Here is a 144,179-nt window from a genome sequence, read left to right on the forward strand (position 1 = left end):
CCCATGACATGAACTGTGCCGCACAAGCGCTAACCACTGTGCCGCCGTGCTGCCCGACAGTGCAAGTTATATGTTTATTTTTCTTCCAAATTATGCATTTTTGGTCGAGTGCAAGTAAAGAGTTTGGTCAAGATGGCAGAAAAAGTTATTTTTATATACGAGAAAAATGGCTTGAATATGTAAAACTACGTCTCTTATAACAAATTGCTATACCATCTGCAAATGGGCAATTTCTAACATATATTAGTAGAAGTGGCGTGCATTCAGGGGAAGCAGTTGAGGTACAGCCTCACCTGTCATCATAAAAATATAGATTTCAAAACATATTACACTGTTATATTACTCCAGGGTTAAAGTTATATCTTATTCAACTTTGACATTTAGTTTTGTTTTTCAAAATTGCAAAATTTGCACATTATATCATGAATTTCATTAACATATATAGTATGTAAAGTATTACTGTGTTGAGCGCATGCAGAGGAACACAATTCTCTTGCCTCATGGCATAGGACGTTCGTGAGACCAAGGATTCCCGGTTGACACACACCTCTGCCCCCCAAAAATATGATTATTAGTGGTATTAGCAAGCTGACAGAAAGTCAAGCTATCCAATATTATTTTCACACGTTTTTTTCATAAAGGAGGATTACCCACCTATAGGTGCTTTTATTTAAAAGAAACAGTGCATAGACTTAATTTATAAGAGAATAAACTATTTTTTCCTATGCGACAATTCATATATTTCTTTATTGTGCTGCCAATCAAATGATGAAATAGATGGAGGTTTGTTTATTTATAAATCTGACTGCCTGACCAGACACGAACCTCACCATTCGTCTCTGCTCAGTAGGTGCTGCTGTTTTGCTTATCGAACTTTATATAAAGCATACTTAGTTTTCAATGTTGTCTGGCAGAGTTAGGGCATCAAATCCATTCTTACATCAATAAGAAAATATTTATGTTTCAAAAAGTGCTAAATTGATTAGAGTACCGTGCAGATGGCAATGGGTAGAGGAAAAAGAGCGCCCATTCCTACTGCTACCCAATTAAATTGCCCCAGGTGCTTTGCTGGAGCTTCTGGGTAAAACGTTTGTTACGGGTTAAAGTTTGTTCTGCACCTGTTCATCATAAAGAGTATCAACAATGAACATAGATTGTGTAGTGAGCTTCCACAGAATACAAGATTATTTAATGATTATTTAATGATTTACTGCCACAACGGGGTCTGTTGGTGTGACACCTTGACTGTGAAATGTAGTTACAATTGTGTCCTATATGTACTGGACTCATTTCTGCGTTGAAATGACACTTAGAATAATTGTATTCAAATTTATCTCTGAGCCATATGTACTCATGAAAAAGCCATGTATGGTTCGTAAACCATAGGTTCTCGACCCCTGATATAGTGAGTATATGTAATAATGGTTCCCATAACTACTATACCCCGGTCTGCTCCATTGTAACGTCCTCTTTTCTGCTTAACCCAGATGGATCAAAGTTCACGTCAGTTGGTGTTTGCTTTTTAAAAACATTTTTTTTCCTTCTTCGTCTTATCAGCTTCTTTCTGGTGGGGTTTCCTGGCCTGTTTCCAGTCTCCATGTGCCAACTGGCAAGCACAGCTTTTTGCCCCAGGCTGTGAGTGGCCTTATTTAAGTTCTATGAATATTCATTTGCTTCCCAGACTTTTGACGGCCGTTTTATTTATTGATATAGGAGTTTGTTTTTTGTTTTTTTACTTTTTATGACCGTTTCTCCCTCATTACAGGGATTACTATAACAAGCATGTCAGCACTCTGCTGCTTGTAAGAATAAAATATGCAATTCTTTTTGTCAGCCTTGCAACCTCTGGATTTGATTAGGAGTGAAAGTATGAGCTTGGAGCTCTCTCAGAGAGAAAAAATGAATGTGTGAAAGGTTTATCAAATGTGGCACAGTTTGTCAATTTTTTGGTTTCGTACAGCAGTGGTTCTCAACTGATCCGTCTTCGGGACCCTCCATTACACCCGAATTACAAGTTGCAACCCAAATCAAGAAAACAATTCATTTTCTTAAATGCATTGAATCATAAGATTGTGCAGTTTAAAGTAAAAATAATAGAAATTATTCACTTATTTAAAAAACAAAAAACATAACTTACCGTATATACTTGCATAGAAGCCTACGTCACATGTAAAATTGCCTTAACATTCGTCATCCACTCCATAATTGTGGTCATTGTTTTCCACTTTTCCTTATCACAACTCTCTTGGGACCCATTATTTTAGTCAGAAATAAAACCGACAAAATCATAAATAAATGAAATATAATCCCTTTTAAACACAATTAATTTAAGCAGAGCAATACCGCCATCTAATATTGCGGAGTGTCTTGGCTCCTCAGTTTCTTGCTTCTTCTTAGCATTATTTTGCCAAGGCAAAGGTCTGTGACCCGCTGAAAACGGGTCCACGACCCTCATTTGGGTCCTGACGCATCAGTTGAGAAACACTGGCCTAAAGTGTATAATGCTTGTTTTGGTTTGGACACACAATGGATGCCGGGACACACGAGAATGAGAAATCTCAGCAGCCAGACAAACAAGTATGTCGGGTGAAATGGGGACAGCTACCAAAACCGCAAAATACAAGCAATATTTTTTTTCCCTTTACAGCAAATGCAAACTTTTTTTTAACTTGAGTCCAAAATGAGACGTAACTTTGGGCTGACCTCGTCCGTTGCGAGACATTTTGACCTCCCTGGATTCCCCCAAGACACAAAGACCACAGCGGTCCAAATATAAATGTCAGCGGACTTATTGCACTTTATTGCACTAAGATGAATCAGCCTATGAGATTCTGCCATTTTTTTCTTTTTTCACAGACGATTTATGGATGTTTATAGCTGCCGGGGCATCGGCGGTGACACTTTTAAGTCAATTTCCTACCTGTAAATTTTTGGTGTAGGTGACATGAATAAAAAGTGACTTATATGTGCGGGTTGCTTTGATATTGACAAATCAGTAGGGCAACAGCCACTTAAGTGGAAAAAAACAGCACTCTTGCCACCAAGCAGCTCACCTTAATTTAGCATTTTTAGCTTTGACATCCAAACTGACTTGTTCCACATTTCAGTTCTGTTCGTTCTTCAACATACATGTTTTTTGTGTTTTGGTCATTTTCTTAGGAAAAATTTTACTTCTCCTAAATATTTTCCCGACACATTTTTTTTGTAATTTCCCAGCACTACGTAATATGTTAACGACCATGAGATTCCCGCAGATGAGCCCCTGTGGTGTGGCCTTTACTCATTCAGTGAGATAACGTATAAATATGTTTTCAGAAGCATTGTCCCTGAGTGCCAAAATGTAAAAATACGTGTTTTTTATTTTTGTTTTTAAAAAATATTATAAAAGGTCTCACGCAGCTATTCAGTTAGTATCAAGCCTGTGGGAATAAATCATTTGACGGCAGGAGTGATGTTGATCAGACCTTCATCAACACATTGCTCCCTGTATCCAGCGATTGACAGCGTGAAGGCGACTCATGAGTAGGCGTAGTTAAGCAGTGTGCTGGGAGTAGCAGAAATTTAAATAAGTACAGTTAACGCTTCAGCAGCTTTTTTCTTTCTAAAGAAGATGAAAAAGTCCCTTCGTCATCGTCGGGGCAGGGAGAGATGAATTATTTTTCACGTCGGCAGGCACGCGGTTGACATGGTGACCAAAAATGTCACAAACGGAACACACAAAGGACCCAAATGTGTAACGTTTCACACAATGCTTTATTGGGGAATCGAGGAAGTCAGGCGAGGGGGGAAAAAACAACAGGTGCTGGCTGGGCAGGAGGAGCAGAAAGCCCTCGCAAACGAAGCCTGGTCAGAGATCCGAAGTGTGTCAGGCAGCCAGGACGGGAAAACCGAGCGTGGATTGGAGATCGGAACAAGTCGGGCAGTCGGGATGGGAGACGGAGCGTGGATCAGAGATCGGAACAAGTCGGGGAGTCGGAATGGGAGACAGAGCATAGATCAGAGATCAGAAAAAGTCAGGTAACTGGAGAGGATCACGAAGCCAGGGACAGGGAATCGATACAGGAAACAGGGGGGGGCGGGATGGAGCAGGATACAGGACAGGTCGGGAACAGAACGGGAGCCAGAGTCCAAAATGCTTGCTTTGCATGTGCGGAGGTTCACTGACGGACTGAACAGGAGTGAAAAAAAATGAGATGTTTAAATAGGAGAAGCAGTAATTGGGGAACGAGTGGCTGTTGGGGCTGAATGAGTGAGTGCAGGTGAGGGCAATTGCCAAATCATGACCAAAAAGGTGTGATCACTGCACCGGAAACATCGGGCGCTGAAGTTTAATGCGTCATCCATGCATAAGTTCAGTGATCTTGCAATTAAATGTTATTTTGCAAGCATTTTGAAGGTATCAAAAATGCAAAAAATAAATAAATCGCCAGGTGAAAGTTCTGCATGAATTACGTCCTTTCACAAAAAGCTGTTTTTCTATGACGCTTTCTTGGAAACGAGTATTTTCAAGGGACTCAGCAATGTTCCTCTGTTTTCTGCTAAAACGATGGAAAGAGAAAGAGAAACATATTTTTTTCTAATGAAAGATGAGGATTAAAGATTTTTTTATATGTCCTATACCTATATAGCCATACAACTACTTTTGGTGCAGGCCTTCAAATGTGAGTCAAAATGGCTAAAATTCCGCTCTCCCATTTGAGAGAACTGTCTGGCATTGAATGAGTTAATGGTTTTTTTTTGTCAATTGTTGTAGAAATAGCACTACTGTGGCCCCTCTATAGCTACTCTAATTACAAGAAATTTGAGATACAAGAGTAAAGATCTTGGCCCGAAATACGAGAAGAAATCCAAAATACGTGAATTTCCAGACGCTACCAATAAAGCGCAGCATTAGCGCATGCATTTTTCACTATTCAGACCTGATCCTACGCTCTTGTGTTTTGTTTGTGTTCTCTTGTACTCCTTCACCTCCTTCATGGTAGGTACTCACAATAAACTCACATTTTGTTTTGGTAATATCATCTTATTTATGGTATTTATCTATAATAATGTTTGTATGTTAGCGCGTGTGCGGCACAGTTCTGAGGTCATGAGATCGAACCTTCCTGTATGGAGTTTGCATGTTTTCCCCGTGCTTGCGTGGCACTCCGGTTTCTCCTACATTCCAAAAACATGCATGTCAGGTTAATTGGCCTGTCCAAATAGTCCCTAGGTATGAATGAGCAAGTGAGTTGTCTGTCCCTGTGTGCCCTGCAACTGGCTGGCAACCAGTTCAGGGTGTCCCCTGACCACTGCCCGAGGATGACTGGGATGGGCTCCAGCCCCCCTGCGACCCTACTGAGGATAAGCGGTGCAGATAATGGATGGATGAGTATTTGTATGTGTATACTATTTGAATGTGTTTTTACTGATTCAGAATTATGTGTTTTATAGCTAAAGAGGGATAACTTGGATAATTTTTGGGAGGCTGAGAACGGTTTAATTGGTTTTCAGTTATTTCTTATGGAGAAAATTTGTCCGAGACACAATACATTCTAGATACGAACGCGATCCAGGAACGAATTACAGTAATCTTGTATGTAGAGGGGGCCACTCTATTTGAATACTTTTGAACTTTTTAATCTCTTTATGCCAGCTGCTTCATTTGTTGGTGTACAGGGGTGCAACAACAAACTGACTTTATAGTCAGCAAATCAGTGGGAGTATCCTACAAATTTTCTGAATTTCTGCTTTTTTACAGTATATATTTCCAGTTTTCAATGATTTTCGATGATAAATAAATAATTATTTTTTCCTAAGTTTACGTAAGTTCTTTTGCTGACAAAAACTCATTGGTTAGAATTCGGTAAATTTAGTTTTCTTCCAAAACATTTCAAATTGGTCAGCTCACATCATTGAGTTGTATTAATTGTATTCACAGTCATTTCTTGATTTGTTTTTATTTTTTTATTTTTCTGAATTATCAAAGGATATAGATGTTTACAGTCTTTATAATTTTCCAACATTTTGTGTTGCCAACTCTTGGTTTATTCAATCAAATAACCAGCGTTCCTTCTTGTATCCTACATTGGGATATTGGTTCTTTTCTCTCCCTCCTACTGCTTAAAAACCTATAAACGTGCTAGGATGTTTAAGGAGTCACATCACCCAAAGTTCTTCCCTAATTCATTCATTGTCTCTACTGGGGAAGTTTCACTCTGGTCACTGGGAGACGAGCGACCCTTTTTTAGTTACTGTGCCACCCCCTTTAAAGTCTCTTCACAGACTTACTGCAAATGACCCGGGATGCTGCAGGGAGTCTGACATTGATGGACAGTGGGAGGCTGATGCGAGAAACAAACAAGCTGTCTCGACCAAGCGCAAAGGTCCGTCAGTAAAAAAGGATGAGAGTGGCGCTTGGCAGTAGCTCTAGGAATGCATCGTCGCTCTGACGGCGATGCCATGGCAACGAGAGCTTTATGGTCTGCCCTCTTAATTCCCCTGCCGGGCGTCCAGACTTTGCTCAAAACCACTAAGGGAGGATGGATTGTTTAAACGGGCACATTTGACGTTTTTACACACTAGTCCCAATTTAGTGCATGCAAGTCCATTATAAATGTTGGTTCAGGGGGCTCAGCTGTGTGTAACCCCCTCCTACCTTGTTCCCACCCATGCCATCTATCATGTTGGGTCCCCAAATGGCCAATCCCTGCTCCTCATCACGTCGTGTGACTGACAGCTCCCCTTGGGAAGGAGTTGTTCTCATGGGACTAAGTTAATGATCCCAGCCAACAAAATAATCGCCCCCAAAAACGAGCCCGGTTGAAGCATTTGGAACGGGCCTGACTTCCTTGAGAGAGGATTAGAGGTAGCGCGAGGAGGCTTTTTGAGGGGAGCTGAGACTGAGGAGGCAGTTTGCACATAGAGAAATCTTCTAAAGACAAGCTGGTGTTTCGTGAGAGAAAGTCACATTATTCGACTCCTCTGTGGCCTTTCCTCCATCCTGCAAAGAGGTAGGGTATCATCAACTTTGTTTTTTGCTTCTCTGTCATGAAAGCGCGTACCTTTTGCACCCTGCTGCCATCATTTTCATAAAACTGACACAATGCCATAACAGTCCTTGTTTTGAGGACGCTTGCATTTGCTTTCATACTTTTGACGCCCCACGGGTACCGCTGGTCGACGTAACAAGGTCATTTGGAGTTGTTTTATCATGACTCTAAAAGTGAAGTGGTGAGAGAAAGTGGGAGTGTCAGAAAGCAGATTGCACTAGGGCTCTGGGCCAGAGTTGCAAACTTCCATAGACAGTATATCCTTGCCAGTCTTGTTTGACTTGGTTGATTTTTCCCAGCGTTGCAGAGACTAGGCTTGCGTTTGCCAACGGCTGGAGACAAATTTCAGACTGCGTGTCTCGGCTGTAATGGATTCTTCCTTGCTCTGATTACAGTGGGGAACATACATGGTTGACGGATAAGTTCTCGCTTTTATTGCTTTGTCACTCCCTAAAAATGCAAGGCCCATGAAGTTGTGGCATAACATTAGATTCCACGTGTACAGACTCTGAGAATGTAACCCAGGGAATGTATTGTTGCCATGCCAACGCATCCAAAGTTTGGCAGTTTTGTGTGACCCACTTGCAGTACCTGATTCAGATTTGACAGCCATGGAATCATTGCCAAGTGAAGTTGGATTTCGAGCAGCAGAAAAGGCAGAAATCAAGCGAAAACTGCTTCTTAAAATCAAAATTCGCTCTACTTTTAGGACTCTTCAAGTACCTTTTAACTTTTTACTGTGGCTGACTTTGTGTCCATGTTACCAAAAAGCATGGTTTCAATTATTTCAGCCCACCCTATTAGTATGAATGAGACCTTAGCATCTTCAATGCACTTGTGACAGTTCGATTCTGAGTAGATGAAGTCTGTTTTTTCGCTGTCATGGTAAATTTAAAAGCAATCAGATTACCCCGCTGCCTTTGCGCAATAGAGTAAATGGGATTTATCACTGCTGCAACCCATCAATAACCAGTGTTGTACGTCTTGACTTCAGGTTGACAGGCCCACAGCCCACTAATGATGCAATCAATCAATTGCATATTTCGCAAGTAATGACGGAATTGTTGACTACCCATTATGGATCAAATGATGCAATCGATTGATGTCAGTGTATGACTGACATAGATTAACCAACAAAAATGGAGCAGATGAACATTCAACTTGAACACTACGTAATAGTTTCTCAACAAAAAGACAAATGATAAATAACTCATTTAGAACAAAATTGAAAATTAATGTTATGTCTTTGTTTTATAGTTTAGTAGACACTCAAATTAGGGAGAGAAATTTTAGGGATTTTGATCATGCAAGGATAACAGGGGGGGAGCTCAAGCCTCAAGTAAGTATTTCCAACCCGTTCTCAAAGCCCTCCCTGAGCCGATTCTTTTCAATGACAAAGCAGATTTGCCCTATTGGGTGCAGGAAATCAAAGAACAAAAACATAATTGGCCGATAGTGACCAAGAGTGACAGTGCATAATAGTCAAAACAATGAATAACAGTGCAATAAAAATGAAGTGTCGATCATGCAATCTCCTTTGCTGGTGTCAAAAATTAAAAACAGAATAAACTCTTCAGTCATGTAAATTTGAAAGGATACGATTGAATTAATTCACTGATTAATTGAACATCTGATTTATAACTAGTTCTGCATGTGTGTGGCTAATCTGTAGAGTGGCCAATTGCAAGTTAAATAAGAAACAGATCAAGCAGGTGCTATTTATGATGAATTTAAACTGAAGAATTTTGACAACATCTGGATTAACTGACCCTGCATACAGATCTAAATAAAACCCCAAGCTAAGAAAATTGCGAGAACCTATGCAAACTGACGTTTCACTGTTTGAAAACCTGTCAATCATCAGCAATGCAATTCCACCCAGATGGCTGATATAATCAGACCACAGCTCAATTTAATTGTTGTATTTATAGTATTACATTTTTATGAGCCTGTCATCACAAAGTGGAATACCACAACAGCATAAAGCACCTCTTTGCATTTGCCACTCATGAATACAGATGGCCCAGCGCAAGGTCATTGAGTGCTTAGGTCACTCGAAAATTGGTGGAGAGGCGTGCCTCACCCGGGGCACCAATCAATCACAGTTGTGATGCGTTCATCAATAATAAGTTAATCAAGAGTGGCTTTTATAGAACATACTGCACTAGAATTCAGATGAGATGCCTATCAGGCCTATCACAATCCTTGTCACCGACACGCTAATGTCTGCGTGTTTGAACTCAATGTTCCTGAACACTCCATGTTCAAGTAATCTTGTTTATCATGTTGATAATCGTGGTGTCTTGAACATAAACCTCTAGTGATTTAATGTAGCTCAACATTAAAACCATTTCATCTGCCCAACACAAAATTAGGAAGAAATGTTCATCATAACTGGAAGTGTCAATAACTCCCAGATAAGGATTAATGGCCAGAATTAACAGGGAGATTTTCAATTTTTTTTTGAACCAGCGATTTTGGGTCAATTCTAAGGTTTGGAGAAGTCACCAACGACCCCTCAATTGCACGCCGCTAGCCAAAACAGATGGATGATGCGAAATTGCCAAGCTTTCTGTGAACAGTATGATGTTGTTGTTTTTTATTTGTCTCAGGGTATGTGCTGAACATGCGAGTGAGGGAATGGTCAGTATCCCCTTGCGACTTATATTTTACTCATGTATTTATTCAGCAATCTCAAAGGCATTTGGAAGAGCAAAACAATTGTACTCAAGTATGAGTAGCATTACTTCAGGATAATATACTCTACTTTTTTCCAACAAGCTCAGTGTATCTGACTGTAGCTTCAGTGCTCTTTGGTTTTTGTGTGCATGTGTATCTGTGCTCTTCAGTATAAATCTTCATAAAACTTTGGCCATTCTCATGCTTTTTTCCTAGTTGACTCAAACAGTCAGGAATCCAGCAGAGGTGAATAGTAGATCTAGAAGTGTGATACCCAGTGTTGGGCACGTTACTCTAAAATTGTATTTATAGTTACTTTATGTAGTTACCTCTTCCAAAAAAGTAACTGAGTTTGTAACTTAATTACTCTAAGGAAAAAGGAACTAGTCACCAGGGAGCGTGCATATTTCCATTAATTTAAAAAGCAGTTGTTGTATGTCTAAGAATTGGAAATTTTCTAAACAGTTTTTGAGTCAGTTAAATAGAGAAGAAAGGACAGGTTGTGTTATAGAACCTTGTAATATTTGATGCACCTTTACTAGCAACAGATTTATCTTATACTTAGGGTGCAACGAGTATAAACAGTAAACGATACAATAAAATAACAATCAGCAGTAAACAATATAAAGTGAGAATAATAAATTAGATGGAAATAATGAAAACAAGAAACAAAAGAAAGAAATCCAATAAAATAAGGGGAAAAAATATAGAAGAAAAACATCTATGTATCTATCTACCTCGGCCATATCCCTCAAGAGGGGTGACCGACAGCAAGACACACACATACAAATACAAAAAGATTAAAGGGAAATAAATAGAAAAATAACACACAAACATTTTTGGACCATGGCCAACACAATTGCCCAAACACCCAAACAAGTTAGGCACCTCGGCACCCAAGTTTGTCATGCTTTTGTCCCTCCAGCTGAAAAGGGACACCAGAAAGTGGCCATGTCACTCGGGTCATGGTGACACAACACACTCTTTTGTTCAACAGCAGGGCCCGACAGCTTTCACTGGTTTACCCCTGCCGCATGATACGGGTGCCCAGCCCATCCTTAAGAACGCGTCCACAATCCCACTATCCTTTCACAACACCTCTCGTCTCCTTTCTATCACCAACAAGAGCTCTAGCTTCCGTTATATTTAGACCTCTTTCCTGCAGTGCACTCATAACACCATCCATCCACGTCAATCGCGGCCTTCCTCTTGGTCTCCTTCCATTGACTTCTGCTCTGTAGATCCTCTTCAACATTCACTCCTCATCCATCCTCTCCATGTTTCCAAACCAACCAAGTACTCTCTTATCAACACGCTTGCTCAATTCCACGAGTACTCCAGTTCTGTCTCTCACAATTTCATTTCTCAGTCTATCCAATCTTGTCACTCCTAACATAGTCCTCAAACACTTCATCTCAAAAACATTCAACTTCCTTCTTAAATCTGCTCCAAGTCTCTGCACCGTACAACACAGTCGGCACAATCACACTCTCATACAGTCCCCTCTTAACATCCATACTCATACGCTTGTTGTTCATCACTCTCCTCAGAGCACCCAAAACCTTGCTTCCTTGATTCACTCTGTGCAATACCTCACACTCCATTCCACCAACTGCAGCCACATCACAACCCAAGTACCTAAAGCTTTCAACTTCTTCCAGCACCTGTCCATGCAACCTGATTTCTAACGTCATGCCCACTCCATCACGTTAACACTTCATCACCTTACTCTTCCCAACATTGACACATAACTTACCGTATTTTCCGCACTATAGGGCGCACCGGGTTATAGGGTGCACCCCCAAAAAATAGTTTTTGGTCCTATATCTTCCATAGATAAGGCGCACCGGATTATAAGGCGCTACAATGGGAATGTCGACAAAACAGTCAGATGATTCAGTCAAACTGATTACCCCCTTAACATTCCCAAAGCTTGCAAAGAAGCAAATACGTGTCTTAGACACGTGCGGATGCGATGTCCGTACAATGTCACTCAAATACATCATTTCAAATATCATTCGGAAGGTTAAAGTCTTGGGATTCAAGAAATACCAAGAATTCCTTATTTTCTATTTTCTTTTTCACTCGCAACTTTACTGTGCATATGACAATAAACACTTGGAATTGAGTTTAATTCACTCAACTCATCACAGCAACATCAAGATCGTTCTAAAACAAGATACCGGGAAAATATAAAGCCGCATAGCTCACCTAAGTTCTCACGTTCAATAATGATACGCAATCATGGTCTTCTTACAACCGTGAGTGTAGTAAATCCAGGAGAGTAAAATGTTTACAAATACAGACTAATGAAACATGTTTCTTTATGGCGTAGTTTAGCAAGCTTGCTATTTAGTCATCTTTTTCGGCCAATTGCAGGGTTTGTTTTGGCCCTCTAGCCTATCCGAGGCTCCGAATAACTTTAGCCAATAGCGATCGATTCAAATGATGATTGACACATTGGTTAGCCAATGAAATGCCGGTATATAAATCCCAGCATACACCGCGGACTACTCCAAGTTCGTGGGAAAATCGAGTCGGCGGCTGTTGCGTAAGTTGCGAGACCTTGCGATTTAATATTGAGCCATATATAAGGCGCACTGTGTTATAAGGCGCATGGTCAGCTTTTGAAAAAAATTAAGACTTTTAGGTGTGCCTTATAGTGCGGAAAATACGGTACACCTATCACATACTCTTCCAAACTCTGTTACCAACCTTCTCAATGTTTCCTTAGAATCAGCCACAAGCGCTGTGTCATCTGCAAACAACAACTGACTTACCTGCCACACTGTTCCACTGTTGTCCATCGGTCTACACCTCTGCCAAATACTCTTGCATTCACCACACCATCCATGTACACATTAAACAGCCATGGTGACATCACACACCCCTGTCTCACACCAGTCAACACAGGGAACCACTCACTTGTCTCACTCCCTACTCTTACAAATGCTCTGCTGTTCATATAAAAACTCTTCAATGCTTCCAACAACTTTCCACCCACTCCATACATCACCATCACTTGCCACAACGCCTCTCTATCAACTCTGTCATATGCCTTTTCCAAGTCCATGAAAGCCAAATAAATATCCTTACCTTTTGCAAAATATTTCTTACACACCTGTCGTACTGCAAACACCTGATCCACACATCCTCTTCCTTTCCTGAAACCACTCTGCTCCTCCATCACCACCTTATTTGTTCTTTCTCTCACTCTCTCACAGACAACAAACTGATACCTCTCGAATTGCTACAATCATACTTATCACCTTTACCCTTATACAATGGCACCACACATGCACTACACCAATCAACAGGAACCACACCACTTAAAAAGCATACATTCAACAAGCGTACTAACCAGTTAATCATAGCTGTGCCACCTTTTTTCAGGCATTCAGCAGTACAACCATCCAACCCAGGTGCCTTCCCCCAATTCATTTCTTTCACTGCCTCTTGCACCTCCCATGTTTCCACAGGTTTCACATTTAAATCACCCAACACGGGCATTCTCTCCATACCATCGATCGCCTCGACTCTCACTTCTCTCCCATCCTCCACATTTAGCAACTCCTCAAAATACTCTGCCCATCTCATCCTGACTGCACTACCGCTAACCAGCAAACAACCATCCTTATCTTTCACTTTCTCTTCCTTTCCCGACTCACTGTTTCTTACTCTTTTCACTTCTTTCCAGAACACTTTTCTCCTTTCCTCAAAGTTCACTCCTATCTTTTGACACCATTCATCATTTGCTTTCCTTTTCGCTGCTTCCACTTCGCTTTTACCAACCTTTTCTTCACTTTATATCTTTCATACGCATCGCTACTCTTATCTTGCAGCCACTCCTCAAAGGCACGTCTCTTTTCTGTCACAGCCTCTGATACCTCATCATTCCACCATTCACTTCCTTTCCTAAATCTTGACCAACTTTTCTCATTCCACACACTTCTTTTGCACTCCTCAACACTGCCTCTTCTAAACCACTTCCATTCAATTTCCACACTCTCCATTTCTCTTCTACTAATCCGTTCATACTCTTCCCTTATCCTCTCTTTAAACTCTCTTTCTCTTTCTGCCTTATTCAACTGTGACATTTTCACCTCTTCCCTCACACTCTTCTTCTAACTAGGCCTCCACGATCCATCTATTCTCAGTTTTCCTTCCACATAAAAATGATCAGACATACCACTCATTTCACCTCTGTAAACATGCACATCCAACAATCTACTTAACATCCCTTTCTTAACCACTACATAATCCATCAGTGCTCTGTCCACCATCTTGCCACTATCCACTCTGACAAAGGTATACTTATTCACGTCCCTCTTTTTAAACAATGTATTTCCGATCATCAACTTATTTTCCACACATAACTCAATCAATTTCTTTCCACTCTCATTTCTTCATGGTACTCCATATCTACCAATCACATTTTCAACCGTTTCATCACCCACTCTAGCATTCAGGTCACCTAGTATTACCACTTTCCACCCTTCTTTCGCACTTGCCACACATTCGGACAAGTCCTTCCAGAACTCCTCTTTCTCTTCAGCGCTTCTTTCTGAACCAGGTCCATATGCACTTATAAACATCCATACTTCTACACCCCACTTCAACCTCACCCACATTAATCTGGAAGATATCTCTTTCCACTCCACCAGTTTTTCCTTTGCTTTTTCACTCACAAGCACAGCCACCCCTTCTCTAGCATGTCCACCCGTAACTCCAGACCCTCTACCATACATACCTCCAAGATGTAATTCACCCTTTCCTTTCATCTTTGTTTCACTCAAGGCTAACACATCAACCTTCCTTTTAGTTATCATCCTTCCGATCACCTCTTTCTTCCACTCAGTCGCTTTACTTCCACATCCTCTCACATTTAATGACCCTATAACTAGGGTTTGCGAGACCTTTCGGTCCCTTGCCCCCCTTTCTTTGCCTTGCTGTCTCTTAGGGAGTACAGATAGAGAGGAGAGGATCCCCAGTCCCCTCGCTCCCTCCACTTTAGTTCCCTCTTACGACACACAGCGGACCATGGCGGGAGAATTCTCTTACCTCTCACAAGGAGAGGGCCCCTCACCACAACGAAAGAAGAAAAACATAAATTTTATATTTATATTTATAAAAACTGAAACACTGAAAAACACATGAAAATTTGAATATTTAAAAAGCTACAAACAAAGATAAAATTCAAAACAATTTTACCTTATCTCATGACCAACAAATTTCAAGTCAACAACACAAAAATGCATATTCACCAATCATGAGAAAAAAAAAGCACCTCGAAAGGAACCACCCATTGATTGGTGGAAAGCCGGCTCCCTTCGTTCAATTCCAAGAGCCTGCTCATTGAGACGTTTCTTTTAGAATCGATACAAGTGAACAATGATTACAGCTAGCACTCTCATATTTATCGCGACTTATTCGCTTTTTCTTCCGGTGCATTTGTTAGTACTTTATTCGTAATTGCTATCTAACTTAGTTGCTATTTTTCAAGATGACAGAAGATGTGAAGACGTGACGTAAACAACTCGGGGAGAGGGTAAAACAACGCCGCTGATGAGTGCATCGGAATTGCAGGGGCATGCTGCCTTTTGCATTGTGCATCTAAAATAACGCACCCTTTTGACCTTCAGTAACGGTACCTGCGTCGTAACGGCGAAAAACTCAATTTGTAAGATTAGCCTGTCACTGAAAAATTAACGCTGTAACGGCAATATTCATAACCACGTCCCAACATGGTAATAACTGACTCCATCTTTATCAATATACCCGGTATAAATAAATACTTAAATACAAATAAAGGTAGGAGTCATAAAATTCACTCTAGCTGAAAATAATACTCAAGTACTAAGTAATTGTTGGACATAAAGTCAGAGTCATTTAAAATAAAAATGTTTCAAATCGGACAAAAACATGAGATTATTAGCAATTAATGTTAGTTTACAAGTGAGTGAATCATCTGAAACAATTGGATTTGCCAACTTAATCCTATTCAACGTTTGTGAGTATTTGTGATGATTAATGTATTGAATCCAAGTTTGCTCTGGAAATATAGTGACCGCTTAAAAAACGTCTCCAGCAGAACAATTAGGAAGTTGTACTTTTTTCGCCTGAAGCTTTTGTTTTTATGTATGCTTTTATTGCTACATCAAAACAAACAGTGACACCTTGTTGTATTACGTAGTTGAAAGTTCTAATTAAATACCACCCGCGGGCCATGGAGGACTTATTAACAAGTCGGTTCCAGTCTAATGGAAGATAAAAGTAACTGCTCAAGTGGAGCCCAATGTGCAAAGTATAAGTAGCATTTCATCTTCTAATATTTATCTAACAAAAAGGAAAAAGAACCGTGAGGTAAAACTATTTTTATTTTTAAATACAGATAATTAAATAAATTTAAACCCTACCGAGGATAAGCGGTGCAGATATCGGATGGATGGACGGATGTTTGTTCATGCAACTTCTATTGGAGCCTGGTCATCCTGGAAGGGGGGTTACCACACGTGCGGTCCCTTCTCAAGGACAATGGATGGATGGAAGTTCAAAAGCAGTTGAGAAAGAGAATGTACTATATTTACTTATGCGTCACATCCTTCCAAAATAATAGGGAACTTCTTAATATAAAAACAAATGTAATATTCATTGAAGTCATAAAAATTACACAGTCGACCGGGATTCTTAGGTCAAAGCACTCTTTCGACCCATTTGTTATTAGACACTCGAACAATTTAAGCTCCAGCGGGCCACACAGAGTGAAGTGGTGGACCACAATTAGCCCCCGGGCTATGAGGTTGACACATATGTTCTAAGGCATTCTAATGTGCTGAGTTGAATCCTCAAGTCGATGTGCTTGTTCTGCAATAAATATCCCAGAATTTGCTATGTCACTTTTGATCTGTAGTTACATTGAGCACAACTTTAAGTGCTGATGGAAATGACAATAAAAAGAGAAATATACTTTTTAAATAATGCAAAATGATTAATGCTACAAAGCAAAAGTGAACATTAAATCAATTTATGTGGTTCTGCTGACTAATTCCATCAAACATGCCAACACATCAAGTTCAATTATTTCCAATGATAAAATATTCCTGCTGATCACGCTCAGTGCACAGGCTCAAGTACCCTATAATTTCCCAGCGTAACGATCAGGGCGATAAATACTTAACAAATCCAAGTCTATCATGAGTGTCACGGTAAGCGTCTAGACAAATATGCCTCCTAAAGCGCTTGTTGCTGATGTCAATTTGCTTTATTTGAATGTGACATAAACACGCTTGTGGGGAGTTATGGCCTCTTTCCATGCTCGGCCCCCCTCCTATCCCTCCATTGGCCTGCGTGTCTCAAAACAGGCTGCCCGGAAACTTCCCATCCAAACTCAGAGAGGAATTTGACTCAGTTGCGCTCTCATCTCTGCTCCGTATGTGTGAGATTCTTTACAGCTCTCTTCCGCATTTATCAATGAATGCAAACATGAGTCGGGTAAGTTGTTTGAGCGAATGCATGTCATGAGAAAAATCTGTGGGTCAGCAGCGTGTTCAAACGGCTCAAAGGAGGGTTGGGTAGTGTTTACAATTTCCTGGATATTTTGTTTTTATCGGTTTGTTATGCATCCCGAAGGAAACATGGGGTAAGTAATTGAGGTGGGTGATACTGAGAAATGTGTTATCGATCCGTTTCAAATAAATACAAGGTAGTATTGATCAGTGTGTATCTGATACCGACATGTTTAGCTTGTAAATCTCATGATCATTGAATAATTGAACCTATTCTCCCTAGAGTAAGTTAATAATGACGATAAACACAACACAAAGATTTTAGGTATTAAATGTTTTATTTTTCTGTTAAAATAATTACAATACAGACTATAAAGGTGGGCAGCACTGCGGCGCAGTGGTTAGCGCATTTGCGGCACAGTTCATGTTTTGGGAACCTCCTGCGTGGGTTCAAATACAGCTCCAGACTTCCTGTGCGGAGTTTGTATGTTCTCCCCGTCCTTGCGTGGGTTTCCTCCGGGCACTCCCGTTTCCTCCCACATTCCAAAAACATGCATTTCAGGTCAATTGGCCGGTCCAAATTATCCCTAGGTGTGAATGAGCGAGTGAGTTGTCTGTTCCCGTGTGCCCTGCGATTGGCTGGCACAGGGTGTCCCCAGCCCACTGCCTGATGATTGCTGGGATGGGCTCCAGCACCCCCGCGACCCTAATGAGGATAAGCGGTATGGCTATTGAGATGAGATGAGATGAGATGAGACTATAAAGGTGTTGTTATGACTTTGGAAATGTTCTACTCAATGACGCCATCATCTGGCTTAAGTCATCATTGCAGCCTGTGTCCAGCTGCTTTTGTGGCGCAAGCAAGTATATGTATTTCATAGACAAGCTCAAATAAACCACCAACCCAAACCGGGGGGGGGGTTTGGGTTGGCGTTTGAACTTCATCTGAGACAGGCCTTTTCTTACTGTAGCCATTTTCATGCTAGACTGACAGAAAAAGACAGAGAGACGAACATGAAATCCCTCTCCACTCCCCATTTCGTCAAGTCTCCCTATTGCTGCTTCTGAATGTTTCCTGAAAAGCATTTCTAAAAGTATTATAATAGCATATAGGCGGGGTGGAAAAAAATAATGACGGCTCTCTTAATTGAAAAACATTCTATTTTCAACTTTTTATGGACACCTCTAACAAAGAACCCCACCTTTAACAAATCCAAGCCTATCCTCAGTGTCATGGTCAGTGTCCAGACAAAAGTGCCCCTAAAGTTATTCTATTGCCAGGTGTCTTGGGTCAAATTGACACAGAAACTTTGTCAATTTGCTTATTTAGAATCTAACAAAAAAACACTTGTGGGCTATTATGACCTCTTTCCATGCTCTGCACCCCTCCCGTCCCGCTATTGGCCGGTGCTGCGATTCTCAGGCCTGCGTCCTTTTAGAACAGGCTGGCTGAAAACTCTGAGAAGAGTAGACACGTTTGACTCAGTTGCCTTCTCATCTCTGCTTCGTGCGTGTGAAATTCTTCACAGCTTGCTTCCGCTTTCATTGATGGATACCAACATGAGCTGGGTAAGTCTTTTAAGTGAATGCATAGTGGGAGAAAATGTTATGAGTCAGCATCAGTTTGGTCAAAGGAGGGCTGGATTGTGTTTACGATCCGGTGGTCTTTTTTATCGGATTGCTTCCTATCCCAAAGAGAACAGGGGGTGACTAATCGGCAAAGGCTGACTGGGGGATTTTGAAGTTTCAAAGCGAAATGGAACTTTTTCAAGCAATCAAAGCATCTATTTGTGGAGCTTGCTTGTTAAAAAAGAACACATGCAGTCAAGCGCATGTAAATAGGTCAAGGCTTCAGTTTCTCCAAGTAACACCAAAAAAGGGACTTTTTTGGACTACCATACAGGCTTGAGGAGTCATTACTGTCATGGACTTTGTGGGCAAATTTCATCATATTACCTATTGTTTTCTTTTATTGATGTTCACTATGTTTTGTGTACTGTTACCCAATGCTAAATCTATTGCACCCTGGTCATCCTCGGAGGGGGATTACCACTTGTGAGGGCCCTTCTCAAGTTTTCTTATTCTCCCCGTGCTGAGGCTTTGAGTTTTTGCTTGTGTATGGTGTAATTGTAATCTTGTGCAGTCCTTTAAGTCAAGTCGAGTCATGTTTATTTGATTAGCCCTTAGTCATATAGACCAGAGGTGGCGAACACGTGGATCTTGAGCTGCATGCGGCTCTTGGCCAATAAGAATGCGGCTCTTTGCCTCATCATATTTTCTATATACTGCAGCTCTTTGCCTTGTTTCATGTTTAGTTTTTTTTTGTGTGTATTAACTGGGGACACTTTCTCTGAAATCAACACAAGAACAATACTTGTTGTATTGTAAGGAGAGGAGTGTGTTATGGGAAATTATATGTTTTTAATTGTGTGTGTCTGTCTGTCATGGCAGGTCAGTGCGTGGTGTGGCTCTTTGACTCTTTGACTGTCTTTGACTCGTCTCTTTGTTCGCCACCCCTGATATAGAGTATCAAAGGCTCCGGACCGGAACATAGGGGGAAATTAAATCTGACAGATGTGAGGGAGAAAGTCCTTGCATGATTTTGTATACTACCAGAGTGACTCAGTCAAAAATTTAGGTGTCATATCTTTCCTTTCAAACATACACTAAGATTATTACCAGAACAGCTTTTTTCCATCTTCACAACATTGCTAAAATTCGCCCTATGCTGTCTCAGTCGGATGCGGGGATTGTAATTCATGCGTTTGTTACTTCCCGTCTCGATTACTGTAATGGACTACTCTCCGGTCTCCCTAAGTCCAAAATCAAGAGCCTGCAGCTAGTACAAAATGCTGCTGTGAGGCTTTCAACTAAGACAAGAAAGTTTAATCACATTACGCAGATTTTATCTAACCTGCATTGGCTCACTGTTAGCTTAAGATGTGATTCGAAGGTTCTATTGGTAAACATCTTGTGATTAAGGGCTATACAAAAAATGTGACCTGCCTTGAAAAGTCTTTATATTGTTTTCCTGAACAAGAGTTGCAAAGCAACCTGTCACGCATTACCTGCTGACCCATTAAATGGGCTGACAAGACAAGTTCAACTGATTTCGAAGGAACCTATTCATTATAACATACGTGCATGCTGTTTAAGCTTTATGTGAACAAAAGTAAGCTGGCTCTGGTTGGTACACATGCTTTGTCCTGATAATAAGTTTATTTTTCTCGTTTCTGTAAGAAGGCATATTTGAGATCATGTTGCTGCAGTTGGTGGCCCATGGGACTGACGTTGCAATGGAAATTCACATGGAGCACTGTTATTGCGGGTTAGGTCAGAATATGTGAGGTCTGCAAGGTTGTAGACCACCATTTGGCAAAAAGATAAACATCTTGGTCTACACAACTCTTAGAATAGATTAAAAGTGGCTTTAACTCATAAGTTTAGTTGTTGAACCTACTTTAGATAGATAGATAGATAGATAGATAGATAGATAGATAGATAGATAGATAGATAGATAGATAGATAGATAGATAGATAGATAGATAGATAGATAGATAGATAGATAGATAGATAGATAGATAGATAGATAGATAGATAGATAGATAGATAGATAGATAGATAGATAGATAGATAGATAGATAGATAGATAGATAGATAGATAGATAGATAGATAGATAGATAGATAGATAGATAGATAGATAGTATATTTTTCTCAGATTCCAATTATAAACTTTGAGAAAATTGTGTTTTGACATTGAGGAAACTTTGTTTTTGAATTCAGTGACTTAAAATTGCCTGTGCTTGTGACACCAGAATGCTGCTTGTGATTAGACTGCTGTATTTGTCATCAGGCATGATGAAGCAGCACATGGTTCGATATAAGGCATATTTTTAATCCGGCCTTTTGCCAATTGTATGTTTTTTATCCAGATTTGGCTTTATATGAAGTATGAGTGAAGGCCCACTTTATTACCATCCATATTCTATTATGCGCATGTGCGCTGCAGAATGTCCCCTGTGTAATGCAAGGAATTAATTAAAAGGATGTCTCTTCCTGCATCCAGTGTTTATTACAGTACTTTGCATTTCAACCATATTGCCACATATTTTCTAACAGCGTAAATGTGGCATGTTATTTAAACCACCAACCAAAGAAATGTACGGCTTGTAGACTGCGGTGTGGTTTAATATGTCCCAGTTTATTACAGTAAATGCTGACTTTGAATGGGGGAATACACTGAACACATATTGACAAACACGCATTCTAAGCAGTAGTCACTCATACAGTATGTGCATACTGCAGGTGAAATTCCATCCAGACTTAAACTTGGACAGTGTGCGCTGGACTAGAACAGCAAAAATAAATTTTAAATATGGCCTGACTTGCATAGTTAAATACTTTTGGTGTTGTAGTGAGTTTAGGAACTCTCTTATTGGTCAGTATATATATTTTAAGCTCTTTTTAGTAGATAATTATTTAATTTTGTAAATTTTTGGTGATCTTATTTGTAATTTTAGTAAATGTTTTATGTTAAATTTATATGAAAACAAAGTACTAAGTTTGAAGAAACAAGTTAAATAATATACTAAAATACTAGTAAAATATGTTTATTATTTTTTACTAGTTGAACAAATTGTAAAGTTATCCTTAAAATAAGCGTTTTTTTCTAAAAATGTAAATAGAAAATGAAAAAGAAATAATCCTTAATTTGAATGTATACATTAAAAAATAGCTATTTTAACTGTGTAATAGAAGTGGTTAATGTCACTAGAAATTAAAAAAATACTACAAAAAGATGCCACTGAAATTATGGAGAGGCAAGTGAAAATGAGTATATAAGATACTTAGTTAACTGTCAAAGATCAGGGAATAAGTTAAAAAAAGTGCAACACTGGAAAGGCCATGACTAAAAATTAAGATAAATTACCCTTAAATTCATAGGAAAGAATACATATAATTGGCTTACATATACAGTGTGTAATATATGAACACTAGTTTGGCCTTGCTAGATCCTTAGCTTGGCCTTGTGTACTTTCTATGAAGTTACTATCTTTGATTTTTGCATTTCGGAGATGGAATATGAGTTTGCTCTGTCCACTCCACGCATCGGCCCGGTATAGCAGTACCTCCGGGAACGGTGCATTCGCAATGATCGCAGCAAGGCTTTAGGGCTAGGACCTTAGCTTGGCCTTTTGGCTGAGAGTAAGTGTCCCGGCTCCTAGGCTTTGTAGCGTATTATGAACTGACCGATAACGGATAATGGATAATGAATAACGAAGATAGATCAATAACCCTTAAAAACCCCAAAACCCCAGATGCCACAGGATGGTGTTGTTAACGTGAAAACGAGTGATAGAAGTAAAGTAGAAATATAAACTACAGAAACTTAAAGTGACCAAAACACAACATTTTCCCATTACTATTTTGCCTAGCCTTTCATGAAGAAATACAAAAAGAAGTAAAAGCTTAAAAGAAATAAAGAAGTAAACAGTGGAAGAAAAGAATAAAGAAAAAGAAGGGAAAACAAGAAAGAACACAAATGAAAAAATGAGGGGGAAAAGAGAAAAAAACTGAGACAATGATAAAAAATCGTTAAAAGAATGGAGAAAAGAGAAGAAATAGGTGGAAGAAAGAAAAGAAAGGAAAACAAATCAAAATGAGAAAGAAAAAAAAAGTTAAATCAGCAAAAAAATATCTTACAGTGGGACATGTTTTTATGTTCTAAAAGTTTTCTTTTTTGGGTGAAAAAGGGGAATAAGTACAAGCACGTGCCAAAAAAGAAAGAAAGAAAAAAAAAATAGACTTTTGAAGTTTTGAGGGTAGAATTGCAGAAAGACGGCGGCTCCCTCTAGATGAGGATACTCAAGTTAAATAAATGCTAATTTCTTCACTGTCAAGTATTGTATTTTTGATGTTGTTGTGTTTTTCCACCAGGACGCGCCAAATAACTCACACTGTCCTCTCAATTGCACTTTGTTTACTTGCCACTGGATGCAACCGGTAATGCTATCTATGCAGCAATAGTATTAATGAAACGAGCCACATAGTGGTGCACTTTGACTATTTTTCGGCCTGTCAACTGGGCTGATGTTTGCCTTGTCTAAATGGATGTGTTCTGCTGTTGATACAAAGATTGGAAGTCTCATTGTTCCACTCAATGTTCCTTCTGGTCCGGCACACATGTTTTCCCAACCATACCGGCACGTGGCAGGTCATGCAGAGGAAGTCTATGCAGTTGACCTTAACAACACTCCTGGAATGCACGCTAGCAATTCAAATGTTGTGTTTGGATACCTCATTAGGACAAGTACCTTTTCAGAAAAAGTAAGGTCATTTCCTCCAACAAATTTGCTTTTTTTAAGTTTTTTTTTTAAATGGCAAGAAACAAGGTATTCTTTTTTAAGTCATTGTATTTATTCTAAGTGGAGGCAGTGAGGTTCCTGTCTGGTGAGGCACAGTGTGATTGACAAATAAATGAACCTCCATCGTATTCATCATTTGGTTGCCAGAGCAAGAAAGCAATATTTAAACTCTAGCATAGAAAACAACTTGTAACTTATTCAAGCAAAATGTTGCCATTTTGACTCATTTTTGAAGGATGAGGAAAATGTGTTTTTGCAATTAGATAGGACTAATCAAAAGAACACTTGAACCCTCAACTTTCATTAGAAATGAAGTATGTAGCTTTTATCATTGTTTCGTTAACAATAGTTGAAATTTTCAAAAAAACTCGTTTCCTAGGAAACCTCAGAGAAAAACGGCCTTTTTGTGAAAGGGTGCATTTAATTTTATTTTATTTGCATTTGTGACATCTTCAGTATCTTAACGATGCACTTCATAAACACAAGTGATCTTTGTTTGCAATATGAAATTTGGTTGCAAAAACTGAACTGATAATTGAACGATGCTTGAATTTGTTTCCGTTGACATAATCACATTTTTGGTTATTTGGGGGCAACCCACACTGCTATTGATAACGCTAAAAACCAAGTACCTGACTTTTTGTCTTCTTCTTTCTTTTTTCACTGTTTTTCTTTTTCTCCTTTAATATTTCCTTTTCTTTCTTTTATCTTTTTTTCTCAGTCTCTTTTTCCTTTTTATTTTCCTTTTTTCTTTATTTTTCTCTGTAATAGTAGTCTCTTGTCTGTAATAGTCTGTAGTCTGTACAGCACTTTGAGACTTTTTGTGATTAAGGGCCATACAAATAAACATGACTTGACTTAGTTTCTTTCTTGTTTTCATGATTCTCTCCTCGTTTTTTGTTTTTCCTGCATTTTCCATTCCTGTCTTCTTTCATTTTTCTCATAGTGTCTTTCTTTTCATCCCCCTTTTTTTTATTTTGTATTTCCCCTTTTCTCTGTTTTTTATCTCTCTTCACGCAAAGCTCAGCAAAAAAATGAGAAGAAAATGGGTTGTTTGGTCTCTTCGAGTCTTAGTAGTTTATGATCTCCCTTGTTCTTTTAAATAAATAAATAGTGTTTAAATATTGCACACTGTCTCTTAAAGCAAACTTATCAGTTGTTTTTGTTTCGGACATAACTTTTTTTTTTGTTTTTTGTTTTTTATCTAATTTTAAGACTCGATTGTATATTTTCTCTCTAATGTTCTCATACATTAATCCCCCCTTTGTATTCTGGATTTTCTTTTGGGGCAGGAGGCGTTTGAGTTCTGATTGAAACTCGTAACCATTCAATAGACCTCAATAAATGTTCGCACCACAATTGTATTGTATTATATTGTATTGTGTTTATTTATTCAGCGAGTATAAACCATAAACATGATATATACAAGAAATCATTTGACGCGCAAACTCTCAATTATGATGACATAATAGATGAAAAAGAATAAAAAGAATAGAGTAAAAAATATATTAAAGTGTATTATACAAGTTAATTAAATACAAGACTAGAGTAGATTAGTTCGGAGAAACGTCGTTGGCATAATAATCCGATACATAATAACCTAATAATTTCTCGTTGAACACGCAAATAGCGGAAAGGTATAAACTGTCTTTAAGACGTGTAGTCTGATTTTTAGTGTCCTTTTTCTTGTACGTTTGATGAACCGTAAATTCCGGGCTATAGAGCGCACCTGATTATAAGCCGCACCCACCACTTTTTAGGTGATTTGCCACTTTTGTACTTAAACAAGCCGCACCTAAGCCGCGTGCGCCCGCATTAATATTGTTGGCACAATCACAAGTTTAACCCAGATCAGGCTGAAAGTTCCACGCTTGTAACTAAATAAATGGTAGACAATCTAAGAACCACAAGCGGCATCATAAATAGAGTATGATACCCATAATTAACGTATGATGTAGACTTGTAAAGTCCGGGTCCCGTTGAAAGTAATCCAAGGAAACAAAATGTATATTTCCAAAGTTAAGGGTGGGAAAAATATATATCCACTATTGTCTGCTGCGACAACAGACAGATCTACCGGTAACTCAGCTTTACCCCAATTCCCATCAGCCCGTGTTTGCTCTGCCCCTTATTTTTGATTCATCCCTAGAACACATAACAGAATAAATCTCCTAAATAAATACATTACAAAAATATACAGTTGCAAATACATATCATACATGGTTACACATACTTACGGAGAAAGACGGTGCACCGAGAGAGTTTTCAAAGCTTTAGTAATAATAATATAACTTTCATCCCAAACCGTGCCTTTGAAAGGTACCAACACGCTAGTAGGATCACGCTTGCAATGTATCAAACGTGCCTGTTAAAAAAAGCATCCCGTAATCGTGAAATTCATGGAAGATCACCCTCAACTTCCTCCTCATAACTGTCGCTATCAAGAGCGTCTTCCTCATTATCGGAACGTACCTTAACTTTACAGACAATGTATGCTTAAATTTAGAGGTTGCAGTCTTTCTTGGCGGACATGTTCTACTGGTCTTAATCATACCTTTTAAACTCCAGCGCCGCTGGTGGCCGTTAGAAAAATTCCATAAATTGGCCACTTCACTGAATAAGCCGCAGGGCTGAACATTTGGGAAAAAAGTAGCCGCTTATAGTCCAGAACTTACGGTAGATACTATGCAGGGACGGAAGGCCAGTACCTATTATTTCCTCTGCTGTCCTCACCACTGATTCCATCTTTGAAAATTCTTTCTCATTGACGCGACCAAATCAAACTGATTGACCTATAAAACGGATTCAATGATAGTACGATAAAAATTGACTTGAATGAATTGACGGACTCCAAATGATTTGAGTTGACAAAGGAAGTAGAGCCTTTGTCTGGCTGACTTTAGAATATCGATAGCATTGAAGGTCCATGTGAGGTCAGCTGACAAGTAAGTGGTGGTTTTCCCGCACTATTCCCTCCTGTAAAATTCCATCGTTCCTCTTTGTTTTATCAAATTGTTGGAAACGATTTGGTGGATTCTAGCGTCTCAATGGCGACAACGTTATGGCACGTTGGTCAAGGAGCGTGCGTCTAATGCCAGCCTTGCGTGGTGCTGCGGATCAGGGTACATTTGTCGTTTTAATGAAGTGCTTTGCTGGGCTAAAGCTGTAAATCATATTACAGGCCTGAGCGGGCCGCGGCGGAGCGTGCCAGTTTCATGGCCCACCAGCGCGCCTGCACGGTAGTCACGGCCGTGCTTATTACCCATAATGACGTTAGGTGTCTTCCCCCCCAAAAAGGAAAAAAAAAGCAATAGCAGGGCTCCCTCATGTGACGCTTTGCGGCTGTCATTAAAAGCAGATAAAAGGCCGAGTCCAAGCGGATTAGAAAGTGCTTGAGCGAGAAATTGTCTCCGAATCTTTTGACATTGTCGTCGTTTCATCTCTAAATGAGCCATTACTTGCTAATCAAATCAAGCCGCGAGTGATAAGTTCATTTCTCGACAAAGCCGGCGCGTTTGCAGCAAGATTTGCGTCACCGCACCATGGCAGTCACACTTAATTGCGTGTCAAAACGGGTTAACATTAAAGCCGGATGCTATTCTCTCCTTTAAGCAAGGATAACTTGACCTCAATATAGACGATTCGTGATTATTGAACTTCTGCAATGGGAGCACGGTGAGATTGCTGTAAGCGATTTTGTGTCACAGATAAGAAGTCCTGTGTTTGAATCTGGAGTCAGTTCTTCCAGAATGGTGATTGCGAAATTCACACAAACTGGGGGAGTTTCCACCAATCCTATTACTTCCTTTATCACCTACCCACTCTGTCTTATCTTCCTCCAACACCTGCCACTTATTTGGTAAGAGCAAGTGAACGATTCTTCCAGGAATTAGGAACATACTTCCTGCTTACAACCATCAGTTTGAGCTGCATTTGTTATTAGTTCATTTGCGAAAAATGTCAATTTGTCATGGTTGCCATGGTGCCCAGTTGGTCCCCGCCGTGTGGCGCCAGGTTCTGTCACTGTTGCCATGGCGCCCAATTGGCCCCGCCCACTGACACCAGCTGAAACGCGTTGACAAATTTCTCCCTGGGAGTACTTAAACACTGTCCTTTGAGCTGTTAGTTGTCAGAGCGTCTGCGAAACTCCTGTTAAACTCCGTGTGAAATGCCTAGTTCTGTGAATTTTGCCTGTGTTTGATCCTATTTTATTTTTTGGCCTGATCTGTTTGATTTTGACCACTCTTTTGTTCGGATTTCAATCCATTTCCGCGACCATCGATCCCCGGATCGAGAGTGCGCGCATTCCTCCTCTCCCTAATAAACTGAGTATGTTACGCTATTGGGTTCACATTCTGTTTTCATGCCCTGGATCGTGACACAATTCCCTTTTCCTTTCTCTTGCATTATTTTTTTGCTGTGTCACCAGACATATGCTGTGCTTCAATGTTGTTTATTCTTCCTCGTCTTCTGCAAAATCACATATCCTGCCTCTGTGCCTTTCCTTGTCTCGCACCACCCTCTAGAAGAATTTGCCTTTTATAACACAACTCAGCACAGACGTGTATAATTGGTTCATTCCCTCTCACGAGTGCTTCCAGCTTTCCAATATCATACAAAAAATTGCATGGATGTGTCCCTTCTTATATTTATGAGTTGATTGCGGCCTGTTCCTTTCTTAGAGCTTCCGTTTTGAAAATGCTGGTCTACTAGTGACTCCGAGAGCCAAGAAGAAATCTGCAGTTTGGAGAGCGTTTTGAGAATGATCTGCCCTCCGAGATAAAAACGGCATCCTCAGTGAATGTGTTTAAATATACACTAAAGACACACTTATAGTCTCTAGCTTATTAGTCATGTTAAGCTCATATTTTGTTTGTCTCCTTGAAGGAGAAGGACAACCCTGGATGTTGCAGGGTGCATGCGTTCTAAATCATCTAGAACTTGCTGCATGGGTCGACATTTAGAGACAGAAACCTGTTGTCCTTCGGATTCGATTTATTGGATTTGTTTTAAAGTGGGATGCAAATGGTAAAAAAGTGATTTAAATAGACACTTGTGGATTGAGATGAGACTAGACTTTCAGATTGGTATTAGAAGACACAGAATTTAGAATTTCCGCAGCCCAAGTTTTTGTCATGTGAGACACGTTGCAAAGGTTTCTTAATATTCCCTTATGCTGAAGTTTTTTGAGCTTCTCCTTTCCCTCATATAGGTTTAAGATCAGGGTATATAAAGTCCTTTGAGACTTTGTGATAGGAACAAATAGATATGACCTGACTTTTTTGGGGGGAGGGGGGGTTAGCTAGTGAGAAAGCTAGGGCGCATCCAAACTGACTTTGTGATAAGGGCTCACTCATCCACCTAACACATGCTTTTGAGAAGGTTGGGACTTTCTAATCCTCATCTTTAACACGCTTAGTAGTAAGACGTAAAATTGAGGGGAAGAGGGAGTAATGGAATTAAGCCTTACCTGTCAGAAACCAGAATGGAGACAGGACCCAGTAGCATAATGTTTCACAGAGTTTTATTGGGAAGAAGGGAAAGGAGGTTACACACGATCTGGAGCTCGGTGGTCGCGGGAAGCCGTTCGTTCTGAACGCGGAAGTGGGACTTCCGTAACGAGCGAGGGTGGCATCGGGAACGGAAAAACAAGTCAGTAGCCAAGGTAGGGGAGCAAAGGCGTGGTCGGGAGCCAGAAACGAGTGGAGAAGCCACGAGACGGGAGCAGACGAGGTCATGGGCCGAAGCGAGTCAAAAACCGGGGAAAACAGAGTATACGAGTTGAGGAGCCAAACGGGTCAAAAAGCCTGGAAACAGACGGGAGCAAAAACGGGCGGGAGTCTTCCATGGAAATAATCAGATGCACAATAATTGTGTGTCACAAGTAAGAATGTCTCCAAACGTTTGTGAATATGTGTCCTTCGATTGTACTTCCAGTCCCTGGGAGGTTTTATGCTTATCGAGCAGATGGATGGCGTAAACTACCAGTTGTTCGTTTGTTGCCCATATTTGTCATTGCTTGCGATTTAATAATGCTTGAGGATATACAGCTGGCAGGGGTCTGCAGCTTTCCAATAAAATACGATTTGATTGGTATGCCGATAGATGGGGTGTTACACTGAATAATTTAAGGACTGTTAATTCGAAAATAAAACAATTTGGTTCGGCATTTTGATTCAATATACTACAACTCAGTTTAAGAGGTGCAATTATATTTTTTTGTCTTTGGTTTTGTCTGTTGTATAAAACAACTGGCAAGTATATAAATTTACGATAGGGTGTGCTGATAAAAGCAAATAAAATCAATTTCAATAAGTATCTCATGAAATGATTGGTTTTCATTTGTTGCAGTCTAGCGCTAGACTCTAAATGTCTTTCCTAAAAGCCGCACAGGAGAAACCTCATTCTCCTCCTTACTTGTTGTTTTCATAATGTTATATTCGCTAATAAGTCAAACACAACTTTTTTTTTTTTAATCCTTCTTCGACGGTGGCCATTTTAAGAGTTGATGTCAAAGGAATGATGCCATCAATGCTGTCTACCGGAACAGCTAACAACAATCATGGTTCACCTGCACACTGAAGCTGAGCCGTGATTGGTCATTATCTGAAGCCTGATGGCTTGGATTTGTATTATTCCTCGACATGAATTCGTAAAATGGCCATCGATATTAAAGACTTTTAGTAAAGCCTTAAAGAACATAATATCAGGAAATCTGATGAGTTCATTCTGTCTAAATATTGGACCACTGCAAAGAAGATTTCACAGGATGGCAGTTTAATTTTTGTTTTTTTACTATTATTGCTCACTGGTGTTTTTTGTTTCGACTAATATGTTCTTTTCGCTATCGGCCAATCATGTTGCTGTTCGTTGATTTTTAAAGTAGAATCGTAAGAAATAGTCAAATAAGTCCGACAAATACAATATCAGATATGAAATATTACATAATCGATTGCAAACTAAAATTAATTACACAGGGCCTGTGCTAATCATGTAATCCATCTATCCATCCATCCATCCAAACTTGGTGGTCATTGTCACACAGAACATCTAGACCAGGGGTCACCAACCTTTTTTTAAGCCAGGAACAACTTTTCTGTTACTGATTAACGAGAAGGGCTACCAATTCAATATGTAGTTTGCAAAAAAAAAAAGTTATCATGTTGGTCATATGTTATCATAATGTTATTACTACTTTGTAAGTATTAGAAGTAGGGCTAAGATTCAGTCAACTACATGAACATTATGCTAGCTGGAAATCAAATTTCCCAGAAACTCACAATGACCCATCAAATTAATATATAATATATATAATATATATAATATATATAATATATATAATGTATCATATATCATATATCATATTTAATATATAATATATAATATATAATATATAATATATAATATATAATATATAATATATAATATATAATATATAATATATAATATATAATATATAATATTAAATATTAAATATAGTAAATTTTTCCAGAACTAGTTCATAGACTTCACAAGTATTCTTAGGGGGCACCATGTTGGAGACCCCTGATCTAGACTAGCAACCATATTTTCTGGTTTATGTCACAATGATTGCCCTACCATCGACTTTGTATCAAGGAGATCTAGTCCAAGACCCTCTTGTCATTTGCTAAGAATCTCGGTGACATTTAAGTATTTGGTTTGGATTTAGCACTACTTTCGGTTTCAACTGTGACTGCAAGAGAGTAAGTATGCGTTTAAATGGGTTTGGCACCAGAAAAGAAGTCACTCAGGGGACAAGGGCTGAGTGATGGAGAGGGGCCCGCGGTGCACAAAAGGCTGACAGCACCTCCACTCAAGGGCCGACTGGGATGTGGCAGATGATGTCACGTCATGTCAGTTCGGGCTCGGTGTCTATCACGGGGAAGAGCAGCTGGAGCTTGACGTTCTGAGTCGCTTCCCTTGTGTTTGTCTCGGTTGTTACCGTTGCTCTGGATTGTGTTCCCGATTTGTCGGACATCACGGTCTTCGCCGAGTCGATCCCGAGGGACGTTTTATTCAACTTTGGACGTTACTCAAGTTCTTGTCCATGCCTCCCTGGAGAGCGTTGAGTAAGGTGTGGTGTTTTTCCACACGTAACATCGCAATGGCCTGTCAGTCTCCATTTTGCTGCTGTGTTCCTTTGTTTTAAAAAAATATATGGATTACAACAACAAAATGAAATCTGCATGGGGATTTACAATGCCAAGCAAAAGTATCGCCAATCCCTAGAGCTTTTTTGTCATATAGCCTCATTTTAAGCTTCAAACTTAAAACTAAAAAACTGAAAATGTTATCTAAGAATCAACAACATGTGAAACACAATCGTGAAGAAGAACCAAATACGTTCAACATTTTATATTAAATTTAAAAGGAAAAAAATGAAAAGTAAAGTAAATATTGCCCTTCTGCCCTCCTCTTTCAGCTCTGCCACCTGAATCTAATAGTTCCTTGATGAATTCTTAATGATCCAATGTTACCTTAAATGACTAACAATGACAAACAAAGTGCGCCTGTGTGTCATTAAGTCTCAGTGTCAATGCACCTGCTCTTTGATGGGCTCAAAGGTCTTTAAAATCTGCCACTGTAGAACAGACAGCGTTATGAAGACCAAAGAACGCACCAGGCAGGCCTGGGTTAAAGTTGTGGAAAAGTCCAAAGCAGGAATGGAATACAAGAAGATTTAGCAACATTAACACATCGCCCATGGCACTGTGTGAGCAATGATATCAACATGGAGGGAAAATAAAACCACCCCAAAGCTACCAAGACCTGGTCATCCCTTTAAAGAATGAAGGAAGGAGGAAACTAAATAGAGAAGTAACCAAAAGCCCACGATCATTTGATGACCTGCACGCATACACTGATGAGGTTTGATAATGTGTACATAAGACAACTACAGCAAAATCTGCCCTTTATAAAAGAGTTCTTTCTTTTCTCGATTGTGTCTCACATGTTGTTGATTATTAGAAAATATTTTGAGTTTCTTATTTCTTCGTTTGAAGTCTGAAATATGTCAATATGTTTTGGCGGGGCCAATACTTTTACAAGGCACTGAAAAAGTATGACTCTTTCTTAATTCTAGTGTACATTTTCACAGCTCATAAAATAACACGTTCCGAGACTTTTTATGTTGACCAAGGACCACTCATGGTTCTGGTTCATGAATCAGGTAAACCACGATAGGTAGTTCCCTTAGTGTTTGTGATGTCATCTTCATCTACAGCTGGGGTGTCAAACTCGTTTTAACTCAGGGGCCACACGATAGAACAAACATTCTCTCAGGGGACGTATTAGTAGATTAGAGAGAAAGAAAAAAAGAGAAAGAAATAAGAGAAAAAGAGAGAGACAATAACAAAAATCCAAAGATAAATAAAAATTGATAAAAATGGTGAGAGAGGGGGAAAGAGATAAAAATAGAAATAGTGAGAGAGCGGGAAAGAGAGAAATAAATCCTAAGAGAAAGACATAAAAATAGAAATAATGAGAGAAGGGGAACACAAAAGAGAGAGAGAGAAGGGGAAAGCAATAGAGAGTAAAAAAGTGAAAGGGAGAGAGATAGTGAGAGAAAAGGGGAGGGAGCAAGAGAGAAAGAAATACAAGTACAGCATCTTTGTGAGAGGCACCTGGCTTTGGCAACATCAAGTGGACATATTTTAACCTGCAGCTCGTTTTTCTCTTGCACTTCTCTGAGCGGTGTCTCGCAGGCAGGTTTCAATCCCTTAGCGGGCCTGATCCGGCCCACGGGCCGCCTGTTTGACACCGGTGATCTACAGCATTCTCAAAATGGCTGCCTCCTCCAAAGAAAATCACAGGTGGGCAGATTTAGCTTCTTTGCTCATTCTGATTTGGTGGAGCACACAACATTTTGAGAAAATGTTGAGAAATCATTTGGGTTGACATACTCTTTGAATACACGTGATAATGTTAGTTTATTACTGGCATTTCCTGGACTCTGCTGTAGTTCACAGTGGTGTTGATGTTGTAGCATGTAATCTCTTTTTGAAAAAAATAAATGATCCAAAAAAAAGCAGCATGTTATCAATAGTTCACAGCTATTATAAATTAATATTAGCCAGTGAGTATGGGCAGATTAAAGCAATGGCAGAAACGTAAGGATGATCAAACTGATCATCTGAGATATTAAAATCTTGAGTCATCATTGATAACGACACCACACACAGATACCATTTATAAACAACATTCAATTCCCTTTGCTAGAATGACTTACTTTTCAAGAGATAACTTTTAATGCCAACATGATATTCAGATTCAGATTCAGACATACTTTATTGTCATTCGTGTACACGTGTATACAGAACGAAATGTCGATACATCTGACCCGCACAGTTTCCTTGAGCGTCAGCCGGGATAGATAAGTTTAACCATGTCTTCGTCAGAATTTTAGCGCAGCAGTTCGTCATCTCGCGGTTCGATGTTAGTTCCAGTTGTAAATGGTCCAGTTTATTGTCCAGAGAGCGAATGTTGGAGAGGAAAATGGATGGGAGAGGCGTTTTGAAGGGTTTAGCCTAGCGGTTAGCCCGGCCCGACAACCTCGCTTCCTCCTCCGGTCACACTGCTCTCTTGCCACTCTGCTTCGCTGCTTTGTAGGCCGCTGGGTCTTGTTGACGTAGCAGTCCGTGGCTAAATAAACACTCCCGAGTGGTCGTAGCACCGAGCGCTTGATTTCTGGATGATCGCATATCCAGCAAAAAAACTGCGATCGTATAGTAATCTGCAGTTTTTAGTTGACTTTGTGCGCCGTCAAAACTGAGTCAAAGACTGGGTTTTATGACCGAAGTGTAAAAAACTGTAGCGAGCCGAACAGTGGCACCGCCATCTTGACATATTTGTCCCAATATTGCATTTGATGACTGGAATTTACCTGTTTGTTTGAATTTTAGGTCTCTAATTGTAAATGAGCCAATAGGAGGCAGCCTTGATAATTACTGTGCTAATTGAGAAGATAGTTGTTTTGTCTTTGGTGGAGGTAAATAGTGGTTATTAGAGGAAATGTAATTTACCATTTTGAAAACATAAACAATGTTGGAACTTGTCAAGACTAGAACAGAAGGAGGACCCAGATGCGTAACGTTACTCCCAAGTTTATTGAAATATAGAGGAAAGTCAGCGCCAGCGATACGGTACTCGCTGAACGCGGGAAATAAGCTGCTCACAGGGTCGGAGGGTGCTCTGAATGCAGAAGTGGATCTTCAGGAGCGGGGGATCGTAGCGCAGTTAGATGGAAAAACAGGTCGGTAGCTGGGAAAGGAGATCAGAACGTGGTCGAGGTCAAAAAACGGGTCATTAGCGGGGACGGGAGATCAGAACGTGGTCGGGGTCAAAAAACGGGTCGTTGCAGGAAACAAACGGGAAAATCAGGAACGGATGATTGGAAAATGGGGCAGACGGGAGTCAGAGTCAAAAATGCTTGCCTTGTGAAAACAGAGGTTTGCTGACAGACTGACAACAGGCGAGTGAAAGGACTGAGCTTAAGTAACACGGGGAACCAAACAAGTAACTAGCAGCAGGCACAGGTGAGTATAATGAGTAATGATGACAGGAACTTACTGAAAGACAGTAATTAGTTACAGTGCCTAATTACTTCATTTAAAAAGTAATTTGGATACCCCCAAATTACTGTAACCGAAAAGCAGCGCATTACTCTGAAAGTAACTAATTAGTTCCAGTTTACTGTATTTGATCACATAGAAGCTGACCTTCTAAAACTGCTTTTAAAAGCCACAAAATGAATCAAATAGGAGACAACTTGTACGACAACCTGTGTAGACATTGAACCTTTCATATTTTTTGGCTTGTGCAATTTAGAGAGTTTAAGAAAGAACACTTAGCCGAGACACCCCATATCTATTTTGTCTCTTTTGTCGATTGTTTTGTCTACATGCACATCGGGGAGGATACCTCCATGAGGAGGAATTCAGCATTTTGATACTTTTTGGACTCATGAATTTTGAAAAAACAGCGATGGCAATGGATTTGGGATTCCCAGAATTGAAAAACCTCAGATTTTTTCATTGGTCATTTAAAGAACCTTTTTGTGATTCATTTGAGATGTCATTGACATTTTCGGTGTATTATTGTGGGACTTCAAATTCTGGCACAAAAACAGATATAGGTTGATTGGGTGCTCATAATAACACATGTTGCGACTTAAAGGGTTTATCAACCGAAATTAAAGTGGATGACCAGTCATTAAACTGAAATAGAAATAAAACGGGTTTAGTAAACCAAAATTTTTGTTAACCAAACTTTTCTCAACTAACACCTGATGAGAATGTCCTTTAACTATAATTTGTGTTAAATGTTGTCAATCGTCTTGTTCATTGTTCATTAAATTGCTGTTTTTTTTTTTGTTGGTCTAGTCACTAGACTCTAGTGTTTCCTTCATTAATTTTTACCACTCATCAAACTTAGAACCAGTCCAGTAGCTCTTCTTCCCTTTGCCTGACAGCATAGATGCTACAATTTCTTCAAACTTTGAGGTAGGATTATCTATTTTAACGTATTCACTCTCTGTATGTCAAGCCGTTAAATTTCGGATCTATTTGAACCCTGCCGGCAGTTAAGGTGTTGCTTGTATGGAGCCTAGGGGAAAACGTTTCCCTAGTCTTTGATTTTGTTGTTTTTCACGCAGAGTTGCATTGTTATGCGAGGGTTAAAGAGACATCTACAAATCCACACAAAAGAAAGCACTGATATAACCTAAAAGTACCTGTTTGCTCGTGAATTGGGTCGCTCGCTCCCTTACGCTCTTTCTCACACATGCACACACACACACACAAAAACACACTCTCGCAGCTATTCCAAAGCCGGCCAACCCTCTGGCTGTAGGTGGAGCTGAAGCTTTCCTGGAATTGTCGGGCAACTTTTCCTGTTGTGCTGGCCGCAGTCTCACTCAATCAACTCTGAGCCGGGATTAAGGGGAATGACGGTCTCGGGAATGCCTTGCACGCTTCCCAACCTGCCCACGATGCCTCCTCCGATTTAGTGGATGTGATTATTTTCTCCTTCTCCTGGTTGCGGTCAAAGGTCGTCTTCTTTCTGCAGAAATGAACCGGCGGCGTAAAACGAGGCGGAATCCGTTGGTGGGTTATTGAAAAATGTGACATGGATTTGTGGGGTTTGTTGTAAAACCTGTCGTTGCTCTTAACCTAAAATTGTACCGATAGATTGGATGGGATACCACCTGAGCTTCAGCTTCCACTTACTCATGAAAGTTACATCAGCACCATTACAATCGCATGCTTGTTGGCTAAGGTTTTTCTTGTGTGTGGGTGTGTGCACTAAAACAGTGTCTCTCATCTGGTGGGTCAGGACCCAAAAAAAGAGCTGCGGACCTCGTTTTCTGTGAGTCGCGAAAACAAAATACTGAGGATCATTTAAACTCCTTAAAGGTCATCTTAAATTCTTAAACATGCCAAATGTGAAATAGTACATGGTTTTTGATGAAAATCTCTCAATATATACATTAGGTATGTTTTATCAGTATATTCCAAAGCTTGTCTTGTCTTTGTCATCCTGAGCTGTCTTCGGAGGAACACCAGGACCCTAGCAAACCAGTTGCCTTATTGTTCTTTGTGTTAATTAGTCGAAGGAGTTACGTCTGTTTTAGTATTTTTGTGTGGAGAATGTCTAGGAGTTGTGTCACAGGTGAATGTAATGGTACAAAAAAGGGCGAACAACCAAGAAGGGCTAACTATTAAAAAAAAAATGCGGCTAACCAGGACCAATCAACAAAAGGCCTCTGTTGTTTCGGCGATAAAACGTGGGGCTGGGCGACAACAACACACAGTGAGCAGCGAGGTTTGCTGGGTGCCAACGACAAAAAGGAGCATCAGCTCTGGTGACAAACGCGAAGCCGGACAGTTAAAAATCAATCAAACAAACATGGGTAGCATGCTAGCTGATCAAAAAGTATACCAACAGTAACACCAACGGCAAAAAACAAACGAGAAAGGCACAATCGCCTACCTCCAAGAAGAAAGAACGGTATGTAATGTCTGTTTCGGAGCCTGCCTCACATGTTGTGTTAATGGAATTCACAATTTTGAAATGCTTGTGTTTCTTCAATGATGTCACAGCTCTAGGGGTAACAAGCCAGATGGGTTAACTTGATGATACATTTCTCGAGTCTTCTGGTGCGTGGAATATTTTACAACTCATTTGCATAATGTCATGGAGGAATACTACACATTTTGTGCCTAATTAAAAAAAGAACATTCTTTTTGGGAAAACCTTTAACAGTAAACAGTGATAACTTCCAGCTTATTTGAATTGACAGCCCCCATTTCACACCACAGAAAAAGACGTATTAAGTTTGTTTGCACATGTTGACCATGAGGAAAGTCTGATACAGCAGGGAGTATATGAGATATGGATTTTAGTATGGACATAGCCTCTAAAGTGAAGCATTTTACATTTAAATGGAAATGCAACTAATTGAGCAGTAAAGGGAATGTTATTACTTTATCTCGTTTTGGTTTTGCTGGTAATTTTGTTTTGTTTTGTATGGTGGGCCCTGAAGTCAGACCAGTTGAGAACAACTGCACTCTAAGAACTAACACACTTACTACGTGATTGCTATCTCTTTCCGGGATAACAAGTGCTCACCTACCTAACCCGTAATGAGCAGTTGTGTTAAGGCTTGTAGCTCGTTGAAAAGACGGTATGATTGGTAGAAGGTCATGGGGGGCACTACGTCCACTCACAGCTGGGGTGTCTGACCCGACCTGAGAACAATAGCTTCAGTGTGTATGATAGCGTGGAGTGCATAGAGGCCCGCGCCGCCAGCAAAGCGGGCCAATCAGCTTCTGCTTGACCGAGCTGTCAGTCCTCGCCGCAGCATATGGAGAAGGGTGAGAGGGGTAAAGGTACTTTATCTGGGCCAAATTAAAAAGCAGATGATAGGCCTACAGTATAACGACAGAGGGGAGATGTGTTTGACTGCCGTGTTATGCACTGGCGAACACTCGGAAATATGCATCAAATCCAATTCATCGGTCTTACACAAAATTCTTCAGTGAAAATACTTCTATTATTTCTCAGTTATTGAGTTATATGCAGCACTAAAAATGCTGGGAAACATCTTGCCCACAAAATTAAAAAATATACAAAACAACATTGAGTACATTTACATGTAGGTGCAGCAATAGTCTGGTTAAGATCAGAAATCTGAATAATCTGTTTTGGGTTTACATGAACAAGTAATCACTTTATCAAAGTCAAGTCCAATCATATTTATTTTTACAGCCATAAGTTGCAAAACTTTCCACAGACAATACACAAACATCAGAATGTCCAAATAGTAACTCATGTTGCTACTAACCACTATGTCACTGGACGCGTAACACATTTTTGACAACGGACTTTACCTGTATTTTTCTGGGTTTTCAAAAGAATTACTGTTGGATATAATCTAAATTAGATTGACAATTGCAGAAGTGCGCAGTGTTAAAGCAAAAAAAGATTATGTGGTAAAGTAGCTTAAATGTATTAGTGAAATCATAAGAACGTATTGATTGAGTCAGTTGGACCTTAATATAATGCCACTCTAACATAATGTTTAAGTTACACAAACTTACTAGAAACATATTGGTAAAGGCACTCTATTGGTCCACTCAAAAGAATGTTTGGGCTAGGTTGAATGATTTGAAAAAGGCATAGTAATATATTGATTAAGTCGTACTTCTGTGAAGTCACTTTAACGTATTGGTAAGGCATTTTGACGTGATCCGTGAAACATTGAGTTAAATGCTGAAATGTATGTACCACATTTTTAAGAATGTAGGGCTACTAATAAGGCATAGTTTCATTTATGTGTTTCATTGTTGTATTTAGCAAATGTATAGGGCTTACCTGAGGGTAGAAATAATACAATCAACGCTTAAACTCGTCAATTTTTTTTCCTCATTTGACACTTTTCCTTTAACTCACGGTGCCCTCCACATTATTTCTACAACACACATACAAGACGCACCACATGGTAGGGCACACTACATTTTTTGAAGAAAATCTGATACTTTAATGAGCACCTTAAAGTTGGGAAATACAGTACTTCTTTTTTTCCTTGATCAACACTAAAACTACGCATTTTTAGCAATATAGCAGTATACTTTTATAAAAACAAGCAAAAGAAAGAGCTCTGCAAACTGTACACCCTGCAATGGCAGTTTTCACGATTCCACACCCAATGAAATGTGATGACTCCCTTAAAATAGAGTCCTTCTGTTTCTTTTATGTTTGATTTAATGGAATTCTGCAAACTGCTACCACAATACTACTTCAAGCTGTGCATTGAAAACAATATGTGATATGTACTGTCAGGCTATCGCAGTTTCTGAATGTGTGCGTTGTCTGCTCTTCTTCAGACAGCTGAGAAGCTTCCCTGGATTTCGCTGTCCTCTCCGCTGCGCTTGGCCTAAGGATGGAAACCCTGGAGTCGGAACTGACATGCCCAATTTGTCTGGAGCTCTTTGAGGACCCGCTACTCTTGCCTTGCGCCCACAGCCTTTGTTCTAACTGCGCCCGCCGAATCCTGGTATCACACTGCACACCGAGTGAGCCTATCCAGTCCATTCGTGCTTTCCAGTGCCCCACCTGCCGCTATGTCATCAACCTCAGCCAGCGAGGCCTAGAAGGACTAAAGCGCAACGTCACCCTGCAGAATATCATTGACCGCTACCAGAAGGTGTCCCTCAGCGGACCCAATTCGCCTAGCCAGCCGCGGCGGGAGCCGTCGGCCCCCGAGAGCGGCGGTGGTGCCATGACGCAGCCCGGAGAACGGGTGCAGTGTCAATTCTGCGAACGAGATCCACCTCAGGACGCGGTCAAAACCTGTGTCACCTGTGAGGTGTCCTACTGCGAAGACTGCCTAAAGGCAACCCATCCCAACAAAAAGCCTTTCACGGGGCACCGTCTGGTGGAGCCCCTGCTAGACCAGCACATGCGAGGGGTCATGTGCGGCGAGCACGAGGACGAAAAGGTCAATATGTACTGTATGACGGACGAGCAGTTGATCTGCGCTTTGTGCAAGTTGGTGGGACGGCACCGGGACCACCAGGTTGCTGGTCTGGCAGACCGGTACGACAAACTAAAGGTGGGAATTTTTTTTGTCTAAAACAAATAATGTTAACATTGACCGCTTTTCCCATGGTGCAACCGGCTGTCGGTTTTACAAAATTCATAGCTACATTAAAAACGTTGTCGAATAAAGTCTGACCTTAAAGTTCCTAACTGCATTTTTTTCATGGCAAGGATGTCAAACTTGAATACAAACTTTCTGTTCTCAGGCAGGCCTGATTAACAAGTCAACTTGACATTTTTGTTTCACCGTTTTTCAGTATTATGCTTTATCATGCAGCCTTCTTCAGTAGCCTACCCAACATATTATAGTCATGGATGAAAAGAGATTGTTTCTAAACACATTTATTCACAAAAAATAAATGAAACCTTGCTAATGTCACTTGCAGAGGCAGAAGTACAACGGTGTAATGTTTCACGAAAATGCCTTTTAGTTCATCAGAGTCTATAAGTAACCTATAAGTAGCCTATAACACACAAGCACGCACACTCAAACATTGAAATCCGTATTTATAAAGTAGTTCGGATTTAGATTAATACCTCACTGATAAAGAAAAGTTTCTGAATTGAAAATATCCATCAATGTGAAGCAAAATGCACAACACTGTTACAAAATATTTCACCTGATATTGGTCATGTGTATTTTCTTGGCAAAGTCAACATTTATGAGGTTAGGGAAATATTCATGGTGTGATTTTATTGTTTGGTATTGTAAATTTTATGTCAGTCTTGTATTCCTATTGCAAAATGTGTTTAGATTACAAATCTGTTGCTTTAAATATAGCATTTCCATCATTATACAAGTTCCATTTTGAATAAAAATACTGATTTGTTTCAATTGAAATGTAAATATATTCAGTGTGTTCATTTGGACTATAAAGAGCACCTAAAAACCCCAAATTGGCCAAAATTTGCCTTATTTACCGAAAAATATGGTAGGTAAAATTGGAAATGCATAGCTACAACTAAACTATACGCCATAAAGTAACAAGTCTGCCTTTGAGAAACATACAGATGAAGCAGGGATGTTAAACTCAGTTTGGCACTGGGGCCAGATCCTGACTTTCTGTTTTGAAGCGGGCCAGATCAGTAAAAAAATTTTAACTCCAAAATGTTAGCTTTGTTTTTCAACATTATGGTTTATTACTTAGACTACTTCAGTAACCTACCCTACGTATTATGATCAGGGATGACGAAGGATCTTTTTTTAGCACAACACATTTATTCACAAACAATAGAGAAACATATTTTCATGTTTGGCATTGAAAGTGTTAAGTGGTTTATTTTAACAGTTGAGCGAATGCAGTATTACACTTAGAGCAACTCAACATGCTATACAAACTTAACACTGCACTCTAACGCAGTGAGAATTTGGTTTTATTGATTAAAAAAAGTTTGTTAGAAATGACCTAAACACTCACTTACTTTGTGACATACTTAAAATGTATGGCAGGCTGTATTAAGTCATCTAATGGGCTGGATCCAAGTATGGTTTAAATAATATAGCACTGTGCTCAAAGTTCTAATAATAATAAAAAGTGTCTGCACCTTATAAGATCAACTAAAAAAGTAGATTACAGATATCTGGAACAGATTCAGATTCAGATTCAGATCTACTTTATTGTCATTCTAGTACACGTGTATACAGAACGAAATGTCGATGCATCTGACCCCCACAGTTTCCTTGAATGTACAGATATAAATAATGTTGTATTGTATTTTGGCTACGTATAGTATTTTACCATAGTGCCGATAGTGCAAGAAGAGTAGCTAACCAGATGTGCAAAATGGGCAGTCAGGTTAACAAGTCAGGTACACAGTAACATTAACACTGTAACAATAACGCTGTAATTACAATAGTAATGTGCAAGGAGAGCAATGTGCAAGGAGTGGCAAGCTATAAAAAAAAACTGCCAGTAGTGCAAAAAGTCAGATTAGCAGCCGTTTAGATTTAAGTTAACTATATGTTAGATTGACCATTTAACAGTCAACAACAACAACATTGCATCCTAAATTATTTTATGAACCCCTAATAAGGCTGTCAGGTGAACCTTACATAGTGGCCATCGCAGGTATGCACAGCACCGTGCTCAAATCCAGCATTTACTGGTTAAACATTCCACATGTTGATCCCAGATAAAATTCCAAAGCCAAAGGGCGATACTCCAGGTCACACAGGAAGGAAGGAAGACAGGCCGGCTGCCGTGAAGGCGCGGACCACAAAGCGCCGGTCAGGAACCAAAAAAAGGGAAAGGTTCTTTCCGCCCGTCAGGGATGAAATGATTCGAGGAAAAGAAATGTCAGTGTCTGGCGGCTGTTCAAACGAAATAAAGGAATCCCATTAGTGGGAAAGGACATGGAAATTTTTGCACTTACTCTGTCCGCCATATTTTTTGTATTAGCTGCTCTTCCCTCGGTTTATTCGAATTGAAAGATACTTCCACTTGACTTTTTTTCGCGCCGACGTTCAAACCAATCAGCGTCACTTTGATGGATATTGCTATTTTTGCCATCTTCACCTTTTCCACTTGCATTGCAGCGTTTTAAATGGCTTTTAGCCTCCTACTCCTCATGTGTGTGAATAAATCATATGTATTGAATATAAAGCCTATTTTAGCTCACTCTCACCTGCTCTCGCCGTATGAAGGCATAATGTGCATCTCGAGTATGCTTTTTTTCCCAAGAGTCCCCACTTATTCAGATTCTGATGCATGATTTTAAACAGCATTAGCACATCTGCACTATATAATGGGACTCAACATTGTAAGTCTGGTGCATAAGAGGTTGTAGAGTAGATATAAAATGTGTGTACACCCCTGTTAAAAAGCTAAGTTTTTGAAATGAGATAAAGTTTTAAAATTGTATTACTGAATTGAATTTGGTATTTACAAATTGTTGTTGACACTGACAAAATCATGAGTTTATCTAACATTTCATTCTGTTTTCCGGTGGAAAATTAAAAATGTGCCAACACTAGCAGGGAGACGCAATGAAATGTATTATTATTATTAGTAGTAGTATTATTATAATCATAGCCTTAAATAGCATTAAGAAATATTAAGCTTGATGATTTGACTTACTAAGGAGTAAAAATGTCAAACTTACCCACTGCTGCAATTTAATATTTGATAAAAATATGTGCAAAAGTTTTGGGTATTCATTTGAAATAAACTAAACAGTTCAGGGTTCACAGGTTGCTTCATGTTCCATTTAGCAATTACATTTGGAGCAGTTTTCCTATCTGAAATTCATGTCGTTTTTCTCTTTTTAACATCACCATAGCCACTTGGTTGCAGAATATTAATCCATGACAAATAGAATACTTTATTGATATTTTACACTCCTTTAGGGGAACATGTTAGTGTACGGAGGCCATATCCCCCAATATAGATGTTTAGTGTGTAGCTTGATTTCAAAAACTTACTTAGAATGAAATTATATGTACGAATTAAATCAATTTAACCACTATAAATGTACAAATTCCCCCACAGCCATATCAATATAAACTTAACAGGAGTATAATAATATTATCGTATTGTGATTTTTTTAACACATAATCTTAACTTAATTATTTAAGTTAAGATTATGTGTTAAAAAATGTAATCAATTATGGATCCCAAGTTGTGTTATGCATGTTTTTTTCGGCTATATGAATACGCATTTTAAATATACATACATTTTGGGGGAAAATTCATTTAATATCCGATGTGTCAAATAACATTGGAATTTGTCACTTATGGCAAAATATTTTGATGCCAAATTAGGTCAGGAAAAAGGACCGTGAAAAAAAATTGCTATTGGTCAAGAGTGGTGTCAAAAATAAGGTCAGAGATTAACGACCTTATTGGAAATACTCTTACGAGTCCGTTTGCTTTGAATAGGAAATTATGCAGCCAATCTAATAGATTACAACAAGGATCGTGAAATGAAGCAGGAATGCATATAGGCTAATTTTTTTAATTTATCTGTTTGCATTATCGGGTGTTTTGAAGATAATATTTTATACGGTTGGATTCACTGGACTGTCGTGAATATAACAACACCATGATTGTGAAGAAGCAGGAATGCTTATTTCCAACGTGACAGGCAACTGCGTCCGCCCGTGTGAACCAAACTGAATTTAATTCAACTGTGCCACCTCAAAGCCCAGGTTCAAGTTCAATCTGAAACATAGCAGTGTCAGTAAAACAACAATAAGTAAAAAATAATGGAACTTTTTCTTTTGGTGAAGCCTGCCACCAAACTACCCACAGGCAGGCACCGGTTCTCGGCCCGGTAGTTGCCGACCACTGACGTAAAAGACTTGGGTTGTGAATTTTCCAAATTGTGTGTCTACTAATACAAATCTGAAAGTCCAGTCTCAGCTCAATCCTCAGGTGTCTATTTAAATCTCCTTATTACCATTTGAATTACACTGTACAATAAATCGCTCCATTTAATTTTATGTAATGACACATAATAAATCTTTAATTCAGCGGTGATAATGTTTCATAATGGGTGAGTCATAATAGCAGCCAATTACAGCTAGAGATGAAGTCGGAGACACCAGCCTTTGATCGGAGGGGGTGATTAACAGGGTCGGGGGTTTAGTTAGACAGATGCTCGGCTAAGGCTCAAGGCCTCAGCAGGCGTTGCGAAGGCTCCTCTGGCCAAATGTGGTCATTGCTGTCCTTTCTCTATTGAATCCGCTCTGCAACGCATAGCGTGGTGCCTGCCTGTAATTAAATATTCTTTTTAATGCTTTTGTTACAGTCTCTTTTTATTCTCCCTCACAGCATGCTTTGGACACCAACCTCAGCAATCTCATCAAAAGGACCAGTGAGTTGGAAACTCTGATGGGCAAACTCATCCAGACGTGTCAACACGTGGAGGTGAGGAAATGGTGTCTGAAGGAGGCTTTAAATCATCATCAAACGCTCGTTAGCCTGTAAAAGTATAATTACCTCTGCCAAGGGTTCATTGCTCGAGGTTAGATGTTCATTTTTTAACTGCAATTAGTCTGTCGGTCAGTAAGTGTGTCAATCAACAAGTTTGACAAAAGGTCTGGCTTTACAATCAGTTTATTGGTTAGACAGTCAACAGCTTAGTTTTTTTTTGTTGCTTGTTGGGTTGCTGTAAAGGCATACATTTGGATAGGTGGCATACAGCTAGTTCATTGGTCAGTCAGCCAGCCAATTAGTTTGTCATTTTGTTTGCATGGGCGTCTTTTACACTGTGAGGCAATTCTGTTCAGTTTAGTTTCCATCAATCTCACAATTAGTCTATCAAGCAGTCAGTTAAGCAGTTAAATCAGTCGGTTATTTAGTTGGGTGCTGTTTTTCTTCGGTAATTAATTTGTCAATGGGTCAATAATTCAGTTACTACGTTACTCCGATTGCTATGGTAGCATATAGTCGTGTGATCATTTTCAAGCGTTTTCTTCAAAAAGCATTGGTTGTCCAGCTCAGCAATTTCAGTTGAATATATTCGCCACGCATACCGCTCATGGTTATGTCCAAATTATTTAATTTTTGTTTCATCCGTTCACAGCCCCATACAAAATGTAGCCGGCTTGTGCCTAAGCATACCTCAAGCAGATTAGATTCATGAACCTAAATTTAGTTATCTGGACATAACAAGGAATGGAATAAGAATACATATTCCAAGACAAACACATGCTACCCACAGTAATATTTGGTAGTGTTACATTCTTGCTAGTCTGTGTGGGCAGTACAGATACTGGGAAATGTTGTTAAAGATGAAGTATCAGCAAATACTTACGAACGTTTGATAATAAGTGACAAAGATAAAGTTGTGCAGGGACTTGATATACCAACAAGACAACGACTCAAAAGACTGATAACATTCTACGCAGTCATGGAGAGGGTTGATTAAAATGTTCTGAAATCGCCATCTCAGTCCCGAAATAGAATTTTTATTGAAAACCAATTTAAAACCGGCTGTCCATGCTTAGAAGCCGACAGATCTGACACATCTGTTGATGTTTTGTAAAGAAAAATGTTCAAGAATACCCTAAACAAGAACCCAGACCCTTATTGGAAACTAAAAGAAACAAAAAAGTATCTACTAAATATTAATGTAATTTTTCTGTTGGGGTGCCCAAATTCATGCACCTGCCTACTTTTGTGGAAGTAATTATTACACACGTTGCGTATATATAGTAAACATTATTTCACTGCTGAAAAATCACTGTGGTTGTCTGCTATAGTTGACTGGAATTGCTGATTGGACCTTTTTACACATATCAAATGATGCACCGTGGGCACATCACCAGTGATGTGATGTCAGTGATGTGTCAGTGTTTCGGGTCTTTTAAACATCATACACTCTCACCCAAGCGACCCAGCTCAGGTTGATCAAACGCCAACTTGTGTTCTGGTACTGCTCCCTAAACCGCTCCACCTCTCCGTAGCCATAGCCACCTTGAGGCAACATCTGCTGCATCTGTGACCTCCGTAGTGGCCCTTCACTTGTTGGCCTCTGTGATGGCCAAGACGTTGTAAGCCCTGCAGAGAGACTGGCTAGCCAGCCCTCTGCATCCCACCATGATAGTTTCACATCATGCTTTCCACCAGTTGCTCTGGCACTCCAGCTCAGTATATTTTGTTCTTTTCCCCTCATTGGCTGATTCGAACAACCAATGATTTATAAGAAAAATCTTAAAAATGATCAGGGGTGCCTAAACCTTTTCAAATGACTGAATTTCATCACGAGAAATGCTCCCCAAAAACTATACTAGCATTTCATACATTTGGTACACATAACAACTGGCCATCTCACTCGATGTCCTTGATGCACGGTTTCTATGCTATGGTTCTGCCCAGCAAAATGATGTTGGTCAGCTGTGTGAATGACTGCTACTTAGATTGTCAAAACTTTAATGTTGCGCTTCCCCAGAAAGCAAAACAGATGAAAACGACAGCGCCTCTGCTGCTTGCAAAGTAGTGCACATTTCTCCAGTTGCCTAAAGACAATAATAATCAACAATCAATCCAACACGAGCCACAGAATTTGAAATGCGCCGGCAAGCAATTTTGCTTGCATTAATCTCCCCTGTGTTTACCTAAGCTTTGTTTTGCTTTCCCGGTGAAATCAAAATCCTTATTTGTAGTCTAAGTGAGTCAAACCTCTTGTGTGGGATTTGTATAGGCTTAAACTACACTTTACTTGACGGCACTCTTTATTGACCGGCGATTATCTGGACTTGTCTCCCGTGTCCAGATAAACGCAGCCAGGCAAGAAAACAAGCTACTGGAAGAGTGCGACCTCCTGATCAATATCATACAGCAGAGAAGGCAAATCATCGGCACAAAGATAAAGGAGGGAAAGGTACAGTTTGTCACCTTTTTTATCTCAATAACCCTGCCGCAGAGCGTATGGAACAGTGGGTCTGTTGTTGCTGTTGGAATGTTAATGTCTTCTAGACCAGGGGGTCTTGAAACATTTAGTCTTTACTTACTTTATTGTTTTTGAGCTATCTTTTCTTGTCAGAAAAATGATTAGTGATCTACACATGGCCCCAGTCTTTTTGTTAATTCAACAAACTAACATATTACCTAATGGTTAAAAACATTGGTATCATAGACAACTCAATCGGGGTCATGTGAGGATCGATCTACTGGTTTGATAAATTTGACTGAAATTTTTGGGTTTATTTACAGAAACATCGTCTGCGAGAAACATATCCAAAAATGTTTACCCTACTACAAAATAACCCTCCAGAAAACAGTTTTCAAATTTGATTACAATAAAAATATAGTTCTACTTTAATTGTGGAAACCTCTACACATGATTGTATAGGATGCGAGAGTCATTTGTTATTTTGACTGATCAGTGTTGGTTTTTTTCTTGTTTTGTTTTGTTTTGTTTTGACTATCATGCACTGCTTGCATCATTGTCACTATTGGCCAAACGTGTTGCTGTTTTTTTATTTTTTCATTTCCAAGCTCTTCAGGGCTGATCTCCTCTTTAACGTATGGATTAAAAAGGGCCTCAGGTTGGAACAAGTTGGAAATACAGGGTTTCGCAATTTCAATATTATTGATGACTCAACTATACATTCATCAAGATTATTTTTTGTTCAAGAACCGGAGACAATGGGTAAAAAAATATGTATTTAAAATATGCATCTATGTTTACACTTTGCATTGTGTGTGGCAAAAAAAAAATCAAGATAGTTGCTTGAAATATATCTAAATATTGAATTGGTCTATAGAGCTTGGGAGGAAAACGTTTTTTACATTAACTGCATCCTCCGATAGAAAGTCTAATATCCCATACCTTGTCGTTACATGGGGTATACTGTAGGCATATCCGTTTAGGAATAAGCATACATACAAAATTCTACATGTTATATTCAGTGTTCCCTCTAAGCTGCGCGCATGCGCAATTGACACTGCTCGCACATTCTCAGCGCACAAGAAAATCTAGCCAGCTCACAAAAATAAGGGCTCAAAATTACTAATTAAGAAGCGACTTAAGTCAAAGTTACAGTGCATGAAGGTAAAAATACATGGGTTCCCCTGACGTTGTGTCCTAAATGCGGTATTTTGAAGTCGAGTCCAAGTATAACGAAGTTGAGTAAAGTTGGTAGTTTGTCGAGAACCGGTTTCTTCGGCTCGGCTCACTAAAAGGAACCGGGTCCTAAACGGCTCTTCAGGTTGTTTTTGTTTCTTTAATCCCAACATGAACAAATATTATGTAAAATCATGCACAAAATGACTTGAAGGAATGGGGGAATTGAACAAAAAAGAAAAAAGTACCAAAATGAAAAAGTAGTGAAAAGCTGAGGAAAAAAGATAAAAAGGAGGAAGAGAAAAAAAGAAGGAAAAATTTAGAAAAAAGCCAGAAAAAAATAAAGAAATCTAGGAAAAAAAGGAAATAGAGAACAAAAAGAAAAAAGTAACAGCTCGGAAAAAATAAACACAATGAGATTTTTTTTTAAAAAGTAGAAAAAAACACGGAAAAAAAGAAGAAAAAGTTTGTGTTGCATTCAAATAATTTCCAATTATATCAAGTGAATCTTGTTGCCAACATTGTACTTCCACTAAAAATTGTGATCAAGTACAGTTCTGTATCTTACAACCGACTAAATAAGCCCCCCAAAATGTTAATATTATGCGACAAAATATGTCAGGAAATAAAAAGAAATGGATATCTTGTGAAATAATTGTAAGAACAAACGACGTTTGTAGGCCGTACAACCTTTGCAATATTACATGAGTCAATTCATTCAAAAGAGAAAAATAATTTTGCATTGCCGGAAACATGAAAAATGTAACTTGATGTCAAGTTTTGGACATGTTTGATCATTATCTTGCCACGCTTGGGATTATAGTTGCTCACTGTTGTTTCAAACGTTGCTCACCGACTTTGTGTGAACGCTCAGACCCGTGGAAAATTAGAGGGAACATTGGTTAAATTTCATCGTGTATTTGTTAATGAATAGAGAATTTCATCAACTAGGTTTTGAAACACTCATAATTAAAGCACAGTAATATACAATTTTATCAAACAAAAAAATCTTAATATGCAGGGAAAAATTCAGTATGTAATAGAACTAGTTTAGAAGTGTTTTTTTGAAAATTTGAGAAATCTAGTGCAGAAAGATGTAACCAGCAATTAACATGTTTACCAATATATATATATATATATATATATATATATATATATATATATATATATATATATATATATATATAGCAGCACGGCGGCGCAGTGGTTAGCGCATGTGCGGCACAGCTCATGTCTTGGGAACCTCCTGCGTGGGTTCAAATCCAGCTCCAGACCTCCTGTGCGGAGTTTGTATGTTCTCCCCGTGCTTGCGTGGGTTTCCTCCGGGCACTCCGGTTTCCTCCCACATTCCAAAAACATGCATTTCAGGTGAATTGGCCGGTCCAAATTGTCCCTAGGTGTGAATGAGCGAGTGAGTTGTCTGTCCCTGTGTGCCCTGCGATTGGCTGGCAACCAGTTAAGGGTGTCCCCAGCCCACTGCCCGATGATTGCTGGGATGGGCTCTAGCACCCCCGCGACCCTACTGAGGATAAGCGGTGTAGCTAATGAGATGAGATGAGATGAGATAAGATGAGATAGATAGATAGATAGATAGATAGATAGATAGATAGATAGATAGATAGATAGATAGATAGATAGATAGATAGATAGATAGATAGATAGATAGATAGATAGATAGATAGATAGATAGATAGATAGATAGATAGATAGATAGATAGATAGATAGATAGATAGATAGATAGATAGATAGATAGATATGGTGTGGAATGCAGGCCAGTTTTGGCTCACCCCTGCTCTATAAAATGGGTCTCTAATCGGTGCCCACAGGCACTACGGTGCCTGAGGTGCCCGCGGACCTGTTCTAAAAATAACTCGCTAGGTCATTGTAATTTTCTGGTAAAGTGGCTGATTGAGTCTTTCTAACCCTACTCCCAGTAATTAACCTGACAATAACATAGTAACAACATAGTAATAACATGATAATTTGTAATTTTAATAAAATTACATCAAATTGAGTGCCTTTTGCACTAATTAGTAACAAAAAGTAACAACATCTCTAAGCTTCAAAAAGGTTGGAGGCCCCTGCTCTAGAATCTAAGACTACTGCAACTTAGTATATTATTTAATCATAAAGTTGTAAATTATTCATTCAACATAAAACTGCGCCCCTGTTTTCTTTCTAATCAAGTAAAACTAGCAAAACTGAAACTATGATTTATGATTGCAAACAGAACATTTACTGATGATATAAAACGAGGGTTAGCATGCATACATACACTGCGTGATTACCGTGGTCAACAAACACTATGCAAGAAAAATACCACAGAAAAACCCGCCAGGCTTAAAAGCTACGTCAGATGACATTTTCTTGAAGCTGTGAAAAAGTTAAATAAGACTAGATAAAAAGGAAAATCGTTAGTACCCACCAGTTTCAAAGGTGCAAATCACTATCAGCGTCTTGCATGTAATTGGGCATGTGTGCTATACATTGCTAGGTTGTTTTAAGGGTAGGAAAGAATTTCAGAACACCGGCAGCTCCCAAGTAATTGGGTTTGACATCCCTGCGCTAAACTATTCAGAGCAATAAATGAACAATCTACCAAATTGTATCCAGTGCCATTTTCTTTGTTGTAAATGACACACATTTTAAACGTGTTTTTCACTTACTTTGGCCCTTCCAGACAGTGCGCTTGAGAAAGTTGGCCCAACAAATTGGCAGCTGCAAGCAGTGCGTAGAGCGCTCCACTTCGCTCATCGCCCAAGCCGACCACACCCTAAAAGAGACGGACCCCTCTCGCTTCCTTCAGTCAGCCAAAAGCGTCAGCGAAAGGTGAAGGTTTTTTTGGCGAGAGTTAAAAGAATTGCTGGACATCTCAGAATCTTATTGTGCATTCTTATACAGAGTCTCTATGGCAACAGCATCCTCTCAGATCTTGCTACCGGAGATAAACCTGAACGATACCTTTGATACTTTTGCTTTAGACTTCACCAGAGAGAAAAACATGTTAGAGAGCTTGGATTATCTCACAGGTAAGTGTTTATGCTCGATTTTGATTTCGGGAGGGAAGCCCATTTGTTTTGCTTGCTGCGATATGAAGTATGGGTAACATCGTTTTAAAGGGACATAGTGTAGTATTTAGCACTTCTTGTGGTAAATAAAAACTTTATTCATTAAGAATACAATATTGGTTTGAATAATATGCAAAAATACATTATCTATCTAATACAGGTAGCTTGAGAAATTAGTATTTTATGTCTTTTATATCGCCCAAAGTAATCAAAGTATGCGTCTGTTGCGGCATTTAAAGAAAAATATGAACTTTTTTCCAATACAGAATACACATTTTAATAATTGTATTTCTTATATGAGCAAAAAACATACCTATTTTTACTCAGGTTATTGATATGTAAGGTACATTGTGTGATTTTTAGCGCCTACAGTGGTAAAAAAACCTTTTTGTTAAAATATGTTATGTTGTGAAAAATAAACAGTCTTTATAACAGTATTTATAACAATTGAAATGTATAATGTTGTTAGTTGCATTTTTTCTTAAAGGGAGATTGTGAATCATTACTACCTCCTAATGTTGAAGAAAACTTCATTCATCAAAACAAAATGATATTGATTCAAATATTTGAACACATTACATCCGATAGTTTTTGAGAAACTTAAAGTTAACACTTTGTGTGTTTAAAACCACAATTGATTTTTAATGTCCTCTTAATGTAAACTAAAACAGAGCATGTCTTTTCTATGATGTGAAAGAGAACGTTTTATTTTTGCTTAAAAAATGATTCAACGTGGTAAAAATTTGAGCACTTTTTTGTTGGACAGGTAGCAAGCACCTGAATTTGGTTTTCTTCCAATTTTTTTTCAAGATTACATTATTCATTTAGTCCAAACAAAATGTAGTAGTTTTGTTTATATTGTCTTTATTTTGTCTTTTTTTTAGCATATTTGGTATTGGAGAAATCGAAAAGTAATCAAAAGTAATCAAGTTACATTACTGCAATATTAAGGTTTTCAGATTACGATACTGATTACATTTTTCATCAGGTAACTAGTGGCTGTTTCAGGTTACATTTTTAAGGTACCTTAATAATCTGCACTATGAGGTGCACTGGATTATTTGGTGCACCCCCAAAAATGTGTCTTTCCTCATATATTTTATATACATAAGGCACACCAGACTATAAGGTATGACAGTATGAACATCAACAAAACAGTCGTATGGGTCAGTCATACTTTATCAACCCCATATAATTCTGACGCTCTGCTGTTGAGAAGCAAATGTGTGTCTCAGACACATACAGACATGGCTTATGTACGATGTCACTAGTCACTGAAATACGCCATGCCACATATAGAATAGAATAGAATATGCCTTTATTGTCATTGTTATAACATGGGATATGCTGTGACAACGAAATTGGACGACTCCAGTTCCACATTTACAGTGAGGATAAGGAAACAAAGACAGAAAGGAACAAAGAACTAACTGACTTTGTTGTCCTCCGGAGGGGGGGTGTGAGGGTCAAACAGAGTTGCCGGACACAACCGAATGTTTGATCTTACATTACACATAGTCCAGCGTTTTTCCGAATTGCTCAGTCCACAATTGAATGGATTTGGGAGTACAGTCCATAAACCTCCCCGATTAAAGTCGCCGTCGACGATAAAGCTCCGTTGGGGCGTGCAAGCTGCTGTTTAGCAGCGGGCAGGAGATTTAGCGCTATGCTAACGTTAGCATCCGGTGAAACTGTCCATATAATTGGAAAGCTTAAACTCTTGGGATTCAAGATGTACCATTTGAAAATATACCTCAGTCTAAAACAAGATACCAAAAAAATATAAAGCCGGGGTAGCTTACCAAAGACGCCGTCTTGCAGCCATCTCATTCGGTCATAATACTCAAAAACATGCGATAATGCTGACAAAAAAAAAAAAAAATCGCCAACAAGCTTTTCTGCTTCGATTGCAAGCTGTCTGTTTAGCCCCATTATTCCTGTTTACAAATAAACAGACTAGTAAAATTATTTTTTCGAGGCAGTAGAACCATCAAACTTTCACATCTTTTCTGGACAATTGCAGGCTTTGTTTTACCCCGCTTTATTTAGCCTGTACCAGCCAGTAAATGTTAAAAAGGACACGCCTCGTAACTCTAGGCAGTAGTGACCGGTTCAAATGATGATTGTCACATTAGTTAGGAAATGAAACACAGGTGTATATATATATATATATATATCCCATCATGCACCACGCACTACTTCTTCTATGGAGTCAGTGGCTGCTTACCGTAATTGTGAGACCTGTTGTGACTCAATATTGATCCATATAAAAAGCGTAACATACTATAAGGGGTATGGTTAGCTTTGGAAAAAATAAAGGTTTTAAAATACAGTAACCCTCCCAATGTTGATTACCCATTAGTTCTAAGTATTTTTGTTTGTAAAGGGAGTTTTGCTGTGGTTGGTTGTACTACTTAATGAACATGTTAGTAAACCGCAATCTATGTCAAATAATGTTATAAAGAAAAAAAGACATAAAGCGGAGTTTACTTTGATTTGTCAAGTAGTCTAAATAAAGTTTCCAGTCTGTCAACTAATGAAAACAACATGAAAGGTCATACGCGTAAAACAAAACATATGCATATATGCATGAATTTCGCCTGTGGGATTGTGACGGCATCCGAATTACACTTGTTAGGCGTTAAGCGAATCACAAAGACCCGATGCTAATAAGTGCCTGCTAATCCCTGAGACTAATTGTTTTTTGTTTGCTATTTTTGCCCATTGCAGAGCGAAGCCTTTGATGCTAATCTCCCCACTACATTCGTTGTTGCTTTTTTTGTTTTCTTTCTTGCTGCAGCTCCAAATCCACCAGTAATCCGTGAGGAATTATGCACGGCATCATGCGACACCATCACGGTTCACTGGACGTCGGACGACGAGTTCACCGTTTTGTCCTATGAACTCCAGTATGCCATCTTCACCAGCCATGCTAACGTTGTCAGTAAGTTGCTTTGGTGTGTTTTTTGCTTGTTTTGTTAGTGCCTTATCTTCACTTTATCGCGGAGAGACCGTGAATAAGAATTAGGTTGTTAAGCACCTTCTGCTTTCCTGATGTTGTTCAGGTTTGTGCAATTCCGCCGACAGCTGGATGATTGTACCTAACATCAAGCAAAATCACTACACAGTGCACGGGCTCCAATGCGGCACCAAGTACGTTTTCATCGTCAAAGCCATCAACCAAGCAGGAAATCGCAGTAGCGAACCGGGAAAGCTCAAAACCAACAGTGAGTCGCTTGCATTGGTGTTTCTTTTTTTCTTTTTGTTTTCACTTAGAGCTACAACCAAAGTTTTTTGGTTTTTTTAAAAGACACAATTTTAATTTCCTCCTCTTTCTACCCAAAAAGTTTTTTTTAACAGATAGAGAAATAATGCACAAAACAGAATGTTCTGTAATTTAAAAGAATAATCTATCCAAGTGTTTATCAAATAGTTTAACAATAAACAAAAATATGCTATACTCCTGTAAATATGTAAGATACTTCTTGTACAAAGTGCAAAAAAGAGGACAATTTCTTCCTCGTGTATTTTTAACGTTTTTATCCTCTTGCACAGGTTTGTTCTTGTTGCTTTAAGTACCCAAAGACTTAAAAAGGCTGGGCAAGATAAGAAGTAAAATGGTGCACTTTGGTCACTTCGAGTACTGTAGTTCGAGTTTACTTGCACCAAAAGGAAAAGCCCTCCAGTTTTGTTTTTGCAACAAACAGTACATTACAAAATTAACACATTGCCTGAAAAGCAAAAAGGGATGACAGGTTGGATGAAGCCATAGGATCATAAGACACTAGTCCCCAAAGTCACTTTTAATGCTTCGATTAATCATTTAGGCAAATTATCAGATCCAATGTTGGCGTGTTAGTGAAAAACAGTGGTTACCTACAGTTTTAGTCACTTCATTTAAAAAGTAATTCAGGTACTTCCTTGATTACTGGCACCAAAAAGTAGCGTGTAACTCTGAAAGTCTAAATACAAATTACGGTATATACTCTAATAGAAGCCGACCCTCCTAAAACTGCTTTAAAATAGCCACATGCGCTGGCATAACTGTATTCAGTTGGACTCTGTATATAAATATAAACATGCCCACCCTTAAAATAATGTTGCCGGTGGACTGAGAATTTTATGTGAAAACGTGAGTGCCTTAGTTATATTTTAAAACAAGATGTCTCTTCGATTTATGAAATGCATTTAGTAAATAATGGAGTAACACTGAAATGCACTTTGGAGTAAGATCAGTAGAGTTACAAAATTGTATTAATAACCCTTCTTAGTGGGCAGCACGGCGGCGCAGTGGATAGCGCGTGTGCGGCACAGTTCTGAGGTCATGAGATCGAACCTTCCTGTGTGGAATTTGCATGTTCTCCCCGGGCAATCCGGTTTTCCTCCCATAATCCAAAAATATGCATGTTAGGTTAATTGACCTAGGTGTGAATGAGTTGTCCGTCTCTATGTGCCCTGCAACTGGCTGGCCACCAGTTAAGGGTGTCCCCTGCCCACCTCCGGAAGGTAGCTGGGATGGGCTCCAGCACCCCCTGGTACCCCACTGAAGATAAGCGGTGCAGATAATGGATGGATGGATGGAACACTTTACAGTACTCATTACAGAAAAAGGTAAATGTGTTCCAGGAGCATGTTCCTTTGTAACACGTTACTGCCAGCAAAGATCATATTTTACATAATGATATAAAAAATAATTTGCAAGTCCGTTTAGAAATGATCACATTGTTAAATCGCAATATATATTTTATAGTTTCTGATGGTTTTTCCCCTTCCTTCTCGTCCTTACTATCTAACAACAATGCAATGTGTGAAGAGTATTTATTCATGTATTACGCATCTCGTGATAAACACGCACCAGTAATTTTTGAATAAAAGTCCTTGTAAACTTTTGTTTTACTTTTTCTCAGCTCAAACTAAGCGTTGTAAATGACAAACGTTGTTGATTTAAGTCGTTTTCAACATAGCATTTGCAATATATTTAATCTCCTTCAAAGTCCGATTCATCATCAGATACACCAAAAAGTTGTTTCCTTCGGCGTGCTTTTTTGCATTTATTTATATGTTTCAGCACAACTCCCTGTTTTTTCCATTCTATAACATTCGTCTCTGCTCCTGAGAAGGTTTAACGGGTGTAGAGATTAAACTTTGTTAGGGATATTAAACATTTTCATCTGATTAGCCAATCAGAATGCAGAACACAATGCTCGATGAAAATCAGCCAAGCAGTAAACCAGCAATAGCTCAAGTGCAAAGTAGCGATGTGTCTCCGTACCGTAACTGTCATGATTTTCCCATTGCCCCCACCTGTGCCCGCTCGTTTGGCTCCAGCTGCTGCTCGTTTCCTGATTGGTTCCCCTCATATTTAAACTCAGTACTCTCATTCGTTCCTTGTCAGTCCGTCAGCGAACCTCCGCACTTGCAAGGCAAGCATTTTTTGACCCTGGCTTTCGTTTTGTTCCCGACCTGTCCTGTATCCTGTATCCTGATTCTGTTTCCTGTTTCGATCCCTGATCCAAGCTCCTTTCTCCTGTCCCAGCAACCCGTATCCTGATTCGGTTTCCTGTATTGATCCCTTAATAAAGCATTGTGTGAAATGTTACGCATTTGGGTCCCCTGCTTGTATCGGTCGTGATAGTAACCCTAATCTATAACACATATTTTGAGTTATTTTATTTTGAGTTATTTTGTAGGTAAAACCGCATTATACACAATAAATACGGTCGGTATTTTCTCATAACATTTTTAAAATAGGACATTTTAATGACAAGCAGAGCTCAATTTTTTTCTTTTTCCCGTTTTTGTTGTTGCCCAAGGTCAACCGTTCAGACTGGATCCAAAATCGGCTCACCGTAAGTTGCGGGTATCTCACGACAATCTGACTGTGGAAAGGGACGAGACGTCTTCGAAGAAGAGTCACAGTCAGGACCGCTTCAGCAGCAACAGCAGCTATGGCGTCACAGCCAACGTTTACATCGACAGCGGGCGCCATTACTGGGAGGTTCTCATTGGAGGAAGCACATGGTGAATACTTTTATGACTTGGAAAGTTAGGAAATTTTGCCTGTTAATATGTTCTGTTTTTAAAAAATGAAAACAATCTCCCTCAAAATGATTAAAACAGATTATAATGTTAACAAAATTTTTGTCTTAAGAAGATTTTGCAAAAACTAAACATATATGCTAATGCTAGCTTCGGCTGTGTCTCAGTTTGAGCAGTCAACCCCGTAATAATATACTCCGCGGTTTTTACTTTTGTTGACCTCAATGTGCTTTTCAGTTAAAATTGACGGTGGGAATTATTTGACAACTAGATGTCGCTGTATGGTGCAACAGAAAACGAGTGCTAAAAAGTACAAAGATAAACACAAACTACAATACTCGAAGTGACCAAAATGCACCATTTCACTTCTTATCTTGCCCAGCCTTTTTAAGGTATTTTGCTACTTAAAGCAGCAAGAACAAAAATGTCAGCTTCCTTGTAAGGTTCATGGTATGTAAAAAAGCATGCTCGTTTATTAACCTTATGTTTTTAGCATTTCTTTTAAATGCTCAAGATACTCAAAAATATTTTCGAATACATTTATAAATGGGTCACGCGTTTTTGATAGTTGTTGAATTAAATATTTTTTGTACACATTATCGCTTTTATATGATTTTGCAAAAAAATAACATGTTATGGTAATGCTAGCTCAGACTGTGTTTTTAGTCCTGTCATAATATACTCCACATTCTATACTTTACTTGCAGCACTTTTTTCTGAAGTTGACCTTTATGTCCCTTCAGTTAAATTAAAATGTTCAAATTGAAAAAAGCCTTAGCTTTTGAATAAAATCTCAATTCATGCTTGTGTGTTTAAAAAGTTTGTTTGAACTGTTGTCTTAAATCTTTAAGCGGAATTAGTTGTTCATTTTAAGTTTTAAGCTTTAAGTCTCAGTTAAAACTGAGCTTGTAAACACTGTTGTTGACGCTTTAACTTGAGATTTCAAACAGGTTTAGAGGGACACTGTATAATATTGGTCCACTAGGTCTCGCTGTATTATGTATTGCAACCGAAAATGAGTGTCACAATGTAATTTTCCCAAACAAAAATTGTTGTACGGCGCACACAATATCAAATGAGAATAATGGGGAAAACGTATAAGTTGACAGGTCTATTATTGTCCTGTGCAACTCATTAGTGATGGTAAATCCGAGGGAACAGAGAAGAAAACTTTTATTAAGGTATTGTATTATATTCACCTTTATTTTTTCACTCTACAGTGAACTTTTAACTGATTAAACTTGTTTAATACTAAGCCATTTTAAAGTCAAGCATGCAGCATCCCTGAAACACAAATGACACAACGAAATAAGAAATAAAGAAATAACTCTTCGGGGCGATAAAAAAACTTTTATTTACACAATTCAACTTATAACCAATATAGGCTGAACGAACACAAAACATCTGCAAAACATGCACAAATTACAATTAAAATGTGTAAAACTAAAGGAAAAACATCACCAGTGTCTTCTGAATTTTAGCTTTTAGGAACACTCTGCTTTACAGCCGTTAATATAATTAAAAATCCAAATTGAGATTATTTTCCCTGCTGAGAGTGTCACGACTAGAGCAGAAGTAGGACCCAGATGTGTAACTTTACTCATAAGTTTATTGAAATATAGAGGAAAGGCAGCGCCAGTGATCCGGTGCTCGCTGGACGCAGAAAGCCAGCCGCTCACGGGATCGAAGCCCGTTCCGAATGCGGAGGTGGGTCCTCCGGAGCGGGAGATCGTAGCGTATTTAGACGGAAAAACAGGTCGTAAGCCGGGACAGGACATCAGAACGTGGTCGGGGTCAAAAACGGGTCGTATCAGGAGACCAACGGGGAAATCAGGAACGGACGAGTGGTAAACGGGTGACAAAATGGGACCGACGGGAGTCAGAGTCAAAAATGCTTGCCTTGTGAAAACAGAGGTTTTCTGACGGACTGACAACAGGTGAGTGAAAGGACTGAGCTTAAGTAGGACGGGGAACCAATCAGGTAAGCAGCAGCAGCTGGCGCCAAACGAGCAAGCACAGGTGAATGTAATGAGTCATCATGACAGAGAGTCATTTTGACTCCTCTTAATCAGTTCCTGTGCTCAAAAATTTGATCCCCCACAACCTACACTTCTTAGCAAACGAAAGCGCGCATATTAACAAATCAACAATTTAACTAAAAGCACCTAAAGGGTGAGAGCGAACACACCATGGCGTTTAAGATATCTTATTTGATAAAAAGATTGCTAAGTTATATTGTATTTATACAGGTTTAAAAATCAAACTATATTTTCAATAACACAAGTTATGATACCCTGTCGGGACCAATTAGACCCTGGTGGCCTGCCAGGCACCTTATATTGTATGGGAAAACACTCTTGTACATTCATCTCCACTTGAATAAAATATTTGTATTTCAATGCACTAAACATATCCATTTCTTTCCTTTTTGGTTTTTTCCATCATGGAGGTTTGCAGTAGGCATTGCCTACAAGTCAGCACCAAAGCACGAGTGGGCGGGCAAGAATTGTGCATCCTGGGTGCTGTCTCGCTGTAACAACTCGTGGGTTGCCCGTCACAACAATAAGGAGACCCCCTTGGAACCCTCGCCTCACCTGCGGCGGCTTGGCGTGCTTCTGGACTACGATTCGGGTTTCCTGTCGTTTTATGACGCGGTGGGCTCGCAGCACTTGCACACGTTCGATATCGACTTTGCGCAACCCGTCTGCCCCGTGTTCAACGTGTGGAACCGAAGTGTCACTATCCTCACTGGACTGCCCATCCCCGATCACCTCGAGGGAAGCGAATCTAGCAACTGACGTGCCGAAGGCTTGTGTGGACTCCTTACAGGCACAAAAAAAACAACTGTATGTTTATTTCTGGTCCGACCTTTAATATAACATGTTTTCCGCACTGTAAGGCGTACTGGATTATTAGGTGCACCTCCCGAAAAATAAACTTTTGTTTTATACAGGCATAAAAACGTCTCAAATTCACTGTCTTGAAGTAAAAAAAAGGCAGACCATGGTGAATTTGTTAGATCCGATGAGAAAATGATTTGAGATAGAGGGGTATTGTGAGAGTTCCGAGGGTAAATAGGACGTTTGAGTTGGAGCATGTGAAATCAAACGTGTGAAGTTTGCACATGATGGAGTACTGTATTCATTTGTGTGTAACGCGCAATAGATTTTATGTCATCATCACACTATTTTTACTCACTGTACCAAAGACAAATGTTAGAGAATGGAATAAACAATAAGTCATCCTCAAATATATAAATAAATGCAAAAAAGCACAGCGAGGGAACTCTTTTGTGTACCTGATGACAGCTCGCAGTTTAAGGGACATTAAATGAATACATTCTAAATTTTATGTCGTTATTGTGTTTATAGTTGTCGATACTTTTTTTAGAATCATGGCTGCATGTCCATTTCAATGCTTAAATTGAGCCAAGAAAATTCAAACAAAATGTTATGCCAATTTTTACTCAAAAAAAAGGGTGCTGGTTATACACAAATAAATGTGGTATTTCCTCCACACCTTTTAAAGCACTGACCCGTTTTCATGCCTGCACACAGTTTTCATTCAATAGGCGCACCAGACTATAATGTGCATACAATTCAGACTACAGTAAGAGCTGTCAATGTGTATTTGCTCTCCTTCTACACTTATGGCATATATTAGTGTACTGATTAATCAGTCGTTAAGTATTACCAATTAAAATCACAAAATAATGTTGGCAATCAAAATCAATCCCAGAGCACTGCACTTGGAGTGCCTGTATTCTACCACTTGATCACCAGTGGTACTGATAATTGAAAAGGCATGAGAGCTTATCTCATTATAACACTATTTTTACTCAAAGTGCCAGAAACACCGATTTGCGTAGTGCACTCTGTTATGTTAAACCACAAATGTCAAACATACGGCACCGGCCCATTTGATGATTTAAATTGGCCCACTGTAAATTAAGTAGGTCGAAAACAAGAAAATTGTGATTTTTTTTTTTTTAAAGTAAGTGCAAACCAAATGTTTCTCTGTTTGCTAGCGGGCAGTGTTGATATTCTATAGAGTGGCGAGATAGTTCAGGTGTAAAACTGCATTCACTCAACTGTTAAAATAAATCAGCTAACACATTCAATGCCAAACATGAAAGTCGGTTCTTCCCCATTCTTTGTGAATAAAATACGTTGTATAATGAAGATTTGATATTATAGTTGAAAGACTTTGTTTTCTGTTTCCGTCTTTCACAAAGTTATTGACGCACAGGTGCAAAAGTGGACTCTTTAGCCTATCAGAATGCATTATGCAATTATGTTGCTGGAACCGTAAAAACAGTGTGATAATGAGATAAGATCTAAAGCCTTTTAATTTGTTACCTGCACCACTGGGGGTCTAATGGCAACGTATTGCACTCATTGACACGACTTGAGTTCAAATCCTGTTGCATGCAATGCATTGCGATTTGGGCCAGCAATGATTATTGATTGCCAATCACTGATCCAATACAATATGGAAGTGCATATCCAACATAATCTTCTGTACATAAGGCTTAATTTCAAATATCTGGTTAATTTAGGTCTTTGAGGTGCACCTTATGGACTCTGAAATGCGCGAGTCTAACAGTTGAAATTATTCAAGCATTTTTACTTTGCACATCTATGTACATTATTCCTATGAACTGATTTAAAAGGGACAACTTAATGTTTTTCATGAAAACATTTTCGATAGGTTGCGACGTTACTTCTAAATCTTTAACCGTGTACAATTGATTTGATTTATTTTAATGTGATATTGTTTTAAGATTCCTGTGGATGATGTGATAAATTTCCATTTTAGCACTTTGAAGGGGGGGAAACATTCACAATAAAATGTAAATCAATTCTTGAACATGGTTACAATTTTTTGCAGCTTTAATTCAGCTTTAAGTTTTTACTTAAGATATGAATTAAATAGACACTGTAATATTTGACAGCTAGATGTCACTGTATTGTGTTAAATGAGTGCGACATAGAACAAGAAAGAATACAAACTACAGAGACTGAAAGTGACAAAACCCCACCATTTTCTGCCAACCTTTCACTAGGTTTTAGGGATTCCGGGTTACCCAAAGCAGCAAGATGGCAAGCAATTACGTCAACTCCAACTAGTTGAGCCTTATGTAAGAAATAAAAAATTCTCAAGCAACTAGTAATTAAAAAAATGTACATTTATGTGGCAGTTAATGTAGTATTGCTTATTGTTTAAACAAATGGTTTCATTTTTTTTTTATTAATATTTTTTTTTACCATAAATACAGTAATACACATTGTCCTTTCTAACAGAGGACAAGCTTAGGAATTTGTTTTTAATTTAAGTTAAATTGGAATAGTGAAAAAAAAACAATTTTGTCTTTTGTTGACAATTTCGTGCTTCCTTGTCTAGGAACTTTTTTAATTGTCAACACACCCTTAAAGGGACACGTGTAAAACTTGACCACTAAATGTCGTATCGTGTAGTGCAACCAAAAATGAGAGCTACAAAGCACAAGGGAGAATACAAACTACTGAGACTCAACATGACCATATTTTCTTCTCATTTTATTTGCAAGCTATTTGTTTTCTCTGGGTACCCATAGCAGTAAGACCGCCGACAATGAGATCAGCTCTCTTTAGGTGGACCTCATGTTATGTCAAATACAAATATCTCGAACCTGCGAGTGTTTGATGAAAGTGCACCTTTATATGACACGTAATGTATTTTTTTATAACTCAAATCAATTTTTTTTTCATGAACTGATGTTTTTTAACCACTAGGATGTGCTAAATATGACACAATAACCCTATAAACAAATGTTTGAGATGTGAAAACCACCGTGGCCTTGCAAAACTTCTCTCACCAAACTAACTTCTCGGACGAAGGTAATGGATGGGGCATTGGAACTTTAGATCAAATCAAGTGCAGTACAGAACATTTTAACATAAATTGAAATTTCAGGCTTCCAACTTACAGATAAAAAAACACACAAAATATTTTCCAAGAATAAACATGTGAGATGAAATTGTGAAAAGAAACCATATTTATTCTGCATTCTATGTTGTGGTGACAAATAAAGAATTGAAAACTAGGCATTGGAAAAATATTGGGGTAGTTGTCCTGTTGGAAGGTTAATGTGGCCACATCCTCAGGTCTCTTGCACACTCCAACAGATATTCTGCAAGAATCACCCTTGCATTTATCTCCATCCATCTTCAAATACACTCTAATGATCTTCCTAATCCCTGCTGAAGAACAGCAACCCCAGATCATAATGTTTTTATATGGTACTCTTTCAGAATGGGCTTTCTCCTTGCCACTCTTCCATAAAGGGCGGACTAATAGTCACGACTGGTACAAGCAGGGGACCCAAATGCGTGACGTTTCACACATTGCTTTATTAAGGGATCACGGAGTGTGATCGGAGATCGGAACAAGTCGGGTAGGATCGATACAGGAAACACAATCAAGATACGGGTAGCTGGGACAGGAGAATACAGCTCGGATCAATACAGGAAACAGAATGAGGATACGGGTAACCGGGACAGGAGAAATGAATGCAATTAAAAAGGGGGTATAGCCAAAGACAAAGCCAAACCAGTGTTAATCCTCAATGTTTGCTTAACCGATTAAAAACGAGGTACTTTCGATAACATGATCAGTCCACAGGCCTTTTTAGACTAATGAAGACATAATCTCTGATTAAAGTTTGGACAAATGTTCAGTCAAAGGTTGCAGTCAAAAAGGAGGGAGGGGTGGGCGTAAGAATTAAATGTAAAATGTGTGTGTGCGCGGTTGTGCTCACAACTTGATGTGATGCGCTTTGACGTGTCTTTTTGTGCTCGTGTTACTCGGCTTGCACTCTGCAGTGGGTCTTTTCCACCAAATCGGATGAACACGCTGAACTTCACGTGACCTCCCCATGAGAACCCCTCCACCCCTTGCAACCCACATGCTTCAAGACACATCCCTGAATTCGGCAAGCTGTTCTCAGTCAATTATTTAAAGCATATACGATAAAATCCATTGCATATCATGAGTCCAACACCTAGTGACTAATTGTGCCAGGATTGCAGAAGCAAAAAGAGCAAAAGCCAGCATATGTATGTATAAATATATATATATATATATATATATATGTATATATATATACCCACACTGTCACGAGACGTGGTGGCGTGGAAGGTGACCGGACCAGAACGGAGGCAGGAGGCATGAAGGGAGAACTCAAATGCGTTGACGATCCATAGGTTTTATTTAATAAAATAAAAGTCGCCCAATACTCCGAGGCAAAACAGAACAATACAGAGTTCCTCCGGCACGAACTCAACAGGACAAGGCATAACAGACTAAAACAGGACAAGGCATAACAGACCGGGATTGTGAATAATGAGTACTATTTGTTGGCTGGTTCATTCTGTCACGAGGATTACCAGAACAGAGCAGGGGACCCCAGAGCGTTCGTTACAAGTCTTTTATTTGGGGAAAGAGTAAGGGTTAGCGGGAAACACGATGACCGTCGAACTCAGCAGCAACGTCGTGAAGACAACTTCGGACGACGTAGCCAATCGTAGCGTGGACGGAAGCAGGTTGAGTTTACCGGGACTGAAGAGAAGATCGTAGCTTGGGACGGAAGCAGGTCGGATCGGAGGCAGGCAGAATCAGGTAAACAAGGCACAGGTAATCGGGAGCGTCATACGGGGTACAGATGTGAATCCTCCGACCAGGAGTTCTCCGCGTAACGCGTTTAAAAGGGGAGCATTGACCAATCAGGAAGCACATTCCAGCGCGCCACATGATTACCCCAGGTGACTCCACTTGGGTAATCATGACACACACAAAAACATTTCAACTTTATATATATATATATATATATATATATATATATATATATAATTCCTTTCTTTCATATCATCTACACTGTTTGTCCAGTGCAACCCCACCCAATTTCTAATTGAATCCTCCCTCAGAATTTTCAAATTTCTAAATATCTCCAATAGGTTACACACCAGTTATAGCAAGCAAATAATACAACAGCCACCAATAAACTCTTTTCGTCTTTTTCTACAGTGTGTGTCTTTATTAGGGTTTACAGCCACATCATGAAAATATATACCAACACATTTTCACACCGAATACTCTGAAAAACTTATGGAAAGTGTTTTTTCAATATGAAGCTAATAAAAGGAAACCTGGACAGAAGGCATACTGTATGTACTAGTGTTTTTTTTGTTGTTGTTGTGCAGTGGTTAGCACATTTGCCCAATACGTGAAAGAGTTCCTGTTCGAGACCGGGTGAAAGCGTATGCTAGTCTGGAGAGGGATGGGCGCCACTAGGCTGTACTTGGCCAAGGCACACCACAGGAAATGGTGCCCCTATGACTCAAGTGTTTAAGGGATCGAATCAGCCAAGTGTATGTACTAGCCATCCAACCACATACTTTTCAACCAATTGGACATCAGTAAAGTATTTAGTGCGGCAAATCCTCATTCATCAAGGGGGGCACCATCCAGAACATCTCTATAGTAGATGACGTTAGCAAAATAGCCCCTGGGGTGTTTTTGTTGCATTATTCATATTTCAAAGTGTCTCTACCACAAACAGTATATGCATGTGTGGTGAATGCAGTATTTTCCTCCTCTTGGGATGATCATATTGTATACTGTTGGAAATATGACTGGACATTAGTAAGGTAGGCTATTCAAATTAAGGCAGTCCTACATTGTTCAATACATTAGACTCTACTTCGTAGAAAGATGTAGAAGAAATCATATTCAGAAAATATATATGAATACGATGTATAAAACAATACCTGGATGAATTTTATATTAGTTTTACAAGTATGTTTGATGAATTACTTCAATATGATTGTATTCTGAAAAGAATATATTTTTTGTGCCAACAATTTTTTACTTAGACCATTATGATACTTAGTCACTCAGGATTGATGGGTATTTAATGGATATAGAATAGAATAGAATGGAACAGAATAGAATGGAACAGAATAGAATAGAATAGAATAGAATAGAATAGAATAGAATAGAATGGAATAGAATAGTATGTACTGTCATTGATCACAAAATCAGTGACCACGAGCCACATCTGGCCCCTGAGAGGGTTTCTTTGGCTTTTTAGATGATCTTGATTAATTATTGTATCATATTCTGGGAATTGTTGTGTATTCATTGTTTACTGTACGCTACGCCTCCTTGCATTTTATTTTATAATGGCTTAGAGAATGAAACAAGCTATTGCTTTTTTTCTTCTTCTTTTGAGGGATTTAAGGCCACTTTTGCGACATAAAACCACGCTACTGATGGTGCCTGAATAATACAGTTTTTTGTCATTGAATGTTCATGTTATGTGGTTTTGTTGAAACAGGAACCTTGTCTTTTTGTGTTTGTTGAAAAAATAAAGATGACTGACGGAGCCATTTGAAAACATAGCTTTATTTGTCTGAGCATTTCGGTGAAATGGACTATATGTGTATTTTTCAAAGCATCTACTTTTCAGTCTTGTGTGGTTGTTTGGAACAGGGATATTATATATGATTATTATGTGTTATTTTTACCTAGAAATATATCTAATTTTACATTAAATAAAAAAAATAATAAAATAGAATTGATAAACCATTCAAGCTGCTAGGGACGACATATAAACTATTTGGCTAAGGGCGGTAATGTGTGCATATTTATAATTAGGACATTGTTTGTTTATATACTTAGAAATACATCCAGTTCAAATTTTAATATGTGTGAATAAAAAAAACAATTTAATAACCATGTGTTGCATTAACAAGTTTCCATGTACCCACTGTGCTTCGTCCACATCCCGACAGCATTGTGTGCTTGTTGGGGGCGGTAAGTGTGCTTATATTTAGCTAAGACATTGTATATATTTTTTATTTTGGAATAAATACAATTTATATTTTACAAGGTTTGTGAAAAATAATAATGTATTAACTATTCATTTGGGATAATGCATAAACTATTTTTCATTTATTGAGTGAGTCCCGCCTACCGGCATTCCGACAGTCTTGTGTGCTTGTTTCGGGCGGTAATGTGTGCTTAAATGTAATTAATGTTTAACTTTTAACTTCAAATAAATAAAATTCATACATATATTTTAGATATGTTTTAAAAAAATGATGAATTATTTATTGTGGACAACGCATCAACAATTTTCCATGTCTTGACTGAGCCCCGCCCACCAGCATCCCGGAACAGGAAGTAGCATTCGTGTCTATTGCCTGCGTTTAAGCTGCCTCCCCCCGCCGCCGTGTGACGATGGCGTCCACGGAGCAGCAGTCCCTGCTCGACTTGACAGATAAGGATACCCGGGAGAAGCTGTCACTGTGGGACCGGTGCCCAGACGCAATGGCTCCTCTTACGGCCAAGCAAACGGACTCTGTGCTGGAGATCCGAGCTGCCGCGGAGATGCTCGCTATCCCCTCTGAGGTGAGCCCTGGAGTTAGCTTACTAGCATTTTTGCTAAAACACTTTTTGACTACCAGGTGCATCTAACTCACTTTTACAGTTAGTGAACAACTTTAACAAAGTCGTATAGTTATCAATTTGACCACTTTCTAAAATATATCTAAATAATGATCATCTGATTGTGTGTTTTGTGTAGCTACCCATTGAAGACCTGGGCAGCCTTTCCTCTCGCTCCTTCCAGTCTACTTTTACAGCCACCGTCCCTCAATCAGAAGAAGATATCCTCCTCAAAGGTTTTCAGATGCTGGAAATGGAAAATGCCCGGATTGAGACTGCGCAACAGGTGAACAGTTTTTTCCTGAATATATACGGTTTAAAAGCGTCAACACACTCTAAGTGTGAATTTCCCTACGGGGATGAATAAAGTATCTATCTGTCTATCTCTATCTACTAATAATGTGTGTGTTTCAGTTTTATGCGTGGTTTGCCAAGTTACAAGCCATCATGGATCAGGAAGAGAGTGCAAAGTACAGGTGTGTCAATATTTAATCCTCTAACACTGTGTACACTGTGGTTGTAAATGTTCTGCAATTCCCTAAGCTCTTTACAATTTGCTTCACACTTTTCCTTTTACACACACTAACTAACCTATAGCAGTGTCGGCCATGCAAGGCAAACTACCTGCTCATTGAGGGCATTAGGGATTCAGTGTCTTGCCCAAGGACACTTCAACATATAACTCGGAGGAGCCTTACTGCACAGTATGTCACATCCATCATGTTTTGGAAATTCCGTCCTGTAAAATTAGGAATAATATTTTTTAAAAGTATAAGTCAAATCATGTTTATTTATATAGCCCTTAATCACAAAGAGTCTCAAAAGGAAATTGTATTTATTTATTTTTTTAGTACTATCACCAAGGTGAATATTACTGTTTGTTTTAATGTGCAAAGGCACTGGCACTTAAGCTATATTTTTTCACTTGGATATGTTGGTTGTTAAAGGTGGAGTGAAAATAGATGTTGGACCAGTTCACTTGAACTATTTTGCATATCTGACATTGAAAATGTTCTGTTTTCTTTAACTTTCTATATTTCTAAATACGTGTTTATACTGTTCATATTCTAGCTGTTATTCATTATTCACGGTCTTACTGCTGTAATAAAACAAATGTCCCCATTGTGGGATGAATAAAGGACTATCTTCTCTTGTTGCAATGCACAATCTAGTTTAATGCCCCCGACTACATTTGCATGATATGACTATGGGCAGTACAGTGTTCTCGTTTGCCCGCGTCCCTGCGTCCTAGATGCATCATTTTTGCTGGGGACGCATAGTCTCAAATCAATGTGCGGCCCGGGACTCAACTTTTTTGACACAAAATTGTCATTATTACCAGATTACATTTTTTTTTTTAAACAAAGATTTACTCCAAACTTTTCGTCAGGCAGATCCGGCAGATGTTGTTTTGGTCTCGCGGTTTGAGTTTTCGTCTACACTTCGATCTCGAGTTGTGTAGTGAAAAGTCCGTCTCTTTTTAGAGAACCAGCTTTTTCGGCTCAAATGATTCAAGAGAGCCGGCTCTCAAACGGCTCACTTGCTTTGATGCATTATATTACGAATGATGATGTTGTATAAAAAGTTAAGAAAAAGAAGTATAATAGGAAAAAATGAAAAAAAGACAGGGTTGTGGTTATCCCTTTAATCAGTACATTACCAACAGTAATTTGATGCAGAAAATGAATTAATAATTTGATGATTAAAACTGAATGAATATATGGATTTTATGATATTATTAGTCACCGATTTACAATTTCAACCTCGATAACACTAAATTTTGGGGACCCTTAGATCTCTGTTGGGACCCATAGATTTTTGAGCATGCGAGTCCCCGGGACCCATCACTTTTCAGAGGTAAAATGAAGACTGGCAGTATTCTGATTATGTAACACACACAAAAATAGCCATATGGTTTCAATCCAACTACAAAGACAGTGGTTGGGTTTGTCATGGGGTCAGTAACCTGTGGATCTAGGCCTGCATCTGGTTTTAGGGTGTTGCCCAAGTTACTCCTTGACAGCTGTTTGAAAATGACTGGGTAGGGAAATATATTTTCATATTTTCTGATGGTTTTCTGAAGAGAACAAACATGAAACATGTCACACATTTTCCTTCCATCCATTATCTGCACCGCCTATCCTCAGTAGGGTTGCGGGGGTGCTTGAGCCCTTCCTAGCCGTCTTTGGGCAGGGGGCACTTTGAACTGGGGCCAGCCAGTCAGAGGGCAAACCGAGACAGACAATTAACCTGACTTGCACGTTTTTTGGAAATGTGGGAGGAAACCCATGCAGGCATGGGGAGAACGTGCAAACTCCACACGGGGGGCTGCCGTAACTGGACTTCAACCCTGAACCTCTGTACCGTGGGGCTGCGCGCTAACCACCCGTCCGCCGTTTCGCCTTTACACTTTTTCCAATTCTTTAAAAAAGCAATGTATACATATGAAGTATTGAATGCCAAACTAAAAGGGTTTTAATATTTTGTGGCAACAGACATCTTTGTTTTTAGTTTCCTTCGCTCTGTTATGGCTTTTTTGACATCTTGAGTTGCAGAGAGCTAGGTTAGTCTTTTCATTTTCCGATTACTCAAGCATGCATACGCGTTTGAAGTAGTCTGATTGCCTGTACGCTTTACTGCTCATTCGGGAATGTCCCGCTGCTGGAAAGAACAATAGTTATACAGGGTTTCCGCATATCCTCAAAGTTTTAAAAGGCGTTGAATTAATTACTTTAAAAATAAAGTTTTAATTGGCTTTAAAATGTCTTGAATCCGATTTTAGAAAGTCTTAAAAATGTGAACACATCTATAGAATTCTTATCTGTTTAAACTAAAATGATTTACATTCATAAATGGGCTTCTTTTAATAATTCACTCATTTACTTAGTTTAGTGGCAACGTCGCGTGACCACAATAATTAAAAGTGGGGTTTTTTTTCAGTCGGGCCTTCTAGTGCAGATGCATGTCTTTGGTTTACCCAGAATACACATACCACTTTCAGACAGAGACGTTTTTTTTGGACCATGGGAATGAGTAAATTCAATGAGAAGTGGTGGTCCGACAAATGTTTTTCGCCATGGCTAAAAGCTGTGCCAGGTAATGTGTATGAGGCACAATGAATGGTGTCCGCGAAATAGTTGTGTATTTTTTTGTTTGTTTCAATTGTTTTTTTTTTTTGTCAGTTTGTTCTTAAATTGGATTTAAAATGCATTAAAAAGTCTCGCCCGTCCGCTTGCCTGATTTGCCTCGAGAAGCTGCAGGAACCCTGTTGTAGTACATGTTTAATTGTATAATGGTTTATTTATCCGGGACATTTCCGTATTGTTGTCTGCCCCTGCAGCGAAAATGCCACTGTGTTTCCATCCATATATAGACACAACAGTTGTATCCTTCCATATAAAGTGTAATTATTTGTTTTAGGCTAGCCACGTATGAACTAATCTTGTAAATGTAAATGGTCTGCATTTATATAGCGCTTTTCAAGTCAATAAGGACCTCTCAAAGGGCTTTACAATGTCCTTCACACTTTCCACGAAACACACTAATGAACCTCACTTTTAGAGGGCGGGGGAAACAAGCATGTTACTACAATGATTTTGGTGATTTACATGAATAAAATCACCTTTTATTCAATGTTCAAGCCAAAAACAGAAATGTTTATTTGGAAATGCAATGACTTTATCATTGTAATCGGAGTACTAACACCATGTATTTAGGGTAATTCGTACGTCTCCAAGCATGTAAACGATACATTCAAATTGCTCAAGAAATCTGTTTCTAGGCAGACTATTATCTGCATTAAACAGAGTGACTGTCAGTATTTTAATGAGGTCTTGCAAGACCTTATTAAAATTTTACTGACAAGATCATTTGTTCAACTGTTGTGTGACATTTTGTTGCAAAAATTGTAAAACGATATTGAGAAGCGACGACTCTGTTGGGATACAAGTAACTTAAATTTGTATGCATCACTTCCTGGCCCCAACCATGTCAAAATAAAATAGTAACTAACATGGGTTGCCTTCTTCTGCCACTTGATCTTACACTTCTGTATCGGCTCCTTAATTACGCCCAGTTAATAACAATACGTATTTCTTTCTGTAGCTTTGTAAACTTGGGCAGTTTGTGCTAGTCTACTACACAGCATTATACAGTGGGACCTCGGTTATCGCGGTTAATGGAGACCAAAACCACCCGCGATAAGTGAAAATCCGCGAAGTAGCAATATTTAGAGCTACCAAATCTGTAGTATCTTCTGTAGTTTACGTGCCAGTTTATAGCAAATAGCTAAATATGCATTTTCTATGAAAATCAATAGAAAATAAAGCAATGTTCATTTTTTCCGGTAACTGGCGAGCAGTCTTTTTTCAGTGCCCTGAAGCTCAAGTTGTAAACCTAACGAGTGAAAATCATATAGAAACTAAACGGATGAATAAATGCATACAAAAATCCACATTGCATTGCAAAACAGTGTCGGATTTTCACTTTAAGGTACTTTGTTTGAACTGCAGGCGAACGCGCGGTGATCTCTACTGCTATCAGGAGCAATGTGATGCCATTCTCAAAGATGTCAGTGCAGCCTTGGAGCAGCTGGATTCTTTGCAGAAGCAGTACCTGTTTGTGTCCAATAAGACAGGCACTTTACACGAGGCCTGTGAACAACTCTTAAAAGAACAAGTAAGATGCTGAATCAAAAAATACTTTTGAATTAACAGGAATTTTTCAAAGCATAATAAGCGTTTTTTTTAAACACTGCTAATAGAAGTTATCAGAGTGCTGTAGAATTAATAACCACATCAGTATTTGGCAAATATGGCTACTTGATTTTCAAATAATGTTTTTTTTTTTCTCCCTTGCAGGCAGAGCTTGTTGACCTTGCGGAAAACATACAGCAGAAACTCTCATATTTTAATGAGCTTGAGCACATAAACACGGTTGGCTTTTGTTTGTTTTTCTTGAAATGTTATTTTAATAGTTTACTTTAATGTATTATGTGCCTGTGAGGCCACATACTGGACTGTCTCAGAAAATTAGAATATTGTGATAAAGTTCTTTATTTTCTGTAATGCAATTAAAAAAAACAAAAATGTCATACATTCTGGATTCATTACACATCAACTGAACTATTTCAAGCCTTTTATTATTTGAATATTGCTGATTTTGGCTTACAGCTGAAAAAAACTCAAAAATCCTATCTCAAAATATTAGAATACTTCCTCAGACCAAGTAAAAACATAATTTTATAACAGCAAAACTAAATCAAACATTTGAAAATGTCCATTGATGCACTCAGTACTTGGTTGGGAATCCTTTTGCACGGATTACTGCATCAATCCGGCGTGGCATGGAGGCAATCAGCCTGTGGCATTGCTGAGGTGTTATTGATGCCCAGGATGCTTCGATAGCGGCCTTCAGCTCATTTGCATTTGTAGGTCTGGTGTCTTTCATCTTCTTCTTAACTATACCCCACAAATTCTCGATGGGGTTCAGGTCAGGGGAATTAGCAGGCCAATCAAGGACAGTGATGCCATGGTCAGTGCACCAGTTACTGGTGGTTTTGGCACCGTGGGCAGGTGCCAGATCATGCTGGAAAATGAAATCCTCATCTCCATAGAGCTTTTCAGCAGATGGAAGCATGTAGTGCTCTAAAATCACTTGGTACACAGTTGCATTTACTCTGGACTTGATGAAACACAGTGGACCAACACCAGCAGCTGACATGGCTCCCCAAACCATTGCTGACTGTGGGAACTTCACACTGGATTTCAAGCAACTTGGATTTTGCTCCTCTCCAGCCTTTCTCCAGACTCTGGCGCCTTGACTCCCAAATGAAATTCAAAACTTGCTTTCGTCTGAAAAGAGGACTTTGGACCACTCTGCAACTGTCCAGTGCTTCTTCTCCATAGCCCAAGTCAGACGCTTCTTCCGTTGTCTTGAGTTCAGAAGTGGCTTGACCATGGAAATACGGCTATTGTAGCCCATTTCCCGGACACGTCTGTGAACTGTGGCTTTTGATACCTGGACTCCAGCTTCAGCCCACTGTCTTTGAAGCTCCCCCAAATTCTGGAAGCGGCTCTTCGTCACAATTTTGTTAAGGCTGCGGTCATCTCTCTTGGTTGTGCAGCGTTTCCGGCCACATTTTTCCCTTCCAACAGACTTTTTGTGGATATGCTTTGAAACTGCACTCTGTGAACAGCCTGCTCTTTGAGAATTTTCCTTTTGTGTCTTACCCTCCTGATGGAGGGTATCAATGATGGTCCTCTGGACAGCAGTCTTCCCCATACTTGTGATTTAGTTTACTGAACCAAGCTGAGTGTTTTTAAGGCTCAGGAAACCCTCGCAAGGTGTTTCGAGTTAATTAGATGATTCAGGTGATTAGTTGAATAGCCTACTTGTATACTTTTTCATGATATTCTAATATTTTGAGATAGGATTTTTGAGTTTTCTTAAGCTGTAAGCCAAATTCAGCAACATTAAAATAATAAAAGGCTTGAAATAGTTCAGTTGATGTGTAATGAATCCAGAATGTATGACATTTTTGTTTTTTTAATTGCATTACAGAAAATAAAGAACTTTATCACAATATTCTAATTTTCTGAGACAGTCCAGTATTTCATTTCTTTGTGTGTTTTTCTAGAAACTGAGCTCGCCCACTTTGTCTGTAAATAATGAAGGCTTTATACCGATGCTCTCCAAGCTAGACGATTGCATTGATTATGTTTCTTCACATGTAAGTATTTTTGAATCCTATATTGGCTATATGATAAAATGTTTGGGGATTAAACATTAAATTAGATGTCACTTGTTGCATTTGTTGAGAGTGCGGTTTACTGACTCCTGTTAACTTTGGTGTGTTCTGTTTTTTAAAGCCCAATTTTAAAGACTACCCCGTTTACATGGCCAAGTTTAAACAGTGTCTATCCAAAGCCATGCACCTCATGAAGGTTCACATTGTAAACACAATGCAAAACCTCTCAAGCACTTTAGCAAAAAGGGTAAGATGCAGCTATAATTTCATGTTATTATTCGATTCTTCCATTTTGTAAATAATTTCTGCGCTTGCATTACAGGATCCAATGGGTTTAGCAAATGCTGACAATGCTTTTACGCTCTACTATGTCAGATTCAGAGCAGCTGCACCCAAAGTTCGGGTAAGTTTATTTTTCAATTAACGGGTTAGCCCTGTGTGGAACTGTGGTTTATTTTTCTTCCAGTCGCTGATTGAACAGATAGAACAGCGGGCAGCAAAGATTCCTGAGTGAGTGCTTCCCCAAACTTATCCACCCAATGTCAGCCCCATATCCTGAATCAAATCTCCTCTTTTCTGAAGGTACCATAACCTGTTGGATGAAATCCACCAGTGTTACCTGGATCAGAGAGAAAAGCTCCTCACACCCAGCATCACATCCACCATAACAGATCTGACCCAACAGAACGGCAAAGACCACTGCGCGCTGGTGAGACTTGACCAGGCTCAAAGCTTAACCGCCCTTCTTGAAAGCAGTGGCGCGACATTTCGCATCTGACGAGGTGGCGCCAAGGCTTGAACCCGGTCGTATTTTCCGGCTTCTCCATGAATCGCCGCACACAATAATCTGTTTTAACGTGCTGACATTTGTGTCATCGCAAATATTGTTTGGTTCAAATGGGCTTTTCCATTTGATGCAGGTCCGCAGCGGCTGCGCCTTTATGGTTCATGTGTGCCAGGATGAACATCAGCTATATAATGAATTCTTCTCCAAGCCGACACCTAAACTAGAGTGAGTATTGCAACCCTGTATCTGTATTTTTTTTCATACCAAACTGTTTTACTCTGAAATCTGATGGAATTAAAGATGTCATGCTCAGCTCAGAGGATCAGAAGCAGGGTCAATCCTGTTATTCTGAGCTTCTTGGTTGTGTTTTAGAAGAATTATTAAATTTTAAAGGTTATAAAAGGACATGATTATCCTCAGGTCAAGATACATGGACAAAGACAATTTTTAAACTTTATACTAAACAATGTAATGTTTGGAAAAAAAAATGTTAAATTTTGTTCATTCATTCCCCTGCGACCCTACTAAGGATGCGCTGTGCAGATAATGGATGGATGGATGGATGTTAAATCTAAGCTCTGCCCATTTCATATAGCTCCAAGGCAAAATCTATTGATATAACTGAACAAAGTGCAAAGCTTCATAATATATTTATCAGAGGTAGCTCTCTGTTTTTACAGCAGTTGCAGTATCGGACCACAAGTTAGGCTAAATCAACCTCAATTCACTAGAACAACTGAACTACCAATGAACAACAATTACATGACTTGTCTTTTTGTATAAATGAGATGTCATTGCCTGTTCAAAATCAACTATAAAAAGGACTTTAAGGAATTAGAATAGAATACAATATACCTTTATTATCATTGTTACAAAGTGGGTGAACATATTGTGACAACGAAATTGGACGTGGCACTCCAGTTGCACATTTAAATGTAAGGATAAAAAAAATGCACTTTGAGGATTTCAAAATTGTGTCTATGTCGATTGGTTGTTTGACAGGGTTACTTTAAAATTTCAACATGGTTTACATCCTACGGGTGAGCAATATGACACCATTTGATCATTAAAGGCTTGACGAGATCATAAAAGATTTTCTACTGCCCTTTCTAATTTTTTCTGGCATTCAATCAATCATATTTTTCCTTTTTTTTATATAAATGTCATATTATTGGAATTGGCGCTGCAACTGCTAATTACTTAAATAATTCACAAATTTGTCAATTATTTTTTTAGATTAATTGATGATTCAGATTAAAAAATACATCAATTTCCTCTTCTTTGTTAAAATATTGAAGTTTTAGAAATAAGAAACTAGTGCAAGAAACAGAATATTTTACAATGTTACCGTAATTTCACACCCATTAGGCGCACTGTTTTAAAGGGCGCACTCTCCTTGGTTCGAATTGTTTTTTTTGTCAGCTCATACGGCGCACTGGCCTATTAGACGTGAGTCTCACCCGACTGCCTTTAATGCCACAACAAGTGTGGGTCTCAAAAAAAGCACCGGGAACAAAATTGAGTTTGATTGCGGTTTATTAGGTAAGAATACAACAAAATTGTAAAAAAAAAAAAAAGAAAAGTTTGCTATTCACATTTTTTCCACAAAGCCCTCAAACTTTTCTTCCTCCGCCTCGCACATGAAAATCTGCACCAAAGCTTCATTTTCCGAGTCACTTTCCGTGGCATGTGGCCCTACGGGAATTGTGCTGGCTTTTGAAAACGATCAAATGACAGTCCGAGCATAAACGCCACCCCACGCGTGCACAATCCATTCACAAATTGTGGTGTAACCTGCGCTGCCTCCCACTTTTGTGAAACAGTGTACCTCTTAAGTCACCCATCGCTCCCATGCCGCATGTAATGCCACCTTGAACAGCCGTTTGACGCTGATGTCTAGCGGTTGAAGCTCCTTTGTCAGTCCCCCATGATGATGGCAAGAACTGAGTTCATTTGCTTCACTATTTTTTTCTCATCGTCTGTCAGACGGGCACGCATATTAACAAATCAAGAGCGACTAGTTGGCTTGGAAAAAAACACCTGGTCTTCTGACATAAACATTCTTCAGCCATTTTTTCATCATGCCTTCGTCCGTCCAGCCCTTGTCATTTGCTTGTTTGTATACAATACGGCAACATCCACAATTCAAACGCTAGTGGCGACGCCCACAATCCAAACGTTTTAGCAGTGACGCCTACAATTCCGACTTTTGTGGGGAATCCCACACTGCTGTCTTCTGTCACGTCCGCCAAAAGGCACACTGTATGATTGGGTGCAGCTCACATTTTGAATGAAAGACGTTTGTGTGCATATTAGGGGCGTGAAAATACGGTAAAAAGTCAGTGTTTGTCAAATAACAACAAAAATACGTACAGTTGTAAGCTATACACCTGCTATCATATACTTTTGTTATAAAGTGCAAAAAAGAGGCATATTTATGGTTTAAGGGACTTGAGCCTTAGGAATAAAAAATAAATGTAAATCTGAAAATCCAGTAACCTGATTTTGAACATTAACAGGCAAAAAGTAAACATGACCACCATCACATTTTCCTGATAATTCACTCACTCTTCCTTCAAGAACTTTGCATTGTAATTCAAAAACTTGAGCATGTCAATGCTGAATATGTTGAGGATGCTCTCAGTGATGACCGCTGCTTGCTGTGGTGTACATTAGGCCTTTCTCATCATGAAGCTTGTCATTGTTTGCCATTTTCTAATGAGATTAGAAAGTATATCATGAATATGTATTATGGCACAATTTACATAGACACAATAATTACTCTGACTTAGCCAAAAATGAACTTGATGCTTGATCTTAAATTTATTACCACCATTGTGTGCAAGTTTATTTTTTATTTTTATAATAGAGAGGTGGGCTTCAGCCTACTCCGTTTGGGCACATGTTTATGTTAATATTATTTTATCTCTCATCTGCTTTTTTTGTTTGGTGCAAATAATTTGCTGTTCCCTTTTGTTAATTTGTGGTTGACTAAACTTCATTCAAAGTATCTCTTTGACATACACACACCTACAAGCAAATGTTGGCATCAAGCGTTTCCTCACTCGCACTTTGCCAAAAAACTAAAACTTAATGCTTAATATCCAAATTATGTTAAAGTTGAAGGTTTTTTTTTTTTATAAAGCACGATTAAACACTGCTTAAGATGATTGAACTGAAATAAAAAGTATCTCACGCACGGGCGCACACACACAATCATAAATCAGCTAACAATAAACACTAGAATCGGCGAGCTACTTAAAAGTAAAGGTGTGTTGCCTCACTTAAAAAAACACAAAACAATAATTTAATGGCTTACCTTGCGACTGAGCTCCCTTCATCCACGTCAGTCCATAATTTCTTTTAGGTATTTGCTTATCATAGTGGTGCTCACGGCATGCCATATCACTTTTGCAAAGCTTGCAAGTGACACACTTTTGATCTTGTGGTGCTTCCGCACTTTTGCAAGCTCCAGTCGAACTGTTTTCTCCGTCTTGTTCCATGAGTTGAATTTATGTAGCCTTTAAAAATACCACCATAGTTTACACTCCACCTCGCTCTTTTATGCTCGCTGATTTACATTGCGTGTGACGTCACCGGCTCAGCGACTTGTTGAGTGATGCATGAATCACGCGTCATAACGAATCGATGAATATATTAGTTACAAAAGCTTTTCGTCCTGGATTTTAATCAATTTGTTGTTGCAGCCCTAATTGGAATTTATTAATGACTATATCTTAGACGGGCTGTTTGTGTGCCAAATAGACATCTCGCCCGCACACACATGCGCACGGGCACTCATTATGCTTTCACACTCATTTTTTCACTCAGCAGACAGTAGCAGTGAGTAGAAATGGTAAGGTTTAATTAATGTTGGTGTTTTTGGGGGTGTTGCTTAACGCCATTAAAATTTGCATACTTCTCTTTAATTAATCAAACCAAAACACAGTTGGAAAAAAATGCTTCCCCCCCTTAACCTCAATGAAAATGGTCACAAAAATATGGTAAAAAAAGAGTTGTGCTAAAATTGAGATTGCAACTAAAACCTTAGCCTTAGTTTGTTGCCATATTCCTCACCTCAACAACAACATTAAGTCATTTGATTCTTTCATTAAGAAGGGAGAACTATACCCAATATATTAGGATGATTTTTCACTGCCTTATTTAGAAGGTTACATGATTTAAATCAGGGGTTCGCAATAAAAAAAAAAAAAAAAAAGTGTATTCTATCTTAATCATTTTCTATACCTTTTTAAATTTGGTCATATTTTCCTATCATGTTGACCTAAAATATAAAAAAATATGAATCACTGATGGAAACTCAAAATAATAAAATGGGTTTCAAAACTCACTGAATTGCTGATCTAATGATTTTGTAGTTTTTATAGGATCACAATCTCGTTAATCGCCTGATCTAATATCATCATATTGCCCACCCTAAATTCAAATACACTTTCAGTAAGCCTTCTTTAGATAGTTCATTGATCTTAATTTCCCGTAAAAGGATTTTTCAACTTTTGACAGCGAGCTGTTGGAGAAGATGTGTTTATCTCTGTATGATGTGCTGCGCCCTCTCATCATCCACATCATACACCTGGAAACCCTGTCAGAGCTTTGCAGTATCCTCAAAACCGAGATGCTGGAAGACCACGTGTATCACAACGGTAAGGAAATAAAAATGAATGAAAACTATCCTGCCTACGTATAGAACAATGGGTATTCATATTTTATGCCCTCTTTTGGAATTTTATTGATGCCGTCTCTTGTACTATTTTGCATTGTTGTTTCGATGCACTACATTTATCTATTGTTACGATGCACGAACAACTTACTACCAGTCTCCAACCACTACCTTGTAAATATTTTTTGTCTATTTATCCTGCCTTTTATTTGTTAATATTCTCTTTTAAGTCTTTATTTTGTTTTTATGATGGAGGACTATGGTTAATCTGGTCTTAAACAATGTTTACCATGTTATTCACAACAAAAAAAAAATGTTTTGAAATAAAATTATGGCCTCGTTTTTCACAACTTGTGAGGTTCTAAAATCTGTGAATCTTGTTAAAGGTTTCGCTCGGACTTTCAGGGGCAATGATTGAAATATCTGTTTTGGTCTAGTTTAGCTTGCGGATGTTTTCTGCCATTAACAATATTGAGTTAAATAATTAATTTTGGTATCTGTTTCATCATGAGCTAAACTATGGAAACCCACCATGGAACGTTGGGAACCCAACATATAATTCCATGGGTTCCAGAGGAACATGCAACCATACTTGACAAATAAATGATTATCTGCGAGCTAAGAGTAAAACCATTTAACAACATTTTATATAATTGCCACTGTTTTTATCTTCCGTATCAGCAGCATTTAGGTCCAGGTCTTAGCCTAGTGCGTGCGCACGTGCGTGTGTGTGTGTGTGTGCATTGTTTTTTTATTTTTATTTTTTTTTCTCTAATATACTCCTCTCACCATCTCAGCACCCAAACTGATTGATATTTTGTACCACATTCTAATTTTAGATGACCCTGTATATGTGTTTTTGAAATAGCCAGCCAGCTAGGAGCTTTTGACGCGGTGGTCAAGCAGATGCTGGAGGATGTGCAGGAGAGACTCGTCTACAGGACACACATTTACATCCAGACTGACATCACTGGCTACAAGCCTGCCCCGGGGGATCTGGCCTATCCAGAAAAACTGGAGATGATGGAGGTGAGGCCAGACAGGAAGCCATCACTCCGGTTGTAAATCGTGCTCGTAATAGCCCTGCTTCTCAAGTATTTGGCTTCTTCTTATCACTCCTGTGTGCCCTTACCAGAAAATAGCTCAGAGTTTGAAGGAAGAGCAGATGAAGCAAACGTCCCAAGCGGCCGTCTTTTCCGATGTTCAGCTTGAGGACTCAGACGGGAGACAGAACAGTAACACCGGTGCGTGTTGACGCATTAATTAGACTCTTGGTGGCGGTGGTGTGTGTCTGACCTTCCTCTGGATTCCCAAAAGCGCTTGCAGGGAAACCAAAGGCGTCCCGTCTGCAGGCTTCGGTTTCACCTGCTGATTTGCACGGCATGTGGTACCCCACTGTAAGGCGGACCCTGGTCTGCCTGTCCAAACTGTACAGATGTATTGATGTGAGTACAATAATGGCATAAGGGAATTGATGCTTTTCAATTTCCATGGGGACTTCTTTCAGATTTCTCAGGAAAGCATTATGCTTTGAAGATAAAAATGCATCTTAATTATGTCTCCTCATGTTTTCCTCCAAGTATTATGGGCTTTATCTTAAAAAATCCTTAATAGAGGGATTTAAGTTGCTTGTTCTTGCTAGAAGATTGCACATGCTGATGGCAGGCGTATAATATACTAAAATTGTAACGGCAAGATCCCCAAACAGCAGGTGCTAAATTGCATCCTCATGCACTCCAACAGATTGTGTGCACTGTTGGTAACAGATGTAAATGTGGTGGAGACTGACCTATTTTAAAAGCGGGCTTTTTTTTCTTTAGTGGTGCTGTTTGTTTTCATTGTGGATTTTATGAGAGCCCTTTAAGTACTATGTGAAGATTGAAGTGATTGGATTGTAAGTATTAGTGGAAGCGACAAACACTCTTTTTGTTTCACGTAACAGAAAAGAAAGCTATTACTTTCATAATGTCCGTGAAGCCCAAATCAAATAAAAGCAGCATTTGTTTGATTGAACTCTTCCATAGTGCACAGCGCTTGATACATCTCCCTTTTTCGTGTGACATTTAATTTAAAACTTAAATGGCAAACCTGAAAAAAAAAAAACCTTTTGTAGAAGCCAGAAGCACCCATGCATTGATCCTGAAATATGTGTGGTCTCTTTAAATCAGAGAGCCTAGGTTTACCTAACGTGCCCTCAAAAAGGTTTTTAATTGTTTATTTTGTTCTTCATAAATATTCAGGTATACTCTTGCATACTGTGCTGCCGAGATAGGTCAACTGACACTTGTGTGCGCCTAATAACTTATTATTGACACAGTGGATTGCAAGAGCAAATAAAACCCAAGTCATTCTTTTTTTCCCCCTTTTTTCTGTTTAAATTGTTGATCTGTAGTAGTTGTTTTCTCCCCTCAGTGTCTCTCTGGGAAATTGTGAGCGATTGGCATCTCTGGATCAAATATCCCCACATCTTTTGTATTGTCTTCCTAAATCCCATCCCCATTATGTTGCCTTTTGCAGAGAGCTGTCTTCCAGGGTTTATCTCAAGAAGCCTTATCTGCCTGCATCCAGTCCCTGCTGAGTGCCTCCGATATCATCCTTAAGAACAAGGTTTGGCGCACTCACTCGCTCTAGAGAAGTTTTGTTGCGCCCAATCACATTTTTTTTGTTATTATTAAAAAAAAACTGCTAGAAACAGTTCCTGCCTTTTGGTGAGCGTCCTCTCCCTGATTCTGTTTCATTAGAATTTCCTGCGGCAATGGGGCACTTAACTAAAGCAGCTGGGATGTCATTTAAAGTTTATTGTAATAGCGGCGTTATTATGCTCTGCAGACTGTTCAGCGAAGCGTCCTCTTATTTATGGGCTGCTCTCACCTTCAAATTTGCTGTTAATATCTACGCTGACTGGCCCGTTTCAACCTACCATTTAGAATTAATGCGGCAACATCAATTTCGGATGACGAGTGTCCTCCCCGCGCCTCGTATTTTCATCGCCCGATCTTTAATAACGAGCAGAGCAATAAATGGCTTCAGATGTCTGCCCACTACCCCTCCCCAAAGAATCGTATCATTTTTGAGCTTTGGCTATGCAAAATGTATTAATTAGCCAAACTTCCTTGCCGTCTCGGCGCCTGCTTGGCGCTCCCTATACGCGACTACTTGGAAAGTCAGAGAGTCATTTTTTTCCCCTTTTGTGTTTAGCAGCGCAGATTTTTAACAACGCTGCTCTTTTCCTCTCTTGCTCAGACACAAATAGACGGGCAACTTTTCCTGATCAAGCACCTGCTGATCATGCGTGAACAGATCGCTCCATTTCACACTGATTTTGCCATCAAGGAGATCTCTCTGGACCTGAAGAAAACGCGAGGTAAGATAATTAAACGTTGGTGTTCAGCACCATAAAGCCCGTCGTTACATTATCATGCTCATTAAGCAACTTGTGCCTATCACATGCATGTAATGTAAGCTAACTGCTGTCTCTAGTGGGGTCTGTTTACCCCCCTTCCACCTTCATCCAAGGTCATATTTGATTTGCGCCGCTAGAGGGCACTGCCGCACCTCACCCAGATTTTTTTCTCGTCTTTGCCCTTTGTCAAGACGCTGCTTTCAAAATCCTGAACCCGAAGGCTGTTCCCAAATTCTTCCGGCTTAACAGTCACAACGCCATTCTGGAATTCCTGTTGGAGGTTTTTATTTTTCTCTGTTGTCCTTCCTTTAATTCAACACATCTTCCACTCTACCAAGGCAAGCAGGTACCTGAAAGCACCATTTTCTGTGCTCTGCAGGGAACCCCCGAGATAAAGGAGCACTACATCGACTCCAAGAAGGACGTGGACCGACACCTGAAGTTCAGCTGCGAGCAGTTCATTCAGCAGCAGACTCAGATCTTCACGGGAAACCTGGAGGACTTTCTCTCCAAGGTAACCGCCAGAGGTGGCCTCGGGCGATGACGGCACGTCCTGTCCTTCAAGCTCTCGGCTTTCAACTTTATTGCAATCCATTTGGACTGACACCTTTCTCGCTCGACTGCAAACAGATTTCTCCCCTTCAGCTGGGATTTGTACTTGAGATTTTCCCCTTTGTTCTCCAAATCACTTGCAGCCTGTATTTGGCACGTTAGTGATAAAAGTAATTAATTACAGTTACTAGTTACTTCACTTAAAAAGCAATTGTGTTACCACCCTGATTACAGGCATCCAAAAGTATAGCGAGTTACTGTGAAAGTAATTATCTAATTACAAATTGCTCAAAAATAGCCATATAATAAAATAAATAGAAGAAAGCTTGTACACAAACTTGTTGAATTGGTTAACCCTTTTCCTATTTCTTGGCTTGTGCGATCTAGAGAGCATGTGAAACACAGTCAAGACACTCCTTATCTATTTTGTCTTCAAACACCCCGAAGGGTTCCTTTAACACTTTCTGGTAATTTCTAAGACGTTTCCATTTTTTTCTCTGGGCATTGTCAAGTGCAAATATAATTTTACAAATGGAAAGACCAAAATATAATGTAACTTATGTGCTTTGCACCTCTTTGTACATTGCTCCTGTACGAGCCATGCGCTGCTCTTCGCTACTGGTGACGCACAACCAAATATGCACATATAAACTCTCTGCCTGATTTTACAGTTGTTGATTTGGATTGGATGTGGGTATGCATGGTGGGGAGAATATCACTAGGGAGAAATTACGCACTTGTTATCTGTGCTAGAGACTGAATTACCGTAACTTTATCCCGTTGTATTTTGTAGGTAGTTATAAACTCACTTACTCTGGATAGGTGTTGTTATGAGCATTATGTTGCTGGCAGATTTAGGATTATATGATGCTACATGAGTGAAGGTGAAGCCGTCAAAGATTCGAAGCTTTTGACCTTCACAACCCGCTTTTAAAAATCTGCAGAGTAACGTACCAAGTACTAATGACAGCTGAGTTACAAAACGTTAAAGTGTTAGACTACACCTTACCAAGAAACGGAATTGTGCTCCAGGAACGTGTTCCTTTGTAATGCGCTAATCTCAACACTGTTTGCAGCCCACCTTTTTTTCTTTTTCCCCCCCTCTCCTTCTCAATTCACTTCCATTGTCCTTTGTTTTTCAAAAGTAATTGTTCAATTGTCAAGGTTAAAAAAACAGTCTCGCTTTTGGAGAAAATCCGTTTAACTCTGCTGTTGTGCGTCTTTCCAAGACTGTCAGTAACTATTGTTTATTATGGACACAGGTTGGAGAGCTAAAAAATACAACAATCCAGGGCGGCCCTGCCTACGCTCTGTCTAAGCAGCCTTGGGCGCAACCTGGTAGGTTTTGCCGGGTTTTAGGAAAAGACCACTGGAATCTCGCAGCACATAGTCTCAACGTGTTCCCAGCATCCTCCAGACTATGTCTGTATTTTCTTCTCAATGATATTTTCCCCATTTCGTTTCAGCAAAGATCAACGATCTAGTGATGGCAACCTACAGAGTGATGAAGAACAAGCTGCCGAGCACGCTGCAGAGCATGTCCTTGTACTTGGCCAACAGGGACACAGAGTTCATCCTTTTCAAGCCTGTGCGGGTGCGTGCCTCAAAACAGCAGGCGCTCCTTTTTTAACTTTAATCATCAGCCATTTAAAAGTATGTTATATTCAGAAACGGAGACGGCTTGAAGTCATCCGTGGCGAAACATTAGCATATTTCAGTTAATCACATTAGTCGCACTGCTGTAAATACTGTAGTGAAAGGAGCTGCTAATGAGTTTGGCAAAGATGGAGCATTGCTCTTCAGGTGTATAGTTCACCAATGGAGTCATAATGTGATTAATGAGAAGATATTCTTTTTCTAATTATACATGACCCAGTGTAGCCTAGGTAACCACATTTAAAGGTCATTGAGGAAGATGCATGTTCCTTCCCTATTTTGGAGCAATATTAAAATTCTGCATTTTTAAAAGTTCTATTTATTTGTATGTGTTACCTTCAACCCTTAACGCCCATTTGTCGTCAATCATGCAAGGCAAACAAGGTAGCCAAGGTTGCTGCGGCGTAATCGGGATGTTGCTTTGCCATTTTTTATTGATCTTGTTTTATTAATTATGCATCAAATAGGCAAAAGTATTTGGTTGCCTTAATTAAAACAATGCGATGTAATCACTAGAATAGCGCAGAACGTTTTTCCATTAAGCAACATTTCTAACAGGGTATTTTTAAATCAACATTTTGTTACTATTTGAGTGAATAACAGTTAAGGCATAAAAAGGCTCCTCGTAATAGGATTACAAGAGGATATTTTGAGATACATCCCACTTATAGGTGTTATGGGTGTTCCATCACCTTACAAATGTAACTAAAGATGCGCAATACAGGTACCATCCACTTTACACCCTGAATCAGTTCATACCAACTACCGTATTTTCTCGACCATAAAGCGCGCACAAGTCTCATGGTGCACTTGACAATTTGAAGAAAATATATCTTGCAGTGCGCCCTGTGTCTCACGTAAAGTGGCGGGTGGACATGATGAGGCTGCCATTCAAAGGGCAGATTTCAATTCCGATATTTAGATGGAATTTGATGTGAAATTGTTCACATTTCCAGCCAAATGCGACTTCTATGCTTCTCCTGTGGCTTTTAACTGTCTCTTGTTTGATTGCCATCATATCCCGCTTGACCAGAAGAGGACGCGTGACGTCACACCCAATGGATTGTTGGCGGAAGTGCTCGTGGATGCGCACAACTTAGTACAGGGGTGGCGAACAAGTCTGACGCAAAGAGCCGAAACCTTTAACTTTGAGAGTCAAAGAGCCACACCACACACTGACCTGCCATGGCAGACAGTCACACACAAACACACACAATTAAAAGCATATCATTTCCCATAACACACTCCTCTCCTTACAATACAAGTATTGTTCTTGCGTTGATTTGAAGGAGTGTCCACCCCCAATACACAAAAAAAAAACTAAACATGAAATAAGGCAAAGAGCCACACTATATAGAAAATATGATGAGGCAAAGAGCCGCATTCTTATTGGCCAAGAAGAGCCACGTGTTCGCCACCCCTGCCTTAGTATATCGAGCAATTCGAAAGTTATTGTGCGACAGAAAGTGGAACAGAGTTCTCCCCCATTATAAATAAATCCCAAATCTTACTTTCCCTCCATTTAACGCAATCTGCTTTTTCGTCTGCAATGGTGTTTTGATCACTATGTTATGCGAAATAAAATGGAAATTCCGTGTGTTTTACCTTGTAATCAATACTTAAACAAATCACAAAGAACTTAGTTTTGTTCCCGCTGTATTATTAATACTCACACTTCTATGCTTGTCTGTGTTGTGCTGAAAATAGCATACCCCTTGCATGAAATGTCCCCCCTCGCGCAAACGTTACTAAAACGTGTTCTTATCTAATTCTGCGGAAATGTAATAGAACAGTAAACCACAGATTTGCACCTTGTATGCATGAGAGGAAACATTTCATGCAAGCACAGGGCACCCGCGCATTTAAGTGCCTGTGCGCCCTCTGTAGTGTTAAATACAGAACGATTAACCAGCTATGGAAACTGCGCCTTTTCGCACATTTGATCGTGAAAACACGGTAATGCTAAAGCCATTACAATGGTGCAATCTGCTGCTGGGATGGTATTTAGTTACTGTACTGATCGTTGTGGTAGATTGATGTGCTGTCTGGCTACCAAAAGTGCTGTACATGTTACCTGGCTGCTATGCGTTGCTGTGTCAGATATTGTATTGAAAAAAAAGAGCATCTGCTGGAAGAAATTGGTATTCGCAAAATAAATTCTGCTAGCCACGGTCGTAAATTTGATTGGACATAGATCGAGAAGGTTTTAAGTCCCATGTTAATTGTATTGCGAAGATATGTTAAAATAGTCGTCTATTATTGTGATATCAATACCGTTATCCACCGTTACCCAAACAAATGTGTATTATATTCTGGAGTCATTCTGCAAAACAAGCAAAATAAGTCAATGAATCAAATATAATTTTTTTCTATATACAGGTAAGATGTATACATATGTATTTTCAGTCTTATGCTCTTGTTTGCGGCGGATATGGCCCTGGGGACGAAACTGTCTGAGCCTGCATTTAAATTTCATGAGATTGATTGCAATTGGTCAGGTTTCAAATTTCCTTATTGTAAAACGGTTACAAGTGAGTAGCCGATGTGTGCCCTGTTGAGAGTACTGATACCCTCAAACAAGTCTTGTTGGTATTTATATTCTGTATTTGTACTTGCTTATCCCTACTAATTACCCTACATAAAGTTTAACGTCACCTCCCAATTGCGTTGCAGGTTGTGTGTAATATGTTTTTGTATATCCTTATTCTAATTAGACAGGCATCCACAAATTCCTGTCTCTGTTACTGGTAGTTGGTAATCTCCCAAAGTTAGCTGTAATAGGGCCAAGCACACTCACAACCCTAATAAAAATAACCAGTATACATCTACATATCAGCTAAGAGTCATTTCATTATCGTATTTATTTCAATACTGTATTGAATGTTCGATTACTATTTTACTGTGTTTTTAGTGATTAGAAATGTGTGTTTGATAGCTATTTGGGGTGAACTTGGATGCTTTTGAGGGGCCAGGAATGCTCATTGGTGTTTAGTTACTTTGTGTTGAGAAAATTTGCTTGAAGATGCAAGAAATTCTTGGAACTGGAAAAACCAGTACGGGACTCTTATTCCTGTACTATATTGTCATGACTTTTGAAGATGGTTCATTACTCTTGTCTGTATGAATATTTTAACTCATGGGATGTCGTTTTTTCCCCCATACAGAATAATATCCAGCAGGTATTCCAAAGACTGCACACTTTGCTACAGGAAGAATACAGCGGCGAAGACCTCCAGATAATCGCATGCCCGTCAATGGAGCAGGTACGTGTCTTTGTGTGCCGAAGGGAACCCGCACCAGACGCCTTTTTAATAATGTATCCGCAACTTTCATTTGTGCTGAGAGCAGGTTGACTCTCAGCCGCCTTAAATAGGCTACACAAACATGTCTTTTCTTTCTTTCCAGATTAACCTGCTGCTGTCTGTGAATAAGTAATGATCAAAAGTCTTGTGCTGCTGATGTTGCACACGGAGCGGCGAGGGTGCGAGTCGAGCCACACTCAAAAGCGTTTGCAGCCCTATCAAGCCAGAGATGGAATTGGCAGCTCGCTCACTGAGCATTGTGGCACGAGGCACGATCTTTCCCTTTTTCGCTTTGGTTAAAACGCGCAGGTGTGAAACTCAACTGCAAATGGTAAAGGATAAAGCGTTCTCGCGCATGGAAATTGTGCAGGGCCAGCGGGATGAATATATTGGAGTGTTGAGACGAGGACTCTTTGGTTGTGTGAAAAGGGGAGCTGAAGGGCTGTTGATCAGTCATTTAGCCAACGGCCAGTAAGGCAGCTAGCCCTCTGATTCTCTTGACGGCTATTGGGAGGATAACAAGAAAAACGATGCAAAACCTTTGTTTATTTGCATATTTTAGCGAGGTGCTTCTAATGTATAAGAAAACTCTTGTTCTTGTACTACAAGAAGCACCTAAAAACTTCAAACCAGAAATTGGAAAATGTTCTTCTCACCAGGAGCGCTTTTTATACAGTAGAATATGATACAAAAAATGCCTACTGTATTTACAGGTGTGTTTCTACATGGTATACTCCTGCATCTGTGCAATGATTAATCAATCGATTAACATCGCTGACCAAATGCACAAAGCATTGTATGCAACAGGATTCGAACCCCGGTTGTGGTAGTGAGCTCCGAAACTTTTCTACTTGACTACCAGTGGTACAGTCTATGTACAAAAAGACATTAGGCATTTTTTTCATTAAAATTTTATGAGATTGGTCACAATTGGTCAGGTCTTAAATTTTCTGATTCTAAAACATCTCCCGGTGAGCTGTTGCAATTTCCTATGTCTCAAAACAAATAATGTAAGATAATGGAGTAAACAGTCTTTCAATGAAATACTATACAAGCTTTTACTTACGTACAGCATATATATTAAATCGCAACGTTCTTGGCGCACAGGGGTAGTAGAAGTGGAGAGACTGTTTAACCTATTAGAATGCTGAACCAAATGCACTATGCAAATCGGTGTCAGCGTGAGTAAAAAAAAGTGTAATAATGAAGTTCTAATGCCTTTTGGTATGTCATCTACCACTCGATGTCAGATGACGTGTTGGCGCGCTCTCAGTCACAACCTGGGTTCGAATCCCCTTGCATACAATGCAATTTTGGTCAGCAAGACTTATCGACTGACCAGTCGTTGCACTAATTGATATCGTACGTGTATAAGAAGCTCAATGCTTATACACGAGTAAACACAGTAGTAGATCTGTATTCTCAATTTCAAGGCGCCTTTTAGTGCTTTGCGCCTTATGTATAAAAAATACATGACAAAAAAAAAATACTTTTTTGGTGGGTGCGCCATGTAATCTTTGCAGAAAATATGGTACACACCTCTGTTGCAAAATTTTGAAAGGGATCATGTTTTTTACTAGTTTTCATATATATATATATATATATATATATATATATACACACAGTATATACTGTTTCTGTGCTAGATTTTTTTTCTACTTCTGTCATATTATTTCTGTAGTATTAAGGCCTCAAGTTGGTATATATTATTGTACTAATATCTAATGATGGCCAGATGAAAATCATGTAAATAGCTACAATGATATGTATAGTTGTACTATTTATGATTAAACCTTTTCACTATCTGGTCTGACAAATGGCATGTGAATGTGGTTCTGTGCCCGTCATGTCGCTAATGAGACTCTGCCCTTTGGGGAGTCCGCTTGTCAGACAGGCTGTTACCATCTTTGCACCTGAGCCATGACCTTATGTGGACTGACAAGTGAATTCGTGCAAAGGGACTGAATGGTCAAGAGTGGGATGTTGCTGATCTTTCCCCTCAAACAACTGAAGTCTGCCGGGCCTTTGCAGTCAGACAATTTCAATTTGATTAACATTAACATGATATTAAAAAGGCAACTATTCATCTTGCGTTTTTCGAAGCCACTGAAAACCCCAAAACAATCCTGAAAGTCCTCTTAAATTCTAAAACATACACAATGTGAGGAAGTAGTGCATGGTTTGTGTACAAAATCTCTCGCTCGCTATCTCTCTATCTATCTCTCTCATATAGATAGATAAATATATATATACCGTAAATTCCGGACTATAAGCCGCTACTTTTTTCCCCAAACTTTCGACCCTGTGGCTTATTCAGTGAATGCGGCCAATTTATGTAATTTTTCTAACGGCCGCCAGGGGCGCTCGAGTACAAAGACTGCATCCTCTTAGCTTGTGCACAAATTAAATTTGCGTAGACATATCCTCATCGTACAAATTGCACAAAGAAAGGCACACGACGCAAATTTCAAGCTAAACGCAATCGAGCAGTCCGATATAGAGGGAAACAGAGCTACCGCACATAAATTTTGATTTGCGAGCGTGATAGCGTGTTTCTGAAAAAGGGAGAGCGTAGGACGACGTCTATGTGACGAACTCTCATTCCCATACTGAAGGAAGACGACTTTGATGACGTCAATTTCAAGGAGGAAGATGAGGACGGTTTACTGAGCTTCCTATATTGTGGTATGTTGTTTTAACAGAGCTGTATACTGTGTTGCGAGCGTGTTGCTAGTAGTGTTTTGCTACCCTTCACAGGCACGGTTTGGGATGAAAGTTATAATATTATTATTAAAGCTTTGAAAACGCTCTCGGTGTACCGTCTTTCTTTGTAAATATGTGTAACCATGTATTTGCAACTGTATATTTTTGTGATGTATTTATTTCAGATTCTTATTCTGATTTGTTTTGAACGAGCAAATGAGAAAGAAGGGGTGGAAGTTGAGTTAAGGTGAGACGTGTTTGTGGACGCGGCCGACAATAGTGGATATATATTTTTCCTACCCTTACCTTTGGAAATATACACTTTCTTCCTTGGATTACTTTCAACAGGCACCCGGACTCTGCAGGTCTGCATTAACTGATAAGTACCGATAACATTTTCCGTTCACTTTGTCGGCTGTGTGTTTTGGACTGTATTGGGTATACATTAATTTCGTGTTAGTATTGCGCATTTTCTATGTGGGCGCATGCGGCTAATATACAGGAGCGGCTTGTGTAAGTACAAAATCGGTTTTCCCCCCGAAATGTGGTGGGTGCGGCTTATAATCGGGTGCGCTCTGTAGTCCAGAATTTACGGTACATATATTATCTATCTATAGAATCAGTATAATCCCAAGTATTTTCAGAGATGATGCGTTTTTAAGGCAGACTTTCTTCTCTTTGACTTCCTGAGCTCTGACGTCATGTGAAGAACACCAGCACCCTAGCAAGCCACATTGGTTTACATGTGAATTACAGGGTTTGCACAGGTCCTTTATATGCTTGAATTCTAATGTCAATGATTGAAAAGTGCTCGAATTTTGGGTGAAGTGCTTGAAATTGTCATGTTTCATAAAAAGTCTGCCTAAAAATGACGCAGACACTCCTCTTTGGTTGCTTTGCCATAGTATTTCTTCCCTCGTAATTAACGGCAGCTGGCATTAGTTTGTATGGCATTGGCCTATGCAGTGTCATACGGGTTTTGTCCAAAGGGACCGGTGCATGCTACTCGTAAACGGCGCTCTAAGATATGTGTATTAGTGCAAGGATTATGAATTAATTATGGACACTTACACATTTACCAAACACCTATGTGGGGAGGGACTTCTCTAAAAAAAAATATATACACGTTAAGATCCACAAATATATTCGTTGAGTTAAGGTCTATAAATCATACGTCTGGATAAACGCACACAGAAGATAAAAAATCTCAAGTAAACTGCAGCGATATTTCAGGGTCTTCGAAATACAAGATTTACACCGGATTCCTTCTTTCAATGGTACTAGAATAATTGGTAAATTGCCTTTGAAAGATTTTAAAAAGTGTTTGAATTTGCCATGAAAAGGGTGTACAAACCTTGAAATTGGTTGAAGGAGTTATGAGTGACTTAGCAAGGTTTTTGCGAAGAATGCCCAGGTACCGTGACCCTGGTGGATGCAGTAAGAGTACAATAAAGGGCTAACTGGCAGAAAACAACACATGAAGAGCTAACAGGGACAGCTAAAATTTCCGAGGTTGGCTGACCAAAAACACAGTGAATAGCCAGGCTAACCGGTAACCAACATCAAAGAAACATCTACGGCTGGGAATAAACCAATGAGTAAGGCAGATCAGTTGTCTGCTAACGGGGGCTAACCGGTAGCAAACAAAACTGGAAGCCTTCGGCAGCCCTGCCAACAGGGAGCTACCCAGACAATTTTACACCAACTGCAACTGAAAAACGAAGGAAAAGCCAAAATCACCTACCCAAAAGGGGGCGATGCCAAAGAAGAAATACCACACGCTTAAATTGCGGCGGAGAAACTTAGTTTGGAGGTCGGAGTACGCATTTTTTTTTAAATTAAATCTCCTGGGTTACAGAAAGCAGATCTGAACTAAAGGATTACCAAAACCAAGAACAGCAACATTGTTGACTGGTAATGAAGATGACCAAGAGTCATAATAATGAACAACAGTGAATTGTAAAAAAAAAAAAAAAACTGGGATCCAGTCTCCTTTGCAGGTGTTGAATGGTAAATACGGAACTACATTCTTCATCGGAAGCAAGCAGATATTTTTATATTTCTTAATTAATGAAATTGGTTTTGAGACACCTGCAATTAAAGGAAAATAATATATTAGGTCCATGTGTTAAGCATTAAATTGTATATCTAATTTTGCAGGGCAGTATCACTCTAGTTGTAATTTTTGGTATTTCTGTAATATTTTTGTAAAATTTCCATTACAGAATTTTACAGAATCTAGTATCTTTTTGTATAACTGTCGTGGGATTTCTGTATGTTTTTTTTTTGTTTTTTTAAAAAAAAATACTGTTTCTGTGCTAGAATTTCTTCCTACTACTTCGTCTTGTGATCAAGGGATCCCAGTTCGAATCCTGGCTCGTCTGTGTTAAATGTCGAAGTGTCCTTGGGTAAGACACTGAACCCCTAATACCCCCAATAAGCAGGTTGGCGCCTTACATGGCTGCAAGGCCGCTATTGGGAAATGTGGAGCACATTGTAAAGCGCTTTGGGAAGTCATTGACTTGAAGAGCGCTATATAAATGCAGATCATTTCATTTCATTTAATATTTCTGTAGAATTGAGCCTCAAGTTGGTTGCATAAAAGTTAACTAATTTTTGGGCCTGGTTACTAAATGCTGTTCCAATGCACTAATAAAAGAAATGATTGCATTATTGTTATAACTTGAGACAGTCTCTAAGCACTTCTTCATGAATATTTTTTTCCTCTTTTCCTGACAGCCTTTTATCTTATTTTTCTCTTTAAATTCTTCATTACTTTTTACCCTGCCAAGTCTAATCTTGTTGCATACTGTGTTTCACAAAGTTGATTCGAATGACAAGACAAATCAATTCAAAAAGATAATCCCCAGAGATATATTGGCACTACTACTGTCAAATGTGTGAAAATTAATGGGTTGAATATAATATCTTTCTTAATATGTTGTTGTATTTTAGTTATTCTGCTTTAAAATGTTATATATTGGCTATACTGACATTTCATTGAAATGTGTTGATTGTTTAATTGTTTAACAGTCATTTTCTAGCTATTCATGTTGTAAATCAATTGCTGTCAGGCATCAGTATTATTGTTGTCAAAGAAGAATATTGTTGGTTTGCCATCAGAGCTCTGTTGAATATGTTTATAATTGCTGTTTCTGAGTTTCTACAAAGTGACCCAAAAAACTTGGTATATAGGTTCAACTCCTAGTCATCTGTTTCCTCATCAAAGAGAGTTTGTTTTTTTGTTTGTGATGGATCAATGAAATACAATTAGAAACAAAAATAATTAAAAGAACGCGAATGACAATTGTCCTTATCGTATTTAATAACAAGTTGGTGAGCATTATTTATGTCAAGTCATGTTTAGTATAGAACCACCCCCTGATCTAAAACCTAAATGAAGGCAAGGGAAAACTCAAAAACATCAGTGTGAGCAAAATGACCTTGAGAAGGGACCGCACATGAGCTAATCCCCCTTCCAGGATGACCAGGCTGCAATGAATGTTGCACTAACAAACAATACATAGACATTATCAACATGAAATCAGCTATAGAATAGAATTGCGTTTTAAGACTAGATTTAAACAGTTCCACAGTGGTTGCAGATCAAATCTCAGAGGGCAGAGCATTCCACAGCACTGAGGCCCGAACGGAGAATGCTCTCGTACCTGCGGATCTCTTCTTAGCTCTTGGGATCACTAATAGGGCAAAAAGGACTTCCCATACCGGGAGTTGAACCCGGGCCCGCTGGGTGAAAGCCAGGAATCCTAACTGCTAGACCATATGGGACATGTTAGGTGGAAATTAAAAGGGACAGAAGATGTGGCACCCCAGGATAAACAAGTGATAAAAGCATTAAAAGAGAGAAAAAAAACAATATATGACTAAATGGTCAAATAATGGTCTTTGCTGCATTTGAAGGGTCTCCCACATTGCAATCAAAAACACTACGACTGACCCAAGCCTTGTACTCTTTACAGTTTTCACACCAGAAACTACTAAAGTGTAATGTATAGAAGTAACCGCTGACAAAAACTGCTGCAGAGACTAAAAATCATAGCTACATAATGATTTAACTTTGGCAGCATTTGGTCAAGCTTCTCATGAAATACTCTTCCCTGTTGTGTACTTTCAGAAGTCACACTGGAGAAAAAAAGTGCCTTGGTCCTGAAATATTACCGTATTTTCCCAACCTTAAGGCACGCATAAATCTGAATTTATGGCCTTCACTATTGTGCAGTGCACATTCTTTTGCATTCGGATTAGCTCGGTGGCCTTAGGGTTGGGGGGCTGTCTCAAAGACTTTTATGTCACAGGTTCAAGCCTTGGCCGAGTCAAATCATATAACATTCTTTGGTGAAATCCAATGGATCATTCACATTTCAAATCAAATGCGACTTCTATGCGATTTCCCGTGACTTTAAAGCATCTCTTGTTTGACTGCCATCATATCCCTCCTTGTGAAATATGACACTAGATGTCACGCGCAATGCGTTGTTAGCGGAAGTGCTCATGGATGCCAACGATTCAGCGTATCTAGCGATTCTAAACTTATTGTGCGCCATGCATGTGATTTCCTGAGACTTTTATGGCCCCTGCCATGTTGGACACACGTTTTCAACAAGCAGAAGAGGACACGTGACGCCACACGCATGGTGTCCATTGTTTGTGGAAGTACGAGTAGATTCTAACGCTGTAGCGTATCTAGCAATTTGAACGTTATTGTTATCATCTTGGTGCTTTCGTGTCACAATGTAATTTTCCCACCCGCACAAGGACTACTGTGCGCAGAAACCCACAGCGGATTTTAATGAAAATAATGGATTGTCTATGTTTGAGAAAGACTGTTGTTAGAGTTTTTGGAAAGTGACTCTGGACGTGACTCTGAAAGTGAAAAAAGCGAACCTTTTATTGAAGATTTAGTAAAGAAGTTCTGGTCAGATACAGAGGACGAGGATTTTGACACTTATGTTATGGATTGAATTAGAAGTGGCAAACAGTTATGCACCAATCCTTTTTTTTTGTTTTATCCGTGTGTTTTACTTTGTGACCATTACTTAAATAAACCAAAATGAAACTCAGTTTTGCTTATGTTGCATTTTTGAAATACGCGAACTTTTATGCCTGTGTGTTACGCAGCTGCAAGCAGAGGGCTCCCTCTTCCTATTATGGGGTGCGCCTTGTGTGCGTGTTGAATACAGAAGAAATCGAATTGGCTACATAGATTGCGCCCTTTCACACGTTACACCCGATGGTCGAGAAAATATGATAGTTAAAGATATTACAACAAGAATCTTGTTTTTTGTTTTGTTTTGTTTTTTTATACAAACTTGACGCCAACATAACGGGAGGTATGTTTTCCCTGGAGATTTGGCTACTGCAAGCTGCAATGAATGGCAGTAACTGAAGGAGTTTCTGATTTTCCAAGTGTTATTTAAATAGAATAGAACTTTCCTTATTGTCATTTATATCATTGTTGTGAAACAATGTATGCAATGAGATTAGACATGGCACTCCAGGGTAAAACATGTAATAATATAATAATGGCGCCCACTTGGCCACGCCCGTGTGTGTCACGGTTGCCGTGGTCCCCAATTGGCCCTGCCCGTGTGTGTCACGGTTGCCATGGTACCCAATTGGCCCCGCCCGAGTGGCGCAGCCGCGGCTCGTTTAGAGATTGACTTTCTGTGTATATAAAGGTCAGCTCTCTCTTGCTTCAGGGTCAGCCCGTCAACGAACTTCTGCCCCACAAGACGTGGGTTCTGTCCTGTTTTCCTGTGATATCTGCAGTCCGGTTTTGTTCCAGTTTATTTTTGTACTGTTTAATTTCGGGTTCCAGTTTTGTTTTCTTTCTATTTTTGTCCTGTTGGTTAGTTTCTCCAGTTTTGGTTTCCGCCTAGTTTCTCCTGTTTATTTTAGTTACCCTGATTCGTTATCGATCTCGTCGGTCTCTGGCGTGAAAGAGGTGGTGGCTGGGGTAGTAATTGTATTTTGTAATGTGAATGGATCAACGCAGTGGTCGGCACGTAGATCCACGTGCCAAGAAATGGAAAATTCAGACTCACCAAATAAATCAATCAAGTGTGGTGATGTTGAAGTTCTCAACAAAGGGATTCTGCCTTTATTTTTGTTCCTTCTATTACAATGACGTAAAGGGCTGCAGTTAACCATTCTCCCCTGTGATTGGCTGGAAACACAGAAGTGTGGTTTGATTTATCCATTGCTGTATCTTCCACAGGCAGTGTTCCTCACTTCCAGCGTATACATTGCACAGGACAACTGGCAACTACGCACGCCCTCGCTAACAACACTAACTTTCATTCAAACACATCACTTCAAATGCCCAATTCACTCACTGCGATATTTCACAAAACACCCTTCCATCCTCAAAAAGTTTTCTCCTCGAATCTACGCGAATCATGTACGTCACCGACAGGGTTGGGTAGGGTTACTTTAACTTGATTACTTTCAATTACTTTTGGATTACTCCAATACCAAATATGCTAATAAAAGACAAAAGAAACTAAATATGAATAAGATTACTAAATTTTGTGCAGGCTTGGGGAGTAACGGAAAACATTGAACGGCAAAAATGATGTTGGCAAGCTGTTTGGATTTATTTTCATTTTGTTTCTGTCGCATTTTATGTTAGTTTTGGCGGAGATCAAAGAGATCAAAGCCAGGAGAGAAAGCTTACCACGTGTTGTGAGTCATCATTTTATTCATATTTAGTTTCTTTTGTCTTTTATTAGCATATTTGGTATCAGAGTAATCCAAAAGTAATTGAAAGTAATCAAGTTAAAGTAACCCTACCCAACCCTGGTCACCGATTTTGACTCCAAAACAGCAAGTTGCGCTGCAGGTCGAAAATGTTTCGTGCTTGATATATTGCCCTTACAGTTTGACTATTTTTGTTTGGCCATAGTATGTCCAGACATGATTTCAAAGAATGACAATGATATATTGTAATTGGAAAACTCTCAGTGACATATTTCAATATTCTAACACTATGCGCAACGAGTTTACCAGACAAATAACTCTTGGTCAAACATTAATCCGGATAATACAAAAGACATGGAATGACAGTAGTTAATGATCTAAGAAACAGCATGAGTGCATACATCCCGAGTCCTTCCTCTAATACGCCCTACATAATTTTGCTCATTAGGACACTGGCATTGAAACGGGAGATCAAAACGTTCATGGAGAGATTTCCCTCATTAATTAATTCCAAATAAATTGGCTATTCACTTTCCCGCTGACGTACAAGGACGTTTCGTCGGAAGTACATCCTTCGAAGCCGCATCCTCCTCGCACCGGGAATCACAAAATCAGCTATTGTGTGTGGGTGCGCTCTTCTTTACACACTCTTATCTCATGGCCATGCATTCATTAGCTATGATAAGGAGCTAATCAAGCGTGGGAACGATGTGTATCTTGTGGCCACAAACTAAAAAAAGGATTTTATGATGGAGAGAATGAAGCAGGGGAAAAAAAAAATGGAAAAACAGAATAGTGTACGGGTGGGCAAACTTTTTGAGCGGCAGGCTGCGTTGGGGTAAAAATTTGGCAGGAAATCCCAAATGGTCGTAAACTATTGGGGTCATAAACTATAATCTGCGATTCATGGCGTCATCACAAAATCAGCTGTTTAATGAAGTTATTACATCCCAGGAATAAATGTATGAATTTTGAGTGATTTATGACCTTATGAAATATGAGTGATTTATGACCCCATTTGTAGGCATGACTTCTCCGGAGTAGCCAAGACATGTTAAGACTAGGACATATTGAGCCCACGTCTTGTTTGGTCTTGACCGGAGTTAACATCATAATTCATAAGGTTATAAATCAATCATAATTATTTAAGGTCATTAATGACTCGTAATTCACAAGGTCATAAGTAACCCCTAAATTAAAAAAAAATATTCCTGGAATGTAATTATGTAATTGAACGACTGATTTTGTGATGACGTCATGAACAGCTAATTATAGTTTATGATCCTTATCATTTACGATGGTTTTGACTTTACAAAAATATACCACCGAAACACTACAAAAACACCAACACAGAAATACAAAAAATACTCCAGATCATCTATAAGTTTGCACTACAGAAATACTATATAAATACTAATACTACTACAAAAATAATAAAATGTAAATAAAAATACGACTGCAAATGTCATGGTTAGCCCCGCCCGTGTGGTGCCAGCTGCGGATTGTTGAGAGATTGACTTTCTGTTTATATAAAGCTCAGTGCTCTCTTGCTTGAGTGTCAGCCCGTCAAACGAACTTCTACCCCACAAGACTTGGGTTCTGACTCGGTCCTGTTTTCCTGTGATATCTCTAGTCCTGTATTGTTCCCGTTTACTGTTGTCCTGTTTAATTAAGTGGTCCAGTTTAGTTTCCGTCTGTTTGTGTTCTGTTTACTATTCTCTCCAGTTTTCGTTCCCGTCTAGTTTCCCCTGTTAATTTTTGATATCTTGATCCGTTATCTATTCTGTGTGTCACTTCCTGTCTGGTATCGACCCCATCTGTCCGATATCAACTCGGGCAATTGGAATCGGTCTCGTCGGTCTCTGGCTTCCGGTCTTTCCACGCCAAACCGGCTACCCAACAGTGCATGACTGCCCATTTCCCGTAAAATAAAGGCTTGTGTGATAACGTCGCGCGATTGGGTCCTGATCCTGTTCTGGTTTTGACAGTAGGTCAGCCCGTACTGTCAGGACCAGAAGAGGATCACGGGAACCATGACACACATGGGCGCGGCCATATGGGCGCCATGGCAACCATGACAGCAAAAGTACTACACAATTACTACAAAAGTAAAACTAAAGTAATACTGCAAAATTACACAAATCTGACGGCAGAAATACTACATAAACACAAAAAAATATAACACTATACTAAACAATAGCAATATTTCAAAAATACATATAGGATGTAGCGCTTAAAGCAGAGACGTTGCTTTAATTGTGAGAGTTTCAAAACGAATTTGATAAAACTAATCTATTTGAAAATAAATATAAAGAGACAGAACATCTAGGTGTTTGTGTGTATATCTACTCATAAATTAAACAATTTGATAGCTCTCTAGGATCGGCCCTTTGGCCACAATTTTAACCCAATGCAGCCCACCATTCCAAATAGTTGCACACCCCTGGCATGGATCTATAATCATAGGAAACCATAACAATTTGTCCTACAAAAAAAACACATTTATTTTCTATTATCAAACATTTTTGAAAACCTGCCAGGGAACCACTAGGGAGTGCCAAAAAGCTGCATGCGGCTCGAGAGATGCTAGTTGCTTATATCCGGCAGTGAAATATTACACTTGGTCCTCTAATCTCATTCAGTGCCGTAACATCTCATCTCTTCTCATCTCATCAGCTGCACCGCTTATCCTCAGTAGGGTCGCGGGGTGCTGGAGCCCAACTGCCTAACCATCATCGGGCAGTGGGCAGGGGACACTCTGAACTGGTTGCCAGCCAATCGCAGGGCACACAGGGACAGACAACTCACTCGCTCATCCACACCTAGGAACAATTTGGAACTGTGCCGCACACGCGCTAACCACTGCGCCGCCGTGCTGCCCAGTGCCGTAACATAGTATTACATTTTCAGAAGCATTGACCCTGATAGCCAAAACACACACACATATATATATATATATATATATATATATATATATATATATATATATATATATTGCATTTGTACTGTATACTTACTGTATATACTGTATTTTTGTTGTAGCTGCTGATGAGTAAATATCAAGCCTCTGGGATTTATTATGATAATTCACCCTTAGATGCAGGAGTGGCTTTAATCAAAACTTTGTCCACACAGCGAGGGAGCCCCCACTTCCTAGTCTTGCTTCCTGTATCCAGAATTTGTTGGTTGCCCCATATGGTAACAGTGTGGTCAGTTTAGCAAATATATGGCTAAGTGCAGACAGTTAACGCTTGAAGCTTTTTTTCTTTCTAAAAAAGATGATGAAGGAACTTTATCATTATAGGGGCAGAGAGAGCTGATGTTTCCCGCATCGTCAAAATTGTATGATCACGTCATCGAAACCATCGGGCTCTAAAAGGTTCTTGCAAAGTTCATCCATTGTTCAGTGTTTTAGCAATAACATGTCATTTTACCAGCAGAGTGGAATACGGGAGGAAACCGGATCGCCCGGAGGAAACCCATGCAAGCATGGCAAGAACATGCAAACTCCCCACAGGGAGGCTGTTCGCTAGATTTAAATCCATGACTTCAGAACTGTGCCGCGTACGCGCTCACCACTCATCTGCCATGCCGCCCTTCAAATACATGTCATCACTTATAATTTTACTGTTCTCGTTTGAGGGGCCAGATGAAAAAGGCTGATGGGCCTCATGTGGCCCGCATGATGTAGCTTGCCCACGCTTGTAATAGTGGGTCATCTAAAAACCCATTATGGGACTGTAACAGGAAGAGCCATGAAAACAAGGATGAGAGGTTATAGTAGAGCTTTAAAAATAAATGTGTTAATGAGACAATTGTCACCAGATGAATGTTTGCATTCCAAGCGGGGGTCTGTCAGTACGGATTAGCTGCTTTATAGATGATTTTCCTCATATGACTAACGTTGTGACGTTTATTTTTAGAGCGCAATTAAGCAGGCATAAAAGAGATTTTAGCAAAGAGAATGTGGTCTTTCTTGTTACTTTGTACTTTGAATGGAAACCAAAATAGTGCAATGCAGGCATGGTGTCTTGTTCAATTTAACATCCATCCTGGTCAATAATGATACAAAAAACAGCTTTTTTTAATGGCTCATTTTGAAGGCTGAATGCCTGCTGGTAACATCGTGCCTTCCAACTTGTATCTTGAATTAATTTAATGAAGGCTCGTTTGGTTAATGCATGCTTGCTAATTGGTGAGACATTGTCCTATTTTATTAGTATTCCCAAAGTGATTCTTTGCTTGAGAATTAAAATGATGAATAGAGAGTTTTGCCTCCACCCAATCGCAATTCTGTTTTAGTTGGCCGTGTAATTGATCGTGTCATCATCATTTTAAAAATGAATTTTAATGGAAAGCCTGCCGGCTTTGAAGATATTCAAGCGTAGGTTGTATTTCTTTTTGTCATAATGCAACATTTCACATAAAAGTATAATCACCTCCTAGGGCAATAATAGCAGCCGTAGTGCTGAAAAAACAATAATGTAACGTATATTAGGGCCAAAATCCTATATCGGGGTCTCCTCGTCTCAGATTGATTGTGTTAGAATATGGAAATTTGTCACCGCCAGTGTTGGTAGTGTCACTGAAGGATAGTAATTAGTTAAAGTTACTAGTTACTACTGTAGTGTCATCGATATGTCACTAAGCTCAACCACCAAAGAAGAACCGGGACCACAGGGGACATTAAATTGAAGCTTGAATTCCTTCTCTGTATGGTGAAAACTGCAAAAGTACATTACAATGCATTGAGCCCATTTGCCAATAAGTTCACAGAAATAAAGAGCATAAACTTTACATCTTTTTGCGCCATTACAAGACATACTTGTCATTACATTATATAAACACTTTTAGAAACTTATGGAATTACATTAGTAATCCTTCAACATGGATGGAGATGGGTTAGACATGCAACCATCTTCTTAGCCATTGTGTGAGTTTACTGATGACAAGCAGAACTAAAAGTGATGCCAAAACCCTAGAAGTAACATTATTTCGGTATCTTTTTAAACTTAAGGCTAAAAATAAACACAAAATATCCTTGTAGAACACTACTTAATGAACTTACTTCTGTTTTTAGTCTTGTATTGCCTTTTATACACAGTCACTTATTTATTAAAGAGACACATGAGCCGTGAGGCAACACATCTTCATTTATATAGTAATTCAATTACCTCCCAAATTACCGACACCAAAAATTAGCACGTTGGTCGGGCAGTAACCATCTAGTTACAAATTTACATATACTGTATACTCGCAAAGAAGCTAACCCCCTAAAACTGCTTTCAAATAAATGTATTCAATTTTAGTCTCAAAGCATTCATTCCGTCGTTATACAGGCTTTGAATGCCTGGATCTTATCAAACCACTGGCAATATCCAGCAAGATCTAGTTTGAACGATATTGGGGTGAGAATGGGCTACCTGTCAATGTTCGCTCTAAGCTGCGCGCGAGTGCAATCGCGCACTGCCTGCACATTCTCAGCGCACAAGAAAATCTATCCAGTGCAATGTTCCCTCTAAGCTGCGTGTGTGCGCAATTGTGCACCACCCAGAGCTTTTCCTCGCACAAGAAAATCTAGCAGCTCACAAAAATCAGGGCTCGAAATTGCTAATTAAGAAGCGAATTAAGTCAAAGTTACAGTGCATGGAGGTAAAAATACAAGGGTTCCCCTGACGTTGTGTTCTAAATGCAGTATTTTGAAGTCAAGGTAGAAGTAGAACGAAGTTGAGTAAAGTCAGTAGAGTTCTTCGAGAACCGGCTTCTTCGGCTCGGCTCACTAAAAGGAACCGACTCTTTTGGGTCCTAAACGGCTCTTCAGGTTGATTTTGCTTCTTTCATCCCTATATGATCAAATAGTATGTAAAATTATGCACAAAATAACTTAAAGGATGGGAGAATAGAACAAAAAAGAATAAAATACCAAATAGAAAAAGTAGTGAAAAGCTGAGAAAAAAAGAAACAAAAGGAAGAGTAAAAAGAAGGAAATAGTCAGAAAAAAAACAGAAAAAAGAAAAGAAAGAAACAAAGGAAAAAAAGTGAAGAGAGAACAAAAAGAAAAAAAGTAACAGCTAGGAAAAATAAACACAAAGAGATTTTTTTAAAGGAATTTAAAAAAAAAAAGAAAAAAAACAGGGGAAAAGAAGAAAAAGTTTGTGTTGCATTCAAATAATTTCCAATTATACCAAGTCAATCTTGTTGCCAACATTGTACTTCCACTAAAAAATGTGATTAAATACAGTTGTGTATCGAGCAACCGACTAAATAGGCCCCAAAAAATGTTAGTATTATGCGACAAAAGATACCAGGCAAGATTTTTTATTTGTTCTATTGTCATAAAAACCTCAACAGAACTGCTTAGCTCCAGTTATTGTTTCCCCCATCTAGTCTCGCGACTCGGAGGTTGATTTAAACATGTGAGGGGAAAAAACCTCATCCTCCTTCAAATGACAAGACACACGAGCAGCGCTCTAATAGCGATGGCAGTTCACTAAGAAATTGAACGGGTGCCAAGAAAGAGCCGAAATGAGAAAATATGGGTTAAGACATCAAAGCAGATCAAAGCAAAACCGCGACATGATGTAAACATGACCCAGAGGTGTTGTTATGCAGTATAGGGGATGACATCCGTGGAATGTGATTGAAAGTGTCGGAAGAGAATCTCTCCAGCTTCCAATCCACATCAGTTGCCTAAAAGGCTGTGATTGGACCCACATTGTAGAAAAATCAATCATTGATTTGATAAGGATTTGAACGGCATGATGACCCATACCATGGTTAGAAAGACTTCTTTTGATGCCAGCGTTTCCAATCAATATCACATCATTTTTGACAATTGCTCAAAGAATTCTCTGCATTCTTTGAAAACTTTCAATAAAATCGTATGCAATAAAGCAGTGGCTCAACATATTTTAAGCCTCTGCATATTTCTTTTCATTATGAGATCTCAAGGCACACTGTCAATCGAAAAAGATAAGGAATGTTTTGCTGGCATCAGTTTCATGTTCGTTTTTTTAAGGGGTTGAATATCATTTTACTTAAATTTACATTTTAATTTGTTCTCATCATTTGTGTACATGAATTATGGTCAGCCATTTTGAAAGCACCTATGTGAAACCATTACAACCATGTTCTCTACTCACAAACCCATAATATGCTGTCTTATTTATTTTGTTTTGCTTTAAAACTTCAAATTTTCCACCCCGGTCCTTGTTTTTATCTGTCTCGTTTCGCAACCCATATGTTGATTCAAACAACCAGAAAAAAAATATCTCCTTCAGTAGCCAAGTATGGTAGTAAAGCAAATGCATTTATACCATGAGGATTCGGGATGGGTGAATAACAATACTTTTAATACCGTCACTAATACAGACTAGGGCGTGCTAAATAATACACAATGTCCCATTTAAAACAGCTTTATCAAAATAGTTACAAAATATACTGTATTGTTTACATAGAGAGAGGAAAATAGTAATGCGCTGCCACCTACTGGTATGGATGCATGTTATAGTTGCTCAGCTGGCCATTGGAAGGGAGCAAAGATACTGAACAGAGGTATGCTTTTTTTGCAAAGATAAAATTGGGCAGAATCCCGAGGCACACTAAACAAGGTCCTGTGGAACACAGGTTGAAAGACACTGATATACGCTCCTCTCTTTCCTCTTGCCTGTTGATGTAAGCTAGCTGCGGTGAGTGCTAGCCTGACACATTAATCTAAAGTGTACAAAATCAATTTTGGAAGGCCTACAGAGAATGTAATTTTGTAGCTACACGGGCATAGGACATGTTAAATGAAAACATCAACCCTCATCTTTCATTAGAAAGAGTACGTTTCTAAGTTTTACCATTGTTTAGTAAACAACATTGCCAAGTACCGTATTTTCCGCACTATAAGGCTCACCTAAAAGTCTTAATTTTTTTCAAAAGCTGACCATGCGCCTTATAATACAGTGCACCTTATATATGGCTCACTAGTCTGTATTTGTAAATATTTTACTCTCCTGGATTTACTTCACTCACGGTTGTAAGAAGACCATGGTTGCGTATCATTATTGAACGTGAGAACTTAGGTGAGTTATGCAGCTTTATATTTTCCCGGTATCTTGTTTTAGAATGATCTTGATGTTGCTGTGATGAGTTGAGTGAATTAAACTAAATTCCAAGTTGCGAGCGAAAAATAAAATAGAAACTAAGGAATGGTTGGCATTTCTTGAATCCCAAGACTTTAACCTTCCGAATGATATTTGAAACGATGCATTTGAGTGACATCGTACGGACACCGCATCCGTACGTGTCTACGACACATATTTGCTTCTTTGCAAGCTTTGGGAATGTTAAGGGGGTAATAAGTTGGACTGAATCATCTGACTGTTTTGTCGATGTTCCCATTGTAGCGCCTTATAATCCGGTGCGCCTTATCTATGGAAGATATAGGACCAAAAACTATTTTTTGGGGGTGGGCCCTATAACCCGGTGTGCCCTATAGTGCGGAAAATACGGTATCTTGAAAAATATCATTCCTAATAAAAAATAGCCTGCACATATCAAGCAGAACTTGAACTTAAGTGCTTTTTTTGTATGTGTGATACGTCCAATATCCATCCATTCCTTATCTACACCGCTTATCCACAGTAGGGTTGCGGGGTTGCTGGAGCCCAACCAGGCTATCTTCGGGCAGTAGGCAGGGGACTCCCTGAACTGGTTTCCAGACAGTCTCAGGGCACACGGAGATAGACAACTCACCTGCTCATTCACGCTTAGGGACATTTTGAAGAATGCACGTTTTTTAAATGTGGGGGTAGTGCCCGGAGGAAACCCACGCAAGCACAGTGAGAACATGCAAATACCAGGAAGGCCGGTAGCTGGATTTGATCCCATGACCTCAGAACTGTGTGCCGCCTCGTCCAATATCTAAACCATGCTGTATGTGATTCAATAAACAACAAAATGGCACTTTGCAAGCAAAATACCAGTTTATTGCAAGAGCACTAAACTGTCACATGAACTATACATGAGCGATGCATCAACTTTGCAGGAACTTCTCAGTGCATAATGTTTCTGGTCAATTGTGCACACGATTTTGGTTCCACTGACAACGTGCATCTAACGTTATCCGACCAGATGATGACAATAGGAATTTGTCATCTTTTTTTCTAAAGGAAAAAGCTCTATTGAAGGCTTAACTGCTGTTATCTGTCCATGTCTTGTACATCTCACCACATTGCTTCACTACGCCTACTTGCCATAAGGGGCCGTCTACACACACTCATTTATAGGAAGTGGCTTCCTTAATGTGTGCACAAAGATCTCTTTTAAGCCATTCCAGCCATCTAGTGGTGATGTATCATACTTAGGCCATTTCAAGAGGCCTGATACTGATTGATGAGCAATGCCAAATCCTCTATGATAGTTTTCTGAAATAGAACAATAAAAAATAGTGTTTTACGTTTGAGTACCAAAGGACCATACTTTTGCAAAAACATGTAAACGTTTTGGCATGAATAAGTCAATAACCTCTGCCATTCTCCCTTTACCTGTGAATTAATATAAAAGACAGAATAATTAGCCAGAGAATGCAAATAGGTCAGTTGAAGGTTTTATTCTTCTGCAGTCATCCATTTGGACGGAATTTAACTGTGCTTTGGCATTTAGGTCATGCCGGTATTTATCGTAATAAGAATTAGGAAGAGCCTTGAAGCTGGAAAAAAAGGCTACTCAATTCTTGTGAATGTGATTGTAAGTGCGAAGAGCTTTGAGTGGTCGCAAAAAAAAAAAAGATGAGATCTGTCATACCTCATCCACGTGAGGCTTTACGGACAATTATCACACAACGAAAAAGCAGCTTTGTCTTGATAAACAGCGCCGCTGTTTGAGCCGCATTCACTGCGACAAACGAACAGCAATCTTTGATGTCATTGCTGCAACAAGAAAAAACATAAAAAACGAAAGAAAGAGCAATAGTTGGTGGAGTTTCTTCTCACCGCATGCCAAGACGTAGGTGAATAGGATATAATACGGTACAATAAATCCTACAATAACCAGGTGCTGGATCCTCAGTCACTAAAGAATAAAGTTACGGGGGAGAGTATAGAGCCTGAAACGTCTTTGTTAAACAAATTCATGTCAAAGCCCACTGAGAGGAAAATAATCTTCACTTTTGATTGACACCTCAAGAGAGGTATTCGTTTAAGTCTAGCTATTCTTCTGCTGGTGGATTGGGGTGGCCTAGAATGAAAGAAAGAAATGGATATGAATGAATCCGCGTTAGAGAACTCCAATGAACTAGAAATGTAGTAAAAAAACGATTATTTTTTTTAGACAAATCTTGCTGTCGCAATGATATATCACCAGTTAAGTAGACACTCAAAATAAGGAGAGAAGACATCAATGAACTTTGAACTTGCACCCTTACAATGCTAAATTCCAAATCTTGTGTAAAAGCCTCTCCCCTGAGCCTTTCCATTGAAACTCCTAAGTTAAGAAAAGCATATCCACCCTGAAGGGTGTGGATATCAAAGAATTGCAAAATTACCGACCGATAGTGACAATGGTGCAAACTGTGCATAATAGTGGTCTAATTGAATACAGTGTCTTTTTAAGATTGTGTCACAGACGAGAAACAGACACAGGACCCAGTAGTGCTCGTTTACTCAGTTTTTACTTTGTTTATATAAAGAGGGAGCGTAGGGCTTGCTTCCACGATCCAACAGTTGACAGACAAGGATAGCAGGTGACTGGAAACGCTGAAGTGGCACATCCGTGTCAAGCAAGGATGGTCGTAGATTGGCAGGAATACTAGTCGTTAGCCGGGAGGGGAGAGCAAGGGCGGTATCAAGTTCGGAAACAAGGTCGGCAACAGGTGTCAGGCAGGTAGCGGGGCAAAACCGGTCGGATATCGGGAAGGCAGAACAGGGCAGAGTCAGGTACAAGAACTATGTTGGCAACGGGTATAAGGCAGAGAAAAAGAGGGCAGGAAAAGTGTCTGAAAGTGAGAGCTCGCCGAACTGGGTGCAAAGGTTTGCAATGATCTGACAGAGATCTCTTGAAAGCCGGGTGTTTAAAAAGAGTCATTAGCCAATCAGCTCTCAGGGCTGTTGGCGCCAATTCAGCAGTCACAGGTGCCCTGAATCGGCAATCATGACAGATTGTTCTGCAAAAATAATGAAATGAATCAAATGAAGGGGAACTCTTGCGATAAATTTGCTGATTGTAATTAATATTTTCTTATTTTAAGTTGTTCATGTTGTTGTTGACAGGTCATATTTGCTCATTTTAGGTATTGTTTTTGATACTCGATACTTGTAGAAAAACAAGCTAAAATTGTAGTAAATTTTAATAATCCCAACCAACAGCAGAAAATTAAAAACAAATAAACAACCTGTATTAGCTCCTGTGCCATGGGTGACCACAAATGATAAGACAAAAATGTTTGCCATCAATTTGGGCAACATGATAATACAGGCACTGCGACTGGCAGGCAACCAGTTCAGGGGTTCCCCTGCCCACAGCCCGAAGTTATCGGGGATGGGCTCCGGTACCCCCGCGTTCCTACTGAGGATAAGCGGTGCAGATAATGGATGGATGGATAATACCGGTTGGGTCGTCGGGGGCACCAATGAGGATGCAACTCTGGACAGCCTTCTCCACTGTTGACGGTCACTGGCCTGTTCTTGGGTCGTGGAAAAGTTGACCGGAATCCATTCCTTAATGTCGTCGGCCCAGTTCTTTTTCGGCCTTTCTCTCCTTCTGCCGCCTTGGACTGTGCTCTGGAGAATGATTTTGGTCAGTCCTGATGATCTTGTGACGTGACCATACCACTGAAGTTTCCGTCTGGGCACAGTTGACAACAGTTCTTCGTAGGATTCAATGTGCCCTTTGGTGGTGTTACACACCAACTCATTTGTCACATGGGCTAAGTAGCTGATGCCTGGAAGTTTCCTGTAGCATCAGATCTCCAAGGCATTGATTTTCTTTTCCAATTTTTCTGTGAGAATCCATGTCTCTCAAGCAAACTTGAATAGAGGAAGATGGGAAGCGTGGCTTTGGTTTGAGCTATTCTGGCCATGATTTCTGGTTCTGACCCCTCTTCTGATATGACAGCTTTAGAATATTTAGATCTGTTGACAGGTTCCAGCTCACTGTGGTTGATGGTAATGTTTGTGGTGAAACCTTGGGGATTATTGGTCATTACTTTTGTTTTTTCTGTGCGGATTTTCATCCCATACTGGCTTGATACCTTGTCCAGGCGATTAAACAGATCTCTGAGTTCTTGTTCGTCTCCTGCCAATCCAGCATTATCATCAGCCAAAAGGAGGTCATTGATGTTGTGTCACCCAATACTGATTGTACCTTCGTGTTGCTCCAGAACTTCGGACATGATCCTCTGCAGGAAGATGTTGAATAAAGTCGGAAAGAGAATGCAATCTTGTCTTACACCGACTGTGGTTTGAAACCATGCTCCAATTTTACCATTGATCAGTACTGCACTCTTGGCATTGGCATACAACCTGTTGTAATTCTGCAAGGTGGCCCATAAAGCGGCTTGCCATACTGTGTCAAATGTCTTCTTGAAATCAACAGAAATGTGGTAGATGTTCCTCTGTTGTTGTTGAAACTTTTTTTTTTTACAATGTATTCTATGCTGCTCCTTCCCTCCCTTAAACATGACTAATTTTCAGCTAGGATATTTTCACTTTGTGGTTTCTGTCTATTCAGTAGGACCTTGAGCATAACTTTACTTGCATAGCTGATAAGACTGATAGTTATGGATCGGAGCATAGTTGAAGGTTTCCTTTTTTGTTAGCTAAATTACTACCGATTTTGTCTATGAAGGTAATACGTGCTTGAAAAAATGAACCAAAAAACTACTTGTAATAGTAGGTGTGTCTTGAGATTTTTTTAATTAAAAAGAGAATGGCTTAGCTAAAAAAAGATGATGAATCTCTAGTTTAGTGAGTACAATGTAATATATTTACTGGTGTAAATCTGTAATAGCTTGTCGAGGATACTATATTCTAAACTGTGTTTTCTAAAGATCATATTTACAGTCAAATACACAAAGCCCTGCAAGTTGAAAAATAAAACATTATTATAATGGATGCTGGTGTTTTTAGTAAGTGGATTGTCATGATTACTGATGTGACTCAGCTGTGCCCGCTCATTTGGCGCCAACCGCCGTGGGTTCTCATTGGCTCCCTGTCAGTATTTGAACCCAGTCCTGTCAATCCCCTGCTGTCAGTCCGTCTGCCCGTCTCCGTGTATACTAGGAAAGCCTTTTTTGACCCTGAATCACGCCTGTCCCGTTTTTTGCTCCTGTTTGTCTCCCGCTACGACCTGTTTTGATCCCGACCACATCTTCTCTCCCGTCCGGGCTTCCGACCAGTTTTCCGCCCCTGACACCGCCATCGCTGTCTATGGAAGATCCACTTCCGTGTTCGGATCACAATTGGAGAATGAGAACGATTTGCTTCCCGCGCTCAGCGAACACGGGATCATAGGTGCAGCCCTTCCTTTCTCTTTCAATAAAACTTGTGGTAAACGTCACGCAAGTGGGTCCTGTGTCCGATCTGGTCCTGACATTGATTGAATTCAAACAGCCATTGAAAGCTGAGGTTTGGAACTCAGTTCAAAAGTCACATGTTTAAACTAATACACTTAACAACCAGTGGGCAGGTAAACCATTTGGACTTAGCATGTATATCCAGACCAAAAATCACAATTACATATATCATTATACATTTAGTAATACATCAGATAAAAAGTTAGAGTTCACTGAAAGTTACATACAGAATGACCAAGTCAAAATGATTTACCCATTCAAAAATGTAAAATGTATCTTTTTTTTGCCATGTATGTTGTGTTATTGATAAACAACTGTAAATTCCTGAATACAGAACTCATCTGATTGAAAGCCACATGCTCAAATTTAAGGACGAAACTCAATTTATCTCTGCACAAGCTGCACCAGATTTCAAGCCGCAGGCTTAAACAGAGCTAAAAACGGACTGTTTCACGAACATGTTTTTAATTTTTAGCCCGACAGAAACCTGGAGCCAACCGCAGGGTAATTTGATATAGACACTTTTGGCTGCAGAATGCCAATGGCGCTGTGTCCCCGCACACCTGAAGTAGTTTGCAGCCGAGTGGTTTTCCGTTCTGTTTACAGAACATGTTGTTGGATCATGTGACCATTCGAGATGGCAACTACAAAGACAAGCACATATTTACTACTAAGTGTAAAAAGAACGTGAATGATAGCTGCGAAAAATGTGAGCCCCATATTTAGAGACGAAACTACCATAGCAACCATAATGTGGAGAATAGTGCCAGATTGTAACAAAGACTTGGAGGTCGTCTTTGTGTCATCATTGGTGGTTGCTGCGCAGCAAATTGCAGAGCAAATTGCAGAGCAAATTGCAGAGCAAATTGCATTAGCTTTTCGTAACTCGAGGATTAAAAGAAACAGTCACCTGACATTAAAGCCGATGATAAGGAAAAAGGAGTGAAATGTTTTCGATAGATAACGTCCACTGCTTTTCAATTTGGATGTATACATTGAGGACTTGATTTGTGGATGAAAAATTAAAAAATTGTGAGTATTTTGTAAGTGTAGAATAAAGTACTGTCAAACCTCCCGTTTTGCTCCTGTTATATATTATATGAATTCATGGTTCACGTATCGCTTAACTGCCAGTTGAGGAACCAGTTGCTGTGGTTACTCGGGCAAGAACAGCCTGGCCATGCCCATCCCTCTCCAGGTCGTTATTTTGGGTAGGGGTTTGTTCCCCCACATAAAACAGATAGTACTGGTTTACATGGTTACCAGTAGAAGGAGAAGCCTCGTGATCTGACTCAGGTACAGCACTTTCATCATATGGTCACCGTTGTTCTTCTGTGTAAAGCATGATCCCGCTCCTCAGAGATGAGACCTCGACATCGGACAGGGGGCAGGGGTGTGTAACAAAACTAATACTAGATGGTAGATCCTAAATCACTGGGGGTGAATAAGGTGAATAATGTTGGCAAAAACATGGACTCATTTCTCGAGAAGGGAATTATATGTTTCCATTATTGTGCAGAAGTCTGGGCCAATAATTACAAAAGTTGACTACAGCCCCTTTTTATCCACCAAAAACGTGCAATTAGAACTATACACAGGGTAGGATATCGAGATCATACTAATATTTTATTCCTGCAGTCCAAATTATTAAAATTAGATGATTTAGTAAACATTTTCCCTGCACAACGGCTATTTAAGGTCAACAAAAACATAGTGCCAGAAAACACCCATAAATTATTCATTTGGAAAGAAGGAAATTATAACTTAAGGGGCTGTAGTAAATTCATGATCCTAAAGGTGAGAACCACCAGGAAAAGTATGTGTGTGTCTGCGTGTGGAGTCAAGTGGAGTTTGCAAGACGAGATCAAACAATGTCCAACTATTCACTTGTTCAAATTTAAATACAAAAAACATTCCTGGCGGAATACAAGAAAATCGGGTATGAGTAATGCGAGAGATTGGGAATAGTGCGTCTAGAATTATGATTAACTTTGTGTTATTGTCGCTGTTGTTATAACATAACTGTTATTATCAATAGTATTACAATTGTTGTTATATAATTGGTGTGTTTAATAGGGAAGATAAAGGGGTAGGGAATATAAGCATTTGCTTCGGACTACCCCTTTTCCAACCTATCATGTAATATTATTTTGTTGTTGAGTATTTTTTTTGTTCTGCTTTTATTTTAATGTTCGAATAAAGTTTTCATTCATTCATTCAGTCGTTATTGCAGTGTTTTGTATTTAGAGTGCATACGTTATAGACAGGGTTGGGTAGGGTTACTTTAACTGGATTACTTTCAATAACTTTTGGATTACTCCAATACCAAATATGCCAATAAAAGACAAAAGAAACTAAATATGAATACAATTACTAAATTCTGTGCTGGCTTGGGGAGTAATGGAATGCATGGAACGGCAAAAATGATGTCGGCAAGCTGTTTGGATTTATTTTTATTTTGTTTCTATCGCATTTTATGTTAGTTTTGGCGGAGATCAAAGCCAGGAGAGAAAGCTTACCCCATGTTGTGAGTCATATTTTAATTCATATTTAGTTTATTATGTCTTTTAAGACTGGGAGGTCGCTGGTTCGCGCCTCGGCCGAGTCATACCTAAGACTTATAACATTGGTAAAATGGCGGCGCCCTCTGTTGGCTGCGGCTGCATCGGCTCGCTACAACGGGTCAGGTGTATCGACATTTCGTTCTTACAAAGAATGACAATACAAAGGAAATTCTTATTCTTCTTCTTTATTAGCATATTTGGTATTGGAGTAATCCCAAAGTAATTGAAAGTAATCCAGCTAAAGTAAACCTACCCAACCCTGGTTATAGAATAGTATTTAAAGCAACAGTGTTTAAAATGTAGCAATACGTGTTTTATACTGCTGTTTTTAGTTATAGATTAGCGTGCATGTGTGTGTACACAACATGCAAACACAAGACATTTTCCCGCCCTGACCCTGAAGCGTGTTCGCTCCTGTCGTACGTGACCTCTCTCATGTTTACACGCCTCCAAGGTAAAAAAAAGTCCACGTGATCCCAATGACCTCGCCGCCTCAGAGCGTCGTCCAATTCCTCGCACGCGTCCGCGTAATGTACGTTGAATTAATGAACGGATCGGTTTGATGCGTTGACTTATCAGCGAGCGCATCACCGTGTCACATGCGAAGTGACGGTGATTTGCGGCTATGCCTTTGGTGCTAAGGCTCCGTCCTTGTCCCGCAAGACGCCTTTGTAGAGGATAATATGATGGCCACTTTCCCGGAGGGATAACATCATCTGTTAAGATCATTAACATTGTACAAACCTTTGAAAGGGGAACAACAAGCTAAATAACCCTTAAAGCCCCACCCCCATTAAACAGCGCGACCTTGTCCTTGATTGGAAGAAGAAACCCTCCGCCCTCGTACACAATTGGGGAGGAGGGAAACATGCTCGCCCTTCATGTCGAACTTTTCGGCGGGGGCGTTTGTTGTTTTCTTCCCAAATGTTGTAAATACCACGATAAATCACTCGGCCGAAGCCATTACGAAAGCCTGCGCGCTCCTCATCTACTCGGTCGTGATGGGACGGTCGAGAACGAAAGGGGCTAGTGAGCGACGAGAGCCGGCTCCCTCATCAATAAGGAGCTGGCTCCCTTCAAAGTGCTCTTCCTCATTATTTTTCTTTTTTCTCTCCCTTCATTTTTCTCTCTTTTCCACTCACTCACTCACTCACTCACTCACTCACTCACTCACTCACTCACTCACTCACTCACTCACTCACTCACTCACCCACTCTCTTTCTTGTTTCTTTTTCTTTCTGTTTCTCTCTCTCTTTTCCCTTCTCTTTTTAATCTCTTTTTCTTTCCCCCTTCTTTCTCATTTGTGTTTATTTTCTTTCTCGCTTGCTTGCTTGCTTTCTTTTTTTTCTTTCTTTCTTTCATTTCTTCCTTTCTTTCACTCTTTTCCCCTCTTTTTGTTTTTATTTCTCTCTTGCTCTTCCCCACTCAATCACTCACTCACTCACTCACTCACTCACTCACTCACTCACTCACTCGCTCTCTCTCGCTGTCTCTCTTTCTCCTGTCTCTCTTCCTCTTTGTCTCTCTTTCTCTATCTCTCTCTCTGTCTCTTTCTCTGTCTCTTTCTCTGTCTCTCTTTCTCTGTCTCTCTTTCTCTCTCTCTCTTTCTCTCTCTCACTCTTTCTCTCTCTCTATTTAATCCTCTTTTACTCTCACTCTCTTTCACCCCCTCTCTTTCTTTGTATTATTCTCTCTCTTTCTTTATCAGTCTTCTTTGCTTTGTGTAAACAATTAAAAAGTTTAAATTATGTAACAGTTCACTGTTTACTAAACAATAAAAGCTATTATAATGTAGTGGCATACTACATTTTCAAAATGAAATAATTAAGTGCATAATATTCCAAAGTTTTTGCGAATATGACTTTAGAACAAGAAAATAAAAAAATACCCGGAGAACCGCTTCCGAGCCAAAACACCCGGATCTTTATCGTAAACCAAGCCGAAAGAGCCAGTTCTCAAATAAAGAGCCTGCTACTGACTACCCCCTACATGCCGGTCATATTTTTGATATTGATCTGTGACCAGCCAGTCTCCATCGCAGCAGCCTGGGGGAAGATTTTCATTTTGATCACAGTTTGACCCGAGCACACAAATGATAATGTACTCCTATTGATGTTTTGTCTGGAGGGAAAAAAACCTCACCGAGGAGTCGCTTAGAGTTAGTTTGTTTGTTTGTCTGTTTTTCTTCGTCCCTCCCCTTCAGCAGTGACATTTACATCACTTTTAAGCTGGGCATCTTGCATACACATCTTGGTAAACACGCCTTTGTTGCAGATGCTTCGGCGCCAATCGGATGGAGTGTTGTTTGCCCAGTCAAGACAGAAGGCGCGGTTTATTTTCATGAATATTCGCGTAGCCTTCATTAATAATTCTCGACACTAATTGGAAGCAACAAAGACGTGATTAGGAATGAAAATCGTTCAAGTAAATGAATGTATGTCCTAGCATCATAGCGTGCAACAAAAGACAACACGAATCAAGGGTGTTGTTTCTATTCAAAGATAACAATAACATAGCTTTTAGTTCGCTAACAAAAGAGGAATATATTTGCTCTTAGTTGCTTGAAATAAATTGCAACTGAGTTGAAGACAATGAGATATCTATAAAACAGTACTCGCAATTTTTAAATCCAAGGGATGTCAACCTCAATCTGGCTCTGGAGCCCTATCCAGACTTTCTGTTTTCAGGTGGGCCGGGTCAGCAGATGAATGTCATCTTAAAAATGTTAGCTCACCATATTTTTTCCAGTATCATAATTTATCATTCAACCTACTGTAGTAAATTCAAAATCCCAAAGGTGAGAACCACCAGCAAAAGTATATGTGTGTCTGTGTGTGGAGTCCAACTTTGGAACAATTTACAAGACGAGCTCAAACAATGTCCAACTATTCACGTGTTCTAATAAAAATACAAAAAAAACATTACTGGCAGAATACTGATGAAGAAGATGTCATATGAGTGATACTAGAGATTGGAAATACTGTGTTTACAACTATAGTTAACCTTGTTGTTATTGTTACTATTCTTATATCATAACTGTTATTATTGCTAGTGTTGTAATTTTCATTGGTGTCACAACGATATTTAGTGAAAAATAGCATTATAACGTTAATAGATTAGTGTATAAAATATGTGACTATTGCTATTATTATAATTATTAATATCTGACTTTTGTAAAATGTATATCTGTGAGACTTTGTTATATTAGACACAAGAGAAGCTATCTGTAAAATGAAATTAATAGGGAAGATGAAGGGGTAGGGAAAATAAGCTTCTGCTTCTTATTACAGTACCCCTTTTTGAACACGTTTTGTTAACATTATTTTTGTTGTTAAGTCATTTTTTGTCCTTTTTTATTTCATAATGTTAGAAATAAAGTTTTCATTCATTCATTCATTTATTCATTCATTCATTCACTTTAATAGCCGATCCAACATATTATAATCATGGATGACAAGGGGTCTTGTCTATGCATAGCGCATTAATTCACAAACCATTGAGAAAAATGATTTTCATTTTTTGCATTGAATGCGTTTACTGGTTTGTTTTAAAAGTTAATTAAATGCAGTTTTAAACCTGAACCTACTTACCATGCTATTGTTAGGAAATAAATATTATAATGTACCGTTTACCAAATTGTTCGAATTAGTTATCTGACTCCATTAACCAAACACAACCTGCATTCTCCTAACAATGCATGCTCGTTTCTTGATGGGAAAATATGGACAAAAGGCCGGCATTTCCACACAGGGGCAGATTTAATTTCTTAAATAATTCAAGCGAACTCCATCGAATTAGCCGAATTAGTGTCGCTCGAGTCTCCGTCAAGCCTCCTCTCTCGATTCTTTCTCTCAATCTTCTGAAGTTCTTCTCTCGACCCACGTCTCTCTGCCAGCTGGTGTGCCAGCTCCTCCTATGGGGTGGCAGGAAAGCCCCCTCGCCTCAATGTCTGGACCCAGAGCGTCTCTGCGTCACCAGGGCCCCTCTTGCGCCGGGAAGTGCTGATTATCATATCAGCCCTTGTCCCAGTTCCCGTTGTTTCTGTAAACATCATTCATGACAAGGTTGCATTGACCTCGCCCTACAGCTCAGCCAGTGAATATCTTTTGCATTTAAATGTAATTTGTATGTGATCGTACAAAATCCTTTATAGTCAAATGTATAAAATCCTTCACTATATAATCTCAAATATTATTTTGCCTTAATTGTACTGGTTTGGAATGAATAAAGAAGAAATACAAAATAAATGTTTGAGTAGTGCATGGGATACAGGAGTAGACAACATCAGGTCAAACAACTAGACTGGGCCTACTAAAGCTGAGGGTATATCCTCTACTGCCCTCTAGAGGTCGGAGGGAGCACATGGTTTGCATTCAATAAACATATAAAAACTGTTGAGCTTTTAATAAAGATGACCTATAGACTTGATTCTTTCTAGAGATACTCAGACATTTGTTGTGGGCCAGATTAAATCATCCAACAGGGAGGGTCCGGCTCGCTAGCAGTATGTTTGACATGGCAGTGTTAATCACTGCAATAATGACTTATATCAGTATTTGGCAACCCTCTCTGTACCGCGGACTGGTTCAAAGTCTGTTATTATTTTTGCAGGTCGGTCCATAAATAACGTTAGCAATAAAAACAATAACAATACGGTTTAAAATCATGATGCTAATAAGCCCTAAACCGCTGTGTTATCGCTAGAGCACTAGGGATCTAAATGACATGGAAAAAAAATCTTTCATTTACTCATTGAACTAGTTTTACTCACAGTACTATGTTGTCTCACCTTTTTTATTTTAAAGGTGCACGGATTTTGGAATCAAGCCCGGATCACGGCATAGAGAGGGCCATTGATTAAAAGGATTCACAAATTCTAAAACAAAATGTGAGAAAATAGTACGTGTTTTTTGCATACTATCTCTCTCTCTCTCTCTCTCTCTCTCTCTCTCTCTCTCTCTCTCTCTCTCTCTCTCTCTCTATATATATATATATATATATATATATAAATATATATATATATATATATATATATATATATATATATATATATATATATATATATATATATATATATATATATATATATATATATATATATATATATATATATCTCATCTCATCTCATTAGCCGTACCGCTTATCCTCAGTAGGGTATATATATATATATATATATATATATACTGTATATACCCCGCGACCCTAATGAGGATAAGCGGTACGGCTGATGAGATGAGATATATATATATATATATATATATATATATATATATATATATATATATATATATATATATATATATATATATATATATATATATATATATATATATATATATAAAGGTTTTGAGTGCTTTGCGTCAAGTTTTGGTAGTTTTTGTGGAGAACGACTGTGTGTCATAGATGGGTTCTGCAATGGTACAACTAATTGCAAGCTGCTAAAATGGGGCGAACTGGCAAAAATATCACACAGAGAGCTAACATGGGCTAAATTAGTCGAAACACGGCACGGTAGCCGGATAATGTAGAAGACGCACCGGGACTGATCAGAAAGAAAATGGAGGCTAGCTCAACAAAAACATGCAGTAAGCAGCCGGTATAACCGCAAGCCACGGCTGCAACCAACAAGAACCCAGCCGGGTGAAAAAAAATGAGCACGGCAAGCTGGCCAACTAGCCGACTGCTACGGCAAAAAAAAAACTGGAAGCCTTATGGAGCCCACACGCTAACAGGAAGCTATCTGGACCATTTTATATTAATTGCAAGACAAGCGACGAAATGCAAGACATTGAAAAACAAAGGTTTTCATTATCTCTTTAATGGTGGGGGATTGAGGGATCGATACCCTGTTCTTAATATAACTATTCAAATTTGCTAGTGGGACATACATTAAGATTTTCAAAATCGATTCAATTTTTTTTGTTGATGGGGTGTCAAACAGGCGTCCCTTAGGCCAGATCAGGCCACTAGAGTATTGAATCCGACCCGCGAGACTACACTAAGAGAAGCGTAAGACAAAAACGAGCTGCAGGTTGAAATATGTCCACTTGATGTTGCCAAAGCCAGGTGCCTCTCACAAATGCTGTACTTGTATTTCTTTCTCTTTCTTTTTCTCTCTGTTTTCCTCCCCTTTTCTCTCACTCTCCTTCACATGCTTTCACTCTCTCTGTCTCCCTTTTTCTCTTTATTTGTTCCTCTTTGTTTCTTCCTGTATGTCTTTTTACCTCCTTTTGCTCTCTCTTCCTTTTTTCCTTTTCTCTCTCCTTTCTTTCTTTCTCTCTCTCTCTCTCTCTCTCTCTCTCTCTCTCTCTCTCTCTCTCTCTCTCTCTCTCTCTCTCTCTCTCTCTTTCCTTCCCTTGCTTTCCCCTTCTCTCTTTCTCTCCTTCTCTTTTCCCTCCTTCCCTTTTCTCTCCTTCTCTCTTTCTCTCTTTCTATTTCTCTTTTGATTTAATTCTTTCTCTTTCTTTCCCTCTCTCTCACTATTTCTCTTATCTCTTTTGTTTCTCATGCTCTCTCTCTCTCTCTCTCTCTCTCTCTCTCTCTCTCTCTCTCTTTACCTCTCTCTCTTTCTTTGTCCTACCCTCTCTACTTTTCTCTCCCTCTCTTTCTCTTATTTCTTTCTCTCTTTTTCTCTTTCTCTCTAGTCTACTAGTCCGGCCCACGAGATAATGTTCGTTCTATCGTGTGGCCCCTGAGTTAAAATGAGTTTGACACCCCTGGTTTACACATTATTTGCACTACTGACTTTACTTTCAAAATATTTTACAACGGAAGGTATTCTAATTGTCTTGTTAAAATTGTTATAGAGCAGGAGTCAGCAACCTTTTTTGTGTGAGTGCCACTTTCAAATTTCCTTTTAAATCATTGTGCCACACCAAGATCATTGACTCGTACAACACATTTTTTTTATATCCGACAGAGCTGTAATTTGGGGCAGCACGGCGGCACAGTGGTTAGCGCGTGTGCGGCACAGGTCATGAGATCGAATCTTCCTGTGTGGAGTTTGCATGTTCTCCCCGTGCTTGCGTGGGTTTTCTCCAGGCACGCCAGTTGCCTCCCACATTTTCAAAAAAAAAACATGCATGTCAGGTTATTTGGCCAGTCCAAATTGTCCCTAGGTGTGAATAAGTGAGCTAATTGTCTGTCCCTGTGTGCCCTGCGACTGACTGGCAACCAGTTCAAGGTGTCCCCTGCCCACTGCCCGAAGATAGCTGGGATGGGCTCCAGCACCCCTGTGAACCTACTAAGGATAAGCGGTGCAGATTATGAATGAATGAATGAATAAGATTCAAGAATGTAATTTTACACCAGTCTGAATATACAACATGTTTATACATTGAATTATATAACTGACCAATTTATCTTCCACTATCCTTGTTCATCAATAAACTAAAAAATAAATGTGAGCAACATGTGGAAAAGCCTGTAGCCATCATGACTTCAACTTTTTACCACAAGAATCAACCAGAATCAACCATTCTTCATCAACAATGAACTATAATAAAAAACAAGTGATATGGACAGCTACCATACCATTCATCAATGAAATCTTATTGCAGAAAATAACAAAACTTAACAGCAGCAAGGCTACTTGAAAATATGTGCAACAGAAATAACAGCTGATTAGATCGCAAATATAAATGGCTTTCCGTGCTTTGCTATGCAGTGAGCAATGTGATAACTTGCTTCAGTGGTGGTGTTTTTAGCAGTGACAAAGATTTTCAGGGTCTGTGTTTGTTGACCGTACCTGGACACAGCGCGTGTCCGCCTTGAATTCATGTTCATGTTTCGTCTCGTAATGACGATTAACACTTAATGTGCGAGGTACAAGACTCTTGAGGCATAATGCACACACGGCACGGTCATCTTTTTTGTACAAAGCCCCAGTCATCCGTCCACGCTGGCTGAAAAGAACCAGATTTTTTCGCTGGAGGAGCGGCCATGATTCATTCATTTATCGCGCGCCAGTGTTTCTTTCTGTGGCTGGGTTAAAACACAGATCTTTCCTCCTCTGCAAGGCGCGGCGCAGACACGCACTCACACATGAAGCAGAGGAAGAGGGACGCTACTGTAAACACGGCGCGCAACTGAAAATGTCTAAATTTCAGGTAAAATTGCGCTTAAAGAAAACAAACATTATGATTTGTATTATTTTGACGTGCGCTTGCGTGATACTGGTTAACCCCTCGCGTGCCACTGCTCGCACGTGTGTCATAGGTTGCCGACCCCTGTTATAGAGTATTTGAATTTTTGTTACATTAGTGCTTTTCAGTTTGACTCTTGCCACTTTTGTTTCAGAAAATATTTTATTCTTATACTGTTAAAGGTTTATATAGTATTGTTTACAGTATTTGTACTTTGACTTCATTTTCAAAATATTGTGCAATGGAAGGAGTTATAATTGTCGTGTTGATATTATATTAAATTATTATGTTTGCCTATCGGCTCTACTTGTGTATTGTGGACTTGGAGAAGGCATTCAACCCTGTTCCTTAGGAAGCCCTGCGAGGGGTGTTTCGGAGTATGGGGTGCCGCTCAAACTTATCCGAGCTATGCGATCCTGTACGCCCAGTGCCAGAGTTTGGTCCGCCTTGTCGGCAGTTAGTCGGATTCCTTTCCAGTGGGAGTTGGATTCCGCCAAGGCTGCCATTTGTCAGCAATTCCTTTCATAACCTTCATGGTCAGAATTTCTAGGGGCAGCCTTGGCAGGGAAGGGATATGGTTTTGGGGCCTTAGCGTTGCATCTGCTTTTTGCATATGATGTGGTGCTGTTGGCTTCCCCATTCCATGATCTTCAGCTTTTACTGGAGTGGTTCCCAAAGTGTGAAGCGGCAGAGATGAAGACCAGCACCAAGTCCGGGATCATGATTCTCAGATGCAAAAAGGTGGCATGCCCCTTCCGGGTTGTGGATGAGATCCTGCCCCAAGTGGAGGAGTTCAAGTATTTCAGGGTCTTGTTCTTGAGTGTGGATAGGATTCAACAGGAGATTGTCGGATCGGTACTGGTCCGTTGTGATGAAGATTTACTGGTCAATCACTGTTCCTGCTCTCCCCTATGGTAATGAACTGTGGGTCATAAACGAAAGAACAAAATCTTGGATACAAAGGAATACAATGAGTTTACTCCGAAGGGTGGCTGGGCTCTCCCTTAGAGATACAGTGAGAAGCTTGTTCATCTCGTTGTTCTGACTATTATACCTTACTGTTGTTTGTTATTCTGACTTTTGTGTGCTGTTTACATTATTGTAGCTATCAATTATGTATCTGTTATTTGATACCCACACAATTTAGGGAGGATCTGCTTTGTAACCTATTAGATTTAATAAAAAGAATGGGGTCAGGGGGGTGCTTTTATTACAGGTTGTGATTTGTTATATTTCGGTTGAAAAAAAATCAACGGGAATACTTTCCGGGCAGCACGGTGGAATGGTGGCTAGCGCGTGTGCGGCAGAGTTCTGTGGTCATGGGTTCAAATCCAGCTACCAACCTTCCTGTGCGGAGTTTGCATGTTCTCCCCGTGCTTACTTGGGTTTCCTCCGGGCACTCACCCACATTCATGCATGTCAGGTTAATTGGCCGGTCCAAATTGTCCATAGGTGTGAATGAGCGAGCGGACTGTTTGTCCCTCTGTGCCCTGTGACTGGCTGGCAACCAGTTCAGGGTGTCCCCTGCCCACTGCCCGAATATGGCTGGGATGGGCTCCAGCACCCCCGCCACCCTACTGAGGATAAGCGGTGCAGATAATGGATGGATGGATAGGAATACTTCCCGGACAACAAACCAGTGGTGGACTACTTGTATAATTCCTATGTTAAAATGATTCATTTTGAAACCACTAGTTGCTTATCCATTTCATAGGAAATAGCATAAAGAAACTAGAAATTTGTTGGTGAAGCGGCATGAGGTTTTCCAGGTCCTTGTTGAAACCTCACAATTTTTTCCCAGCTGACTAAAGTAAACAATTCTCGCGTATAGTTAAACGATTAATGCTGTCGTTAGCGCTACGGTCCCCGTTTTGCTTTAAAAGGACATTGTGTATTATTTAAAATACATCATTAAATAAAAATGACGAAATCATTTTGAATAATCAGCAAAATTAAATGAACTATTAAGTGAACGTGCTATCTTAAATATTTGTAGGTTAGAGATTTGTATTTATTTTACATAACATGGTGCTCATTTGTAGGAAGCTGACATAATTTTCTTCCATCTCGCTGCTACGGGTACCCAAAAACCTCAAAAGGCTTGGGACAAAATTAGAATAAAAATGGTACTTTCAGTTTTTGTTATTCCTTGCGTTCTTTGGTACACGTATTTGGTTTCACTACACGATAAAATAAACATTTGACACTTAATTATTACACTGCCCCACTTTAAAATGAAGGATATTATCAAATGTGGAAAAAAATCTGAAAAAGCTGAAGAAAATACATCAAATACAGGTAGAAAGGACATCAAAAGGGTAAAATAATCCATCCATCCGTTTTCTTCTGCTTATACGGGGTCGGTCGCGTGGGCAGCAGATATCCCCAGCCACTTCATCCAGCTCATCCGACGGGATCCTGAGGCGTTTCCAGGCCAGCCGAGGGACATAGAGACATATTTTTCTAAACAAATCTTTGGTTGGCAGATAAATTTGCCCATGTCAAATTTGATCCAGGGCAGCACGGCGACGCAGTGGTTAGCGCGTGTGCAGCACAGTTCTGAGGTCATCAGATCGAACCTCCTGTGTGGAGTGTGTGTTCTCCACGTGCTTGAGTGGGTTTCCTCCCACATTCCAAAAAGATGCATGTTAGGTGAATTGGCCGGTCCAAATTGTCCCTAGCTCTGAATGAGCGAGCCAATTGTCTGTCCCTGTGTGCCCTGCGACTGGCCGGCAATCAGTTCAGGGTGTCCCCTACCCACTGCCTGAAGATAGCTGGGATGGGTTCCAGCACCCCCGCGACCCTAATGAGGATGAGTGGTGCAGATAATGGATGGATGGAAATGTGATTTGATTTGGGTCAAATCCGAAATACTTTACAGTAATTCCTTGGTTATCGCATTTAGTTATTTGCTAAACAATAATAATAATAATAATAATAATTTCCTTTGTATTGTCATTCTTTGTAACAATGTACACAGAACGAAATGTCGATCCATCTGACCCGTTGTAGCGAGTCGATGCAGCCGCAGCCAGAGGGCGGCGCCATTATACCAATTAGGTATGTCTCGGTCGAGGCGCGAACCAGCGACCTCCCAGTCTCAAAGCGGGCACACTAATCAAGAACATATCCAATTTATATGCTCTACTGGAAAGTATTTGTGTAACAAATAAAAGTACTGTGCTTCGTAAACGGTTTTCCTAGCTTCTGTCCTGTCAAAATATAATTTTAAAAATAATTTAGCTTTTTTATTCTATATATTTATGAATCAAGGACCCGGTACACTTCATTTTACGTGATAGTTTGCTGCCATCATGTGGCTTTTATGGATAACTGCATTTACCCTCCGGTTCGTTCATACAGAAACACTATATTTTTCCATTTGAAACATTTTTTTTTAAAAGCGTCGGGTAGCTACTAGGAAGCGCCAAAGACCCATTTTTGGCACCTGAACGGGTTACCAGCTCAGTAGCCTAGATGGTAGTGTGCCCGCTTTGAGACTGGGAGGTCGCTGGATCGCGCCTCGACCGAGACATACCTAATTGGTATAATGGCGGCGCCCTCTGGCTGCGGCTGCATCGACTCGCTACAAGGGTCAGGTGTATCGACATTTCGTTCTGTGTACATTGTTACAAAGAATGACAATACAAAGGAAATTATTATTATTATTATTATTATTAACCCAGTGGAGAGGCCTATTTTTATTGGCAATAAAAAGCACCATCCTCTGTTAAACCAATCAGAATTCAGAACACAATTTATTTTGAATTTTTTGTACTTTTTTCTTCTTCGGGGTGGATGCTAAGTGAGCTCTCACAGCGCCAAATGCCGGTAGCCGCGGAAAGAAGCATTACAGCACTGTCCTCTACTCGGAAAATGGTGCACACAATACAAAATCTAACTTACAGCAATGTCCGGATATTTTTTGACAACCCGAAAAAATTGTTCGCATCTACCGTTTATCGTAAGTCGATTGGTCGTAAGTAGGGAAGCGTCTGTAATAGCAAAAGGTTGGACAACTCTGAATCAAGCAAGCTTTTTGCAAGCAAGAAAAGGTTTTGGCCACCACTTTCAGCCAAGAGGTAAGATCTGAATACAGGGGCGGCCTAAAATTCTAGTTGGACTGAGCTGCTCACTCTTTTGCCTTTTGTGTTATCCACCTGTCATTCTTCCGTTTAAATAGTGTTGTTTAACTTAGATTTATTTTCAAAAACAGGCTTTTTGTGTCGTAACTTGAAATCGTAAAATATTTGTATACGGAATTTAGGGTTCATCAAGCTGTTTTGTAGAGCTTGGACCGCAAATTTATTGACGCAAAGCAAGACACAGGCGACACGATACACTCTGAAAATCCATGGAGTAGCAAAACTACGAAAAGTAAACCATGATACAAGGAGGAATTACTTTACTGCTTGTGTAAAAGGGGGCTTGCATTAATTCAGTTCATGTCCAGCTGGAATTACCTCAATGGAACAATCTGGAAAATTATTTTGCCTACAGTCACATTTTTAAAAGTATGTATCAATCATGAGATTTTCTAATGGCTTCTCAGACACTAATTACTTGTATGGAAGGCAATTAAAAAGCATTAAAAGTCACACCCTAACACAACACCTTTCAGATTGTTCTCACAGGCTCCAAGCTTTGCTGATAATGAAGTTAAGTGTTTATTATACGACTCTCACCTTTACGCTTTCTTGTGGTTATTTTTCTTCTACTCGCTCGATATGCCGTATTGGTGTTATCGGTGTGTCCTAATTATCACGTTAAAAAGAGCTAGGGGCCCCACGAAAGTCGGAATTCAACGCCTCAGATTTTTTTCTCATATGAATAATTAATCAAAATGAACACGTCTCAACCTTACAGTGGAAACTACATGATTAGGGGAACGATCTGGAATGTTATAAGAACATCTATCTGATCGGTGTACTTTTGCGGGTGGCCTTGAAAAAAATCAATAAGATATGAAATGATTTCGTGGTTTATTTTATAACCTCAAAAGAGCCCGCGTTGTGAAAACATCTTGTAAATAGATACACAAAAACTGTGTGAAAAGTTTTGAAGTTTATTCAAACTTGGCTTATTATGCAAGAAAATAAAAGGATGCCTCTATTTGCGTTAATGAGCAACAATGTTAGCATTTCTTTTCTTTTTTTGACTGCTACGATTAGATGCCAAAGATAGGAGCTAATTTAAAAAAAAAAAAACAACTCCGCCGAAAAAAGATCTCAAGTAAAACAGAGAAAGATATGATAGGAAATCTCCTTTTAAGATGCTCGTCTTACCTTTGATATGAGCGTAGCCTCTACCAATATGGCCGCCCTTTTAGCTCAGCTTTTACCCAGTGCTAATTTACCATGAAGCCACTAAATGTTTACCCAAATTCTAAAAGAAGTAAACTGTGAGGATGTAGTACATGTTTTTGCATAGAATATATATATATATATATATATATATATATATATATATATATATATATATATATATATATATATATATATATATATATTTCATCAGTATTCAGTGGTACCTCTTCTTACCTATGTCTCTACATACGAAAGTTTCAGTACTTGAATGTGAAAAATATTGCCTCAAGTCACAAAAGCGTCTCAGCATACAAAGTCACATTTTGACATGTATAAGTTTCATGTTCTGAAGCTGTTGTTTGATTTATCAAATTAATATCATATTGTACTTTTCATTCAAATTGCGTCTCAACTTAGGAAGTTTTCAGGTTATGACGCTACTCCAAGACAAATTAAAGTAGAGGTACTACTGTATTCCAATAATTTTCTGAGATAATGCATTTTGAAGACAGCCTTTTTCAACTTTGACGTTTTGAGTTGTGACATCAGTTTAATGCCAGTCGCCATAGTGGTCTACCTGTTAACTCATTCAGTGCCATAACGTATAAATACGTTTTCAGAAGCATTCACCCGGTGTGCCGAAGTTTAAAATTACGTTGTTGTTTTTTTATATTTAAATAAAATTATTATGAATAGTTTGGCACAGCTTATCAGTTAGTATCAAGCCTCTGGGAACTGTTATTGTTATTTGGATGGCAGGAATGGATTTGACTAGATCTTTGTCCACAAATCAAGCCCCCTCTTCCTAATGTTGCTTCCAGTATCTAGCGTTTGAGAGTGTGTAGGCAGCCAATACGGTTAGGTCGTAAATAAGTGTGTGAGTGAAGTGAGTTCTTTTTCTTTTATTCTTTCTAAAAACATGACAAAGTACCTTTGTCTTCGTCGGGGCGGAGAAGGATGACGTTTAGTGCACTTCTGCAAAATCCAATTGCGAAGGTGACTTCAATGATCACGTGTGATCACGTTAAAAAATGTTGGGCGAAGAAAAGTTTTTGCAAAGTTCATTTTCAGTGTTTTTCCGACAAAATGTTATTTGCAAGCAAATTGCCACTGGTTTTATGGAAAGCTTTTTAAATTTTGGAGGTATAAATTCTGCTTAAAATGCATCCTATCACAAAAAAATATTTTCTCATAAGTTTTCTTGGAAACGAGCATTTTCAAGAATCACTTTTCCTTTTTCGAATGAAATGTGAGGGTCGAACCTTTCCTTTGATATGGCCTATGCCTATGTAGATCGTCCTAGAACTTCATTTTGTGTAGGCCCTTAAAAATAAGTCGAAATGGCAAAAAATGGCTGTCTTACTATTTGAAAGAAACGCCTGGCATTGAATGAGTTAAGGATTGTATTAACCCTTTGTGTTTTCTTAGCATTATTTGGCCAAGGCAAAGGCCCACGACCCACTGAAAAGGGGGTCCTCGTCCCACCAGTTGAAAAACACCGTGACACGAGACAGAAAAAGAACATCTCTCTATCCGTGCGAGCTTTGAACGTGGAAGCGGGGTACCGTCCAGAAAAATGCGTGCGTGTACGTCAAGTGTAAAATCCCCTGCAAGATTGATCAATAAATGTGAGCAGCTTTCTTTGCTGCCAGTAAATGGAATATACATTCCTCTCATCTCAAGAGCGCCAGGCAGCCTTCGCATCAGCTTTTCTATCAAGCTGCCAGAATCGGGACTATCATTTGTCTGGCCCCGGCGAGGGAACGCAAAGGAAACGTGATCACACGTGCCCATGAACTCTCCCTCAACCGCGGGCCTTCTTATTTTCTCATGAATTGATTTCTACATTCCGGTCGGCTGTTATTTCCTGATAGATTGCTGTCTTGAAGGCGGCTGACAGAGAGCTGCGGGCCAGACTCTTATTTGGGTTGCAACTCGCAGAAATGAGCGTTCCCATCGCAGGCGCGCACATGTGATAATCCTGCAGTGCGTAGAAATAAACGGATACACAAACAAACACCTAGAAATATATGCCAAGTAGATAAATGAAGACACAAATAAACCACGTAATACCCAAATACGTGACATTGATAGGATGTATTGATTTATTTAAGTCAGGACCAGAACGGAGACAGGACCTCTCAGTTTTATTGGAAGAAAGGAAAGGGTTGCACCCACGATTGCACGCACGATCCGGGGATCGCTGGGCGCGGGAAGCAGGTCACTCTGAACGCGGAAATGGGACTTCTGTGGTGAGCGATGGCGGTGGCGGAAACGGAAAAGACGGGTCAGTAGCCGACACAAGAGAGCAAAAAACGTGGTCGAGATTGGAAACGAGTCGAAAGCCAGGAGAGGAGAGTAGACGTTGTCAGGATCAAAAAACAGGTCAAAGCCGGGAAACAGACAGAAGCAAAAACAGGCGTGAGTCAGGGTAGAAAAAGCTTGCCTAGAGTAAACTAAGGTTCGCGGACGGACTGACAACAGGTGACGGATAGACGTGGGTTTGAATAGTGACAGGGAGCCAATCAGAGTCCGAGGCAGTTGGCGCCAAAGGAGCGGGCACAGGTGCATCACATTGGTAATCATGACAATTTATGCGTTTTGTCATTTATTTCTTTCACAATTTTTCATTTTTATGTACTTTGTCGTGTATTTTCTCATGTACTTTGTCATGTGTCCTTTGTTGTGTATTGTGTTATGTATTTTTTCGTGTATCTTGACATCCGCTTTCTTTTGTATTTTGTTTTGTATTTTATCTTGTTTGTCATCATTTTCATTGTCTTCTATCATGTTAATTATTTTGTCAGGTATTTTTTTCGTGTACTATGCAATATATTTTGTCATGTGTTTTCTAATGATATTTGTCATTTTCCCCATTCATTTTATAATTTATTTGTTTCATTTTTCATTTTGTTATTTATTTTTGGGGGGTATTTTGTCGTGCATTTTGCCATTTATTTATTTACTTTGGTTTGTATTTTGTCATTTATTTATTTTGGAATTTGTTTCGTCTGGAGTTTTGTTATGTATTTTCTCATGTTCTTGTTGTGTATTTTGTCACATATTTTATCGTCTATTTGCCATTAATTTGTCGTGTATTTTGTGGTGTATGTTTTCGTGTATTTTGTTGTGTATTGTGTTATGTATTCAGTTGTGTATTTTCTCATGTACTATGTTATGTGTCCTTTGTTCTGAAGTTTGTTGTGTATTGTGTTATGTATTTTCTCGTGTATCTTGCCATCCATTTTGTTTTGTATTTTGTTGTGTATTTTATCTTTCATTTATTCATTATCTGCACCGCTTATCCTTAGTAGGGTCGCGGGGGTACTGGAGCCCATCCCAGCTATCATCGGGCAGTGGGCAGGGGACACCCTGAACCGGTTGCAAGCCAGTCGCAGGGCACACAGGGACAGACAACGCACTCGCTCATTCACACCTAGGTACAATTTGGACCGGCCAATTAACCTGAAATGCATGTTTTTAGAATGTGGGAGGAAACCGGAGAGGCTGGAGGAAAGCCACGCAAGCACGGGGAGAACATGCTAATTCCACACAGGAAGGTTCGATCTCATGACCTCAGAACTGTGCCGCACACGCTCTAACCACTGCGCTGCCGTGCTGCCTTGCTGCCGTATTTTATCTTGTATTTCATCATTTTTTTTGTCTTCGATTTTGTTAATCATTACGTCATGTATTTTTTTATAATAGTCGTCATTTATTTTTTTCATTCATTTTAAAGTTTATTTATTTCATTTTTTATTTTGTCGTTTATTTTTTAGGGTTATTTTGTCATGCATTTTGTCATGCATTTTGTCATTTATTTATTTTGGTATTCATTTTGTTGTGTGTTTTTGTTATGTATTTTTTCATGTTCTTATTGTGTATTTTCTCATGTATTTTCTTGTGTATTTTGTCAAATTGTCATGTATTTGTCGTGTATTTTGTTGTGTAATGTGCTATGTATTTTCTTGCGTTATTTCTCATGTTTTTTTCTCATGTATTCTTGTGTTTTCGTATGTTTTGTGATGTTTTTTGTCGTGTGTTTATCATGTGTTTTGTCGCTTATTTTGTCGTGTAAATCATCGTGTATTTTATCGTTTATTTTGTCCTGTACTTTGCCATGAATTGTCTCATGTATTTTCTTGTGTATTTTCTCCTGTATTTGATTGTGTATTTCCTCATGTATTTATCTTGATGCCATATATTTGAAGGTTTCTATTTGTACATTTGTTCCTACACATGGCGGGATCGAAACCTTCATATGCAGTGCAGAAGATGAGAAAGACCTTTGCTACAATTTCCAGACTTCACAAGCGACGTGAAGATGCAATCCGGCAATGGTGGCGCCGTTTTGCTTTTGATCTTTCCTGTCTTTTTTGGGCCACGGAGAGAAATAATTAAGCGGGTGGCAGATGTGCTCGCCCTGAGAGGAGAAAAAAGGGCAGGCCTGAGTGGCCCCCAGCCCACAAGTTTCCAAAAGTGATGACACGGCAAAGTGCAACATATGAGATAGGGGCACTGCCCCACCCACTCTCAATCTGTCTGGGTGGTTGCAATCAGCGGGGTCATAAATCTCCCATCCGGCATGTCCATTAAATCTGCTGAGAGCACAAAGGCGCATGAGCTGCTGCATCTTCCCCCACGTCCGGCTATCGAAGGCTGAAGTGAGATTTTATTGGCCGATCTGACAACATTTCAAGAGTGAACGCACGATTTCAAAACTCAGGAGGCTCGTGTCAAAATAGCCGCAGGACTTCATTTGACAGGAGCAAAATCACAAACTGGACGCCCTGTGCTATGACCTATCAAAGCTCCGAAGCCGCTGTCTCTTGCAAGTTGAGAAAATGCACTCCCACATTTGGATTCCGAATGTGGATTTACACCGGGGGCAAAACATTTTTGCACTCCGTCTATGTCTGATGATTTGACAATATTATGATATTATTAATTCTCAATATGTAATGTTTTTATTGCCGTCTACCATCTCATTTATAATATTGCATTATTTCGTAATTGAGTTCTATCTAGCCATCTAGGTAGTTAGCTAACTGTGTAATAATCCATTCATCCATCTATCCATCCATCCGTCTGTCCGCCAGTCCATCGGTCATTCCATCCATCCATCCATCCATCCATCCATCCATCCATCCATCCATCCATCCATCCATCCATCCATCCATCCATCCATCCATCCATCCATCCATGTACTTAGTTATATGTGTATCCACTCAGCTAGTACTCTAGTTTTGTATCCATCCATCCATCCATCCATCCATCCATCCATCCATCCATCCATCCATCCATCCATCCATGTATTTAGTTATATGTTTATCCACTCAGCTAATACTCTAGTTTGGTATTCTTCCATCCATCCATCCATCCATCCATCCATCCATCCATCCATCCATCCATCCATCCATCCATCCATCCATCCATCCATCCATCCATGTATTTAGTTATATGTTTATCCACTCAGCTAATACTCTAGTTTGGTATTCTTCCATCCATCCATCCATCCATCCATCCATCCATCCATCCATCCATCCATCCATCCATCCATCCATCCATGTATTTAGTTATATGTTTATCCACTCAGCTAATACTCTAGTTTGGTATTATTCCATTCTACCTATCCATCTGTCCATCCATCCATCCAACTATCCATCCATCCAACTATCCATCCATCCATCCATCCATCCATCCATCCATCCATCCATCCATCCATCCATCCATCCATCCATCCATCCATCCATCCATCCATCCATCCATCCATCCATCCATCCATCCATCCATGTATTTAGTTATATGTTTATCCACTCAGCTAATACTCTAGTTTGGTATTCTTCCATCCATCCATCCATCCATCCATCCATCCATCCATCCATCCATCCATCCATCCATCCATCCATCCATCCATCCGTCCGTCCGTCCGTCCGTCCGTCCGTCCGTCCGTCCGTCCATCCATCCATCCATCCATCCATCCATCCATCCATCCATCCATCCAGCTAGATAGCTTGACACATTTCCCAAGGGAGGCCCCCTTACAAAATGCAGCGGCTCCATCCAGAATCCGCCCAGGCTGACCAAGATCCTCCCTTTTTTTGTAATCCTGTCCATCCATTTCCTGCACTGCCTATCCCCAGTAGCAGGGGTTGGGAACATTTGGACCCAAACAGCCATAAAAGCAAAACTATGTTCATCTTTTTTTGGAGAGCCACACCATATATTTTAAGATAAAATTCAACAAATCCGCCAAACCCGCTGTCGAGACAAAAACCAATTTTTCAGCACATTTATTTCACAGTGGGATATTTGCTGATTTGATAACATCTATATATTTATTATAATACTAGAGCCTGTGTGACATATGAATATAATTATACCATTTTTATTTGTCTCCCTCAAGGCATGGTCACACAGCCTTTCACGGGCGTATCGCAGCTGAATCACGACCAGAAGTTTCTGCCCGTGAAGCAGTCGTGGTGGAAAATGTGCAAAATTGGCTAAACCTGCTGTTTACCCGTGGTATACCCGCGAAACAGACGTCGGTGACTGTTCCGCGTCCTTATCGCGGGTAACCGCGGCTGCATCGCGATTGACCGTGCTTACACGCAATTTTTACCCGCTAAAATTTCGCGTCCTACCCGCGTGTAACCACGTCTTGGCCACGGCCGTAGCACGTCCTAGCACGTTCGTACCGCGTCTTTACCTCGTGTGTACCACGTGTGCCGCCTGCGGTTACCCGTGGTCTAAAGTTTTGAGAAGCGCAAAACTTTTTCGCACGGCCAACCACGTGTGAATTTCTTACCGCGTGTAAAGCACTGCTGTATCTCGTCTGTATCGCAATCTCAAAGCGTCCAACAGCGTCTGCTTCACGGGCAGAAATTTCTGGCCGTGATTCAGCCCCGATACGCCCGTGAAAGGCTGTGTGACCGGGCCTTCACTCAGTTATTCAAAAGTGTTGAGGCTCATGTTTGACTGTAATTTTTGTCCTAAAAATGGTTTTATGACAAGGTGCGGGCGGAGTTATTTTGTAACATGTCACAGAATACTGCAAACGAGGATACTAATGTATTTATTTACCTTTAGTTCAGACGGTGCCGGGTGAGGTGGAGAAAGTGCGCGCACCCTGGGTATAGATCCGCCCATTTCTACCTTTCACCCAATCAAATTGCTCTGGGTGCTTTGCTAGAGCCTCTGGGTGTTTAAAGTTTGTTATGTGGCTTTTCATCTTAAAGTGTCAATAATGAACATAGATTGTTTAATGAGCTTCCGTATAAAGGATTCTTTAGCGATTTACAGCCAAAAGGGGGTCTGTTGTTGTGACACCATGTTTATAAACTGTCGTTAAAATTGTGTCCTCACATACTGGTCCAAAACCTTTTTTTAGCTTTACATATGCCACCTTCACCTTCAAAACCTAGCAATACATTAAGAAATCACTCAAGATTTATTTTATATCCGAGCAATATATGGCTCACGAGCTGTAAGCTCCAAGCCTCGGTTCAGTAGGGTCGCAGGGGTTCTGTTTGCCATTCCAGCCGTCTTCTCGAGCAGTAGGCCTGGGAAACCCTTAACTGGTTGCCTTTTCCTAATTAAGTTATAGAAAGAAATGGGACAGTAAAAATGAAATCATGGAGCTTGTTTTCTCTTAATTTTTATTCAGTCTCATTGATGACAAATACGGTTGTTGTTTTTTTGTTTTTGACGAAAGAATGAAATCAACCATTCAAATAGAAAAGAAAAACCATTTTTAACTTTCAAATTCTATTATTTCCCCCAAAATGAATTATGGAGATATTTCTTTGTCCATTAAAGTAAAAATATATTTGATCTTGAGGGATTAAGAAAACATTTACTTTTTAAATAACTCTTTAATAAAATCTTAAGTAAGGATTATAAAATTATAAAAATAAGAAAAAAAAGAAAACCTAACTGAGTTTGTCTTTGCATTTTTCTGCACATGACCGTGACAAATTATAAATTATTTCTGACAAAAGCAGCAACGACCGTAAACAACATTGAAATTGCTAGAGCTCGTCAGCGGGCAAAGAAAATGTTCTTGTGTGACAGACGCTGCAATTCCAAGTTACAATTACCAAGATTGCCCCTTTTGCGCCGACTTTTTTCCACTACGGCATACACGGTAATTATCTTGAATACATTTTCCATCTGCAATCTTATAAATGCCAAAATACACCCACATTGCCTTCTTTCCTTTTGTAGGGGAAGAAAAATCGCCACATTGCCAGAGTTCTTTCATCTAGACTGAAAACATTTGATTTGACATCTAAAGAGCAATGTATCTCTCAGGACTTTTTTGGGAACGCACCTTTTGAAATTTGTATAACGTGGCTGACACGTTTGTTTTCCTGCGTCTCTGGACATTGATTATTAAAATGACAAATGACATTCAATGTTGTGAGAACTGTTTGTGTTTGTAACCGTCAAGAAAATAGACACAACTTTACAGACGTAGTACAAAAGAATCTTAACATCTGTTGAAACGAGATTTTTTTTTCGGACATGGACTGGATGTTTTAAAAAGATAGCAGTTGACAAGAAATACCCTGCACAAAGCAGAAATTGAAGAGTATAAGAGATGAACATGTAGGACAGGCAGGCTGAGAATGACAAATAGCGTCTAAAAATGGCCCTACTATTTTGTTGGGAAAAATTAAATCAAATGGTGAGGCTAACCTTTACCAGTGATGGAAAGGCTGAATTCCGTGGAAAGAAAAGATTTGTGCATCATCCCAAACTTTCAAGCTCATCTGTGATCCTTAGAGGGGGATATTGTAGGATTGCAGGATTTCTTTGCAGACTGGCTCTCTAATATGACGATAGCAGCAAAATGTAGTCTGAAAATCCCCACAAACCTCGCCTGCCAAGTGAATGATGCAAACAAACGAAATCTTCATGATAAGGATATGAAAATGACCCAAAACAGATAAAACCAATGGAACTCAGAAGTTGACCATTATAAACAGGTCAATCTCGGGGGTACTTGAAGGCACTTGAAGGGTTTGGAATCAGATTTGTCTTTATAATCATTGATAACGTAGTGAACATTGTTTACACCCAGATTAGGTGTGTCACTCTAGGATAAACACCCAATGATTAACAAATAAGACAAAGAGTATGTCTAGATAAATAGGCAAAACCATTTACAAGGTAGTGCTTGGAGACTGTCCAATGTTGTTTGTCCATCATAACAATGGTGCAATGAAAAATGGTGCAAAAACATTTAGCTGCAACAAAAATCCAGAATAAATTGAGAAATAAGATATGAACACCCATTTCCTATCTATGGTCTTAAGGGCTTGTTTAGGGTAGTGATGGCCGTGGGGAAGATATTTTCTTTAGCCTGTTAGTCCTTGTTTTAAGGGATCTGTAGCGCCTTCCAGATGGCAGCAGGACAACGAGGTGGTGGTCGGGGTGAGAGGAGTCCTTTATAATGTCGTTGGCTCTGCTACGCTATCACAAGTCAGTAAAATATACTTAAAGAAAATCACAAAATCCAAAAATTCAAAATTTAATATTGGTGCAAAATCACTGCTTCCCTTTTTCCAAAACTAAAAAAAAAGATAAAATATTAATGATTATAATTTAGCTTCATTTATGGTTTCTTCTCTTATTTTATATATTTTTTAATAATCCCTTTAATCAACACAATCGCTTGACTTTCTTTATTCTACCTGAATGTGAGATTATGTAATATCTTAAAAAGAAATATAATCCTCGAAATGACCTTTTTATTTGACTCAAAAACAAATATAAAATAAGGAAACCAATATTCACATTTGACACCTGTTGTGGAATAAAACACTCATTTTTAGTTGTATTCTTATTTTACTATAATTTACAATTTGTTCCCTGGCAGAATAAAAAAAAAATCCTTAAAAATAATAAGAAAAAAAGGCACAGGTATTTTTGAAAAAAAATATACATGAGTGAGTGATGATGTTATTTGGTGCTATGCCTACATAAAAAGCCACACTGTTAGAAGCAGAACAGGAGGAGGACCCAGATGCGTAACGTTTCTCGCACAAGCTTTATTTTACGGTAATGGGGCAGTCATGCACGTTAACACAAACGCCAGGAATTCAGCGATCGCTGGGCGGAAGAAGTAAGGCAGAAGTCTGGCTTGGAACAACAGGAAGCCAGAGGCCGACGAGATCGATATCAGTTACACGAACAGTTACTGGACCTATGGGGTCAATACCGGACAGGACGGGACAGACAGGATTGATATCAGATACAGGAGACTGGAGACAGATATCAGACAGGACGAGACAGACGGGATCGATAGTAGACACTGGAGACTGGAGTTCGATATCAAACAGGACGAGATAGACGGGGACGATACCCAATACTGGAGATTCTAGCAAGGTATCAGACAGGGCGAGACAGACAGGGTCGATACCAGACACTGGAGACGGGAGCCAGATATCAAACAGGACAAGATAGACGGGAACGATACCAGACACGGGAGACCGATATCAATAGGTCGAGATAGATTGGAACTATACCCGATACTGGAGATTGTAGCAAGGTATCAGACAGGACGAGACAGACGGGATCGATACCAAACACTGAAGACTGGAGTCAGATATCAAACAGGGCGAGATAGATGGGATCGATACCGGACAGGATACACAAGCAGGATACCGGACAGAGTCAAAACACACGTTTTGCAGGTGCAGAGGTTCGTTGACGGACTGACCCTGGGTGAGTTAGAGCACTGAGCTTAAATATGAGGGAAGCAAATCAGTCAACTAGCCGCAACTGGCCAATTGGTGGCAATGGGCAACCGTGAGAACACAATAACAAAAGACCACCTAGAGATGCTAAAATATGCACAATCTCTATGAGGGAGTACATTAATTAAAAATTAGTTTGATAAACTCTGCCCTGTCAAACCCTGCTGAATTATCAAATTGATTAAGTGGAAGAAGAAGTGAAAAGTTTTAAATTTAGACAAGTCAAACCATGACAGACAGACACACACAAACACACACAATTAAAAACATATTATTTCCCATAACACACTCATCTCCTTACAATACAACAAATATTGTTCTTGTGTTGATTTCAAGGAAAGTGTCCACCCTCAATACACACACAAAAACTAAACATGAAACAAGGCAAAGAGCCACAGTATATAGAAAATATGATGAGGCAAAGAGCCGAATTCTTATTGGCCAAGAGCCGCATACGGCTCTAGAGCCACGTGTTTGCCACCCCTCCACTAAAGCATGCATTTTAACAACCGAAGTGCATAAACTCAAAAACCCAATAATAATAGAAGCCCCAATGGAAATCGGATAGAGAAACATCCAAATAAGTCTGCAAATGTTTGGAGATCCACACAGCTTCAATGCAGTGTTTGCAGCTAAAGGATTCGGGGGGAAAAATAAGTCGTATTCACTTTCATCTATTTTAAGTCTGGATAGAAGATTAAAAAACATAAATCAGTTTTAGCACTTTCATTGACCTAAAAATGTTTCATCACAAATAAAGCTATGTTGTAAGTTGTGTTTGCACAATGTAAACAACAGGCTACATGTTTTCATATTCATTTTCTGAGATTAGTTTGGCGAAACAACAACAACAACAACAACAAATATATTGTATATGAAGGACACTGCATTATAACATACCTGTCAACCTCCACGGCTCCATGCCCTTACAAACTGTCGTATTTTCCCTTACAAAATACAAAATAATCTTATGCCATATTTTTTTTTAAAAAGTGTTTATTTATGTAGTTTAACATGTTATATTGTATATGTGTTTCGTTATATCATATATATTGCTAATTACCATTTTGTTGTAAGATACTGAGTTGCTCGACATGAATGAGGTTTATTATAAAAAAGTTCAAAAATAAAGTAGCTTGGACGTTGACTGTACAAGAAAAAAATAAATGCAAATATAATTAAGTAGAATAATACATTTTCTTATTCAAATTAGTAATTCATTTTCTGCATTAAATTATTGTTGGTAACATACTGATCAAAGGGATAACCACAAACTTGTCTTTTTTCATTTTCTCATTTTATACTTCCTTTTTTTCTTAACTTCTTTGTACAACATAAAAAATTGTAATATAATGCATCAAAGCAAGTGAGCCATTTGAGAGCCGGCTCTGGGATGCTGCTGGAAATGTGAATTTCCCTTCGGGGATGAACAAAGTATCTATCTATCTATCTATCTATCTATCTATCTATCTTAATGAGTTCAGCCGAAAAAGCTGGGTCTCTAAAAAGAGACGGACTTCCTTTCACTACATCAAATCGTTCGCTTCGTTTGCAACGAAAATAACGATACCGAGATAGAGGCTACCGAGGCGAACTCGTTTGACTTGATTGATTAGCCGTTTCGTGATAGTCGGTGTATACCGGATGGTACCCATAATTGACAAATTTGCGTTTTTCCGTACAGATCTTCTCATACATCGTACACGTCTTAAAATGCATAATAAACGTACTTTCTACGGCAAAAACGTACAGGTTGACAGGTATGTATCATAAGGTACATCCCCCCAAAAGGAGTCTTTTGTTTTTTCACTGGACTATAAAGAGCATATAATTAAAATTACAATGAGAGTTAGGCTTGAATAAAAAATAAATACATAAATAAAAACATTTGGATTAGCCTAATTGAGCTCACAAAAAATAACATTATCATACCTAGTGTCACTACTAATATTAACTAAACCATAACACTTTACTGTGACTCACTCAGAAGTATTGTATCCCATTTGATGCCAGCCAGACAGGGAGTGAACGACGTCCTAAATAAGGTAACTCTTTAGTTGCTGTGTATTGGGATAATGGCCTCAAATATAAACCTGATAAGGTCACCATGAAATTAAAAGTCCCTTTACCTTGCTCACTATACTAATACACTCTAAGCTAAGCTAAGGCTTACTGTAGTAATACACTTTCAAACTAGAGTAGTCATTTTGTACAAAATGTTACCATAAACAAAAATCTTCTTTCAGGTAATCACGATGCATTTTATACTTACGCACCCTCATATTCCAAAGCAACAACAAAAGATGATTTGCAATGAGAATTTGAAAGTTCGCGCCTGAGTTACCATCGAAGGTCTGTGCTTCTCTTTTGTTTCCTTTTAGCAACAAACATCTCAACACGTTTATCACAAAAAGGCAATCAAAGACCACTATATGTCTTTCAAAGGCAAAAAAGTTACTGCATGCAATATCATTGGATTGTAACTGTTATGATTAGTATCACCAGTGCCTTCTCGTTGGCGCCAGCCGCTGCGGGCTACCTGATTGGTTCCCTGTCCCTTTTAAGCCCAGTCTTTTCACTCATCTGTTGTCAGTCCCGTCAGCGAACCTGTTTGTACAAGGCAAGCACTTTGACTCTGACTCACATCGGTCCCACTTTTTGCACCCGTTTTTGCACCCGTCTGTTCCTGATCTACCCGTTTGTCTCCGTCTAAGACAAGTTTTTTGACCCCGACCACGTTTGCTCTCCCGTCCCGGCTAGCGACCCGTTTTTGATCTCGACCACGTTTTTGCTCTCCAGTCCCGGCTATCGACACCGCTGAAGTGCTGTCCTTTTCCTTTCTATCAATAATCTTGTGGTTAACATTACGCATTCGGGTCCTGATTCCGTTCTGGTCGTCACAGTAACTGTGCATTTCCAATTGTATCCACTGAATGTCTTGAATATAAGGCACACTTTCAAATTCCTGGACAATTTGGGGGTTTCAACTACACATCATAGTCCAGAAAATATGGTACTTTGCACAGAATATGATTTTCACATATTACATTTTTGTTTTTTTCCTTTTTTTGTTTGAGTGTTCTCACAGAGTCAGTTTGTCTCCAATATCTTTGCAGGCATCTTTTCTTCTATTGACACACTCTCCTCCCAAGTTATTTTGGTCCGTGTCGCAATCGAACAATGTTAAGTTGTAGGGATCAGGGAGTAAACCCGCAGCGCCGTGATCACGTTTCTCTCAAACTGTCAACACGGAAAGCAACACAGATATATGCGCTCCAGATCCCTTCCCACATCTACTGCTGCTGCGGGACCCTCGCCGAGGCTTTCATTGAAAATGAATGACTGCCAGCTGCTTTTGTCGCTTGTCACTGTTTGCATGCACGGGAAACATTGAGGAAATGGGAGGGGGTAAAGAAAACATAAATTCATGCGGCAGAATGCAATATTCCTCGGTGGGTGTTGTGGTATTTAAACATGTATTAAGGCTGTGGAACTCGAACTGGCAGAAGGGCTGAGGGTTCCAAAAGTTTCCGCTCTTGGAATTTGACATCACAACACTCGAGTGTTCCGCATTCCTCTGCGGACCTCGTTTCAGCTGGCATCAAACGATTGGATACATGGCAAGCGCCTTTTTTGAGGGAAATCAGAGTTTAGCGTGACGTTCGGGCTCACACTTTCTGTAGATGTAGATGATGTCCAAGTACTGTAAATTCCAAGATTTGAAAAATTAACTGAATTTTGTCTTCGTACTACTTGCCCTCAATTTTATGCTTCAGGCTTAAACTGCTATGAAAATGAACTATCTATCTATCTATCTATCTATCTATCTATCTATCTATCTATCTATCTATCTATCTATCTATCTATCTATCTATCTATCTATCTATCTATCTATCTATCTATCTATCTATCTATCTATCTATCTATCTATCTATCTATCTATCTATCTATCTATCTATCTATCTATCTATCTATCTATCTATCTATCTATCTATCTATCTATCTATCTATCTATCTATCTATCTATCCATCCATCCATCTATCTATCTATCTATCTATCTATCTATCTATCTATCTATCTATCTATCTATCTATCTATCTATCTATCTATCTATCTATCTATCTAATTCACATTAATATTTTGCAATTCAAGCCCGGCAAGCACCTGGCGCCAAACGCGTCAGGAATTTGGTATAGACACCTTTAGTTCTAGAATGCTAATGGCGCTTTGCCCCCGTCGTTTTCAGTACTTCTCCGGGTTGCTTATGTTACATGTTTTCTGATTATTTGACCATTCGAGACGACCACATATTTTCGACTGTGCCTAAAGAAAACCTAAATATGGGAAGTGTCACGTGAAATAGAACCCCATTATTTCTTCTCAACAGCACCAGGGCAACCAGAATGTGGAGAATAGTGCCAGATTGCAACATAGGCATGTTTTGTGTTGTTATCATTGGTGGTTGCTGCTGTAATGGACTTA

The 144,179-nt window shown here is 39.3% G+C and overlaps 2 protein-coding genes and 1 pseudogene across 2 annotated transcripts; all 3 read left to right on the forward strand.

Annotated features, from left to right (window-relative positions):
* The first annotated feature begins 22,210 nt into the window (after positions 1-22,210).
* Positions 22,211-22,367, forward strand: LOC148353177 (U2 spliceosomal RNA; annotated as a pseudogene).
* Positions 22,368-36,409: 14,042 nt separating this feature from the next.
* On the forward strand, positions 36,410-63,190 carry mid1 (midline 1). The gene is made up of 10 exons (XM_088352156.1): positions 36,410-36,705; positions 39,988-40,715; positions 45,475-45,570; positions 47,921-48,028; positions 51,895-52,043; positions 52,116-52,243; positions 55,083-55,226; positions 55,348-55,509; positions 58,096-58,303; positions 60,771-63,190. The coding sequence occupies exons 2-10, from the start codon at positions 40,044-40,046 to the stop codon at positions 61,117-61,119; spliced, it is 2,016 nt and encodes a 671-aa protein (XP_088208282.1). The 5' UTR covers positions 36,410-36,705; positions 39,988-40,043; the 3' UTR covers positions 61,120-63,190.
* A 5,356-nt stretch (positions 63,191-68,546) lies between these two features.
* cog3 (component of oligomeric golgi complex 3) lies at positions 68,547-92,746 on the forward strand. Its single transcript, XM_088352155.1, has 23 exons — positions 68,547-68,773; positions 68,949-69,095; positions 69,224-69,285; positions 73,321-73,486; positions 73,669-73,743; positions 75,447-75,539; positions 75,679-75,804; positions 75,880-75,960; positions 76,024-76,067; positions 76,140-76,266; positions 76,478-76,569; positions 80,869-81,008; positions 81,894-82,054; positions 82,161-82,269; positions 82,343-82,470; positions 83,543-83,632; positions 84,269-84,389; positions 84,620-84,708; positions 84,808-84,942; positions 86,243-86,318; positions 86,447-86,574; positions 89,801-89,899; positions 90,042-92,746. Exons 1-23 carry the CDS (start codon positions 68,603-68,605, stop codon positions 90,069-90,071), a joined length of 2,490 nt encoding a protein of 829 aa, XP_088208281.1. The 5' UTR covers positions 68,547-68,602; the 3' UTR covers positions 90,072-92,746.
* The last annotated feature ends 51,433 nt before the right edge of the window (positions 92,747-144,179 follow it).

This window comes from Urocampus carinirostris, chromosome 14, assembly GCF_059441175.1.
Source record: "Urocampus carinirostris isolate Australia breed hairy pipefish chromosome 14, RoL_Ucar_1.0, whole genome shotgun sequence".
Taxonomy (NCBI): Eukaryota; Metazoa; Chordata; class Actinopteri; order Syngnathiformes; family Syngnathidae; genus Urocampus; species Urocampus carinirostris.

Bases quoted from the DNA above. Each gene is read 5' to 3' on its own strand.
- mid1 (XM_088352156.1), top strand. From the start codon at position 40,044: ATGGAAACCCTGGAGTCGGAACTGACATGCCCAATTTGTCTGGAGCTC. The intron at 55,510-58,095 runs GTGAGTCGCTTG...TTGTTGCCCAAG, and splicing joins GGGAAAGCTCAAAACCAACA to GTCAACCGTTCAGACTGGAT. The intron at 58,304-60,770 runs GTGAATACTTTT...TCCATCATGGAG, and splicing joins CTCATTGGAGGAAGCACATG to GTTTGCAGTAGGCATTGCCT.
- cog3 (XM_088352155.1), top strand. From the start codon at position 68,603: ATGGCGTCCACGGAGCAGCAGTCCCTGCTCGACTTGACAGATAAGGAT. The intron at 73,487-73,668 runs GTAAGATGCTGA...TCTCCCTTGCAG, and splicing joins AACAACTCTTAAAAGAACAA to GCAGAGCTTGTTGACCTTGC. The intron at 84,943-86,242 runs GTAACCGCCAGA...TTATGGACACAG, and splicing joins TGGAGGACTTTCTCTCCAAG to GTTGGAGAGCTAAAAAATAC.